The sequence below is a fragment of the Canis lupus genome, chromosome 11 (assembly GCF_048164855.1).
Source record: "Canis lupus baileyi chromosome 11, mCanLup2.hap1, whole genome shotgun sequence".
Taxonomy (NCBI): domain Eukaryota; kingdom Metazoa; phylum Chordata; class Mammalia; order Carnivora; family Canidae; genus Canis; species Canis lupus.
This window is the reverse complement of record NC_132848.1, coordinates 71,906,468-72,027,072: the sequence shown is the minus strand read 5'-3', so window position 1 is coordinate 72,027,072 and position 120,605 is coordinate 71,906,468. Positions and strand designations below refer to the sequence as shown.

Here is a 120,605-nt window from a genome sequence, read left to right as displayed (position 1 = left end):
GGGAGCCCGACGTGGGACTCGATCCCGGGTCTCCAGGCTCACGCCCTAGGTGGAAGGTGGTGCTAAACCACTGAACCACCCGGGCTGCTCTCATGTCGTATTTCTAATAGCTTTTAACTTATGTATTTCCGTGTTACTTTAACGTCTAAAGCTTCATAACCATGAAGCCTCCTTGAAGATTTTTACTTTTTACCAATATCCATGCAATCCAGGATCATTTCCTATGCCTCTCCCATGGCCCAGGCACTTTTCCAGGTTTTCAAGATTTGAAAGTGAAGGAAACAGGGGCGCCTGGGTGGCTCAGGAGGTGGGGCGTCCGTCTCTTGCTTTCAGCTCAGGTCGCGATCTCAGCATCGTGAGACTGAGCTCCACGCTGGGCTCTGTGCTCGGCAGCGAGTCTGCTTGAGATTCTCTCCTCTGCCCTCTGACCAACCCCACTCTCTCTCTCTCTAATAAAAATAATAAGATCTTAAAAAATAAACCCTCCCAAAGTGAACAACAGATAAAAGCCCCTCCCCGCTCCAAGCCAGCACTCCAGTAGGGAGGACAGGTGGTTGGGACACCCAGTCCCTGCTCACAGCCCCAGGAAGGGTCCCCTGGGGCCTGAAGCCTGGCAGTGGCTCCACCCCAGAGTAGCGGCCAGCTGCTTGCTATCCGTCTAACCAAACTGGTCTGTGGCCTGGAGCTAATGGAACAGGGACCGGTAAACATCCTCACACTCCGGGGTCAATTCTCACGTCCGGGCTGGCCCGTTCTCTCTGCAGAGAAGGTACTGAAAGCTGCAGGTTCCGCAAGAGAGAGCCAGAAAGGCAGGGCGATGGAGTTCTCTGCAGACTGAGCGGAGCCATCTGGGGAGACAGACTGAAGTGCTCCGCTGTCCTGGGGGAAGCGGTCAGCTCGTCATCCTGGAGTCCCTGCCCCACCCCGCCTCTGCTGTGGGGACGCTGTAGAGCCGCCACCGCGGGTGACCGGGGATCGCACTGGTGAGAGACCTAGGCCGTGACAGTTGGCGCCACGTGGGGCGTGCGCTTGGCGCCCGGATGCCCACAGCCTTTCCTCCCAGCGCCGTGCTTTCCAGCGCTTGGCGTGCGAGGACCCAGCCCGGTGGAGGCGGAGTCTGCGCGGGGTGGTTGGGGGAAAGCCCAACTCCGGCACACGGAGAAGGCACAGACCCTCTGGCTGTCATGCGACGACCTTCCAGACTCGGTTTTCTAGGCCCAGGGGACGATTTCTCAGTCAGGGGAAGGCACATTGTGGAAGCAGATGCCACAGCCTTTTGGGGATCACTACCTGTGCTGTAGTCAGCGACTCTGAGCGTCCTCCGCCAGCTGATGCCCCCGAAACTCTGCAGGTCTTACAGCCCAGATTTGCGCCTGGGCCTCCTGACCTGCCTACGCCTCACCTACCGGAAAGAGCCTCTCCCTTTGTGTTGCTCTCACATTTAAGGACCAGTTATAAGTGACTCTACCTCCATCTGCCGCTACCAATTCCTACAGCTCAAAGCCAACCAAGACCAGGGACCCCAGTACCAGCATAGCCCCAGGCCCCAGTGAGAGTTACGGGAGAGTGAGGGGGCCTGGGCTGCTCTCAGGAGGGGTGGCTTAGGAGAGCAGAGGGTCTGCTGGCTGGGCCCCAAGAAGGCTTTGCCCTGCGGGACAGGCCCCGTGCAGCAGGGGGGCCACCACACAGCTGTGCCTCAGTGCCCCTCCCCTCCCCAACGCAGCCTGGAGCCTACTTCCCCTCGAATCTCCTCAAAGCCCTGCTTCTGTTGCAATCTTATCCTTCTTAGACCTGACAAGCATTTCTTGCTGCAGCTGGTCCCAGGACTGGGATTCCAGGCCCTCTTCAAGGGGGCCCCAATGAACCTTTCATGACATCCCTGCTACAGCATCATCAGAACCCGGCCCTGGACCTCAGTGTCTCCCCAACCAGTTCTGATTGCGGCTTCTGCACTTTTGCTCACGACACCCTCTGCCTGGATCACCCATGACCTGTCTGCATAATCGCCAAGTTTGTGGACATTGCATCTGGTTCGTACGTCATGACTGCTCTTGCAGCCATCACTCACAGTGGGGTGGGCATCATGGGAGGCAGGAGAGATTGGTGCTTAGAGACCCAGGCTCCATGGCCAGACTGCCTGGGTCCAGTCCTAGCTCTGCCCCTGCCTTGGTGGGAAAGCTGGTTGCTTGATTTTTGTCTCTCGATTTCCTCTTCTGTGAAAAAAGTACAGGGCCCCTCTCTTGAGGCTCGTGTGCAGATTAAGAAAGTCAATCCATAAAATGAGCTTTCACCAGCTTCTTGGGGACAAAGCCTGTGAGTCTGTTCCCCTTCTCTGTTCTTGGTGGAGAAGCACATCTGACCCATGGTGAACTCTGCTGGTGATGTGGCCAAGACAGTAACCCCAGCTCGTGCCCAGTGGGAGTGGAGCAGGAGCCTCAAGGGAAGGGAAGTCCAGGGCGTGGCAAGCAGACAGGGCCCGTGTGTCCGCGGACAGGCCAGCTGGAGGTGACCCTGGGATAGAGGGCGTTCAGATCTCGAGGAGAACCCGACCGTCCGTGCAGCCTTGCCTAGTCTCTCAACGTCCCCGGCGCTCGTTTTCTCCTCTGTACCGGAGGGTAAGGTCCAGCTCCCAGGAATATGGTGAAATAAGATAATACATAGTTTATTCTGTATGTTGGCAAATTGAACACCAATAAAAATAAATTATTTAAAAAATTAAGATAATACATAGTATGTAATATATGAATTTATATGAATATGAGTTAATAAGAGGAAATTGCCAAATTGATTTAGATAGGACTTGTGGGCCATGTAGATGTGTCGCTTTACAGGTTTTTTTTTTTTTTTTTTTTTTATGATAGTCACAGAGAGAGAGAGAGAGAGAGAGAGGCAGAGACACAGGCAGAGGGAGAAGCAGGCTCCACGCACCGGGAGCCCAATGTGGGACTCGATCCCGGGTCTCCAGGATCACGCCCTGGGCCAAAGGCAGGCGCCAAACCGCTGCGCCACCCAGGGATCCGCTTTATAGGTTTTGACCCCTTTTTCAGATGTCCCTCTTTGCCTTCCCTTATTAAGCTGGTTTTTAGCAGCTCTCTCATGTTCTGAGCAAACAGAGATGACAGGGACTGTGAGCCACAAGCCAGGGAGTGTGACGAAGGGCTGTCCAGGCCCCGGGCAGACGTGGGGAATGTTCCTCTTAGCTGGGCCCCCGGGTAGGAAGCAGGAAAGGCTGATGAGGTGAATGTGCTGGAGCCAAAGATGGAGCAAGAGCCAGCTTGGATGGCATCCTCTGCTCCCACCCCCTCCACCTGCGCTTCCCGCCTGCTTCCCTTCCTTCGGGTGCCTCTCGGCATCGCACAGGTGGGGGCGGGGGGGGGGTGGCTGAAATTCCATTTTCCAGAACCCCATATCCCCAGGATTCCAGATGCCAAATGACCTCCTTAGAAACAGGTGTGTGGGGCAGCCTGGGGGGCTCGGCGGTTTAGCACTGCCTCCGGCCCGGGGTGTGATCCTGGAGACCCGGGATCGAGTCCCACGTCGGGCTCCCTACATGGAGCCTGCTTCTCCCTCTGCCTGTGTCTCTGTCTCTCATGAATAAATAAATAAAATCGTAAAAAAAAAAAAAAAAAAAAAAGAAAAGAAACAGGCATGTCAGATGGTGAGCATGGACATCGGGCAGAGCTCAGGTCCCTGTCCTTCCATTGTGGACAAGCCCGGGAGTGGGGCCTGGGCGTTTCTCTGCACCAGCGTCCGGGCCCCCCCTTAGCTGCGGGGGCTGAGCGGCAGCTTCGGGGCTGTGTTCTCACACTGAGCCCCTCCTGCTCTGCTGGACCTCCCGGCCATTGTGTGAAGCACCTGGATCCCCAAATCAAATCACCCGGCATTTGCTTGGAATACCTGGAAGCGCTTCTGATCCTGCTCGGAATCATGACTGGGGTGAATGGTCTGGGGCCTTTGCTGCTCGGGGCACCAGTGATGACACAGGCCTCTGACAGCACAGCTGCATTTTTGAAAATGATACTCAGGAGCGACGATGGGGTGGGGGGGCAATGATCTGGAAGGAGCTCAAGTCCCCGGGTGACCACGAGAGCAGAGGTGCCTCGCTGAGCTACCCCTCTCACCGTGGGAGGAGAGAAACACTCACTGTTTCTGCTCACGAGGCCATTGCACCTCCGGGTAATGGCGAGGCAGCGGCACCAAGTCACTGTCGGGTGTAACATCTTAGCTCAGGTGAGTCCACGTGATTGCTCTCCTTCAGAACACCTGGCTCAAGGTAGGAGTCTAACGGAGAAGATGCTAGAAAGCTATGGTTGGAGCTGACTGACAGGAGCAAGTAGGAAGGAGTAACTTCTGGGGCCTCACACTGGGTTCCTGCTACACACCAGCTTGTCCACTCAAGGGTTTAGAATAAAATAGAAAATGTCAATAGTGTCCTTTCTGATGCTCAGGGAAATTTAAATAAATGGGTAAGTGAGCCCCATTTTAAGCTCTATTTCCACACATTTGGCTCTTTTGCCTTCTGTTTGCCAGCAGACAACACCAAATAAACTTAGAGCAAGCAAAATTATTTTCCTTCTTAAATACATGTATACATATGTGACCCCTGCTTATTGTGAAAAACGTAAGACACAGAGAAGGTAAGAGGCGCAGATCTTACCTCATCCCCAGGCCCCCTGCCCAAGCAACCCCAGTAACGCATTTGGTGCGCCCTCTCCCCTTCCCTTGCCCCTCCCTTGCAGGCAGTGCCACTGCGGAGCGGAGCAGAGCACAGGCGAGGCCGAGGAGGTGGCCGGTGAGGCTAGGAAACTGGCTCTCCCTGGGAGTTAAGTGAATAACTAAGTAAATACATTGAGGAAAACAGAAGTCAGGTTTCTCGCTGTTGGAGACGGGAGTTGGAAATTAAGGAGCAACAAGAGACAAGAGAGAAATTTGAGCTATTGGATTGGAGTTGGAGGTTTTAGTGTGAACTCATGCTTTTTAAGTCTCCATTTATGCAGAAATATATATATATATGGTGGTGTGTGTGCGTGCTCGTGTGTGTCCATACGTATGTTTCCTACCTGCTAAAAGGGCTTAGAAGGATCATATCCCAAAAGGGATGAACCGTCAAGCATCCAAATCTTTGTTTCTAAATTCCATCTTCTACTAAAGGAATTGACTGATTCCACGGCTGGGCTGGGAAAATTCAAGATGAGCCTGGAACATGTTGTTCCTTTTTGGCACAACTGAGAAAGCGCACCAAGAGCGACGGGGTCACGTCAAGAACGGAGAAGCCAGCGTGAAAGGACTCCTATGGGCCAAATCTGGGAACATTTGATCATTGAATAGTGATATGAATAAATTACATCTTATTAAATAAAATAGAAAGTCACGAGCTCATAGTGACATAAACACAAAATGAATAAATTAATCAGGGAGAAGGAAAAGCTCTTCCCCATGACAGGATGTGACCATTTGGCCACAAAGTGCCAGTCGAGGCAGGAGTCGGCAAAGATGCTAAAGATACTGGTTTCCTCACAAGATATTCATCGATCAAAGGGAAAATGAGTCCATTTATGGTGAAGGAACCGGGCAGCCACCACCTCGATGGGGTCAAGGTTAACTCCTCAGTGGTGGGACGAGGACAGGGACGGGGATGGGCAGCCTCACACAGGTCCTGCGAGGAGGCGCTGAGACAGGCCCGGCCCCAAGGGATTGCCCAGGGGGGCAGGAGGGAACAGTGGGCAGCCCCCAGGGGCAGGGTGGCCTTAGAATGAAACACGTCAAGGCCTTGAAACCGTCAAGGCCATGAAGACAGGACAGGACTTAGGACATTCTTTCTTTTAGAGAAAGAATCATGAAAATGTGAATATTCATAGAGAAAAAGGTCAACGGGGTAAAGGGGAAGTTAACAGGCAGGGGGTGTAGGTGAAGGGGCTACGGGACCTCTTTGCTACTGTTCTTGCAACTTTGTTTCAAAATGAACTTTAAAAGTTCTCTGTGTAGCCATCGAATCTGGTCCGTGTACATGCGCACGTGCTGTATTTGCCTACAGGTGTCTCCCTGTAGCCAGGGGCGCAGCCCGCAACCTGCATTGACTGACGGAATTGGGGGGATTGGTTCTACCAGGTGGGCGGGTGAATCCAGGGTGCGGCCCAATGTGAGAGCAGGTGACGTCCGCAAGCCCCTTCACCAACGTCACCTGCGGGGCTGCTGCCCCCCCCACGGCCCCCAGGGCCTGGCTTCTGGAGGGCGGCCCAGCCTCCCGCCCTGGGGGGGCAAGGGGAGGCGCAGGTGGTCCAGGCCCCGCCCCCCGCGTGCCCAGGTGCCCACGCCAGGCCCCGCCCCACGTGGCCCAGGTGCCCACGCCAGGCCCCTCCCCCCTGCCCCGCCCTGTGCGGAGCAGGTGCCCTCGTCAGGCCCCACACCCGCCCCTCCCCCACCTCACGTGGCGCAGGTGCCTCCAGGCCCCTCCCTCCCCACGTGGAGCAGGTGCCGCCGCCAGGCCCCGCCCCCCCCGCCCCCGCCATGGAGCCGGAGCCCGTCCTGGGCGTCGCGCCGGCCGAGGTGCTGGAGGACGTGCTGCGGGAGCAGTTCGGGCCGCTGCCCCAGCTGGCTGCCATCTGCCGGCTCAAGCGGCTGCCGTCGGGCGGCTACTCGTCCACCGAGGACCTGCAGCTGGTGCTCGAGCGGCGGCGCGTGGCCAACGCCAAGGAGCGCGAGCGGGTGAGCGTCCTGCCCCCGCCGCCCCCGCCCCCGCCCCCGCCCCCGGCCGCGACCTCGGAGGCCCGCGGGGACACGCAGCGCCCGCCCCCCTGCCTCGCGCCCGGGCCCTGGGACGGGCTCCGCGGCGGCCACCCGCGCCACCTGTGCCACCTGAGCCACCTGCGCCCCCCGCGCCACCCACCCCACCTATGCCACCCGCGCCACCTGCGCCCCCCGCGCCACCTGCGCCCCCCGCATCCCCTGCACCCCCCGCGCCACCTGCGCCACCTGAGCCACCTGCGACCCCCGCGCCACCTGCCCCACCCGCGCCACCTGTGCCTCTCGCGCCACCTGCCCCCCCCCGCGCCACCTGCCCCCCCCCCGCGCCACCTGCGACCACGCCCACGACGTCTCCCCTCCAAGTTGTGCCTCGACCTCCCTCCCGGCCGCTCCGCAGGCTGAAGCGCTGGGGCGCACGGGGCTCTGGTGCCTTCCCTCCCCTCGGCACCTGTGCCTGGACGCAGGGGTGGGGCGAGGCGGCCTAGACGAAGCTCTTTTCTCTTGTCTGGAGGAAGGAAACACAGCGCCCCTGCGCGCGGCTCCCGCTCCGGCCCGTGTCCCGCGTCCCAGGGGCGGCGACAAGGCCCCAAGGTCCTGAGGCCGGAGCCCCCGGGGCATGTACTGGGGGTTTCAGTGCTTCCCAGGGCAGCCGGGCCCCCAGGTCCACCCCCACCGGCCTGGGCGCAGGGTCCCTGGGTGGGAGGCGGGAGGGGCCGAGCTAATGACCTTCATTCTTCTTGACAAGGATAGAATTAAAACACCTGAAAAACGGAGAAGCGACAGGGAACAGAGGGAACAGAGCACAGACCTAACGACCCTGAAGTCCTGCGTAGAACCTCGCAGCCTCTTTTCCTAGTTCTGTGTGTGCGTGTTATATTTATATAATGAAATTGTGAGGGGGTACATAGTCTTCTAGGTTTTTTACTTAACAGTATCGAAAGCATTTTCTCATTTTTTAAAAGGTGGACATATAGTATACCATTAGTTTCAGAGGTAGAGATGAGCGATTCATCAGTCTTACATAATCGCTCATTACAGGGCTCGTCACACCACCTGCCCTCCTTAATGCCCGTCCCCCGGTGACCCCATCCCCCTGCCCCCCACCCCCAGCGACCCTCAGTTTGTTTCCTGTGATTAAGAGTCTCTTATGGTTCATCTCCTTCTCTGATGCTGTCATTTTATTCCTCCCTCCTCTGTTTTGTTTCTTAAATTCCACATATTAGCAACATCATATGATAATTGCCTTTCCCTGACCTGTTTAAGTTAACATGATCCCCTCTAGTTCCATCTGTGCCGTTGCAAATGGCAAGATTTCATTCTTTTTGATGACCGAGTAATGTTCCATTACATGTATGTCACCTCTTCTTTATCCATTGGTCTGTTGATGGCCATGTGGGCCCTTTCCATAGTCTGGCTCTTGTGGACGTTGCTGCCATGAACATTGGGGTGCAGGTGCCCCTTTGGGTCACTGCATCTGTATCTTTTGGGCAAATCCCCAGCAGTACCATTGCTGGGTCGTAGGGCAGCTCTATTTTCAACTCTTCGAGGCCCCTCCACACTGTTGTCCAGAGTGGCTGCACCAGCTCGCGTTCCCGCCCACAGGGTAAGAGGTTCCCCTTTCTCCACATCCTCCCCAACATCTGTCGTTTCCTGACTTGTTCATTTTCACCGTTCTCACTGCTGTGAGGTGGGATCTCATTGTGGTTTTGATTTGGGATTTCCTCATTCTTTCTAAGAACGGCTTTTTACTGCATAGTCTTGTTGTATAAATGGACCAAAAATATCCAGTCTTTGTGCTTTTTGCAGCTTTTTACTGGTCTTTATGTGCATGTCTGATAATTGATCTCAAATAGAACGCTAGAGATGGAATTACGGGGACAGAGGATGTGCGCAACCTCACAACGTTCGATACCAGTTGCCCAACTGCTTTCTAGAGAAGTTTACTAATTTTCATCCCTTCTTACTGCAAATAGAACTCTTTCCTTTGTCCGGCTCCAGTGCTAGGTATAATTAAGCAATATTACCAGCTTGGCGCATGAAAACTGATATCTAATTTCTATTTTGTAGTTCTTTTGTCCAAGTTCCAAATTTTCATATATTTATTGGTCTTTTGTCCTGCTGTAATGGGAGAACTGTGTCCATTGTTCACTTTGATCTGGAGTGGAAGGGGGCTCTCACTCAATGGAATATATTGGCTTATGGTGAAAGGAAGAGGAGGGGGTTCAGCAAGCACACAGACCCCCCCTCCCCGCTTCCAGCCCATGCACCCACACAGCTGAGCTCATGCCACCCCTTCCCGGTCACCAGGAACTGTGCTGCTGGTGCAGCAGTGGCCCCGGCCCAGGCCGGCTTAGGTTCACCCCCCAGACAAGCCCTCACAACCCTCTTCTGGGGTTTGGGGGGAGATATTGTATCAGTTAGCTTCGCTGCCTGTCACTGTGCTTTTTTGTTTTCCAGATAAAAAATCTCAACCGTGGTTTTGCCAAACTGAAGGCACTTGTGCCCTTTCTCCCCCAAAGCAGGAAGCCTAGCAAAGTTGACATCCTTAAAGGTGCAACCGAATACATACAAGTTCTCAGTGATGTCTTGGAAGGAGCCAAAGTCTCTGAGGTAACCGCCAGGCAATTTCTGTGTTCTAGCTGTTTCTTACAATCCTGTGGGTTGTTTATGATCCGTGTCTTAGGGAAGAGGAAACCAAGATACAGGTAAAGGCCACACAGCTAAGAAATTTCAGGACTGGGCTTTGAACCCAGATCTGTGTGAGCTTTGGCACAGAGTTCCTGATTATCTATCTCTCTACTTCTTTTTTCTTTTTTAAGATTTTATTTATTTATTCATGAGAGACACAGAGAAAGAGAGAGAGGCAGAGACACAGGCAGAGGGAGAAGCAGGCTCCACACAGGGAGCCCAATGCGGGACTCGATCCCGGGTCTCCAGGATCATGCCCCGGGCCGAAGGCAGGCGCTAAACCACTGAGCCACCCGGGCTGCTCATCTCTCTACTTCTTGTCACCGTCCAGGGCACCTAGCTTCTTGATAGCTAGGGAGTGAGAGGAGGCTTCTGCAAGCCCACCCTGCAGTGTGGTTTTCCACTGGACAGGACTCAGGAAGGAAGAGGCATTTTCCTTGGAGAGCACCCCCTGCCCCGGATAGACCACGCTGGAATGCTCAGCAATGGTTGTGATGCCCGTCTCATGGGGTTTGCAATGATTCGATGCAAACCATTGGATGAAATCACTGAACTTAATAGAAAATATATTGTTTCCAAATGAATTGGCAAACTGTGAGCACATAGTTGTCACCACCGTTATCTGGGTGCACAGCTGAGAAGTGTCCCTTGGGCAGTAGAAGCTGTGGGCTGGTTATATGGGCTTGCTGCATGGTCAGGCAGGCCGTGAAGACTTGCAAGTGGGTTGGTCACCAGAGGAGGTAAGATAGGAAGAGAGAAAGGCCTTAGAAATACGCCCTAAGTGGCACCATTGGCCTGAGGGGAGAAAGAACCACGAGAGAAGGAAAGGTAGAGAAGCAAGATGGGACCTAAGGGCGGGTGGGGGAGACTTTTGGGAATCTGAGGGTGGGAAGCAGTGCAGGAAGCTATAGAAAGGCCCAACATGTGAGATGTGGGCTAGAAGCCACTTACAGGGGGTTGCGTGTGTGTGAGTGTCTGAAGTCCAGGCAGAGCATGATGGCAAAGTCCATCAAACTTGGAAATCTGAGGTCGGAAGGAAGGAGCAAAAGGATGAAAGAAGAAAAGTGGTTAGATCAGTGAAAGTCTTTCCTAAGTAGCAGAGTGACTGTGTTTAGGAACAGAAGAGGACAGGCCCTGGAGAGTAGAGGAACCCAATCGTTTTAGAGACTTAGGGCAGGAATCGCCAGGCATCTGATGGTACTTAATTTTTTTCCCCTTGTGCCCTCGTCCTACTTGGGTGACTGCTGAGGGGAAGCATTCTGCAGTCAGGAACGGATTGTCCTGTTAGCTAATTGGATGCTTGGCTCGTGGCGCGACCACGGGGTTTGCACACACACAGGCGGCTGCCTTGGCCTTTCCTTGCACGCATAGCAGACGTGCTCTGTTTGTGCTACATTCATTATAAGACACGGGATATGCTCCAGGGGATAATAGTTTTAATGCAGCTGCCAAGTGCACAACACGTTAAGGTCATAGACGAATGGATACAGCCCATTGAGCAATGATTTTCTCTCCACAATTAAGATTGCCTTTGTCGCTTAAGCCACATTGATTAAAATTTGGGGAATATATTAAGTCTTCGAAGTCTGATTGTCGTATTGCACTGTTTGACCGCTAAATATGGTTTCTAGAGACAGGGTCCAGGTCACCAGAACTATAGCAACCGCCCTCCTGAACCACCCGTAGCGCTGGCTGGAGATGTGCCGAGGAACCCCGGGCAGCACGCCGGCCGCCCTGTGGGCTTGAAGAGCGAGGAGGAGAGGCCCTGGGCGGACGGCGGCAGCGGTGAGTCGCGCACTTGTCCCCGAGCCTGGCGTCTGCGACCGCAGTTCTCTCCCCAACAGGGAGTCCGGTGAAGTGTTTCTTCCTAAGTAGCCGCATAGGTGTCAAGACCTCAAAGTACTTTCCCTGAGGTGTGTGCAATTTCCCGTGCTAAAAAGGGCCGGAAATAAGACTGTTTTGTGGAAGTGCCTCGGTGGGAAAGTAAAGGCTGGTCGTTTGGAAAAAATCTGTTAAGTCTCAGCAACTCAAGGAGAAGGCACCCCCCCGCCCCCCGGAATGACTCAGGACAGACCTGAGTTTGCTTTCTTATGACCCTAATTATTTCTCAAAAGTTTGACTCTGAGGTCTCCAGGAAAAGAAGCAGCTAGCCGTACGTGCAGGCGCCTGCAGATACCAAATACGCGTGCACGCACGGTTTCTTTTGTTTTTTGTTTTTTTTTTGAGTCGGCTTTGTTGGAAAGTAGCATTTTCTCTTTTTAAAATTTTATTTCATTTAAATTCAGTTGATTAACATATAGTGTATTATTAGTTTCGGAGACACAGGTCCGTGATTCCCCAGTTGCAGGTGATACCCGGTGCCCACGACGTCACGTGCCCTCCTTCATGCCCATCCCCCAGGCACCGCATCGCCCCTCGCCTCCCCTTCAGCGCCCCTCAGTTTGTTTCCTATAGGAAGGCAGCATTTTCTAGGTAAAAACAAGAATTTATCAGAGTAGCTCTTATTACTTTGCCAAACCGGTGAAGCTGCGAGACAGGGGAGCAGCTGCTTCCCCGAGTCCTCGAGGGGACTCCTCGCCCCGTGAGGTTCTGTGCTACTCTGACGAGCCCCCCGTCACCCCGCAGCACGACCGCGTGGAACCGGAGCCAGGCCCGCCGTAGCAAGGAAGGCGCCTGGTGCGACGTGAGGGGCCGCGTGAGTCGGGGACTCATGCGTGATGCCCGCCGGTGGGGGCCGTTCAGATAGCAGCTGAGCGTGGGGTTCAAATGCCGGCGTCCCCCCTTGCTAGCTATGTGACAGCCAGTGAGCTACCGAAGCTCTCTAGTCCCCAGTTTTCCTGTCTGTGGAATGGGAACGGTGATCATACCTACCTTGTACATCAGGCCGTTGCGCGACTCAGTGGCATCGTGTCACAGAGGTGTCTGGGGCAGTGGCTGGCCCGTCGGTGCTCACGTGCACGTACACCTGCGCAATCAACATCCTAGCTCTGCCTGTAGCAAGTGCTCTGGTTTGTTCCCTTGGCCCCATAGCGCTCTCCTCGGGTGTGGGGTCCTGCAGGCTCCCTGCGGACCGGCTGGCCTTGGCTGCCACTTCTGACTTGATTACTGTGTCCTGAGGATTGTACTTTTGCACACGCGCTGTTTCAGGTGTTCATGCTCCGGCCACCTGACCTCCCTACAACCAAGCCTTCCCTTCCAGTCAACGCTTGGGGAGCAGAATTCCTATTGCTACCACAGGAGCTCACAGAGAATGGCCGAGAGCAAAAGCCAGGGTGAAGCTATGACCTAAGCTCAACCTCGAACCTGGCTCTCTGTTAGTGACATCTTCATGGGTTCCAGGTGTTACGGCAAGACCCCTCCTTGCGGGTAGTCCTCACCGATCCTCGGCGGGGAGATCTCCGCACGTCATCCTTGTGCCGAGCCGCCTGGCTGCACGGGCGTGAACTGGGCTGGGCGTGAACTGATGGAAGTGGAGCCGGCGTAGGTTTGGCGACGCCAGCAGCAAAGATCTATAGGGCGGCCTCGTCTTCCAAGGGTTATTGATCCTGGAAATAGGCCATTGCTAGTAAGTAGATTGAAAGTGGAGACTAACACTTTCTAGTAAGATGCAGAAAAGTCCTAACTGGAACTTTCTTTGAAAAGGGGAGAAACACACTTAAATTTTTTGTCCTTTCTAGCAGAAGGTCCAGCTGGAAGCATGAGTTCATTTAGCTGTCACACCTCTAGCCTCCATCCGTCCGGAACACTCCGCTGGTCCTTCCATGGCTTTTATGACCTTGACGTGTTGGAGGATCATAGCCCAGTTTTGTCAGGTGTTTGATTTGGGTTCATTTCCTCCTGATTAGATTCAGACATGAGTCTTTGGTGGGGGGGAAGATCACCCCCTACTGGGTGGGGTGCATTCTGATTTGTTCTATTACTAAGGACATTCGCTTTAGTCGTTGGCTTCCCGTGGTGAAGCTATCTCTACGTCCCGTTCTGCATCCAACATTCTGTATTTGTGAAACTTTCGATTTTGAAATAATTATAGATTCACAGGAAGTTACAAAGGTAATCCAGAGAAGTCCCGTGTACCCTTTAGGGTCTGGACTTTTACGTAGGGCAGTGCCCTTAAATCATCCCAGGGGTTGTATTGAAAGTCCAGGCCCCCTTCTCTCTGCTGAGTGTTAGTCCATGGGACGGATGTGTCACAGTTTTTATCATCATGATATCACAGCGTTTCATGACTTATTTTGTTACTCAAGTTGTCCTCATTGTGGCCAGTGAAAGCCCCTCAGATGGGCCACCTTTCTGCTTGACCTGTCACTCTCCTTCTTCGACCACTTCCTTTCGGGCAGAAGATGCTCTGAGCTTGAGCGTCATGCACTTTCCCATCCCCAGCCCTGAAACGGCTCTTTCATCAGGGACACCCCACGTGTGACTCACCTCTCCTCTCTCTGCTGTCTCCCGCGCGGTGGCTCGTCTCTTCACCCCTTTTGGGTTTTAGCACCCCGATGAGTTTGTGAGGGCTCCCATAACAAAATACACGGATTTTGGTTTAAGCAACAGAAATTTATTTCTCACAGTTCTAGGGGTTGGAGGTCCAAGATCAAGATGGTGGTAAATTTGGTTTCTTCGGAGGCTTCTCTCCTTGGCTTGCAAATAGTCTCTCCTCTGCATATGTGTGCCTCAATTTTCTCTTATAAGGACACTAATCATCATGGATTGGTGCCCACCCTTCGTTACATTTTATTTTATTTTATTTAAGATTTTATTTATTCATGAGAATACACAGAGAGGAGATGGAGAGAGAGAAGCAGGCCCCATGCAGGGAGACCGATGTGGGACTCGATCCCAGGTCTCTAGGATCACGCCCTGGGCTGAAGATGGCACTAAACCACTGAGCCACCTGGGCTGCCCCATTTTATTTTTTTAATTTAAATTTTAGTTAACATTCAGTGCGATGTTGGTCTTAGGGGTAGATTCAGTGATTCATCATTTATGTTCAACACCCCGTGCTCATCACAAGTGGCCTCGTTAGTGACCATCACCCATCCCACCCACCCGCCCCACCTCCCTCACCCTTCATTTTAACTCAGTCACCCCTTTTAAGGCTCTGTCTCCAAATACAGTTGCATTCTGAGGTGTGGGGGGTCGGGCTTCAGCATGTGAATTGTGAGGGGACATAATTCAGCCCATGACAGCACCCGTGACAAGCTGCCCCTCCGTAAGGACCCTCTCCCTGGTGCTGACGTTCAACTCAGGCCACCCCTCCCCCACACAGGGACGCCTCCTCACCTGCTTGGACTCTGGCTCACCACGTGAGGTCACCTAACGCACGCAGGCCTGCTGGCTTTGGCATGGGTGTCTTCTCCCCGTGCCCCTTACCCTTCTTACCCGGCTTGGGTCTGACCCTCCATGCCAGCTGCCCTTCAAGGCCCCTCTCCTGCTGATTGGACTTCACCTCTTTGCACTGGGCCGCCCCCCATGCGGGCACGTCCCGTACCTGCTTGGTCTCTGACACCCTGGACTCGGCCATCTCCGTGTGTGGAGGCCATCCTCACTCTGCTTAGCCTCCAGCACTTAGGGCCACCATGGGTCCCCCTGCCTCACTGTGAGCTAAGCAGGTGGCTTGAGCAGGTATCCAAAATCATAGTTAAGAATTTTAAAAGGCCTGCATTTTACTATCAAGAACCAGGATGGAGTAAGGGGGTCCAGAGAAACAAAGCTCAGCCTGGCCTTTGTTTGCCAAACAATTCATAAGGGTATGCAGCTTACCTGAAGAGGCGACTCTACAGGGCTTCGGGGTCCTGGCCACACACCCTAACTGGGAACCTGGAGATAGCTGATGGGACTCATCGGACTGAAATGCTTAGGTACAGAGGGGCTTAGAGTCTGGGAGGCAGGCCACCTCCAGCTTCCGTTTGCAGGCACGGCAACCTTCCTCCTGCCCTTGGAGAGGATCCTGAGGAGTGGAATCCTGGTGCTGGCAGAGACGGGCATTTTTGGGGATTTGAGGATGGGGTCAGAGCAGGCTGTGCAAGATCAACAACATTCCTGAGAGGCAAAAATCCCAAATGAAGTACATAAGAATCTGCTGATGGCAGGCATGGAGATTAACTTCTTGGGCCAGAGCAGCTTCACTTGGGGACTGAATCAGCAGGCGTGTCTGCAAATGGAGAGGGCCACAAGCTGCGTGAAGCCGCTGCACCTGCCATGGCAGGAATAGGGGTCAGTGTCAAGGTCCTGGTGAGGCTCGTTAAGAATTGGACTTTCGGGACACCTGGGAGGCTCAGCGGTTGAGCATCTGCCTTCAGCTCAGGCCGTGACCCCGGGGTCCTGGGATCGAGTCCCGCATCGGGCTCCCTGCATGGAGCCTGCTTCTCCCTCTGCCTGTGTCTCTGCCTCTCTCTGTGTGTCTCTCATGAATAAATTAAAAAAAAAGATTTGGGCTTTCAAGGTATAGGATTTTGCTGTCTTGGAATCGATTGGGGTGACAGGACGTTCACTGACCCGCCATTGCTTATTTTGACACCTGTGTTGGTGGCTTGGGCATTTCATATCCTGCGAGGCTCTGACTTACATTCAGAGTCGCTTGAGTTCCTACAGAGGCCGTTTCCCTGGACAAAGCCCGTCCTCATGTTGGGGTGAGACGCCAACTCTGCTGGGGTCAGAGGGCTCTGGAAGGGAGTATGTGGATGAATGTGAGCACCTGTTAGGGCCCAGATGTGCTGGCCTGTCATGGGCGCGCACCTTGGAAGGGCTGGTGCGGGATGGAAGCCTCTGCTGAAGGTGATTTCCACTACCAGGTTGCGGTTATCTGTGTGTGATGCTACTCCCCGGGGGCATTGCCTCTACTAGCACTTTAAGCTCTGAAACGCGGTGGTCTAGCCAGCTGGGATGTTCATCAGCCCCCTGGGAAGGTGCTGAGCACCTGTGCCCTGCCTCCCATCTCCCATTTCCCCCGGGCGCTGGTGTGTGGTAGGAAACCTCCTTGTGAGCGGGGTGGTTCAGGCTTCTCCCTGGGAACCATAGGTCGCTGGTACCCTACCGGGCGTGTTCTGATGAGTTCACCCAGCAGAGTATTTTCAAAACTTGAACTTTCTTTCGATGGAGTGGGTGCTGTGTGGTTCATCAGCCCCCCCCCCCCCCCCCCCCCCCCCCCCCCCCCCCCGCGCTGCAGTACTGGTTTTGGCATTAAACTCTCCAAGCCAGGACCCGGTGCAGGCCACTCTAACGGTTGCATTGGCTCAGGGTGTTGCTGTGTCTTCTAAAGTCTGGGGGTTCAGGGATTGGTGCTGCGATGATACGGATGTCGGCTGTTCTCCCTGGAACTTCGGAAAGGTGAGATCTAGAGCAGACGGGACAGGATCCATCCAACCTGGGAGTGACAGCACCTCTATCGGAGGGTGCCTCGGGCTGCAGCTGCTCAGGAAGAGATGCGAGCGGCATTCAAGGAAGACTCTTGAGGCTCAGTCTGAGCGGGATGAGGAGAAAATGTTAGAGGAGAGATGAATTTCTTCATGAAAATAAGAGAGGGAGATTTCCTTTGTTGTGACTCTCGGTCTTCTGTCCCCACAGAAAAACTAATCACAAAAGTGGGTTTGGTGAACGTGTGTGAAGTTGGGTGCGTTTAATAAGATCTCTACCTACCATGTGCTCCTAACTCTGTCTGTGAGCCGAGCACAACTGGACAAAGCCAATAATCTCTCTTTCCCTGACATATGATGGGCCGGGTGGTTAAGTTAATGAAGTAAGCCCTAATCTATTCTAGTGGACTTCTGGAGGGAATATTTATAGGAGTTTTATAGAAGGCCTATCTTGTTGGTTCCACATGGATACAGAGGAAAATCCCCCCTCAAAGGTCGAGGCAGGACTTCTCTGACGTGCTACCGACGTCCCTTATAGATGTCTCATTGGGTTCGCAGAAAGCCATCGAGTACTAGAACCACAGAAGCTAGCCCCTGAGGGGGGTCAGTGTGTCCTCCCACCCTCTACCTTCTCGGCCTGTTCTAATCTCTGGGTTATCCGGAATGGATTAGCAATAAGATGGACTCTAGCGACGTAGTGTTAACGGTAGATCTTCTGGTGGGAGGGTAGGGGCTATAAGTACGACTTGATTATTTTGGGGAATTCTTCCGGTCCTCTTTGGGTCACTCCCTTTTTGGAAGACGTTTGTCCCCAAGAATGTATCCTTCTGCAACACCAGTAAGGAAGATGGGCCTGGGGCACCTGCCTCGTTGGGGTGCTCTGAGGTGAGGAGAACATAGGAATAGGGTTTTCCTGCATCATACAATTTGGAACAGGTCCCCAAGGGAAAAGACAGGCCGTATGGGACTTGGTGGCCAAAGCCCTGCTCGTTATAAAGGAGCTCATTTGCTGGAAGACCATCCGTGCAGCCTCCGCCCCCCCCTCCCCCGCCCGGAGATGTGCGATGACGAGGCTAAGGTCGCAGTGCTGGGTTCTGATCTCTGGGCTTTCACACACCAAAGCAGGATTGACGAATAATGAGCACAGTTTAGAGGGAAAGGAATGTAACTTTCTACACTGGCTTCTACTTGTTTTCAAGAACCCAGTAAGACCCATGGCTCAGGTGGTGGGAAGACTGGCTTACCCCATTAAGGGTAAATACTGTATCTCTGTTCAATACTCAGATTCCCTATGGGGCTCTTTGCCTCGTACGCCATCTCCCCTAGGAGATCTCTTGTCCTCCTCTAGGTGCAGCCAGGGTTGTCCGTACTACGGGGCTGGAGCGGGATTGCTCATGTGCGCTTCCCCAGCTATTCCTGGGCCCCATCCTGTTGAGCTGACATCTGCTTGGATGTCCATGGCCCCACTGTGGCTTCTCTTCTCCAGGCCAGGCTTTCTGGGCCTTCTCCCTGCAGAACGCAGGCATCTTCTGGTCCCCTTGACTTTCCCGCTTCCAGACAGGCCATGCCGCTGCCCTCAGGCACCTACTTGATGATGTCCCTCAGCCACGCGGTCATAAATTCCCAAGAAGTGGGTACAAATCCTTGCTTTCCTTAGATCCTTCTTTACCTTTCTTGGGTTCTGTTCCCTCATGTAACTCCTCCCCATCCTCGGGTCGAGGCCCAGGATGACGTGGTACAGGGCTCCTCCCAGGGATGCGGCACCTTCTACAAACTAGCTCTGTCCCCTCTGAATAACTACTTCCTGCTGTTTCAACCATTTTGGATGTAGGAAGTCTTCCCCATCACATGCTTGCCTCCTCCCCGCTTGGTGACCACCTGAGCTGCCAGGTGAGCGCCGGCCCACCAGAACGCACACGCTTATTCTCCCTTCCAACAAAGTCAGCCTCTTTCAAATGAGAGCCTTGTTTTTTCAGACTATTGTTGCCGAGAACTGAAATCTGAAGCTGAGCGAGGGCTTCTGGGTGGTATCTAGCTACGTCTTTCCTTGCCCCCACCCCAAGCCTTGGCTCAGCGGGGGAGGGAAAGGCACATTGAACGATATGTCAAACCATACGGTTATACAGCCAACAACAGTCACATACCCACCTAATTAGGGGGACTGAGCAGCAAGCTAGTCTGTTTCTGAGACCACCCTCTTCCTAGACCCTCAACTATTCAAATGAGGCCAACACGCATTTCAAAAAAAAAATGAACTATAGCAACATCAATAATCTTCAGCAAGTTTCCATATTCTGATACTTAAATACTTACATTTCTGGAATTTTGTAGCTAATGCTTAAAACCAAACTAAGGTGATGATCTTAGTTGGGTGATGGTACAACTCTAGGCTACAGGGTTAAATTATCCTTTAACTCTTTGGGTAAACCCAGTTATACTGGAGTTTGCCTTTTAGGTTTTAGCACACTCTGGATATGTGACAATTTTTTTAAAAATCTAAATGAGACTTTTAAACCTAAATTTGAACTATTAATGTTCACTTAATCACATGTGTAGTGGAAAGACTTGATCAAGATCAGAAGTTATTGATACTTACTTTGTGCTGGGCGCCATTCCTGGTGGTGTATATGTATTATTTAATTTTCATGACCACCCTGTGCTGTATAATTATATCCACTTTACGTATCAGGAAACTAGAAAACAGAAGTTAAGGAACTTGCCCAATATCCAGATGGGTCAGTGAAGGATGGAATCAGGGCATGTGACTATAATACCTCATTATCCACAGTGATTGACTGCAGTGACTTTATTTTTCATCATGAGTTTTTTTTCTTCAAGTTGAGATTTCAGAATATTAAGACCCAAAATGATCTTACCATCTTAGTGAAATTACTGATGAAAATATACTAAAGTGCTTCCGAAATTTTTCTTATACAACAGAATTAAGAAACTATCACAGCGTATACAACACCGTGTTTCTGTTTCTTCTTATTCTATCACTGACACATTTAGAGGCTACTACAAGTTTTAATGGTCCATTAAATGGAATGGTTTTCTAATTTTGGACATTTAAGTTGTTTTCAGGCTTTCGTTGTCATAAATATGGCAAACAGCCTGATGTGTTTATGTCTTTCTGTCTTTTAGGGTAGGTTCCTAGAAGTGGAAGTCCTGAGTCACAGGTAGGTACAATCTATGGCTTGACGCATGGGGTCACTTTATAACCCGTCCAGCTCTGGGTGCCGATTTCACCATATCCTTGCTAACAGTGGGATGTATTAAAATAATGAAATTTCAAAAGGTTAAAAAAATGCTATCTTTCAACTTATAAAGCTTTGATGACTAATGAAACATTTTTTATATAGTTGTTTTGGGAACGGTCTGTTCTTGGCATTTAGCCATTTATAAGGGACTTTCTTCTCTGTTACAGGCTCCCCCAAGTATGAAAAATGAACAGGCCCCACCCAGGGCGATCTTCTAGAGACAAATAAATGCACTCTTGAAAGTTTTGGAGTCTCGTTAAAAATTGTGATATTTCAAAGTTTAACAATTACTCTTTAAATGGCCTTACTTGTCACACATCTACTCAACTCCTTTTCCTTAAACTCATGCTTTGAAGAAGTAGGCTTCAGGGTCTTCAGCCTTTTTGCTTACCCCTCAACCCCTATGCAGCTCCCATCCTCATCCTTTCAGGACTTCTGTATAATATCCTTCACTCTGTTTCCATCACTTGACGAATAAGTGCCTATTCCCCTTCCTGGGGGAAATTAACCTTTAATAGGAATATAAACTTTTTTAAATGATTTTTTTTATTTATTCATGAGAGACAGAGGAGAGAGAGAGAGAGAGAGAGAGAGAGAGAGAGAGAGAGGCAGAGACACAGGCAAAGGGAGAAGCAGCAGTCTCCATGCAGGGAGCCTGACATGGGACTCGATCCCGGGACTCCAGGATCACACCCTGGGCCAAAGGCAGACACCAAACCCCCGCACCACTGGGGCTGCCTGGAATATAAACTTAAACTAGAAGAGTAAGGAGTGGTAATCATCGGCCACTGGTGGTGACAATTTTCAAGGCTGTCTAGGTACCCAGCTCAGGCCAAAGGCACCTTCAGCATGGGGACAGTCTTCATCTTTATAACAACTGCTCACAAAGACGCAGCACTTCTATATGCTGTATCTGCTCCTACGCTTCACAGGTTACCTTGTTCTCACAACAATCCTGTGAAATAGGCATCAGGGTCCCTCCCTGCTGTACAGGTGGAGAAACCAAGGTGCAGAGGTTGCGTATCTGCGTGGGCAGCCACAATCTAAATCCTGTACTGGGTGCCTTACACAACAGAAATTTATTTCTCGAAGTTCTGGAGAAGTCCAAGGTCAAGGCCAGAAGGGTTTTGGTTTCTGGCGAGGTTGCTCTTCCGGCTTGCAGGCTTCTTTCCACGGCCTCGCATGGCAGGGGGCTGTGGGCATAAGGAGAGAACAGGCAGTGTGTGCGTGAGTGAGCAAACCCTTATCCCCCTTCTTCTTAGAAGGACACCCATCCTGTCAGATTAAGGGCCCCCAAAAAACAAACAAACAAACAAAAAAAAACAAAAAAGATTAAGGGCCCCAACCTTATGACCTCATTTAACCCTAACAACCACCTAAAAGCCCTATCTCCAAGTACGGTCACGTTGCGGTTGGGGGTTAGGGCTTCAACCTACGAATTTCGGGGGCAGGGCACAATCCCTGGCCTTTGGCCCCCAACTCCAAAAGTTCATGACCTTAACACATGCAAAATATGCTTCATCTCAACAGCCCCCAAAGTCTTAACTTGTTCTAGCGTGAGTTCTAAAGTCTGAAGTTCAAGGTCTCCTCTAATATCCTCTAAATCACATACGGAGGAGACCTGAGTATGATTCATCTGGAGGTGAAATGCTCTTCCAGCCATGAGCCTGTGAGACCGGACAAGTTAGGTGCTTCCAAAATACAAGGGCAAGCAGGTGTAGGACAGACCTTCCCGTTCCACAGGAGGAAATCAGAAGAAAGGGGCGGTGGGTTCCAAGCAAGCCCCGGACCCAGCAAGGCCAATTCCGTTATATGGTCAGCCTTTGTAGTAATCCTCTTTGGCTCAGTACCCTACCTCCCAGGCCCGCCGCGTTGGGAGCGTCACCCCAGGCAGCTCTGCGGTGGCTCTGCCCTCTGAAGCCCAGGAGGAAGCCAACTTGACCCCTAGGCCTGTGGTTGGAATGGCAGCCCTGATGATCCCTGAATCATCCTTGGGGTCGTTCTTCCCCTTCCTGGAAGAGCAGGGCACATCTGGACCCGAATAGCTTTGTGGTTTCGTCATGCAGGATCCAAGAAATTCGACAGTCTTCCTTCATCCTGTCCTGCTTTTTCTGCCCCCTAAGGTCAAACCAGCGCTGTCTTTGCTGGAAAAACCCATTTCTATTCTAGCCTCTGCTAAGGTGGCTGACTAGGTCCGTGAGTTACACCCCCGTGACCTCTCTATAAAATCATTATTCAGCCACAACCTTCGTGCTCCCTTCAAAACAAGCTTTTTTTTTTTTTTTTTACCCTTTGCAGCGTAGATGGGCTGAGACTTTTCCTAGTCTTCAAACTCTGGTTCCTTTGTGTTTCATGATTCTTCCTTTAATTCCTCGTTCCTCTTGTATTTTACTATTAGTAGTAAGAAGGACCCTCATTGCCCTTTCACTATTTTGCTTAGATATCTCCTCTGTTCAATATCTAATTTTATCACTTGTAAGTTCTACCTTCTACAAAGCAGTAGGACACAATTTGGCCAAGTTCTCTGCCACTTTTATAACCAGGACTGCCTTTCCCTGGAGTCTGGGGCGCTCCACCAGCTGCGGGCGCTGCTTCGCCACCCCACCCTGTGTGGCCAGAGTTATGGCTGCTGGTTGTCTCATTCTAATCAGTAATACGACTGTGAGTACTTACACCTGGTGTCCTATTTTGTCTGCACAACAACCCTGGGTGGTAGGAGACTATTAGTTTTGTACGGTTGCCATATCAAAGTAGCATAGAGTGGGTGGCTTGGGCAACAGAAGTTTACCAGAGAAGTTTACCAGAAATCAGGGTGTCCAGAGGTTTGGTTTTCCTCTCTCCTTGGTTGTTGGCAGTTCACTTCTTCCCGTGTCTTCACATGATCTTCCCTCTGTGCCAGACTGTCTACGTTTCCTCTTATAAAGATACTTGTCCTATTGGATTAGGGCCTACCCTTACCACCTAATTTTTTTAATCTTTTAATTATGTCATTCATTATCTCCATTATCTCTTTGAAGATCCCATATCCAAATAGCCACATTCTGAGGTTCTGGAAGTTAGGACTTCAACATAGCAACTGGCGACAGCAGGTGGGTCGGGGGAGCACAGTTCAGCCCATAGCAGAGGGCCAGGGCTGTTACCCCTACTTTCCAGCTGGGAAGTGAGACCCCAGGGTCAGTTCTTCCTCAGTCCACACAGTCACCAGGACTGAGACTGGAGCCCTAGGACTCACACACTGGCGTGTCTCGGAGGTCAGCCCAAAGGACTTACTAGGGACACTTGTTAAATACAAAATTCCTGGGCCCACTCAGAGTCTGGCTCTGCAGCAGCACTGGGTGGGGCCTGGTGATTTTATGCGAGTATCTAAAGGCCTTGGTGCCCACAACCTAAGAGGAGCAGCGGGGCCCTGATCCGGGTGTGGGAAGGGACCACAGCTTTCCTGGAAGCCATCCTTGCCCTGCAATCCACGTTGAAAGAAAACAGAAGGCATGCTGATGTGGGGGGGCCGCTGGAGCCTGTGGGGGGGGCCTGGGGCCCGGTGATGCTGGGCCTTCCAGGTACACCGGAAGCACCAGGTACACCGCGCTTTCACGGACTAGGACGACAAGGCCCAGGAGGGTTAAGTGACTTGGTCGAGGCCACACAGCTAGTTAGCGGCAGGTCTAAGGCTGCAGTCAGGCGGTCCGGGTCTCCATCCGGCTCCCTGGTCCCTGAGCACCTGCCTCCTGGGATGGGAGGGGAGCGCGGAGGCGGCGAGCCCGGGCCGGACACTTGCTGTCCTTGAAGACGGAGCAGAGTTCACACGGTCAACAATCGCCATTGCAATCCCGAGAGTTAATTTTCTAAAGGCAAATCTCCTTCGCAGACCACAGAGACTTTTTTCTCCCCTTGTTAATCCCAGGGAGGATCTATCCGTGAAGGAAGCTCACGTGTCAGACTTTGTTCCAGTAGCAGGATCCTCCTAGTAGCTCCCGGCCCTTGCGGGACCCACGGAGGGGGGGGGGGGGCAGGCGGCGGGACTGCGGGGGCGCTGCGGGCCTGGGGGAGAGGGGGTGGGGGGAGGGGGCCTGTGGGCGGGGCCTGAGGGGGCGGGGCCTGAGGGGCGGGGCCTGCATGGGGCGCTGCGGGCCTGGGGCCGGGGCCTGTGGGCGGGGCCACTGCGGGCCTGGGGGCGGGGCGGGGCGGGGGCGGGGCGCTGCGGGCCTGGGGGCGGGCCTGTGGGCGGGGCCTGCGTGGGGCGCTGCGGGCCTGGGGGCGTGGCGGGGCGTGGCCCTGCGGGCCTGGGGCGGGGCGGGGGCGGGGCGCTGCGGGCCTGGGGGCGGGGCCTGCGTGGGGCGCTGCGGGCCTGGGGGCGGGGCGGGGAGGGGCCTGCGGCGCGGGGGCGGGGTCTGCGTGGGGCGCTGCGGGCCTGGGGCCGGGCCTGTGGGCGGGGCCGGGGCGGGGCCTGCGGCGCGGGGGCGGGGGCGGGGGCGGGGCGGGGCGCTGCGGGCCTGGGGCCGGGCCTGCGTGGGGCGCTGCGGGCCTGGGGGCGGGGGCGGGGCGGGGCCTGCAGCGCGGGTGCGGGCGCGGGGCGGGGCGCTGCGGGCCTGGGGCGGGGCCTGCGTGGGGCGCTGCGGGCCTGGGGCCGGGCCTGTGGGCGGGGCCGGGGCGGGGCCTGCGGCGAGGGGGCGGGGGCGGGGCGGGGCGCTGCGGGCCTGGGGCCGGGCCTGCGTGGGGCGCTGCGGGTCTGGGGGCGGGGGCGGGGCGGGGCCTGCAGCGCGGGTGCGGGCGCGGGGCGGGGCGCTGCGGGCCTGGGGCGGTGTCTGCGTGGGGCGCTGCGGGCCTGGGGCCGGGCCTGTGGGCGGGGCCGCTGCGGGGCGGGGCGGGGCGGGGCGGGGCGCTGCGGCAGCGGGTCGGGGCGGCGGGGCCGTGCCCGCTGGAGGGGGCGCTGTGGGCGCGGCGGAGCGTCCTTTGTCAGCGCGCCGCCAGGGGAGCTCTGGCTCGCTCCCGCCCGGTGCGGGAAGTGGATTTGGACGCGACGGCGGGGCGGCGAGGACGAGCGGGAGCGGCCGCCCTTTGTGGGGCTGGCGGAGCGGAGACGCGGCCCCGGCGGCGGGCAGCGCGCGGCTGCGGGATGGAGGGACGCGCCGTCCTGCGCTCCGGCGGGGGCGCCCGTTAGCAGAGCCCGAGGGGGGACGGCGGAGCCGGGCGGCGGCCCCGGGGGAGCAGGGTCCGGCGAGCGGCCGCGCACAGGTGAGCCCCGCGGGCGCCGCGGCTTCGGGTCGTTTCCCCGGAATCGGAGAGTCGCGCGGCAGGCAGGTCCACGCTGGGGCCCGCGCCCGCCGCCTCGGGGCTTCCGCGGATGATGCAACGCGCGGCCTCCGCGGGGCGAGGTGCGGGGCGAGGCGCGGGGCGCGGGGCGCGGGGCGAGGGGCGCGGGGCGCGGGGCGAGGGGCGGGCGCGCTGGCTCCGGGCGCCACGCCTGACAGGTGCCGCTTCCTTCTCAGGGCTGCGGGGGCAGCGGGGGGCGTCCCTGCCCTGCCCTGCCCCGCCCTGCCCGCCGCGACCACTCCTCTCTCCTCCCCTCCCCTCCGCTGCCTGGGGATGGGGGCCCCTGCCCCGCCGCATCCTCCCTCCCCTCCCTGCCTGGCGGGGGGCGCCCTGGCCCTGCCCGCCGTGTCCCTCCTTCCCCTCCCCTTCCCTCCCCTCCTCTGCCTGGGGGTGGGCGCCCCTGCCGTGCCCCATCCTCCCCTCCCCTGTCCTCTCCTGCCCCGCCCTCCCCTCCCCTCCCCTGCGTGGGGTGGGCACCCGTGCCCCGCCGTGTCCCCCCCTGCCCCGCCTTGTCCCCCTCCCCTCCCGTGCTCCGCCTTCTCCCCCCTGCCCGCCTTCTCCCCCCTGCCCGCCGTGCCCCTCCGCCTGCGGGATGCTCCGTGTCCCCCCTGCCCGCCGTGTCCCCCTCCCCTCCCGTGCCCGGCTTTCTCCCCCCTGCGGGATGCTCCGTGTCCCCCTCCTGTCCCCTGTCCCCGCGGCGGCCCGGCCCAGGCGGGCGCAGTGCAGCAGCTGCGGGGCAGGGGGGCGGCGTGGGCAGGGCCCGCCGCTGCAGCCGGGAGCCCGGAGCCCGCACGTGAGCAAGTCCCCAGTGGATTTGGATTTTCCGCCGCCACCACTTTGGAGGGAAAACCGGCCGGTGTCCCCCAGAGGTCCGGCCAGCGCCGCTGCCTCGGCTTTCACCCCCCCTTCCCTGCCTCTCCCCTCCCCTCCCCTCCCCTCCCCCTCCGCCGGGGCGGCCCCCCTGCACCCGCAGGTGGGGGCGGGCGGCTGCTTTGGGATGCGGCTCAGGCTCAGGCGCGGGCCTGCCCATTGTCTTGCTTTCTCTCCCCCTTCCTTTTCCTCCGTAATCTCCACCCTTTGGCAGAGAGAGCGAGAGAGAAAGACGGAGAGAAAGACAGAAGGGAAGGGGGGGGACCAGCCCACACCCTATCAGATTCTTTTAAAAATTGTCATTTATCTGTGACACATGATTATTACCCATCTGTTTCCTCACACCCACTCTTGCCTCTCGCAGTTTGTTGTCGAAGGTTCCACGGACTCAAATGAGCCTTGTAAATAATAGAAACCAGTTCTCGGTTTGGTAAATGGACATTTTGTGCTTTCTAAGCCCAAAGGTGAGGTTGGTCTGACATCCTGGCAGGAGCAGCGATAGGGGAGGGTGGACCCAGCTCCTTTCCCTCTAGCCGGGGGTCTAGCCGAGGGGCATGAGCTGCATCTTTAACTTGTACAGTGAGGGGTGGCCTCCTTAAAGGGATTTAAAATTGGGCTTCATTTTATTTATTTTTATTTTTTTAAAGATTTTATTTATTTATTCATGAGAGATAAAGAGAGGGAGAGAGAAGCAGAGACACAGGCAGAGGGAGAAGCAGGCTCCATGCAGGGAGCCTGACATGGGACTTAATCCCGGGACCCCAGGATCACGCCCTGGGCTGAAGGCAGGTGCTAAACTGCTGGGCCACCCAGGGATCCCTGGGTTTCATTTTAAAGGAGAATTGGTAAACGTTTGAAATGAAATTGCTTGAAATGAATGAGAGCAGTTAACTGAGGTTCAGACTTGCAAGTCACTCTGGCCGCTGGCATATGGATAGTATACAGTAGAGATTTTACAGAGGGATTTAGACCGTTTAACGTTTTTTGCTTCATGGTGCTCTCCCTTCATTCTGTAAGGTGATCAGACTTCCATCAATGCCCGGATCTTGCCCAGCCCTGCTTGTCCCCTGACCCACCACTTTTTCTCCCCATCCCCAATAGCTAACCTTTTATTATTATTATTGTAATTTCAATATATTTTGCAGAACCACAAAAGATAAATCATTCTTTGATCCCAAGTCCATACATTTTTGTGGCAAGCGGTATGTTCTTTCGTGTCCAGTTGCCCAACCTTATTAGAAATCTGCTTATTACACACAAACTATACACCACTGCCTGAAATGATGCAGCATGTGTGGTTTCTGGGCTTGGGTTGAATTTGCTTGAAATGTTAAGACGGTGCTGGAATTAGCAAATCACAGCTATTCTTAAGAGTTTACAGGTGATCAAATATGTTTGATGGGAGAAAGTTTAGCATTAAGGTTTTAAATATATCTTTAAAACCCTTTGATAGATATTTTTATCACCAACCTTGTTCTACAAGGAATCTGAGACAGTTTATCGGGCTTCATAGAACATACCAAGGGAGACTAACTTAGAAGTCAATGAGAAAGAAAGACTAAGGGTAGAGTTATAAAATGGCATTAAGACTGAAGCTAAAAAAAAAAAAAGACTGAAGCTAATACAAAAATACACGTGTGAGACCCTCTATAGTTGGTATGAGGGTAAACAAATCCAGCTCTAAACTTTCTAGCATCTCATGGAAAAAGAAGAACTGACCAACCCATGGCTCATATATTTTATTTGTTCATTGACTCACTCACCCATTTGTTCATTTAACACTCAGTGAGGACCTACTATGCTCCGGGTTCTGTGAAGGGTACAGCGACAGACATGGTCTCTGCCCCTACAGCCTTACAGACGAATGCAAAAAGCCGACATTCATCAGGAAACCCCATAAGTGAGGGTACAATTTCGGGTAGTGTTGAGAGCTGTGCAAAGTATGAGACACAAAACGTCACGTGTCCAGAACATAAAACACAAAATAAAAACATCTCAAGAGAAGCACAACAATTCCTGATTCTAAAAGCAGCAAGGAACTCTGCAAATACCACAGTGTTTTGACCGATGTCTTCAGGCACGTCCTTGTCAGACGCAAGGAGGGTTTCGTGCCTCTGTTTTTATAGTGTGAGCTTCCATCACTCCACGGGTCTCTCAGACCACCGAGGTGCTGAGGACGTACACATTTTGAGAGATCTGTATCTTCTCTAAAGTTAGCAGTTTTTACTTCAGTGATAATCTTAGGTTATTATTTAAAAAATTGTGTTCTGGATTATCTTTTTTTTTTTTTAAGATTTTTTCATGTATTCATGAGAGACAAAGAGAGAGAGGCAGAGACACAGGCAGAGGGAGAAGCAGGCTCCATGCAGGGAGCCTGACCTGGGACTCGATCCTGGGTCTCCAGGATCACGCCCTGGGCCGAAGGCAGACACTCCACCGCTGAGCCACCCAGGGATCCCCCTGGATTATCCTTTTTTTTTTTTTAAGATTTTATTTATTTATTTGACAGAGAGAGAGAGAGAGTGCACACAAGCTGGGAGGAAGGAGAAGCAGACTCCCCTGCTGAGCAGGGAGCCCAACGTGGGGCTCCATCCCACGACCTGAGCCAAAGGCAGATGCTTTAACCCACTGAGCCACCCAGGCGCCCCTATTCTGAATTGATGGCAACCCCAAAGCCAATGGGTGGGGCCTATATCTGCCTCTGTATCTTCCCCTGTGAGCCAGGGGCAGGTCTGGTTGCTTAGGTCATGAGGCAGAGAGGAGTCTAATTAGAGCATCCTGGCAAGAAGGCTGAGTCCACACAGGGCACAGGCTTGTCAGGCTCAAAAGAACAATTCCTGGGATCAGCACCATATTGGCAAGGAGGGATGCTCTCATGCTAGTTCCCACAGTCACATGCACTGAGTTGCAGCGACTTAGCAGCAGGCGTTGTAGTGAAAACACAATGACAGACTTGCTGTTGCTGGTTTCAGCAATAATTGGATTAGGTCTACATTTAACGTAGATTTAGTAACCCCCGATTACTACCTTGTGTCCAAGGCAATGAGACAATTCGGTGTAATGACTGAGTGGAGCCAGGCTGTCTGACCTCAAATTCATTTTTCTACTCGCTAGCTGTGAAACTTGGGCAAGTTACTCAACCTCTCTGATCTCAGTTTCTTCTTCTCTCTTTTTAAAATATCTTATTTTTTAAATATTCATGAGAGACATAGAGAGAGAGGCAGAGACACAGGGAGAGGGAGAAGCAGGCTCCATGCAGGGAGCCCGACGTGGGACTCGATCCCGGGACTCCAGGATCACGCCCTGGGCCGAAGGCGGCGCTAAACTGCTGCGCCACCCAGGGATTCCCCAATTTTTGGCATTTTAGTAACATAAAACTATAATGCCTGAGTGTTTAGAACTGGTCTTAATGAGTATATGTATTTAAGATACATTTTAATAAAAATGACTTAGGTCATCCCTGGGTCCGTGAGAAATTTTTTTTTCTCCAAAAGCGATCTCGGTATAGTTTAAGCCTTTTGCACTGTGTACAAGGACACACCCAAGATTCTTGGAACAGAATTTTTAATCTCTGGAAGAGACATTACGCTCTAACGTTTTATCTATATACTCGAGCACCATAGTTTTAACTTGAAGGAAATTTAAGGCCGTTAACACCAAAAACTGCCTCTGTTTTCAACAACTCCGGCAAAGTCCCCCAGGCCCAGGGAGCACCCGCGGAGCGGCCCGCTTCCAGCACAGGTGCGTCCCGGCCTGACGCCCGCGATAAGCCACAGGTGAGAGGCGCCCACGTCACTGAACGCGGCAAAAAGAAAGCCTTTTCTCCGTGGACTACGGTGTTCGGTTGTATAAAGTCAGTGTATTGGTTGTAGCATTCAAATCTGTTTTTAGGCTTTCTCTGCGCCGGAGTGATCTGTCAAGGATTAAGCAAAATAGGCCGGTCTCCCGGTTAGGTGTGCTTCGGACACTCTCCTTTCGCTGTGTGCCCACCCGAGGCCGGGCAGGGTGTGCAGCTGCATTCCGCACGGGTTTTATTTGGCGCTGGGTTCCTTCGGGCCCGGCTGCCAAGGACTGAGGGCTTTCCTGGGAGGGGGGACATCGAGTGCGGAAGCCCGGACACAGCGGGCTCAGGAAGAGATGTCTTTAGGTTGCCGAGAAGAGGGAGACGACAAACCCGGGCCCAGATTCGCCGAGGACGCCCTAGACTACGGCAGGGATGGTGTCAGCCCGAGCTGGCCAGCCATGAGCAGCAGGGGTCGTCCGGGCAGAAGCAGGATGGGCCTCCCCGCTGGCTCCTGGAACTCTAGGCTCGCTGCAGCAGGCCCGGGTGGGCTGTGGCCTGATGACGGGAGGGGCGGCGGCCCTGGGACCTTTATCAGCTCCTTCCACCTTGAGTAAGGCCCCCCGGGAACGCGGGCCGTTAACACGGCTCTGAACCAGGTCTGTTCTGATCAGCCCAACGGTCGCGGCTGAAACTAGAGATAAGGACGGAAAGAAGTGTCCCTGGGCCCAGGCGTCCGTGCCTCTGGCGTCTGGCAGCGGCAGCTCCAGGGCCCGTGGACACTCCCGCCCCAACTCCCCCCCACGCCCCCAAGCAGCTGACAGAGGGGACGGTGAGGACCTGGGGCCTCGGGCTGGTGGCCGCACTGGGCCACGCAGGGAACAGAGGCTGCGCAGACACCAAACAAGAGCCAAACAACAGACGCGGGCGGTGACAGGTGTCCCCTGCTGCGCCAGCCAACTCCGGAGGTGGCCGAGTGATGGCAGTTCCAGCAGCTTCCGTGAGGCTCAGCTGGACCCCGCGGGGACGAGCTGGCCTCCGTCTTGCCTGTGCTGTTCCACCTGGTCACCCCGAGCCTCCCCTTCCCCTGCCTGCCCTGAACTTGAGCCCCCCTTGGCCCGCTCCCCCCGCAACGATCTTTCCGCAACAGAACTTGAATCTCCACCTGCCCCTGCTCCCAGGATAAAAGCCAGGCTCCTCGCCTTGGCCTCTGCTGCTTTCCGTGCTCCCCCGCCCCGCCTCTCTCTGTCTCTCAGGAATCAATAAACAAAATCTTAAAAAAAAAAAAATCTTTCTTTCTGGAAGAGGAAATGATACTATTAGACTTTGAAACGCGTGAGGACTTTATGAAGACAGTTTCTTTTGCCGGTGGACACGGTTTTCAGCCTATATTATTTTATCGAGCCTGAGTTTCATTATGTTTGCTTCCTTTACTCGGCGTGGAGCCCATATAAGGTCTCTCGACTTCTGCTTTAAAAAAAAAATTGATGGTGAAGGGGCACCGAGTTGGCTCAGTCGGTTCAGCATCTGACTCTTGATTTCAGCTCAGGTTATGATCTCGGGGTAATGAGATGGAGCCCCAAGTCCATGCTCCACGTGGAGCCCCCTGGGGTTCTCTCTCCCTGTCCCTCTCCCCCACATCATATGCACTCCCCCCCCCAAATAAATAAATAAATAAAATCTCTCCGAAAATGGACGGTGAAAAGACACCCAAAAGTGAGGGTGCATTTGGTTCTTTCCTTCCTTGACTGTGTCAGATGCCAGAGCATCCCTCCTGATTGTCTCAACATCCCTTTATTTAGAATTTATCCTTCTTCCCTCCTAGCACCACATTTCTCTTAGATCCTTCCAACACCCTCATTTGTGTCCCAAATTAGCTACATCTGTTACCATAGTTATGCAGTTTCCAGCTTAACCCCTTGCCTGCTTGTTCCTGCCCTACTGTGCCTGACGCATCCTTTCTTGCATTTCCATCAGACCTACCGTTTTTCTTTCGTTTTTCTTTCTTTTTCTCCCTCCCTCCCCCCACCACCCCCGCCACCGCCTCAGGTTTTTTTGCTGGCTTTAAGGTAATGCCTGTGCATAGTTAATAGCCCGAGTAGGCCGAAGGGCTTCTAACCGAAAGCAGCAGTCTGCCCAGCCCAGGCCCTCGGCCAGGTCAGCCGGTCAGCCGCGTTTGGCCGTTCCCTCCTGCTGTAGTTACCTTCCTGTCTCGAAATCCTATGCTTACGTTAACGTCTCTGAATTCATCAGTGACCTGCTGTGAAAGCCAAGGACGTCGTTTGGTTACATCATCCCTGCATCTCCTCATTCTCTCTGGTCATCCCTGTGGCTCCACACAATGCATTTGTTCAAACCAGGTTTCTCCCTCCGCGGCCTGTTGACTGGGTCCCTCGACCCCCGGCTCCGCGTAGGACAAGGCCATCAGCACCCCTCCTTACCCTGCTTCCTCTTCCCTCCAGCTTCGCTTTACTTTTGCATTATCGAACTCGGTAAAATATTCATTCTGTTCCGTTGGCCGTAGTTGATTCCTATGATTTGTCTGTAATTTTAGTGATGTTAAAAGCTGAAGAGTTCTGACCTGTTCATTATCTGGGTTGATACGTTCACAAGTAACACATGCTAGGGTTTCATATCCTCGGCCGGCTCCCGGCTCTCAACCCTCGGCCCTAGGTGGGAAGTGCTCGCACGGTGGCCCAGGGCCCCAGCACCGTCACGCCTGCCCCAGCCCGCCCGGCGGGGTGTGCGGCTCCTCGAGGATCCCTCCACTGGCCACGCCGGTGGGCTGTGCAGCGGCCGAGGCCCCACTACCGGGCCCGCAGGTGGCCGCAGCCTGGTGCCGGGCCGGGGCCAAGCGGTGCCCTCTGCTCAGCACCCAGGGGGGACCTCTGCTCAGCCCCTCCCTCCTGCCGTCCATGGTGCCTGCTGCCCGCCAGGCGCTGCTCCTTGGCTCCCGCATCCTCCACCTCGAGTCCGGGCTGACGCCACTTGGGCCCCAGACATTCATCACTAGTTCCCACCTGCTTTTGGTCCTGCAGAAACACGCTGAACCCTGTTCCAATGACGGCCTGCACTATGCACGTTTACTCCCTGATGACCCGCGGCATGAGGTCTAAGGAGAGAGCGGGAGGTGGGCGGTGGGACCGGGACGCCCATGGCCACGCAGTCCCGGGATCTTCTCCCCGACGGTGCGGTCGCCGCGAAGGCCTTGCGGCTTACATGCAATCCAGCAAACTCCGCTGTTTCTCTTCAGGAAGGTGCAAGTTGTCAAATCAGAAGAGTTTGGTTAATAGTGTGCAGGAGCCCAGGATGAGATGAGGGGTTAAGGGAAAAGAGAAACTTCTCCGGGTAACCTGGGCTGCAGTGACTGGCCATGCGCCGGCCGCGGAGATCATTGGTCAGCGTTGCTGGCGCTTGACTTACATCCAGAACGGAGCAGCCGACAGAGACAGTTAGTGGGTTCACACCCTGTGTCCCCGGAGGGAGGGGGCTCCCGGATAAGGAGGCAGGATTCGTGGGCGCCCATGGAGCTCTGTTCAGCAATAAGTCTGGAGATACGGACGTAACATAAGAAATTCCAGTTGCCTCTACATTTCCATCTAATTTGCAGGTTATTGCTTCATTTTCGGCCTTAACAATAGTCACCGAGACAGAAGAGAGTTCTGGGGCTCCTGTTTTATGTATCTTAACTGTTAAAGGCTGGAAAAGCTGTGGCCAGCTTTGAAGACTGTACCTACAGTCTTCAACCGTATCAGGTTGTAGGACGTTGAAGAATTAAAATCTGCTTTTCAAAACCTATTCTATTTATGGATGAAATGATACAAAATCTTTTTCTGTTGGGGATGAATGGGGTTGAAGTGAACTGAGGTGGACTACAAGTTGGTAATTGTTGAGATTGGGTATAACATCTAAACTGGCACTTTTTTAGAGGGAAAGGAGGTACCATGAATAATTGCATTGGAACAAGAGGCATGACCCCGACCCTCTTGGGAAAATTGCAGTCTATTCTGAAGCTAGATGATGGGTACTTGGGGTTCATTATATGGTAGGCTCCTAATTTTGCATATTTGCAGATTTTTCCATCATTAAATTGTCTGCTGTTTTATCCTGTTTGCTATTTTGTTAAAATTGGAGACTTTCACCTTAACATGATGTTAGGCATTAGTCAACTTCAAATACAAAATGAAAATAGCAAGAGAATATTGTCAAAGAACAAATCTATTAAGTTAATTTATACTAATGGGACAAAAATCCATGGACTCTGCAACTGGGACACCCAGGAAGCAATATTTAATTAAGTCGACAATGTTATAAAGCAGATCTCTAGCTTTAGTTATGCAAAAGGGCCTTGTTTTATCTCTGTGGATTGGGTTCATCAGGCTTTTACGGGTGGGCGGGTGCATCCCCACAAAGGTCGAGTCTGCTGGGAAATAGAGCGCATTTCCCAAGAAAGCAGGATTTCTATTTGCAGAGCAAGTCAGCAATAATAACTACCGATCGGTAATTATCTTTGCGTCTCTCCTATGTGAGATTCTTCATTACCTCTTACCTGCTAAAATAGTCTTTCGAAGTTACCCAGAAGTTGAGAAAGAAGGTCTCCTTTCTTGCTCTCTAATTACCATGCTGTGTCGTCCCATGGCTTAGTGAAGTTTTTGCTTCTGGGCCCACAAGGAGGTATGGCCGGGGTGCGTGCATGAGGTGGCAAGGGTGGGCTCCGTCTTTTAGGATGTCAGGCATCTTGCTTCTGCCGATCAGAGGGCTCACGTGGTTGTGGATTTGGAGTGAGGGTCTTGGTGCCCTGTTCAGAGAGGGGCTGAGATGAATGCCCAGCTGCCAGGAGCCTGGGACTGTCATGCAAGGTACTGTACCAGATGTGGGCTCTCCAAGGCTGGAGTGCTGCTTCTGTAGGATCAGAAGCCCGTTTTTTGAAAATTATTTGTTCTGCTGCTGTTGTGTCACTGGTGTGATTTAGTATCATGTCCCCTGTATTATGCAAAAAAGGTCACTTTCTATTTGCTTATGGTTTTTGAAGTCAAGCTTACCGAGATATAGCACACACATAGTACAATTCGCCTTTCGTAAGTATGTTGTTCTATGATTTTTGACAGATACATACACTCACGTGACCACAACCGCAGTCAAGATAGGAGGTTCCCTGTGTCCCTTTGTAGTGAATCTCTCCCTTATCCACCCACAGCCCGTGACAACTGCCCATCTGCTTTTGCCTTTTCCAGAATGTCCTATAAATGAGACCATACAGTGTAGTCTTTTGTGTCCGACGTCTTTCATTTCGTATAATGTTTTTGAGATTAATCCACGTCGCTACAAATATTAGTAGTTGGTTTCTTTTGATTGCTGAGTAATATTTCTCTGGATGACTGTCCCAGTTTGTTCAGGCATCCACCATTAAAGAATATTTGGGCTGTTTCCAGTTTTTGATGATTATAACTAAAGCCACTGTACGTAATGACATACAAATTTTTGTGTATTTTGGTTCTCTTGGGTAAATAAATACCTAGGAGTGGGGTTGCCTTATTGTGTGTGTATTCTTAATTTTATAAGAAACTGCCGGAGTGTTCTCAGAATGGCTCCATTTTGCATCCCCGCCAGCAATGTATTAGACTTCTAGTTGCACTGAACTTGGTATTGCTAGTTTGTTTGCTTGTTTTAATTCTAGCCGTTATGATAGGTGTGGGGTAGTATCTCACTGTGGTTTTAACTTGCACTTCCTTAATGTCAATGACCCTGAGCATCTTTTCAGGAGCTTGAATGCCACCGTATCTCTTTTTTGGTGGTTTCTTGTCTTTGAAATGTCTGCGAGTTTCTGCCATCCTAAGGCAGACCGCAGAAGGGGTATTTTCTTAGTCTCAGATAGTCTCAGAGGGGGAGCAGAAGCATAATGGGGGTGCGGGGAGCTCTATAGGGGGATGTAGGGAGAGTTGCCTAAGAGGAAGGTAACATGGGAAGGGTGGAGGGGGTGAAGTCAGGAGCTGGGGTATCTCATCCTTCCCTCCTGCCCAGGCTGCTTCTGGAGCTTTTTTTCTGGAGGATTGTGTGGTTTATATTATGAGGAGCTACTCCCTTAGGAAGTAAGAGAGGGATGGAACAGGACAGCTATAATATTGATTCATTTTTTTTTTATGTGCTTATTCCAAATTCTGGTCTTTACATCCTTAGCTCAATAAGTATCTCTTTAAAATAGATATTTGGCTCAGATAACTCCTTCTGTTAATTTTTGGGTGGAAGAGAAAGGAGCGTTACATAAAAAAATATTCAGGAAAATGTATATTTAAATTTAATTGATGTAGGGACTCAAAGAGATATTTGAATGACCCATGTTCATAGCTGCATTATTCACAATGGCTAAAATGGAGAAGCAACTCAGGTGGCCCATCAATGGATGAATGGATATACAGTCAGGTGGTGTATGTCATATGGAATAATGGTCAGTCTTAAAAAGGAAGAAAATTCTGACATATATTACAACATGGATGAGCCTTGAGGACATACACTGCATGAAATAAACCAGTCACAGAAAGACAAGTACTGTATGATTTACTTACATGAGGTGCATAGTGACAGGAAGTAGCATGGTGGTGGCCAGGGGCTGGGGTGGGGAAAATTGTATAATGTTTAATGGGCATAGTGTTCCAGTTTTTTTTTTTTAGAGATTTTATTTATTTATTCATGAGAGATACACAGGAGAGAGAGAGAGAGGCAGAGACACAGGCAGAGGGAGAAGCAGGTTCCATACAGGGAGCCCGACGTGGGACTCAATCACGGGTCCCCAGGATCATGCCCTGGGCTGAAAGTGGCTTAAACCATTGAGCCACCCGGGCTGCCCCATACTGTTCCAGTTTTACAAGATGAAAAGAGTTCTGGAGATGGATGCTGGTGATGGTTACACAACATTATGAATGGTGCACTTAAAAATGGCTAAGATGATCAATTTTATGCTATGTGCATTTTATAGCAATAAAAGTTTAACGTGATTGAGGTGTGCTAGCAACAATGAATAATGTATCGTGATGGTGGGTAAGTTTGTGATGTTTGACTATGTCAATCGGTGTTAACCGAACACCTCTACACGCAGCTACTGTTCCAGGTCCTGGGCATGCCTTGGTGAACTAGGAGATCACACTCTAGTGAGGAGAAAAGGAGGGTGTGGGGATTTGAGGAGAGAGTGAGAAGGTGGGAAATGATTCTCTCGAAGAGCCTACGCCAAGGAAGGTTGCTTGGTAATGTTCAGAAATCATTTGGAGAGAGTTTTGAAATAGGTCCAGTTTGCACAGCTGTGTGCAAGGGTCAACTACTCAGTGGTACACCGGGAGCAAGGTCTTATAGTGTTTGACCAAAGGTGCAAGTGGTGACAACAGTAGAGGAGAGAGAAACAGAGAAGTTAGAGGTACTTCGCAAGGGGATTGTTACCCCGCTGGACTATAAGCCAGGTAAGGAGGGATGTGAAGAGTGGGCTTTGGTGGTAGATAGTGAAAAGTGAGTAAAAGGTCTCGGAGACATTGGGGAATTAGAGTAGGTAGGCTGGAAGGGGCTGGTCAAGGAAGAGGATGGGGAATGAAGATGTTGGAGGTGGTAATCGTATTGGTGATGGCGAGGTCTAGGGCATATGCCTATGGGTGCGGGCGACTGAGCCTGGGTGTTGGGTAAATCACCGCGGGGGTGTGAATGTTGACGTCATCAGGAATGAGAAAGGAGAGCAAGACAGTCAATTCATCAGTGAGTGAGGGGAATGACCAGCAGAGTGGTGGGGGATAGCCACAACGGGGCTGACGGGACGTCTGTCTAGTCGGGAGCCTTGGGCTCTCAAGGCAATGGGTTGTTTTGAAGCAGTGGAAGTAGATGGACATGTCTGTGGGGCACACAGAGGCTATCGACATGGTGCCAATGCCCCAACTCTAGGAGATGTGTGCTCTGAGAGAACAATGAGCTCAGGAGAGTGAGGCTTTAGATTTTTTTTTATTCTTGGATCACAGAAATGGGCTTTATGTAGCAGGATTAGGGAATCCTGCAAAGATTTATGGGATTGTTGATGAGATCGGCTTCTAAGCAGGAAGGAGGGTAACCAAGGAGGCGTTATTGACTTTGGGCTTATTCAAAACTCAATTAAAGGCAATTAACAGTATCTGGTGTTGTTTACAAAAGTACCGGTCTCATGAGAGACCTCCTTGCAGTCCTGGTGCATTGTGAGAAGAGAGGGAAAGCTTCCTCTCTTGTGGCATCTTGTGTCTTTATGTCATTAATGCCCACGTCACCCCCAGCCATAAATCTCATGGAGGGGACAGGAGGTTTCTGTGCCTCCATATCACCGTCTTGCTGTGGCTCTGAGATGACTCGCTTGCCTAGCCTGGCTCTGCTGGTGGTAACCTTTAACAAAATAAACTGTGACATGAAAAATAAAGATTTTTCGGAGAAGATGCGCTTTCTCAAAATCCATGTTCGTGCATTAGAACAGGACACTGTGGGGGAATGAAGCATGTTACGGGGAAGTGTGGGGTTTCTTAAATGCCTGGCCCAAAATCTCAAGGAAGCATTCTGCGCCACGTGGCAGTCCTGAAGCATTTACTCTCCCACTCTCCAAGATAAGTATTTGACTCCTTTTTTTTTTTTTTTTTAAACAATCTCCTTTCCTCTCACTCCCACCCACCTTACCGGGTGCCTCCAATTTCATTGAGAGATGGAAGCAATAAGCAGAGCGGCCCTGCTTTCATCGGGGGCCACCCTTTCTCTGGGATCTGGGCCGCGTTGCCTCTCACCTTCTCAAAATCACCACGCCAGCAGTTGGTCATTGTCTTCTCTGCTCGCCGGCCCCCATCTCTTTCCTCCGTCTCCGTCTCTGTCTCTCTACCGCAGCGTTCCCCTTGCCATTCCGGCATCCACTAGGGTCTCCTCTCTAGCGACTGCCCCCGTCTCTCCAGGTTCTCAGCAAAACTCCTTGCAAGGATTGCCTTGCTCGCTGTCTCACTTTCTCTTCTCCGTGGTCTGTACGTGGGCTTCTGTCCTCTCTATGCTACGGAGACTGCTCTTGTCAAGGTCACTAATGACCTCCTTGCCGCTAAATCTAATGGTGTCTTCTCTGTTTTTATCTCACCCATCAGCAGCTTTCAACACGTGGACCTCTTCTCGAAATAATCTATTGTCTGGCCTTCTGAGCCCCTTCACTCTCCTGGTTTTCCCTTGCCTCACTGGCTGTTCCTCTTCTTCCTCTCTGAGGTTCTACTCACCTACCAGACTTCTCAATGTGGGAGAGGCCCGTGGCTCTACCCTGGGCCACCTAGTCTCCTTTACACACTCCCCCAGGGGAGCTCATCCAGGCCTTAGCTTTGGACTCTCTTTATATGCCAATGTGTCTAGTCTCTCTTTTTCTCAGAACTCTAGCTTAGTGCTACTCAAACCGTATTGTGCATATGGATCACGGGGATCTTGCTAAAAATGCACATTCTGGTTACATTGATCTGAGGTGGGGCCTAAGATTCTACATTCCCAACAAGCTCCTAGGTGATGCTGAGGCTATGGGCCTGGAATCATATTTAGAGTAGTGTTGAGCACTGGGGCTACAGACTTGTATTCCCAAATGCCTCCTTGACATTTCTGCATGGATGTCTCCTAGATAATTCAGACCAAGCCCAACATGACCCTAGTAGAGTCTTGATTTCTTTCCTCAGACCAGCTCTCTGTATTACATCATCCTCCCAGTTGCTCAAACCAAAAGTCTTGGAACTGTCCTTGGTTTCTTCACTTTCCCATCCAACCTATCAGCAAATTCTGTTGGCTTAATCCTCTAAAATGTATCCCAAATATTTCACTTGGCTCCATCATAATAGTAGTAGCTGATGTTTATTGAGCACTTTCTACATGCCAGGCTCTGTTAATCATTTGCTCTAGACCAAATACTTATGTCTCCCCAGAATTCATATGTTGAAACCTAATCCCTAATACGATCGTATTTGGAGGTCGAGGACTTTGGAGATGATGAGGTCATGAGGGCTCTGCAATAATGAGATCAATGACCTTATAAAAGAGACCTCAGAGGGCTTCCTTGTCTCTTCTGCTATGTGAGGGCAGTGAGAAGACAGCCCTCTATGAACTAGAAAGCAGGCCCTCAGCATATACCGGATCCCCTGGTGTCTTGATCTTGGACATCTCAGCCTTCAGAACTGTGAGAAATAAGTTTCTGTTGTTTTTAAGCTACCCAGTTGATAATATTTTGTTATGGTAGCTTGAGCTAACACATATAGGTACATTTATATTTATATGTATTAAAAGTCTAGTGATCACAACAATCCTGTAAGGCAGATGGTAGTATTAATCTCCTTATTTAGATGAGGAAAACTTATTTCTAGGCAATGCTATATAAATGATCAGTTTATGACTTTAAAAACCCAATTCATTCTTTTGGTTTATTTTTCTCCTCTTTTGTAAATATGGTAGTCAACAGGGCTATTGATATACTAGGAGAACTAGGGAGGTACGATCTTAAGTTTCTGTGTCCTTGCTAAGTACAGACTACATTGCAGATATCCATAGGCAAATGTCCAAAGGGTGTGCATGTCACAGGATTTATAGTCTCTTTAGCTTTCTCAAGCCATTTTTGGCAAGGGCTATACGCACTTAAAACATTAAAAATATTTATGTCTGATAATTATAATACCGTGATGCACCTTACAAAGACATTGTATCATGTGCATCCTTGTACAACGCAGGGATTCTTCTGTTTTCACTCCTGCATTTCCCGTAACCTATGGGATGCACGGAGAACACGACCTTAAGCTCCAAGATGTGCTCCTTGGCTAAGCTTCATCGGCGTCGGTCAGTTTCAAGAGCGTGGCGCTCCGTGTTGGTTATCACACAACCTGCGAGAGGGAGCGGCCGGGGTTCAGGAGAAGGCAACCTATGTGGTCTAATAGATGGAAAGTAGTTCATATGAAGAAAAATCTCAAGGATTTGGGGTTGTTTAGATTAGAAAACAGGTTGAGCCACTACTTGGCTACACTGTTCATTTTAAAGGAAATCTTTAGTCATCTTGTTGGTAAAATAAAGGCATCTTTTTAAAAAAAAAAAAAGATTTATTTTTATTGGGAGGGGAGAGGTTAGAGGGAGAGAATCTTCAAGCAGACTCCCCAGTGAGCATGGAGCCCAACACCTGACTCTCTCGTGACTCTGAGCCAAAACCAAGAGTTGGATGCTTTACCGACTGAGCCACCCAGGTGCTGCCCCATAAAGACATCTTTTGTAATGTGAGTAATTTACTTGGCTCTGTCAGTGTGAGTTTGTCAGGTGGGAAAAGGAGGCACACATTCATCATTATGCTAGTAATTTCTATCACACCTGTCTCTAAAGAACCATTCCTCTCTCTCAGAACTTACGATACGCCAAGGCAAACATTACACCAAACATGACACTGCAGTTCTTTCTCTGGCTCAGTTCAAATATCCTAGGAAGCAAGATTCTTGCCTATAAATGAACTCAGGAAAGCTCAAAAGGAGCCCCGACCATTAGCAAGGGCCTGCCATTCTTTATGTCTCCGAGGAGCCTGTGTCAGATGTCCCACTTGTGGAACACTCACTGGAATTCCAGCATGTGGGAGTGCAAGGGGCCGTGCAGACCTTCCAGTCCACCCCCGGAGTTACAGACAGCAGACAGGTGAAGCCAAGAGAGGACAGACACCCCAGGCAAGGCCATGATTACTGGCAAATCTAGGGTTCCTGAAAAGCTATTCTTTAGGACATTTCTTTCTAAACGTCAACCTCTCCCTTTTTTAATGTCAGAGTTTTCAAGATGCAATTTAGTTTCAAGGAAAAGAGATGGGAAGAATAGAAGTTTGCTTACAAGAATCTTAAATATGGTAGAAGAGACAGATGGGGCTGAGCCAGGCCTCCACCCATGATGATCCTTAATCCTCATCCTGGATGTGGGAGAAAAACTTATAATGACTTACACTTCATTACAATGTCCCAAAGTACGTTGGGTCCCTAGGGCTGCCTTAATAAAATACGACCGACTGGATGGCTTGCAACAGGAGATTTATTTGTCCATAGTTCTGGAGGGTAGATGTCCGGAATCAAGGTGTTGGTAGGGCCACGCTCCTCTGGAGGCTCTAAGGGAAGAACCCCTCCTTGCCTGGTCCTGCCTTCGGGTTACCAGCATCCTCGGAGTCCTTGGCTTGTAGCCGCATCAGTCCAGTCGCTGCGTCTGCCGTCACATCGGCTTCTCCTCTGCGTCTCTTTATATCTAAAGCTCCTTCTCCTTATGAGGACCCCCCACCAGTGGAATTGGGGCCCATCCTATTCCACTATGACTTCTTAATTTTCTTCAAACACCCTATTTCTAAAGAAGGTCACATTCACAGGTTCCAGATAGACATGAATTTTGGGGAGACACCGTTCAATCCAGTATGCAAAGTCACGGTGCTTTTATGTTTCATCTTTTGCTAAGAACTTCTGTTTGTATGCTGCAGAGAGGCACGTGTGTTCTTAGTCCAGAGGGAGAGAGAGACAGAGAGAGAAAGTACCTGAAACATTACTTTCCAAAGTGTATCTGGTAGGACTCTATCCTCAAGAAATGTAACATGAAATATAAAAGTCTTGATGGTCAGGAGAATTTGGGAGACACTGTATTCCTCCCTCCTCTCGAAGCATCTTGGAGAATCTGGGATATAAAGGGCTGAGGAAGTCCTTAAGAGGACCTGTGTTTATCCTACCAATTCCAAAGTTTATTGGATAGAGAGCACTGTTGTCTCTGGCTCTATATTGACTAAGGGTCGCCTCCACTTCATGAGACAGAAACCCGACCACAGTACCTTAGTCCAATAGGGATTTATTTCCCTCACTTAGAAAGTTCAGAGGTGACAGGCACTGAGGGGGGCACTTGATGGGATGAGCACTGGGTGTTATTCTACATGTTGGCAAATTGAACACCAATAAAAAATAAATTTATTAAAAAAAATAAAAAATAAAATAAAATAAAAAAGAAAGTCCAGAGGTCAGAGTCTGGGCTGACACGGTGGCCCATTGTGGCCCCCACGTATCAGGCTCCTTCTAGCTCTCTGCTGTGTCATGCTCAGCAGGTGGTATATTCTTTCTCCTGAAAGTTTGCAAACCAGAAACTCCATTTCCAATCTTCCAACTACCTTCCAGCCAGAGAGGAGGAGGAGGAAGGAGTGATGGAGACAGGGTAGCATTTCTGTTAGGAAATCCAGCTTTCCCAGAAATTCCCAACAGATTTCTGTTTGCACATGATTGACGAGGACTGTATCCTAGAGCTGCTTCCAGCTTCAGGGAAGCCTAATGAGCGCAGGGTTTTTGTTGGGGACATTGGACAAAATTGAGGTTCAGTTAGGAAGGAAGAAAGGGATGGCCACACATAACTTCCCAGGGCATTAGTGACCAAGAGATCACCCTGTTAAAGATGTGTCCACGTCGTGCTTCGCAAGAGAGTGTTTCCTTTAGAGTGCCAGGTTTTTCTCACCAGCCTCCAAGTGTAATCCTACCAAACACTTTTTTTTAAAGATTTTATTTATTTGAGAGACAGTAAATGAAAGAGAACACACGAGCAGGGGCAGAGGGAGAGGGAGAAGCAGGCTCCCCTGCTGAGCAGAGAGCCCGAGAGAGCCCGATGCGGGCTCCACCCCAGGACCCTGAGCCCGTGACCTGAGCTGAAGGCAGGTGTTTAACCGACCACTGGGCCACCCAGGCGCCCCGCCCAAACATTTAGCTCAGTTCACTCAAGTTTGAAGTGCCCATGCTTGAATGGCTCCATGCTACCCTAAGTGCTTTTTAAATTATTTAATGGCTTGATGTGTGCTTGCATTCCTAAGCTAATTTCATCTTCTTTAATGTGCTCTAATGGAATTTGGAGCTTCCCTGGCTCCAAATCCCTTAAATATATAGCTGCCATGTTTAGAGTAATACATTTGGAATGCATTATGGAAGCATTGCCGTTTCTTCTGGCCAACGTTTAAAGCAGCGGAAAGACAAACTGCCACCTTCTCAGAGACCACCGAGGTCACCTTGTGACTTAGGAGACTTGATAAATGCCAGGGTCCTCAATGATCACTGTTGTGGTCACTTATCTAATCACCAGGAGCTCCCAACATGCAAGCCTCCATCCCCAGGAGGGACCTGCATCGTGAAGCACATTGCAGGAGGAGCCGAAAGGGTCTGCTGCTCTTTTTGGTTTCCCCCGCTGTCACGTCGTGTGGTCACGGAGAGCACACAGGCCAGGAGAAAGAAGGCTGGTCGGCGCAGGGCCGCGCGGTGGTAACGTCAAAGAGAAAGGTACAGAGACATTCGACAGATTCCGTAAAAGATCTCCTTTTGATCTCCGTCCGGATATGTGGTGTTTCTAATCTTGCCTTTGGAGAGCGGTGAGGAGGAGGAAAGGGCCACAGGGTGAGGCAACCAGGTCATCAAACCTGAGAGCAGGAATGTTCTCCGCAAGTGAGGGCCTAATGCCTTGGGGACAACAGCCACGGACACTGGGCCAGTCTCCACTTCCTCGTACGTACACAAGCTCTTTCCCTCATTCTGGGTGCAGGCAACCCAACCGCTCCGGGATGTCAAAACACCTGTTTTTCCTTTCAGCAAAAACATGTCACCATTTCTCAAAAACGATTAAACTTTATGCCATTATTATGCATTCCAGAAAAAACACAAGTTACACTGGCCTCCTATCCAAATAGCCCTTGTACTATTTTGGTGGTTGACATGCTCATCAGAAAAAATTTTTTTTTTCAATTTGTAACCCCCACCCTCACCCCCCAAGTGCAAAGGAAATCATTTATCACAGAATAATGTCTCAGAAAGGTCACTAAAAATTGTAAGTGGTTCCCAAGCCACTGACCCATGGATCCTGTCCCTGGAGTACGCAAGGAGTCTAGAAGGTTCTAGGAGGCGGCAATGTAGCAGAAGCCAGGATGAGTTTCTCCCACCCGGGTGACTGCTGGGGCGCGCTGGGTGCGCACCTGCCCTGCAGCTCTGGATTATACCCCAAGACGTGGCTTCCTTGTTTGACTCCATTGCTGGACTCTGCGTTCTGGGCGCAGGAACCTTTTGCTAAACCTTTTTTTTTTGTTTGGGAGTTTTATGGTCTTATTAACACAAATATGATATGCACATAAGCTGTCTCTTCATTTCTCTGCTGCGCAGCCTGGCGTTGGGGTTGGTGACCCTCAGGGCCGGCTGGGCTGCTCTTTCCACCACGACTTCGTGGTTCTTGGAGGAGACACTGTGAGCAGTCTCTGCACACATTCGTTGCGCATCAGGAGGGCTTCAAGCTCCTTGACATTGTGGACTAGGAACTTCTGGAAACCACTGGGCAGCATGTGATGTGTTTTCTTGTGGCTCCCATAGCCAGTGTTGGGCACCAAGATGTGGCTCTTGAATGCTCTGTGCTCTCTATTGTCCATGCCTCTGGGTCTCTGCCTGTTGAGCTTAATTTTGACGTATCAGTCCGACTGGTGCCAGGTGAAGTTCTCGCTCCTCTAACAGTCTAGGGCTTCACCAGAGGTTGGAGACTGGCCATGATGCCGCGTGGGAGACGGCTGCCACCTTGCAAGTAGGGCCTACTTGCTAAACCGTTGCTGTCTCCCCGCACTTAGGCCAAAAAGCTGTGGGATGGGGAAGGACTCCCGGAAAGGAAGGATGCCCCATAAATCCATCCAAAAACATTTGTCTCAGCAAAAGCTTTTGGGTCAGATGCTAATCCCGTAGCTACAGGTTGTGTTCGGTGGTGGGAAGCACAGCCACGAAGGGGACAGTCGCTGTCTTAGAGGGGAGAGTGGAGGAGACTGAACTCTGGGCTTGCAGGGAAATCTGCCAGCGGGGGAGCTCGGTGAACATCCTAGGATGACACAGCAAGTGGACACCGCACAAGGCCTTGACCCCAAGTATTGGACTCCCAGGCCAGTGGTTCCCCCCACCCCCCCCCCCCCAGTCTGTGGGGTGGAAGAATTGGAGACCTGCTTGTCCTCCCTTAGGTGCTGTGTGACTGAGGACACACCCTTTTACCTCTGCTGCTCCGTTTGCTCGTCCCCGGGGGACCGACTTCGTGAGGGTCCCGGTGGGCATGAGAGGAGCCACCGCGCGGTCAGCGCCCCCCCGGGACCCTGGCGTGGGCACCCGCGGCTCCTCTAAGGCCCGGGTGGGAAGCGGGCGGGGCCGTGCGCTGGGCCCTGGACCGGAAGAGAGCCCCAGGGACTCCCCCACGGAGAGTGGGACAGTCGCGCCGCCCGCGACAGGGCCGCGGGGGCCGGGACGTCACGCTGACCTTGGAGCTTGGCCTTACAAAGCAAGTTAGGGGGCTCCCGTTTGATTCGATTCCTTCCTGAAAGAATCCTTTCCAGCGCCAGGACCCGATCTACTGGGGGCTGTCTTGGGAGCGATCATTGCAGTTGCAGGCTCCCTCGCTTGTTCCCCTAGAGTTCTGACGAGGGGTATTTATTATTTACGACTTTCCCCCGCTATTTGCAGAACCTATAGATTTAAAAAGCAGATTTGCCTCACAGTGAATTTAGATCAGATTAGTCCTTGTTTTGGCAATAGTCTCCGCCCAGAGGGATTCGTGCAGTGTATACGGTTAATTGTTTCTCTCCTGGCTACAGATGCTGGCCTCGTTTCTCTCCTCTCTGCAGGGTCTTCTGTTGCCCTTGAATATCCATCTCACATATGTCCCTGAGTGTGTGCAACTGATTAATCATAAATATGATGACATTCCTTGGAGTAATTGGACATTATATAAAAAGCATCTGCTGTGCTTTCTCAAGAGGGAGGGGCAGGCGATCTCCCAGGCAGCAAGACAGCTGCTCCTCCGGGGGGATGTGTCCTGAGGCCATAGGCTGGCAGTGGTGGTGGGGAGGGGGCCCTCAGCACATGGCATTTCCCTGCTTTGTGCTGGGATGCTAGCAGTGCTGAGCTAACCTCGGGGTGTGGCCTGTGCCTCAGGAGGAGACCAGACCCCAGGACATCGAAGCGTCATTTCTATTCCCTGAGGACCTTCTCCCCGCGGCATGTAATTGCTCCGTCTCTGGTTCCGTACTTGGTGGCACTGGCTGGAAAATGGTGTGGGAATAAGAAGCAAAACAAAACCCAAATCTATGGCAGGGGTAGGGAGGGACCCCTAATAGTTCACCTTGGAATCTTAGGTTCAGTCCCATTAACTGATCCAAAGCTTGAAAGGAGGGAGGCAGAGGCACACCCAGGTCACTATCAAGTCCTGTTTGATTTCTATTTTTTTTTTCTCCTAAACATTCTCAAACCCATGCACTTCTCACCGCCTCCCCACGCCCGAGTCCAAGCCCCTTGCTCCTCCTCTGGACGTCTGGACGTCTGGACGTGGGCAGTGGCCTCTAGCCTCCCCACTCCTGCTGTGCCCTGGCCCCAGGCTCTGTGGTTCATTCTCTTCTCCTTTCTTCATTGTTTACTCTTTCTCTTCCTTGGAGGATCAGTCCAAGTGTCGTCCCCGGCAGGCTGGCTCAGGCCTGTTTACTTGGTGGGTGAATCCTCCCCCGTAGGAATTCCCGGCAGGATTGTGTCTCTCCTCAGAAGCAGTGATCGCAGGTACACGTGCAGTGGTTTCCGTGTGGCTGGCCAGTGCCCGTTTCTTGCACCAAACTGTGATTTCCATATTTGCTAGGATGGGGCCTGGCTTTGCTCACCAGCCTACCTTCTGCACAGCATTTGCTGGATGTGCTGTTTTCCCTCAATTGAATCACCGACAACATCTAACCACAGCACTCATTTCTTTCCTCCAAGCGTTCGGTTTGGATGGAGTTGATTGAACAAGCCACTCAGCCAATTTAAATCTTTAGTGTTTCGTAGAAAAGTCTTCTCAGTGTGTTTTTATTACTGCAAAATGTCCAACAATTCTATTACATTTTTCTTTAGCTATTACTTCTATCAGGTGTTTACTCAGTTTTCAAATAGACGCATGTTTTCATTTTCAACGCTGAATGATGTGTAAGCAGGTAATATTGTGACCCTATGTTGCCAAATTAAGTTCAGCTGATTTATTAAAAATATCACCAAGATGGGCAAGCCAGGGTATTCTTGTTATGTTTCAGAGGTATCTAGTGAGCTTTGCGTCAGAAAAACGCAGAACGATTTCTTGCTTCGTTTGAAATACTTATATCAGCACCTTGCCTTGAAACAGGTAATAAACTTTGCAGTGGAAAACTAATATTCTGGAATGCATGCCCCAAAATATTACAAGGAATTCTGAGAAAGGAATGTTTAAAAACAAGGTCTTAATTTGCTTGGCACATTAAAACCTTAATTTGAAAGGGATTCCTACTTCTTAATAGCTTGTGCGTATTTTTGCCATGTACAAGGATGGCTTTAAATAAGCTACAACCAAAAAAAAAAAAAAAAAAGCTACAACCATGCTCTTGGGAGGTCTCTACTCCTGGGTTCTTAAAACCAGGTTTATTTAAGGGGTGCCTGGGTGGTGCAGTCGGCTACACGTCTGACTCTCGGTTTTGGCTCAGGTCGTGATCTCAGGGTCATGAGATGGAGCACCCTGTTGGGCTCTGTGCTGAGCTCAGAGTCTGCTTGAGATTCTCTCTTTCTTTCCCTCTGTCCCTCCCGCTCCTTGTCTCTCTCAAACAGATAAATCTTAAAACAAAACAAAACAAAACAGGGGATCCCTGGGTGGCTCAGCAGTTTGGCATCTGCCTTTGGCCCAGGGTGCAATCCTGGAGTCCCGGGATCGAGTCCCACATTGGGCTCCCAGAATGGAGCCTGCTTCTCCCTCTGCCTGTGTCTCTGCCTCTCTCTCTCTGTGTCGATCATAAATAAATAGATAGATAGATAGATAGATAGATAGATAGATAGATAGATCTTTTAAAAAAATCTTTAAAAAACCCCAACAGATTTATTTAAAAATAAACCTGACAAGTCTTTCCAAATTTTACAAATGTACTTGAGGTTTTACATACTTACTGAGAAGAGAGGACATTTTCTCCTCTTCCCTTGTCAATGTTAAGTGTGCCAAAGCATGCATTCTCCTTATTAATTACCTGAGGGATTATAATGTCCAAGAAGCAGCATAACGAGAACCACAAGTTCCTGCCTTTCTATCAGTGAAACTCAACGTTTCCTGTAGAGCAGAAGTTCCTCGCGCTCACCTGTATTTCAGTAATCCAGCTCCCAGAGAAACCGTAAAAAGGACGACCAGGTTACATTTTGCATGTGTTCTTCTGTGAGTCAGACATCACAATGCACATATTACTTACTTGCACATGCACATTACTGTGTGGGGCGACGCTATTGCTCTATTTTTCCTGGCCATTGAGATGTCCAGGGATAATTTTGATTTTAACCAATTTCAGCCTTATTAATGGACTTTGGAACCTAATCCATCACAAGATGTAACTTTGTGGTGATGACTTTGACCTATTTACTTAAGTCATTAAATGCACAGTCTTGGATACTTGGGGTGCGGGGGGGACTGTGCTGACAGCAGTACCATATTTTTGAAGTAGGCTTTTCAGTTGATGCATATGTAACAAGGTCTATAGAGTAAGATTTAATAAGCTTTTACAGGAGAGCATGTGTTTTTCCCTCCTGGGCGATGTTAAACGTGCACTGTCAGACTTCAATATTGCATAACCTGAAAAAACACGTTGGGATGTTTGTCTTATACTGAGTGTAGCCAAGGACCTCAGGTACATGTTCTATGGCAGACACCCCCAAAGCTCATTTTGCCAGAGCTGGCTACAGAGCACATCAAGAGCTTGAATGGATCTTGTCCTGAAAGGTGAGTGCTGAAGACAGGTAATAGCTACTGCATTTTCTTGTCTTTCGTGGTCTTCCTCCTGTTTCACGCACTGCGGTTCTGTAGCCAAAAACAGTGGAAGGATCAGTAGGTGCCGGCGGAGTCTGGCTCGGTGTTTCGCCTTGAATTTGATCACTTTGGTCACAGGCATCATCATGTTTTCTTTTTAAATTCTCTGTCTTCAACCAGCAGTCCCGTTTCTCTTTTTAAATTTATCTATTCCACTTCCCCTAAAAGAAACTACGTATAAGTAAAGTTAGAGGGGGTTACCTGAAACTTAGTCTTGCCGCATCAAGAGCTGGCTCCCGGCACAGGTGGAGCTGAGCTGCCCATGGCGTCTCCTTGGGCCGGGTGCACATGGTCTTGGGTGATGCACTTGATGGCACATTTTCGTGTGAGCAGACGTGCCTAGGCGTTAACTCTCAAAAACATCACAAGCTCAGAAATAGAACTTTCTTGTCCCAGGACAAGTTTTAGGCAGCTCTCCAGTCTGCAGAAGGAAAAGCAGTTATGGAAAAGAAGAATTGGCACAAGGGATCGGTAGTCTGAGACATATTTATATTAGTGATATTAAAGGCATGGTTTATTATAGTCTTTCCAAAAGAACAGATGGAATCAGATGCTTACAGAATGCCTGATGCATTTCTCTAGAACCTTGAGCGTTCTCAGGATACTTTGAAAACGTCTTCCTTTTATTGCTGATCGGAGAGATGTCAAAACTGGTTGATTGATTTGCCTGCAAGTCCATAGCTGGGAGGAGTTGGGATTATGACCCTGGCCTCCTGGCTCCAGGGCGGTCAGGTGGTCTGGAGTGGGAGAAGGAGAAGAGAAAGAGAAGAGAGAGAGAGAAAAGCAAGGAAATGCCAAAGAAGGGTGATAAGTGGTGGTTGCCTAGTCAGAGCTGCAAACGGTACTTGGATTTTTGTAAAAGGATTTTTTTTTTAGAGCATTTTTAGGTTCACAGCAAAACTGAGCAGAAGCTACAGAGGTTTCCATATACTCCCTGCCCCCACACCTGCTTAGCCTCCTCCGCTGTGCGCACCCCTGCGAGCATGGTATGTGTGTTATAATGGAGGAACCTACGCTGGCACACGACCACCCAAGGTCCGTAGTTTACATTAGGGCCCACCCTCACCAAGCAGATGTAAGTAGGGGCCCAGGCTGGAGGAGGGGCTTGGCCCGGCCCTCGAAGGAGAGGGAAGGCCTTGACCGTCACCACCCTCAGAAGTCTAGACACACCTCTTGTACCGCATGTTGGCGTCAGGTTGTTCTCCTGGTGGACTTGGCTCCCTCCTACGTCTCCAGTAACTGGGGGTACTTTGTGAGCCGGTCCTAGGGGGAGGCACCCACCCGGATCCAGGGCAGTATGAAATGTGAAGAGGCATCATGGACTAGTCATGAGGATGTCCCCTCCCTCCCAACACCTGCAAAGCAGAATTGGATTGTTCTCTATGTTGCGAATTGTGCTCTTGTAACTCATGCATGGAGCTTGTTGCAAATAGGGCTCTCCCTGGAAGTTGCCAGATCAAATGGTAACACTCGACACAATTAGGCAGCCGTTTTCCAAAGCAGGGTCATTGCTGAGTAACATCACACAGTCCTTCCTCCCCTCGGTACCTCCCCAGCCCCCCTGGCTGGGCTGCCTGTGCTCCTGTCCTCATAGATGGTCATTCTCCCTCTATAAAGTGATATGTTCCCATTCCCAGTTTCATGTATTAGCCACTTCTTTATTGAGTTGCCAAGAATATATCTATTTATAGCCACCTCTTGGATTAGTTGTTTCGTTGATTTTTGTTATCTTCATTCCCTTCTTCTCTCCTTAAACTTACTCTGTTTTTCTTTTTCTTTTTTTTTTCTTTTTTTAAGATTTCATTTATTTGTGAGAGAGAAAGTGAGTGAGAGGGAGAGAGAGCGTACACGCACACAGCAGCGGGAGGGCCAGCGGGAGAAGCAGACTCCCCGCTGAGTGGGGAGCCCATTTGGGGCCTTGACCCCGAACCCTGGGATCATGACCTGAGCCAAAGACAGATGCTAAACCCACTGGGCCACCAGGAACCCCCGTCTTTCTAACCTTTAAAGTTGAGTGCTTATTTTGTTTTCAGTCTTGTTAATAAAAACCTCAAAGGCTGTAAGACTTATTTTGTTTCTAAATGTGGCTCTGGCTGCAGCCACCGATGGTTGGCCTATAACGTTTTTTCTGTAATTTTCTAAAAAATATGCAATTACAGTTTAGATTTCCTTTGTGAACAAATGTTATTTAGGGGAGAGTTTTAAGATTTCTAGGTGGTGGTTGTTTTTTGTTTTGTTTTTAAGTGGCGGTTTTCTGTTAAAAATGTGTTGCCTAGTTTTAATGCTTTGTGGTCAGAGAATATGTCTTTCTCAATCTTTAGGGTTTGTTGGAGATTGCTCTCTGTCCTGATTTGTAGTAAATTTTTATAAATGTTCCATCAATGTGTTATCCAAATGTCTCTAAGACCTCTAGTCCCTTTTTGATACGCAGTTTACCTTTCTTTTGACACGTAACCAAAATGGCTCAAACCTCTATTCCACAAACTGTAGGAAGATCCATGCCTTTCACAGATTCCCTAAGACATTTAAAAAGAATGAGTTTTATTTATTTATTCCTGAGAGACCCAGAGAGAGAGGCAGAGACACAGGCAGAGGGAGAAGCAGGCTCCCTGCGAGGAGCCTGATGCAGGACTTGATCCCAGGACCCCGGGGTCACGCCCTGAGCCTCCCAGGTGCCCTTACCCAAGACATTTTGGGTGGAGGAACTTGCATTTCTTGGTCTACTTCTTAGTCTACACTACAGACCATGACCTTATTCAGACCGTGTTGTGACCGACCTGCCATGCTGCAGCATCAAACCCCTCCGTGACTCAGGGGCTGAGCACAAGAGAGATCTCGCGCTGGCTCCTGCTGCAGGTCTCTTACTTTTCGGAGGGGGGCCCTATCCCACGCCTCCCTTACTTAGAGACTTAAGCTGATGGATTTGTCACCATCTGGAAAGTGTGGGTGGCTGCAGCAGGGGGATGGGCTCTAAAACGCTTCTTCCCAGAGGAGCTTCTGTTCATAGTTCATTGATCACAAGAAGACACAGGCAGTACCGAGCCGGACGCGAGTGGGAAAGGATCATCCACCTCTGTACCCGGAAGTGGAGAGGACGCAGATCCCGGGGAGCAGCGGGGAGCAGGCGTGGCCGTCCTGCCCAAGGAGCTCCCTGTGCGTCATGCATTTGCCCTCACCAAACGCTGTCCTCTCGCCTTCCTCCTCCCAGAGCACCAGTAGCGCCAGGCTCTGTGCTTGTCAGGCTCCGGACCAAAGGATCAGGCTCACAGAAGGTATTTACAGCAACGGGCTGGAAACGACTTTGAAATTTAGTTCAGCATTGATGACTTTTGAGATTTATCGGCCGTTCTCCATCACGGCTAATTCCCGCCTGTGTGTTTCTGTAGGCCCCTGTTCCGGCCGCGTTCCTGTCCAGGGCACCTGCCTACTCCTGCATCCCCCCACCTTTCCCCATTTGCTGCCGGTGTCCACTTCTGATTCCCTGGTTACTCTTTCTGCAAGGCTGTCGATCCCCTCGTTTCCCCATCTTCATCCACATCAAGGCTGGTAGGCGTTGGCAGGTAAAAGGAACTTGTTTCCTTTGCCCACAGTGTTTCTGACATGAAATGTGTGAGGTTTTTTGTTTTTGTTTTGTTTTGTTTTTTTTACACTGACCAATTCCATAATGCCAGAAGAATTCAATTCAATCCTGACACGACCTAGCAGGAGTTGGCATCAGATACAACAGGTTAAGGGCTCAGTCTCACAAGACTACACTCACTTCAGAAGCCACTTGCAAGCCCAGGTCTCTGCACACTTCTGATTGGCTGTGAATCAGGAGTTCCCCAACAGCCCACAGAATTTAGGGAATTGCTTACGTCTCCTGGTTTATTATATAATAAATGATAAAGGATACAGATGAACAGTCAGATGAAGAGGTAGAGACGGTGAGGTCTGGAAGGGTCTCAAGCACAGGGCTTCTGTCCCTGTGGAGTTGGGGTGGGCCACCCTCCTCCCATGTGGATTCACCAACCTGGAGGCTCCCCAAATCCTGCATCTTAGAGATTTTTATGCAGCTTCATCACAGAGACATGATCAATTATTATTAACTCAGTTCCCAGCCCCCCTCGCCGTGCTAGAAGATGGGAGATAGGGTTGAAAGTTCTAGGTCTTTCTGGTGACCCGCCTCCATCCTAAAGCCCACCAAGAGTCACTTCTTTAAAACAAAAGATGCTCCTATAATCCAGAAAGCTCCAATAGATTTAAGAACTCTGTATAAGACACGCCTATCCTCCCTGTCACCCAGAAAATTCCAATTGTTTTAGGAGCTCTGTGTCAGGAACCGGGGGCAGAGACTAGTATATATATATTTCTCATTTCACAGCAAGGGAGGCAGGAACTCACTTTCCTTTTCGTAAGAGGCCCATCAAAAAGGTTCTTAGACCCGAAAAATAGAACAAAACAAAAAACATAAAAACTGCACTATCTCCCTCAAGATAAATGATGCTTCTAGAATGAAGAAATGCCTTGCTGGACTGTTTAACAGGCATTGTGCCCTGCTCTCGATGCGTGCAGTGAAACCGCTTTCTATAAGTTTATGTTCAATATATACTTTGTCATCCAAACCTATTGGTCCCTAAGTTTGTATTGTGAGTTGTGGGTATCAAGGGATACATTTAAGCCTAACTGATCGACCTGTTCAGGCTTTTGTACCCTCTCCCCTTACTTTTTAACCTTTTTAATTTGTTATGAACTGAGAAGTGTATTAATGTCATCCATTATTATTTGGATCCCTTTCTTTTCTTTTCTTTTTTTTTTAAAGGTTTTATTTATTTATTCATAGAGACACAGAGAGAGAGAGAGAGACGCAGAGACACAGGCAGAGGCAGAAGCAGGCTCCATGCAGGGAGCCTGATGCAGGACTCGATCCTGGGTCACGCCCTGGGCTACAGGCGACGCTAAACCGCTGAGGCACTGGGGCTGCCTGATCCCGTTATTTTCTAACTAATTCTCATTTGCTTTTGATTATACACATATGTATATGTAGCCTATATGTATCTATAACGAATATGTGTATATACATATACATCAAAATATATATAATTTAACACTATGTTACTTGATGCATAACATCAGTCCTTCAATATGATATTTTCATTGTGGGAATTACTCTTTTCAAATATAAAAACAATCTTTGCCTTGTCTAGAGGTTTTTACCGTGAGTTTTGTTGTATGTGGTATGAATGTTGTTTGTTTACATTTATTTTTTCCTCGATAGCTAATAATTTCTTTTTTTTTGATAGCTAATAATTTCTTTTTTTTTTTATTTTTTTTTTAATTTTATTTATTTATGATAGTCACATAGAGAGAGAGAGAGAGAGAGGCAGAGACATAGGCAGAGGGAGAAGCAGGCTCCATGCACCGGGAGCCCGACGTGGGATTCGATCCGGGGTTTCCAGGATCGCGCCCTGGGCCAAAGGTAGGCGCCAAACCACTGCGCCACCCAGGGATCCCCTAATAATTTCTAATCATGTTGAATGACATACGCATATCTTTGTATAAGCAGCCTAGAGGTGGATTTTTTTATTTTTATTTTATTTTTTATTTATTCACGATAGACATAGAGAGAGAGAGAGAGAGGCAGAGACACAGGCAGAGGGAGAAGCAGGCTCCAGGCAGGGAGCCCAACGCAGGAGTCGATCCCGGGTCTCCAGGATCGCGCCCTGGGTCGGAGGCAAGCGCTAAACCGCTGAGCCACCAGGGATCCCCCCCCAGAGGTGGATTTTGTTTGGTTCCCACACACCTCCTGTGATCGTCGCTTCTTATTTGTGTCTTCCAGTCCCTCGCTGCAGCGTGGGATTGGAGTCCGTCCCGCCCCTGGCTGCGTTGCAGACGAGCACTGCCGTCCTGGTGCAGGTGCCGCACGTGGCAGGAGATGCTCACGAGAGGTGCGGAGCAGCTCTGGCCTCTCAAGGAACCGCTCCATGTGCTGGTGGGAAGGTTGCTGAAATTTCTGGGGAGGACAGAGCCGGGAGGCAGGCAGTGGGGGAGGAAGAAGGTGTCACCGCCATCTACTGAGCTTGGTCTCCTCCAAGTGACAAAGAAAGGTGCCTGTCAGTCACTACCTGGGCCTCTCCTTCTAATCTCTTAGGTCTCGTGATGAATAAACGCCCATCGCCCATCGTTGCTCTGGCTCTAGTCTTATAGTCTTTGTGAGTCATGATCTGATTTAACGTGTGACTCAACATGGGGTTTTAGTGAAAAGTCGAGGGAGAGTGAGTAAATGGATCATTAGGTAGACACCATCCTCAACTGGCGTTTCTTATAATATTTGTCATCATTTACAACATTTTTGGTCACCCATGACCAGATTTTTGTTTGCATTTATAAAAAAGTCTCTCGACTAGTGTTTAATTTTCTTTTTAAATAAACCAGCTATAGAAACAATTGCTACGCCTCTTGGTTTCCTGGGCTTTGGAATCGGATGAGCCCACGGCGAGTGTTCAGCTCGGCCACTTATTAGCTGTGTTTCTGAGAAACGTAAATGCCACGGGCCTCAGTTTCCCGTCTGTAAGATGGGAATAACAATTTCCGCTCTAAAGAGCGGTGGCGAAGATGGGAGGCGATCTATGGTATGTTTGCCAGAACTTGCTGTCTTTGGGCCTCACGCGGATGTGAGAAGCTGAACCGCAGAATTCTCAGGGAGGTGGAATCAGAACATCGCTTGAATGAATTAAACGTCTCAAAACAGTACGAAGCCCCAAGTGTCCGTTTGATAACAGGGGTGGCCTTCCTCCCCTAACGGAGCCCTTGGAGCGTACCGGCTGGGCTGTTTCCGCCGCCCTCCAGGCTGCTATGATTCGAGTATTTCATTCAACTTTTGTGTGTTTGTTTAAATCAAGTATGGAAAGAACTAGATTCTTTACAAATCTTAATAAGATTTTCTGAACTGGGCAGCTTCTTGAAAGGCACAGGAGCAAATCTAGATGTTCCCTAACAGGGTAAATAGCTTCTCCCAGTCCCTAGCTCTCTGTCTCGTCTTCTTTGTTTAGAAATTTCAGCTGAACCTGGGGACCGACCTCAGGGGACTGCTATGCTTGCATCATGAGGCCCAGAGGAGATTTTGCAAAACCACCTGAATGTTGTGGGTCAGCACAGTCAAGGAGCCGTCACCAGTTTTCTGTCTACCCGATGGGCACAGAAGCAGTTTGTTTATTTTATTTTTTAAGATTTTATTTATTTATTCACGATAGACACAGAGAGGGAGAAGCAGGCTCCCTGCAGGGAGCCCGATGCAGGACTCGATCCCGGGACCCCGGGGTCACGCCCTGGGCTGAAGGCGGCGCTAACCACGGAGCCACCCGGGCTGCCCAGTTTAAATTTCACCATAATGTGAGGAGTCTTCTATAGAAACCTCAGCCAGCCCGTGTCGTTTCTATGAAAATGTGGTTGCCTGACCCTGTATTTCTACAGAAACTAGCGTTAGGGCGGCGTGGTGGGCAGCGCTCCGACTCCGGCCGGCTGGCCCACCCCGCGCGCTGCTCCGTGAGCCTCGGTTGTGCTTCGTGCCGGCCTGGCTCTCCTTCCTCTGGACACAGTCCTTCTGCGGGGGATGCAGCAGAAGTCATCGGCGTCCAGCTGACTGTTCTCGGTGTTTCTGTTCTGCTCCCTGGACGCTTGAGGACGACTCCGGTTTGTGTACACGGCTTCTTCCCTTGCCCTGTGGGGGCAAGGCAGGGGGAAGGCAGGGCTGCCTAATTAAGCCTGTTCCGCGGCTTCTGGGGTGCACGGTGGGGGAAGAGGGACGGGGCCTGGAGGGAGAGGTGGGCAGGGCAGGAGAAAAGGAAGACAAATTGAGTGAGGTTTCTGCATAATGGAGGTGAAGCTATGGGGGGGGAGGAGGAGAAAGAAGGGGGCCAAGGGTAGACTAGGCTGAGCCGAAGGGGAAAGGCCTGTCCAGCTGCCTTAGGCGAGTGCCGTGCATCGGGGAGGAGAAGGGAGAATTTAAGAAGGACTGCCGGGTGAAGGACGGATGATGGAAAACTGCGTCTGAAACTAGTGATGATCTCTATGTTGCCTAATGGACTTTAAATAAAAAATAAAATTAAGAATTAAAAGTACTGCTGGAGACTCTATTCTTACCAGCGCTTGAGAAATCCAGGCGAAGGATTTGGGATATTTTAAACTTTGTGTTGCATGAACCGTGTCCCCAGGACTGGCCCCCTCCCCCCCATAAGGACTCAGTTCCTCTTTCGTTACTCATCCCCGGCACCCTGTGCCCTCTTAGCGTTTAATCCCGGGAGTGCCCTTCGTTCCCTATTTCCCTGCTCCCGCGTCTCACTGTGGGCTTCCTGTGACGAGGCTCGTCCTCATCAGTGGTGTTATCGGTCGTAATGAGGCAATCGCGATAATTGGGAGAGTCGGAGAAAGCACCGCAGGGGCTGAAAACCCAACCACCACTCTTTGAACTCGAGAGTCGAAAATCTTAAAATTCTTTCTCCTAATCGACTTCAAAATTGTGAGCGCTTTCTGTGGGTGATGTCCCAGTGTCTAGAAGAAGCCTTCATTCACGAACACTCCGCAGAGCCACGCCTAGGCCTCGTATGTGCAAGGGGTCCTTCCGGGGCTGCGGAGGACAGAGATGGGTCAGGACTGCATCTGCAGGACTCTTGGGCTTTCTTTTTCTTTTTTTTAAAGATTTTATTTATTTATTCATGAGAGACACAGAGAGAGGCAGAGACACAGGCAGAGGGAGAAGCAGGCTCCATGCAGGGAGCCCGACGCAGGACTCGATCCCAGGTCTCCAGGATCACACCCCGGGCTGCAGGCAGCGCTACACCGCTGGGCCACCGGGGCTGCCCGGACTCTTGGTTTATAAGGGACGGATAAAGCACGTGTCCACATAGGGTGATGCAAGGTGAAGGGCGCTCACTTCTGACAACGTGGCTCAGGGAGTTCAGAGCATCAAGCACAGTGGTGGTTTCCTGGGCAGGACCGACCCTAACGTGTATCCCTTCAGGCCCCCATTGCCCGAGCTCGGGTGTCGCAGAGCGTATCCCGGGAGGTACCAGCCATCGTCTCCCCTCCCTTGGTCTTTCCCTGTCTCTGACCCCCACTTCCCTGGTGGTAATAATACTGGGGTTCCCTACCTCCGACTCTCCAGTGCCCCCTTCCCAGCAGGGGGATATTTACCCAGACCCTTCACCCCCGAAAGGCTCCCCTGGGCCCCACTCCCCGCCTCGCACCAGGTTTGAGCCCTTGGTAGATGCCGCTGGGCTGACTCTCCCATTTGGAGAAATGCGAGGGTGGGTGTTTTGGAGAAAAAAGTGCTGGGTGGCATTGGAGGGTTAATCCTACTTCCCTAAGCCATTCCCAGTCACGTGGGTCAGTTGCTTGTCCCTCGTCAACTGTTCTCTCCCTTTACGGATGAACTCATTTCCCCCGGTGCACTTGTTCGTGTGGGCTGTGCACCCGTCGGCTGCGCTGGTTCGGGCCGTGCAAGGGGCCCCTGCTCCACCGGCCGGTGCTCCTGGTGCCGTGATGCTCTCGGGGTCCCCAGTGGGGAGGAGGTGGCGGGCCCTGTGGAGAAGTGGGCAGAAGGCGGTGCTGAGGCTGGGCCCCGGCTTTCTAATTCTGGAGCTGAGAACAGACTGGTTTCCTTGACAACAGAGATGAAGTCTGCTCGCAGGCCCCTGGGGGTGGGCTTTGTGTGTCTGTGGAGAGCGCGGGGACTCGGCGACAAGAAAGGAGATCCTTTCTTCATCGGTGCAGCAGCCCGGTCCTGAAAACTCGCCAGCTCTTACTGTATTTTAAAAATATCATAAACGTCCCAGGTGGCTCGGCGACATCAGTTACGCCGTCTACGCGCTGGCATCCAAGCGACGCGTCCTCCCTTGCTTCCCGCCCCATTGTTTCTGCTCCTTGACGTATTTTACCAGCAACACCTTGATAACACGTCTTAAGGCGTCAGTAGGTAGGTTCTCACCGGGCGCTCTTGACGGCCGCATGAAAAGCATTTTTTCCTCCTTTAGCTAGAAGTGATCCGCGTGGCCAGGCAGCTGGGCGGTCGTGGAGTCCGCGCCCGACAGGCTGACGCTGGCTCACGTGGCATCCTCCGGACAGGCTTTGGGACCCAGGCCCTTCCCTGATGCGAGCCCGCAGGTTCAGCTTGCTTGGCCCCCAGGCCGACGGCAAGGCAGCCTGTCTTGGGCGCGGTGGCTGTTTAATTCGTGCACCACCCCCTTCCTCAAAGGGCGGCCTGCAGGTCGCAGGGGAGAAGGCAGGCCGGGGCGATCTCACGCCTCCCGCAAGCGGCAACATCTGCTGCCGGAAAAATGCGGGGAAAGGATCTGCAGCATCGTAGCCCGAGGCAGATGTGACACACGTGGCCACGGGACCCTGAGCTCACACGAGCAGCGCGTCTGTTCCAATCCGCCTTACTCTGCGCGTGTCGTGTCGGTGCACAGCACTCGGGTGCCGGCTGGGTTAGATGGGAGACTGAGCAGCACCCGTGGGCCAAGAGTGACGGATGGGATGGGAGCTAATTAGCAGAGGAAGGCCCCTCGGACAGGTGCACGGACAGGCAGCGGGGGCCGCGACCCGGTACCTCCCGGGGATATTTTTGGGCAAGTCCTTCCTCTTGTGGCTCAAACTTCGCTCTCGCCTGCCCCCCTCTCCCGGTAGGCAAAGGGCGAGCTGTAGCCTCCTGGAGCCGCCCGCGAGGCCCTCTGATTCTTTCATCCTCCGAAGGGAGGACCCCGACCCCCCAGGCAGGCAGGGGGCCCCCCTCACAGGAGCATCCTCGGCTCGGCTTTTTACGTGGAGGCGACCTCCCCGCCCCGGGACCTTGCTACCCTGTGGGTCCCGGCAGACCCTGTCCCGCATCCCCGCTCCCGGCACGTCTGAGGGCCAGCGAGGATGGCCAGGGAGACGGCGAGCCCGCCTCTGACCCACGGGGCACCGCCGGGCGCCAGGTCGCAGGGCGTCTCAGAGGCTGCCCACGGGGGCCCAGAGGCCCAAGGACGTCCAGGGCTTGTTCTCATCGCCGAGCAGGTCGGTGCGAGATGCAGGACCAGGCCCCCGGCTCTTCCCGCGGGACCGCTTCTGACGGAGTCGCAGCAGCCTCCTTGCCGGCGGGGCCTCGACATGCGGGCCACAGAGTCCCCAGAGCCTCCGTCAGGGTCCTGGGCGGCACAACTGCTCTCTCGTAGGGCGAGTCTGGCTGAGAGAAACGCGAGGTCCCGCAGTGCCGCCTCTACCCTGTCGCACGCACTGGGTTGGGGGGGCGCCCTCGTCGAGAGTGAGGTGCCGGCCGAGCTCCCGCGCATCCCCCGCCCGGGCCGCAGCGCGGGGAGGAAACGGGGCGCCTCCCGGGACGCAGCCCTCCGCCGCACGACGGTCGCAGGTGGCACTCCTGAGAAACCGCGAGGCGTTAATTAGCAGAAGCGCCGCGTGTTTAAGATGCGTGGTTTTAAATAACTATTAAATCAAGCCTGCTTCGCAGAGCTGAGACTCCGTCTGCTCCAAAATCTAAGGCGCTGAGTTTTGCTTCATGCACTGAGAGAACCGCTTAAATGCACCTGGAAGTGATGGTTTGGGGTCACTTTGGTTCCCTTGGACGTAGAAACTGAGGCACAGAGGCCCACGGGGCTGGCTGTGCTCGGGGCCGGCTACACTAAGGCACGAGTGTGCACCTCGCGGAGCAAAGGCCTGAGTGGCTCCTGGCGTCCAGCGGGCACGTGAGGGGACGGGGCTTGGGCCCCAGAAGCCGCATGACAGGGCTCAAATGCAAAGACCGAGCCCCCCGGCTTTCCGCAGGGGTGAGGCGGGTGGAGCCAGGGAGCCCAGGCCGCCGGGCCAGGCTATCCCCGGGTCCCTCCTTGCACAAGTCACACGCCCTCAGCCTCTGTCTTCTCAGGGTTCGGTGAAGGGAGCGGGGAGCTGGGCTGTGTGTCCGTCGGGCGCTCGCGAGGACGGACGTTCCTCGGCGGAGGGCGTTCACCGTGGGCCGGGCCGTCTGCGCAGGCGACAGGAGGCGACACGGTCCCGGGGCCGCCCAGGACCCGCCCAGCGGGAGGCCATTCTGCCGGGGAGGGGGGAGGCTGGAGGGAGGCTGGGGATGCGGGTCCACCCGCCCTGGGGCCAGGGCCCCTCCCGCGGGAAGCTGCACGGAGGTGGGCGGCCCGGGAGGGAACTGGCGAGGAGGACAGGCCGCAGGAAGCCGAGGGTGGGGGGGAGGCGGGTGGCGGGAGCAGCCCTTCGCTGGGACGGTCGCTCTGGACTCTGTGTCCTTGAGGCCAGAGGAGCCTTGGCTGAGACGCGCGGCTCGGCCGCCAGGAGCCCGCGGGCATCGCGAGGGGCGCTGAGCACCTTCTGCGCCGGACTCGCCCCGGACGGACACGAGGCCTTCGGGGAAGGGAAGGAGGTCACGGGGTTGCACCCGTGACCCCGAGGACTCCCGCGTCCACACGGGGCTTCTGCCGTGAACAGTTCCCAGCAGGCCAGTGTCCGCGGCAGGCTTTTCGAGAACGCCGCCTGGACCGTCACACGAGCACCTGCTCGGAGAGGGTGTCCGGTCAGCACCAGGCAGACGGGATGGGTTTGCTGTCCCCTCACCTAAGGGAAGGAGGGGGCACGGCGGTCACATGGCGCCGTCAGGCCGCACGCGCACAGGCGCTCTTGCCACAGACCCCTCCCCGGGCGTCAGGCTCCTCATCGGGGGGACCCCAGCCCGCTCGGCCCTGCCACCGTGGGCTCCCCGGCCCGGCCGACGGGTGCAGAAATGACCCCGCAGGCCGTCGTGGAGGAGAGCTCGGAGGCGTAGACGGATCCTCCCGCAGCCACATCCCTGACGTCCACACCGCGTGCCGTGCTGTGACCTCAAGGATGCGCTTCAGTGACCGGAAGCCCTTTGCGATGACTCGAGGTTTTGCGTGTCCTGACTGTGAAACGGGGAGTGGGTGGCCACACAGCTCCTGAGCCCCCTTCTCCGCTGCTGCTGCCCTCGCACCTCATGCTGCTCTTCTCCCAACACGGTGCCTTAGACGCGCCCTCCCCGATGGTCCCCTGATTCTCTCTCAGCTCCCTTCCCCGTCCATCCTACCCCACAAAGCACGGAAGAGCCACTGAGGCCAGGGGGCTCCTCCTGGAGGTCAGGGAGGCGAGGCTGCGGGGCGGAGAGCTGGGAACACCCATGCAGTAGTCGTCTTTGTCCCGACTCACGTGCAGGGGTGAGTAATAGCAGGAAAAGACGCCAGCCTGGTGGCAAACGCCAGGTGCCAGAGCCACGAAGCGCCAGAGAACCAGGCGCTGGGGAATGGGAGGGCCTTGGCCTGGGGAGGGGAGAGCTGGGCCCAGGCGGGCTGGAGGGTGGCCGTGTGTCTGGGGCGGGCGTTCCCTGCAGACACACTGGCCGAGGCGTGAAGGCCGAGAGGACTTGGTCCTGTTCCCCGGGAAGACGTGGCCCGGGGGCCCTGCCCTGCCCTGAGCCCACGCTGACCCCGGAAGCCACCTCCCCCGCTGCTGACCGAGCGCAGAGGGCGTCTGTCTGCAGCCTCCAGAACACGGGAGCTGCCGCGTGATCCAAGGGAACAGCCATCGTGGCTCCGGATGCGGGCGATGCCACGGGTTTGTGACCCGCTTTAGGGACAAAACCGTCTATGTGGATTGGATCGCAGGCGGGGCGCTGGAGACGGATCCGTGGGAAACGAACATAGTGAGGTTGTTAAAGACAAAATTTGAGAAGGTTTGAAGGTCAGTTGGCTTTTATTCAGTAATTCGTGGATCGGGGAGCATCGGAGGGAGCTGGGAGGAGCTGACGGAAGGGAAGGGCTGCACAGGCAGGACCTGGCTGGACCCTTAGCAAAGGAATGGACAACAATGTTCCAGGAGAGGCCACCTCCTGGTGGTGGATGGCCTCCTCGTCCTTGGGGTGGGGGGTCTTGGTGGTGGATGGTCTCCTCGTCCTCGGGGTGGAGGGTCTTGGTGGTGGATGGTCTCCTCGTCCTTGGGGGTGGGGGGTCTTGGTGGTGGATGGTCTCCTCGTCCTTGGGGTGGGGGGTCTTGGTGGTGGATGGCCTCCTTGTCAGGGACCAGGACGGGTTCTGCGTGACCCCTGATTCCTACAGGCCACTCAAGATGACATTTCCGGGGGCGGGGGGGGGGCTTGGACTGCAGGCAGCTTAGACAGTGAGCCCCGGTTTGGTGACTTGGCCTAGCATCACGACTCCATTTGGGGCTGCTGGTTTTCTCTTTAACTAGGCCAACGGGGCGTCTGCCTCTTCTGCCCATGCCTACGTTGCCCTTGGCAGACCAGCTTTTTTTTGTTTTTTTTAGCCCCAGGCTGTTTTAGTGGGTGAGCTACCCCACTCCTGCCCCCACCCTGAGACGTACCGGTGGCCTCTGCTCTGTCGAGCAGCCTGAGCTTCTCAACACCCACTCCCACGTCGAAGAGCCCAGGCTACACGACAGGCGAGTTCTCGTTGCCTCTTGGACCAAGCATTTTCCACTCCGTAAAAACAATAGGGAAGGGCTGCCTGGTTGGCTCAGTTAAACGTCTGACTCTTGATTTCGGGTCATGATCTCAGGGTCATGTGGGGCTGCGCGCTCAGCATAGAATTGCTTGTCCCTCTCCTTCTGCTCCTCCTCCTCCTCTCTCTCTCTCTCTCTCAAAATAAATAAATGAATAAAATATTTAAAAAAACACAAGTGCTGATGCATAAGTCTCCGTCGGGTTCACCGAAGGTGGGAAATGGGGACTCGATCACCCGCGTTTCCATTCTCCTAGGAATTATTCGGGGCCCTCGTAAGCCGGGATAAGGAGATCTTATTTCGTTTTTGTTACTGTTGGTTTTTTTTTTTTTTTTTTCCATCCAAAAGGATGAGACCACTTCTTGGTTGACCCTGTTAGAGAGTGATGAACAGGAGCCGTCGGAACCCATTAGTACCGCCCCAGTGAGCTGCTGTTCAATTCAGAAGCATCGACCGGGCCTGGGGAGCCGTGCCGCCCCAGCCCGCGCCCCGCTTCTGCTCTCTGTCCTCCAGCCCTTCGCTGTCACGGTGGCCAAGTGTAGCAGTTGACTGGATCTGCGACCTCCGGCCCTTTGTTCCACGCGTCCCCTTTATCATCACGGGGCTGCCGGTGACAATATGCTCTTACGCGCTCACTACTCAGAGCGCGGTCTGTGGACCGTGAGCAATGGCATCACTTAGGATCCTTGGAGAAGTGCGGCGTCTCCGGCTCGCCCCAGGCGACTGAACCAGAGCCTGTAGGTTGGTAGATCCCCCGGCAGGTCGTATGCATGCGAAGGTTAAAGTAGCGCCCAGACGCTCTGGAGGCCAGAAGTGCACAACCGAGGCTGCGCGGCCTCCAAAGGCTCCAGGGGAAGAATCCCGCCTTGCTTCTTCCAGCCGCTGGGCTGCTGGCGTTCCTGGCCTTGCAGCTGCGTCACGCCCATAGCTGCCCGTCTTCCTGGGGCCGTCTTGTCCGTGCGTCCCGTCAGGGATGTGTGCTGGGATTCGGGGCACACTTGGATACTCTAGGACGATTTCAGCGTGAGATTCTTAAATTAATCTCATCATTCAGGATCCATTTTCCAAATAAGCCCCAATTGTCAGGTTCCGGGAGTTAGGTCATGGACGTGTTTTTTGCGGTGCCACTGTGCGACCTACTACAGACCCCCTCGGACACGTCCGTGCTTCCACGCCGCATGCCAGTGCTCCCCCTCTCAGTGGTCCAGCCTGGAGTTTGGGTTCACTCGCGCCGCTGACCGTCGCCAAATAATAGCAGCATTCTTGAATGTGTCTTCCGTGACAGATCGCGTCCTATGCGTTTTCCAGGGATGAATCCTTTTGGCTGCGACAACCCTTTGGGGTTGCTATCATAATCACCACCCCCCTTTACAGATGGGGAAACGGAGGCATGGGGTGGCTCAGTAACATCTAAAATCTCACAGCCAGCAGAGGTGAGCCTTGGGCACAAACCAGTCTGCGCCAGAATCTGTGAGCTTTGTCATATGATGATGCTTCTGAAATTATGTAATATGTTTCCGAAATCATACAGGGTTCAAAGGTGTAGGAGGGAGATGGCATCACGGCCCTTTGTCCCACTTCCCAGGGAGGCTGGGCACAAAGAAGGCAAAGATGCAGTGTGGGCAGCTATCCTACCCCCACCCTATAGTGTTTGGAGGTTGGGGGGACCCTCCAGGTATTATTTGTTCCACCCCAAGGCATTTTCATTTAGTACTGGATACGTGCACTTTACCACGACACAGCTTGTCCTGGCAAAATGCCTTATGGCTGTTTATTATCAAAGAGCTCTTTAGGGGGATGTTTAGGCCTTTGGGGAGATGTTTAGGCCTTTTGGGGGATGTTTAGGCCTTTAGGGGGATGTTTAAGCCTTTGAGGGATGTTTAGGTCTTTTGGGGATGTTTAGGTCTTTGGGGGGATGTTTAGGCCTTTGGGGGGATGTTTAGGCCTTTGGGGGGGATGTTTAGGCCTTTTGGGGATGTTTAGGCCTTTGAGTGATGCTTAGGGCTTTAGGGGGATGTTTAGGCCTTTGGGGGATGTTTCAGTATGTATCCTATCTTGCTTACTAACCATGTGCAAAACTTCATTTAATTTACTTTAAAAGCCTCTTTTTTTGAGGTGAGAAAGGGGGGGGTCTCCCCCTGTATTCACTCACTTTGTAACCCTCCGTGATTTTCTGCCTTGGTTTGCAGCCCTTTGCCACTTGTATTTTTCCCAGACTGAAAACCTCACCCCTTTCTTGTAATCCCAAGCTCGACTGCCAGGAAGGGCCAGCAGTCCTCCCAAGGCACAAGGCATGTCAGATGTCTGGGCACAGCTTTCTGTGTCTGTAATAAATAGCCAGGTCAGGGGGGTCAGGGAATTAGCTGGAAAAACCTGTAAGCAGTCCAGGCATTCTCATCAGTGATGCAAGGAGAACAGGGTAACAGCACTGGAATCTCTAGATTATCTGCTCGGATGGAAGAGAGAAACCCACCATTTAGAACCGCCTACGGACCAAACATCTACCTGAGTCTTTAGTACAGAAATTCAGCAGCAAACATAATCCGCCTAATTTTATTAAGCCGAGTTTCACGGATGCGTTGACGTTCCCTTGAGAACATCTGATGGGACGGTGAGCCCAGATGTATGCTTGCTGGCAAGGCGGAATCCAGGCTGCAGTTTTAAAAAATCCAATTGTTACGACGTCAATAGGCCACAGGAAGAGTGATTCAATAGTAGCACCTAACGTGTATTGAGCCCATATCGTTTACTAGGCCCTGTGCTTTCATGTATTATTTCGCATAATCGTCTAAGGAGGTTCTGTTCCTGTGTCCATTGTACAGGCCAAGAAACTGAGGTTTAGAGAAATTAATTGATTTGCCCAAATACACGAAGCTAGACAGATGCAGAGCTGGGTTTGATCCGGGCCCCTGATGCTTTCCAGAGTTCTTAGCCACAAGGCCGTAGGGTGGGGCCGCCTCCCTGAGTGCAGGGAGACAGCTTGGACTTCTACAGAGTTACTTGCCGCCCCCCAGTCCCCTCGGTAGTTATTCATCTTCCCTCTGTTTGCCTCAAATCTGTCTTCTCCCAAAATTGGGGGAAAGGCAGGCAGATCTGGGAAGGTTCTGAAAGAAAGGACATGGGAGGTGGGAACTAGCAGCTGTTGAGCACCCAGTATGTGCGAGGCCCTCTGGAGAGCACCCCCAGCCAGGGTGGTTTTCAACCTCAGGTCGTGGATCCATCTCCATTTTTTTGTCTCATCTTGTCTTTTTTTTTTTTTTTTTTTTTTAAGATTTTATTTATTTATTCACGAGAGACCCAGAGAGAGAGGCAGAGACACAGGCAGAGGGAGAAGCAGGCTCCATGTGGGTCTCCAGAATCACACCCCGGGCTGCAGGCGGCGCTAAACCGCTGTGCCACCAGGGCTGCCCTTCTTTTTTTTTTTTTTAATAAATTTATTTTTTATTGGTGTTCAATTTGCTGACACATAGAATGACACTTCTTCAAGCGGATGTCCTGGAGGCGAAGCTGCCTGAGTCTCCAGAGTCTCCCTCAAGTTGCTGCCGTGACGCTTATCTTCCACTTCCTTCTTTCCGAGTTTTATCAGTGACTTTATGGGATCTCAGGAGCCCCTGAAGTGGGAGGTCCTGTCTTACGATCTGCGGATTCAGCTAAGTATTCATGTCAAGTATGGACAAGGGGGGACCCTGATCAAGTCGACAGGAAAGCATCTCGAGGTCCGACTGCAGAGCATGGCTGTGTCGTTCGGGTGGGCCGTGAGCCGTGACAGCAGCCTCAGCGTCCCCAGTCGCTCGGGGCCGCCTGCAGTGACGCCGCAGCCCCCCGCAGTCGGTGGCCGCGATATCCCCAAGGCCCCAGAATTTCTCCCGGATCCTCTGCATCCAGCAGGGACGCAAGAGGACAAAGTGTGTGGAGCAGGCACCTCTGCTCCTAATCACCCAGGCGCCGGGCGATGCACATCACCTCCGCTTAGAGCCTCGCCAGGCCGGGAGGCCGGGGAATTGGGCGCCAGGAAGACGACGACGTGGGTTCGGTGAGCGCGCGGCATTGACCCCGATGCACCCGCACGCAGAGACGGAGAGAGGTTGAAATAGTTCCTCCCTTAGCACCGTCACAATAAAATCCAGGCCGTAAAGAGCCGCGGGGAGGATCACTGGGAGGAGAAGCAAGTCCGGCAGATGCCTCCTGTTGCCCCGTCTTGGTCCTGAGAGGACGAGGGACTCCGTGGCAGCCTGAGCCTCCCTTCCCAGGCTCTGGGGATGTCTCTGCCTTGAGATTGCAGAGCCCAGCACAATTTCCATGCAAGCCTTTAGATTCTCCCACCCTTTAGCCCGTTTCCTCACCATCCCCTCTCCCCGGGCCCGTGGGGTCTTCATCCCAGCCCCAGCTCAGCAAGGCCTGGGTGTCACTGCAGCCGTGAATTTTTACCGCATCCTTTGTCTGGAGGCTTTGGATGGAGTCCGAGCCCGCTCTCGTCCTAGATGCGAGGTCCTCTTAGAATTTCCTTTTGTGCCCAACAGGTAGGAAAGCCCTCCCAAAAAAACCAATGGGGGAAAAAAAAGAACAGCAAAACAATTCTGACCTGAATGTGCTCAATAAAAGAGCATCTGTTTCCATCCCCGTGGCCTAGGACGCCCTTTAGCCTAGTGGACATGGAAGGGCAGGTCCTCACTAGCTGTCTCCGGGTTTCCGGGCTGGAACCGGGACTGGCGAGCGACGAAGCCCCGCCGCGCGATTCAGCGGGTCACGTTTCACTCTCCTGCCGAAGAGCAAATGACCGCGGTTGAGGCCAAAAAGCAGAACCGACTGTTCCGCGTCTGACCTTGACCGAGGGGACGCTTTTCAAAATAGAGCTCCGTGGGTCTCGGGTCCGGTTCGGCCGGAAGTGAAAGGTGGACAAGACGACGGCTCGGGGGTGTCCGCGCCCGGATTCGAGGGCGGCCGGAGGCGCGGAGCAGGGAATCAGAGGACGTGTCAGATCAATTAGGCCGTCCCCTTGACGAGCTTTTATCCACACAGTGTGCACGTTCCGCTGACCTTTTCACTGAGGGGACTGAGCATTTGAAGGCTGGGCCCGGGCTTCCTGCTAGCTCAGCGTTGTCCCTCCGTCACCGGGGCGTCCGCAGCCCCCCTTCGTCCCCCTCACTGAAGGCGGGAAGCCCGCACGGTTTTGCAGTTGGTGGCAGAGATGCCTGACAAGTGGATTAAAGCCGAGGGCCGGAGACTCAAGGTTGGGGCCTCCCTGGGGCCCCCTGGCTCGCAGGGCGCTGCAGCAGCTCTGCCCCCAGGACTGCCGTGATCCCTCCACGAGCCACCCCTGCCCCCAACTCCATCGCAGGCGATTGTGAATCATCCCCTCTGGGGTCCCCGTGCCAGAAATAGGGACCGAATCATCCTTTACGGGGCTTCTCTGAAGCGTAGGAAGCCTGGGCCTCGGGCTTTAGCTGTTTGCTGACCCGCTGCCCTTCCCACCGGGCCCCTTGCATCACCTTCACGTGGAGGAGAAGGACACGTGGTGAAGTGCAAGGGGCCGACAGGCTCTGGAACCAGATGGGTTCAAGCAAGGCTCTGCCCTTGGATGGTCTGCGGCCCCGACCAGGTCACCCCCTGCCCTGGAGCCTCCAGGTCCACCCCTGAGAGTCGGGGGGCGGGGGCCGCCCTGCGCTTCGGCGCTGATGAGAAGGGCCCAGCAGGCCCCTCCCCGTCTGGGTTTAACAGCCCGAATCTTGTTGAGGGAATAATGTCTTCCTTCAAGATCTGAAAACTTGGGTCCTCGTAAACGTGGGCCTCGGGCTTCCAGTCTCCTCTTCCAAAAAAGCGTTGAAAACAAACATTTATCTGCAGTTTCCCGTGTGTGTGTGTGTGTGTGTGTGTGTGTGTGTAGAGAGACACGGTCATCTCAGAGGCGGCCTGCAAGGAGTGTGCTCGCTGTTTGTTGCACACACGCCGTTGTATCCATGTTCGTATTTTTCACCTTAATATGACGGCGGGTCTGTAGCAGGCGGGGACCAAGTCTCCTTTCGTTTGGAGACATCTCCTCTCCTGCCCAGTCCCAGTTCTCGCTCACTCTTGGCCACCGGTAGGTACAGAGCAAATAATCGCGCTTGTCCCGTGAGAGGGAGTGGGGCCGAGTTCGAGTGGTGACAAGGGAGGCCAGGTCAGCTCGTCGCCCAGCCGTGCGACTTCTGGGTGATGGAGGGGTGGGGGGACGTGCCCGCCCACCGGTAGGCCTGGGGCCCGTTACTAGAAGGGCTTTAAAATGCCGCGGACGTGGCTGGAAGGGGGCGTCGGGGATGCTCGGACGCCAGCGCTTCTGGACGTGCGGCGGTCCGTGGAGGGGCCTCCGGAGACGGACGCAGACACTTCACCGTCTCTCTCCTTCCTCCCTTTCTTCCCTTAAACTGTTTTCGTCCTACGTGGTCACAGCAGCTGATACCTAAAGTGGAACTCGGGGGGCTCAGGACCGGGTGGAGCCGGGGACAGGCCTCAGCCGCGCCCGCGGAGGTGCCCTCCCTCTATCTGCGGGGCCAGGCAGGGCGTGGCCGGGCCCAGGGGAGCAGCGGGGCGAGGCCCTGGCCTCCGCCGCCTCCCGGAGGCCCCGGGGCTCGGTCAGTGAGCTCGGGCTCCGACTTCAGGTCCGAGGCTTGGCCGGGAGGCTGTGCTGTGGGGCCGGGGCAGCTGGGCGCCGCCGTGCACCGCGCCTTTGCACCCGGGCTCGGGGCGCTCGGGCCTGTCCTGTTTGGGCAGCGCCCACTGAAGGGGGAGACGGGCCTGCCTGCCCCAGCTCCTCACACAACGTGGGCCCCGTGCTCCTCTTCCAGACCTTCCGCTCCTCGGGAGCCACCAGGAATAACCCGTAGGAGCGCGAGTTCCCACTCCCGTGATTCGTGGCCTGGTCTGCGGGGGACACGGAGGAGAACGGCGGGGTGTGCCCACGTGGGTGCCGTTCCCGGCTGCTCTCCCGGGAGGGCGACAGCGGGACACGCGAGGCGGAGCCTCAGGGCGCCGTTGGGCGAAGAGTCGAGGGTCCCAGGCAGCGGAGGGGCTGCTGGCAGGGGAGGTAAGAGCCCGGCCAGGGGCTGCAGCGACGGCCTGTGGCACCTGTTGTGACCCCCGCTTTGTCCGCCTTTGCCCCTTTCTCCCCGTAACCAGTGCGACCCCGTGACCTTGGATCTGCCCGTCGAGTGGCAGTGGGTCGTGGCACTTCTGCTTCTCAGCAGCCGAGAAGAGCGGCTTGTCACCGAGCAGGAGGCCCGTGCACCAGGGGGCCTGCCACAGGCCCTCCGTTAACGCCCTCGGCTCCCCGTGAGGCCACTGGTCCGCAGCACCTACCGCGAGCCCCCCAGGGACCCCTGGGACCCCAGGGCCCCGCAGTGCGGCCTCAGGAACCGTCAGTGGAGTTCCAGCTCGACTGACATCGGGGCAGCAGGGGCACCAGGTCTGGAGGCAGCTGGGGCACAGGTGCAGGCCCCCCCCCGCCCACCTGCCCGCCCACACCGGGTCATAGCCTGGTGCCGTCAGATAGCGGGTGCAGGGAAGCGGGGAGTAGAGGCGCCATGGGAGCTAAGGGACCGGTGGGGGCGGGGAGGACCTGCTGACCCGAAGGAGAAGGAAATGAGGACGTTCTCCAGGCAGAGGTGAGCTTGGACAAGGCGGGGAGGCAGCCACCGGGTGCCGTCGGGCCCTGGGAATAGCCCAGCGCACCCACGGGAGGCGGCCGGGGTTGGGCAGGCCCTGGGAGACCTACGGGGTGAGGGCCCGGGTCCCTCTCTGCTGGGTGGCAGCCGCAAGGGAAAGACAAAAGCAAGGTCCCCCAGTCGTCCGGTTGGCGATGTGGGGGGGCTTGGGTCTCCGGCACGCAGCATGTGTTGGTTCGAAAAGGCAAATTCAGAATTAAACCTTTATGTTTGGTGGCTGTAAAAAGGATCCGTGTTACAATCTAAATTTGGCTGAATTTCGGCCAGAAGAGCAAGCATCAGCGGGAAGGAAGCACAGGAACGCTGCCCCAGGCGGCGGGAGCCCCGGGTGGGCGCGTGGCAGGGCGGTGACAGCACGGTGGCCCTTCCGGACGGTGACGCGGTTGCGGCAGGGTGCTGAGGCCGCGAGACCGGGGGCCTTGGCGACGGGCGAGGTGTGCCGCGGGAGTGCGGGAGGAGGGGCCGGCTGCGGAGGGGGCCCGGCGCTGGGTCAGGGCTGGCCACCCGCACAGGCCCACCCGCAGTGGCCGGGCGGCACCTGAGTGAGCAAGGGCCCTGAGCGTCGCGGCGCAGTGGGCCACCACCTAGGGCAGCGACCCCGCGCCCGCGCCGCCCTGCAGCCCCGTCCGACGGGACCTGGGAGCAGGGGCCCTGCAGGTCCTGCCCCTGGGAGGTGCCGGGCACCCTGGGCAGGGTGCTGCTTTCTCGTGACCCGGGGCGCCTTGCCTCTCGGCTCTGCCGCAGGTGCACGAACGGCTGGGCGCTAAGCCTGCAGAGCGCGGGGACCTGGGGACGTGGAGCATGATGTGGCCGCTGTGGTCCTGGGGTCCTCGCCCCGCCTGGCCGAGCAAGCAGACCCCGATGGTCGGGGCTCCATGGGGGGTTACGTTTGCCTGATACCCCTCAGCCCTATTTTCATTTTAATAAGGGGGTAATGCTACAACCCAAGGAATGAACCTCTAATAGCAGAATTTTAACAGCAGCTGAGGTCGGGATAGGAGTTAGGGTCCAGTGCATACTGACCTGGGGGACGGGTGCCCGTCTCCGTATGCAGGTGGTGTGGGTCACTCCTGGGGGCAAAAAAATGAGTTCTTTCAGTGGACACAACAAATAGCTCAGACTCTGAGAATCCAGGTCTTGGCAGGTTATGGCCACAGACCTCGCACCCCTGTGGCAGGGGCCGCTGCGGAAGGGCAGGAGCTCGTGCCTCGGGAACGACAGCTCACAAGGCTGCAGGGGCAGTTGGGGGACACGCGTGGCCGCCCCACAACAGACTGGCATCCAGAGGGCCTGCGCCGGAGCGAGCCAGCCTGGAAACGGGGGTGGGCGTGGGACAGAAGCAGCCTCGGGTGGCCGTGACCCCGTTCTAGCTGAAACTAAGGCCCGTGGGAGGGCGACCCCGCCGGCAGCAGGCTCAGCCGAGCGTGGAGAAGAGTCACAGAAGCAACGGGCAGGGCCCTCGGAGAGCTGCGAGCCCAGGACCGGGTCCAGGGGGAGCCCAGCGTGCGTCGGCCGGCCGGGCGGACAGCGGGGCCCCCGCGGGCGCGCAGAGCCTATAGCCCCTCGCACACGCCACGCCTACCGAGACCGGCTCTCCCGGCGCCCGGCCGGTCGGCGAGTCTGCCCAGAGTGGGGGACGCAGCTGAAGTGGCCGGTGAGGAAGGACGGCCGGGGAGCGCCCCGGGGCCGTGTGGGCAGGAGCTGGGGGGCCGCCAGCCGGGGACACAGGCCTCCTCGCTGAGCCCGCGCCCGGCCGAAAGCGCAGAACCATCGCTCGTGTTCCATGTGTCTGAATGTTCTGATGACGAACGTCGTGAAGGGCCGGCCGCGCAGGGTGTGTCCAGCAGTGGCTCATCTCTGTGAACCCCCCGCCCGTGGCCCGTGCCCGTGAAGCCCCCGCGCTGTCCTGCGGCGTGCTGTGTGCCAGGCCGCTCCCGCTTCCTCGGCTGCAGCCGAAATTCTCTCCCACCAGCGGCTGTGCGCTGAGGCTCCTCGTGAAGGGCCGGGGCGCGGAATGGGGCGCCCTATGCCTCCCAGCCTGGCAGCCGAGGGCCTCCGCGCCAAGCGGGATTGTGCATTGTGCTCCCTCGGCCGCGTGGAGAGAGGCCAAGGCTCAGGGGAGGGCTCTCCCAGTTCCTCTCTGAAAAGAACGTCGGCCCTACCTGGGGAGATAATGAAGCCGCCCGTACGGCTCCGTAGACAGGACGGGCTTTGACATCAAATTCCACTTCACGCTCATCTTTAAGAATCTCTCAGCAGCTGATGGGTGAGGAGTGCTGGTGTGGCGGGCAAGACCCTGATACGTGCGCTTGTGTTTTTCAGCCTCCACCCGGATGTTTGAGGTCCTGTAGATGCGGTCGGCGCCCCGAGAGTGAAGCGGGTGCACGGGCCGAGCCCTGAGAAGCCGCAGCCTGGGACAGCGCCGGTCCAGCCTCCTGGTAATTGGTTGGCAGTTTTGGTGGTGATGGGGCGTGAGGCACACTTCTCGGTTGGGTCCGTCTCACCAGGACGAGCCTCCAGGTGCCGGCGGGATTGGGGGACTTGTTGCCGTGAGTCTGAAGGACCTTAGAAGGCACTAGTGCACCCCCCCCCCCGGCAGGGTCCGAGGTCCTCGCACAGCCCCCTTAGTCACCTTCCTCCAAGGAGACGGCGCACCGCCTGCAAGGTGCCCGCCTGCCCGCCTTCCGTCCCGAGCAGCTGCCGCGGGTGCGCCTGTGCGTGGCCCCCTCAGCTAAAATCCCCGCCTCCCGCGGCCCTGCAGGCCCTAGGGAACCAGTTAGGGAACCAGGCTTAGGGCACCGTGGGAACCCAACGGACATCCGGGGACAAGCAGCATCTGGGGCCGGTCAGTCCCAGTGGAGATCCTGACCCCACGTTACCTGCTCGTTACTCCGCTCGTGTCGGGCAAGTTAGCGTCTCTCCCTGAGACCCAGTGTGCCTGTGCCTGTGGACGGTGACGGGGCTGCCCGCCCGCGGAGTGCCCTGGGAGTGACAGTAATCACGGAGACGGTTGCTCGGCGCCCTTGTGTCTCCCGTCCTCTGACGCAAACCGGGCGTCCTGCAGCTCAGCTCGATTCTGACACCCCGCCGGGTGGAGGGCGCACAGTTAACTACGCTGGTTAGCTACAGGTGCACAGTTAACTACCGCTGGTTAGCTGTGGGCACAGTTAACTACTGCTGGTTAGACTTACGGGTGCATAGTTAACTATGCTGGTTAGCTACAGGCACACGGTTAACTACGCTAGTTGTAGGCAAAATCACCAGTAGGAACTGCCCCTGCCTCAGGAGCCACGAGCAGGATCCCCAGGCCACCGCACTTGTCACTCACTTGGCTATAAAGGTGAGGGTTTCCATGCCGCCCTTCCGTCTCTAATTCACTACAACAACGCCAGAACTCAGGGGAGGGACTGCAGTTGTGATTCCAGTTGTATGATGGAGGGGTCAAGTCGGGAACAGCCGATGGAGACAACGCATAGGGCAGGGCGTGGGGAGGGAGGGGATTGGTGCAGAGCTTGTGCGTCCCCTCCTTCTAGAATCTGGGTGTATCACTATCCCAGCTACCACAGGAAGCTCCTTCCAGCCTTGATGTCCAGAGATTTTTAATGGGGAGCTTTATTACTAGTAGGCACAGTTGTTTAAATCATCTGCCACTTGATTTAAAAAAAAATAATTAATCATGAGAAAGAGAGAGGCAGAGAGACAGGCAGAGGGAGGAGCAGGCTCCCTGTGGGGAGCCCAACGCGGGACTCGATCCCAGGACCCCGGGGTCACGCCCTGGGCTGAAGGCAGACGCTCCAGCCCTGAGCCCCCCAGGGGCCCCCATCTGCCATCTGACTGAACTCAACTTCCAACCCCTCCCCCTCTGTCCTCCGTGGCTGGGGATGCGGCTAAGGTTCCAACCTTCTAATCCTGTGCTTGGCCTTTCTTGGTAGCCAGTCTCTCCCTTGAACCATCGAAGGGCCACCGTAAGTCGCCTCATGGGCGTAAATTCAGGTTCAATGCAATGGGCTCATCATGAATAACCAAAGACCCTCCTGACGTCCTTAGGTATTTTAGAAATCCCAAGGCTTTTGGAAGCTCTGCAGGAACTGGGGACGAAGGCCAGATACATTCTTTATGATGTCACACCTGGCCCACCGAGCACTGGCCTCTGATGGTCACCACCCTGCTTGTCCTCTTTTTTGTGATCTCTGGGTTGACGTGTTCCCAGTATCTAATCAGAGAACCAGTCATTCTCGTCGGTCTTTTTCTAGATGCTCAAGATTGAATTAGGTTTTGGGGCTACAACATATAATTACAGTTACTCGGTATGCACCTGTTTACAGTTGAATCACGAGCCTCTTATTGCTCGAGTTCCTAATGCTATGATGATTTTAGCCCCTAAATGACACATAATAAGAGCAAATGCTTAATAGCACTGTTTTGAATACTTCACATACATTAACTCATCTAAATCCTCAGAAGAGCCTAATGAGGTAGCTAAACAGTTCAACCCCCATTTTATACACGGGGGAACCGAGCCACGGAGAGGTTAGGTGACTTGCGCAACGGGATCACATAGCTGCTGCGTGGCATGGTTAAGATTGGAGCTCGTCCTCTTCTTGGTCCGGAGTCCATGCTTTCAACCACAAAGCCGCACGGCACAGAACTTTGGTCTCCTGTGCAACATTTTGGAAGGAAAGGGAGAAGCCCAAAAGGATGCCTCTGGCCCGTAAAGCCGAAGGCTGCTTTTCCGTGGCCGCCGTTGTCATGCTGAGGGGGTCAGGGCTTCCATCTCCTGCCCCCTACCCATTGGAGCATCTCTGGAGTGACCTGCTTGGGTTGGACTCTAAGAAGCGAAGGCAGGCCTGGGGGCCGGGGGGCATGGGCTCCTGTCCAGCAGGACCTGAACTTCCTTGTAGGATCCTTGTGCTTCAGGGAGGGGAATGCGACTTCAGCCTCCACGGACCCATTCCTGAGAATGCAGCCATTCCAGGGGGGAGGAAAGAGGGCCAGCCTTCTCCACCTGAATAGAAAGGATTTAGGCCAGGAAGGCTCAGTACCAGGCTGTGCGGGCCAAAATGATCCGAGCCCCAGAGACTCAGAGGGTTCAGGTGGCTCTGGAGCTGGTGGGACCTGGAGTCGTAAGGAACACAGGGAGCTCATCCCCGTGTGTGTATCCATTGTACCTCCTGGGAGAGGCTGCCTGCCTGTTTTTTAAAAAAAAAACATTGAAGATTGGGGCTACAGAAGTGATATAATTAAAATGGGGGGGCAGTGCCCCTGGGAAAATGTCCGCGGGGCTCTCTGCCCAGGAGATCTGGATGGAGCCTGCATGTCTGCACAGCTCTGATGCAGTCCCGTCGTTTTTGTCCTTGCAACCCCTTGTTGCCTCTCGTTGTGGGAGCAGGCCGGGGGCATGGTGGAGGTGAAGGATTCGTGACTCACTCCACACACGTGGGCCTGACTTGAACCTGCAAAGCAAATGTTAGGGGGTCGTGTGTGTCCTTGGCAGCTGCCCAGTCGGCATCTGGCTGGAGGGAGAGGCCCCGGGGGTGGGGAGGCGAGGATGCAGGAGAAGGTCTCTCGCTCTGGGAAGCCTAGATCCTCCATCCTTCTGCATTTTCTACGTGAATCTGTCTCTCTCCGTAGAGTGTAGAGCTGGAAGGGGTCCCAGGGTTTATTCTGTTCTTTCCCTCATTTAGGGATGGAAAAATGAGACCCACAGAGGGAAATTACCACTTGCTCAAGGCCGTGCAGCTAGAGAATGAGCGACTGAGGGTGACAGTGTAGACTCAGACTTCTAGTCCGGAGCTAACTGCCCTGGGAACATCCCTGATGGACTCAGTGATTCTCTCCACTGGGATGAAGAATCTGCCTTGAATGTCACTAAGTACATCTTCAGCCATTCTAGCAACCTGCCGTATCTGTTTTACACTTTTCTTTAGAGAATTTTTTTGCTTTTGGGGTTTTTTGGCTGCCACTTCCAGAAGCTGCCTCCCCCACACTCCACCACTCACAGGCAAATATTTCGTCTGCAGGAGCAGTAGGCAGGGCGCCGGGTAGGGGAGAGCCGGTGAGGGCATCCATAAGGAAATGAGTAACTGGCGAAAGAACGGAGACGTCGTGGCTCGGCAAACTCGCAAAAGCAGGTTGTGGTGGCATTTGGGGAACGCGTGCTGTCCCAGGACAAGTGTGTGGTGGCAGGTGGTCCCTGGAGTCGGACGACAGGGCCGGGACAGCCATGAGAAGTGGCACCTGCCAGTGGAATTAGAAGGTGACGTTTGTGCCGTCTCTGGCTGGCTCGCTAAATGGCCAACACCCGGAATGGGTGCCTTCCATCACGTGGCACGGCTATTAACGTCTGGCCAGGGGTATTTCAACTCTGGCTGCCTCTTGGAATCACCCAGGGGGCTTTTAAAAATCCTGATGTCCAGGTCACACCCCCGGCTAATAACATTAAAATCCGTGATATCAGTATCTTGAACCGTTCCCCAGTGGATTCCAACATGCTCCTCGGTTTAAGAGCCACTGCTCCAGGCCAAGGGTTCGGGCCATTAGCTGAGGGATCTGTACGTGCTCCCTCCCTGGACTTTGCTATTTGCTCTTCCCCGAAAGGGGCAAATAGGAAGGAAGGAAAGAAGGAAGGAGGGAGGGAGGGAGGGAAAATGAAAGGAGAGGGAAAGGAAGGAAGGTCATCTGAGTGTTCTGGGCTGATGGGGGGCGGACCCCCAGCTCTCCTGTCACCTGGCGCTTCGCCCCAGCTGCCCCACTCAGAGGGGCTGTAAGGTGGAGGGAGGGCGGAGCCCCCTGCCCCGGGGTGTGCTTTCCTGGCTGCCGCAAGGCCTCTTGCGTGATGACCTGCTGCCAGCAATGAAGGTCAAGGTTTGGGCGAACAGGATGGGCCGAGGGGGAAGAGCAGGTTGGGACGGGAGGCGGGAGGGGGCAGGCAGCAGTGCTCCAGCAGGACAGGAGAGCACCCGCCTCCTGTGGAGTGAGGGGGAGGGCAGGGTGGGGACGGGAGCCAGGTGTGCCAGCCCCCGACGCCCTCGCTGGCATCTCCACTCGTCTTCAAAAGCTCATCCTCGTCCAGTCAAGAACTGCTCGTCGTCCCCTGAGAGGGGATCACGCAGCAGGGAGGAGGCCAGTGCCCTGGAAGGTCTAGCGGGGCCCACACGACACGGCAGGACACAGGAAGGGAGCGGGTGTGGCCCGAGCCGCAGCCGGGAGGTGGAGGCTGGACGTGCAGCTTCTCCAACGGGCTCCCGTGGAGTCCGAGAACATTCCTTCCCTCGCCAGCAGGCCCTGAAAGAAGCACACTTGCGAGGGAAAACCTAGGGGTCCCGGCCGCGTCCCCAAGGCCGCCCTGGCCCTCACATGGGTCCGGCGATTGTCCCTGTGTGTGTGCTGACCCCCGGGGCACAGCCTCGCACTCCGGGCACGCGTCACAGGCGTGCTCCACTCGTGCACTCGCTTGCACGGGGTGACAGGCAGCAGGGCAGGGGTGATGGGCAGTAGGGCAGGAGGTAGCGGGCAGCAGGGCAGGAGTGATGGGAGTAGGGCAGTGGTGTCCCCAGCAGCAGGGCAGGGGGTGGCGGGCAGCAGGGCAGGGTATGGCGGGCAGCAGGGCGGGGGTGGCCCCGGCAGGTGCTAGCGCCCGCTGGACGCTCCGGGCCCGCAGGGGTGCAGCGCTGCTGCAGGTGCCGGGCGGACCGGGAGCAGCCTCCGCCTCCTCCGCAGGCTTCCAGGCTTCGGCTCGCGCGCCAGGACCATGAGTGAGGACGCCGTCCCCGACGCCGCGTCCCCGCCGCCCCCGCAGGGCCCGCAGTACTTCGACCGCTTTCCCGACGATGACCCCGAGTACCTGCGCCTCCGCAGCCGCGCCGCAGACCTGCGGCAGGACTTCAGCCTGATGGAGCAGAAGAAGCGCGTCACCATGATCCTGCAGAGCCCGGTGAGTGGGGCGGCCCGGGGGCGGGGGCAGGGGAGCGGCCGGCCCTCTGGCTGACCTGCAGGGTCGCCCCCTTCCACTGGCTCCCCGTCTGGCCGATCTCAGCCCGGGAGCAGGCCGGGCCTGGCCCCGTGGGTGTTTGCTAGCTCCCTAGTCGGCTGGACGGCAAAAACCTGGTTTGTGCGCAGGCAGCTTGGCCAGGTGCCGGAGGGGTGGGTCTGACAGGGGCCCTGCCTCAGTTTCCCGCTTTCCCCGAGTTAGCGAGCCGACAGGGATGTTGGGTACCCGGGGCCCACGGGGCGCAGGGGGGAGGCTGGGAGCCTGCGTGTTCCATCACCACGAGGACCTCCCGGCGGGGCAGTAAGGTTGACGTGCGGGGGCAGAGGTCAAAGGCGTCAAAGGGGTCTGGAAGCACCTAGACGCTGAGAGTGGGGGGCGGGGGCCATGGGCCAGGGAAAGGGGGGCGAGCGGTTGCCCTGCCAGGGCTCACCCCTGCCTGCGATCCGTGGGCACCTGCGCGGCGCCAACACAGAGCTCGTCCTCGAGCAGGTGGTGCCCCGGGAGCAAAGCAGGGGCTCAATGGACCAGGAGGGGTGGGGTGGAGCTGGTCCCCAGGCACCATGTGGTCCTCGGCCCGGGGCGCTCAGGGTGGAGCAGGCGTCTCTGTCCCCACTGGGCCTCGGGAGACAGGACTGTGGGCGGGCTGGGTGTGACCGTGGTCAGGGCGCCCAGTGAGCGCGAGGCCCAGGCCTTGGTGGCAGGGGGCCTGCGAGGAGCGGGGCACGCGGTACTGAAGGCGGCGATGCCAGGGCGGGAGGAGAGGGCGCCCAGCTGGTACCGACCGGGTCTCGGCTCTTGGCCGGGCCCTTCCTCAGCCCCGTGTGGCTCCGCCGGGTGGGCAGGAGGCACAGCCTTAGGGCAGCAGGACGTGGGGGGGCGGGAGCCGTGGGGAGCACAGCGAATCCTTCCGTGTCCCGGGAACCTGGGGTCCCGAGAGCCCGGGCAGAGCTGGCGCCGGGGCCGCACGCCGTTCCGTTCAGCTCTGCCGTCTGACACGGCTCTCGGTGACTGAAGCGAGGCCCTGCGTGTCTGATGGCAGAGGCGTGGGGGGCGTGGGGGGTCGGTTGGGTGGGCGGGACCCGGGAAGGACCTGGAGCCTGAATTTCTGGACAGAGGGAGCAACAGGGGCCTTCCCCGACAGCAGCTGGGAGGGTGGGGCTCCTGAGGTCCCCGTGGGTTCCCGGTGCCGTCTGAGGCCCAGGGGCCCTGTGAGCCCTGGTCCAGTTGACCTGGGGCAGGGGCGGCTCCTGGAGGGGCCGGGAGCCTCCCCATAGAGCCACCAGGAGGACCAGCGCCTCCGCCCGCTTCAGTCTTTCAGGGAGGAGCTGGAAGGCCTCATCCAGGAGCAGATGAAGAAGGGCAACAACTCCTCCAACATCTGGGCCCTGCGGCAGATCGCGGACTTCATGGCCAGCACCTCGCACGCCGTCTTCCCGGCATCTTCCATGAGTACGTGGGAGCTGGGGAGCTGCCAGGAGCAGGGGTGGAGGAAGCGAGGTGGGGAAGGGCGGGTGGGTGGCCAGGGGCCAGGGCATGGGAAGACCCACAGGGGAGTCACCCCTGATGCCCAGAAGTCGGGGGCGGGGCTCACGGGGAAGTCTCTAGTTCTGTTGGGGGAGGGGGCAGGACGACTTGGTGCCACTGTTCTGAGAGGCAGAGCAGCCCAAGTGTGACTCCGTGTCCCCCTTCGTCCGTGGGTCACGTGAAAGGGGGGGCTTTGCAGCTGGAAGTCTCTTACGGGGCCTCTGCTTGAGGACCGGGGTGCAGAGAGGGTCCGGCCGCCGACCCCCACCCCATGCAGAACCGAAGGAGGGTCCTCGCGTGCTAGCGGCAGCCCCTGACTCACACCCCTTCCTCGGTGCCCGGGAGCCGCTGCCGGGCAGGTGGCAGGTGGGGGGGGTCGCAACCCCCTGGACAGGCCAACCGGACTCCGCAGCCAGGCCCGGGCATGACACCCTCTTCTTGGGTCCGAAGCTCTGCCCACAGCCTTGAAGGAACAAACACACTATCCCGCAATCGCACAGATACAGGATTGCGATCAGAAATCAGGAAAATAACGAGGAAAGGGGGGAAATTACAATCAGGGTCCTGTGTTCTTTCAACCAAGAAATGACTATTTTCAATATCTTGGTGCATATCCTTCCTGCCTTTTTCTCTTAACACGCATAGATGAGGGAAACAAGAATGGAATCACATTATTCACGTAAATTGGGTAGCTTTAACGCATCTCGACTGATTTTCCACACGGTAGAACATCATTCTGTAATAAAGGGTTGGTGAGGCTGTGCGGTCCTATAGCGTGATCGAATGTGCCGTAGCTTATTTAACCAGATTCCCGTTTTTAGGCTTTTAGGTTATTTACAACTTTTTGCTCTTACGAACAACGATACAGTAAATCCTTTCATTTATTCTATGACCATTTTCTAAAGATAAATTACTGGAATTAGAATCGTTGCATTCAAGTATTCGCATGTTTTAAAGATGTGAACGCGTAATGCCAAATTACCCCGGAGAAGCGCGGAACCAGCTCACGCTCCCACCAGCGCCGTGGAGCGCCCTTTCCTCCATCTTCATTGCAGTACGAATTATACTATTCGTTTCATCCTCCTGATTTGATAGGCGAAAAATAATACTTTTTAATGTGCATTTATTTGATCACTAATGAGATTAGATACATTTTCACACTGTGATGATTTTTTTTTGTAGTAAATTGCCTGATGGCATTCCTTGCCAGTTTTCCTACTTGCATATTCTTTTCTTACGGGTTTTTAAATCTTTATAAAGTGGAACTAGTTCCCTATTACCTGTCAAATATATTGCAATTTTTTTCCAGTTCCTCTTTTGCCTTTTTTGTTCATGTTTTTATATTGTAGAACTCTTTAATTTCCATATAGCTGAATCCTTGGTTACTTTTCATTGTGCACTCAGAAACACCTTCCCCAAGTTTTATCATCTCATGGGACAAATAGCCTTATTTATTTTTTTAAAGATTTATTTATTTATTCATGAGAGACACAGAGAGAGGCAGAGACACAGACAGAGGGCTCCCTGCAGGGAGCCCAGTGCGGGACTCGATCCCGGGACCCCGGGGTCACGACCTGAGCTGAAGGCAGTTGCTCAACCGCTGAGCCCCCCAGGTGTCCCTGCCTTAATTATTCTTAAAAATAACTTAAGAATGATTTTGTTAAGTCCCCTCCCCACCCCCAGTATACCTCAAAAATTCCCTATTGGGATTTTGATTGGGATTATTTTAAATAAATAGATTAATTTGGTGGAGAATTTATAAATTTATAATTTTATATTAGAATATAAGCTCCATGGGGAAAAGATACTTGTATGTTCTGTTCATTGCTATATCCTAGAATAGTGTCCTGGACTTAGAAAAGTAGCTGGCACAGAGTAGGGGTTTTAAAAATATTTGCACAAATGAATTTTAAGTCTGTTCAAAAATGATGTATGCCGTCTATTTATTTGCCTTTTTAAAAAATGTCCATTTAGAAAAGGTTAGTCGTTATTTTTTTTCTTATTTTATTTTATTATTTTCTATTTTATTTTATTTTCTTATTTATATTAGAAAAAGGTTAATCGTTTTTCTATTTTATTATTTTATTTTCTTATTTGTATTAGAAAAGGTTAGCCGTTATTTTCTTATGGTCTCTACTGATTTCTTATTAAGTTTATCCTGGAAATTTTATATAACTTTGTTATTTTAAATGATTTTTTCCTCCATTCAGCTTTCTGGTTATAGCCGTCTTCCAGGGAAAGTAGGTTCTTGTTGCACTCTTAAGTTCTAATAGCTTCTCTTGGGTATTGTATCTCGAAAAATCACATGACCTGCAAATAATGGTCATTTTCAATCCTTTATTCCAACATTCACCCTTTGGTTTCTTTTTCTGCTTTTCTCACTGCATCCATTACAACTCTCAGAACAACGTTTAATAATAGATTAGAGAGTAATCATCCTTGTCTGGTTTCTGACTTTAATAGAAATCCTTTATCACAAGAGTTTGAGTTCGTTATATTGAGGAAGTATCTTTTCATTCCGGTTCAATATGAGTTCTTCTCAGAAATGGATGTTGAATTTTATAAAATGCATTTTGGGCATTTATTGATTTTTCTTTCTTTGAACTATTGATATGATGAATTATATTAATAGATTTCTGCATATCGAACTCTTTTTTTCATTCCTGAAATCAGTCATTCCTGGTCTTGATGCATTCTTTTGAAAATACTCTTCTAGATTTGGTTTGCTAGGCGTTTATTCAGGATTTTGCATATTCATGAATGAGATTGGTCAGAAATTCACTTTTTGTGCAGTCTTCATTTAGTATTGGTATTTAGGCTGTAACTTCATAAGATAAGTCAGAGTGATCCCCACCCTTCTCTTTGTCCTGATGGATTTTAAATAAGATAGGAAGTCTCTCTTCCTTGGAGATTTATTATTTACTTGTAAAGCCATCCAGATCTGGAACATTTTTGATAACATTATTTTTCTCAGTTTCATCTAGGGTTTTTAAAAAACTTATTTTGCTGCTGCTTGAGTAAATTTTGACTATATGTTTTAAATAATCCATTTCATGGAGATTTTCAAAATTATTAGAGTGATTTACAATATTCTACCATTTAAACTTTCTGCTGTAAATGAGATGACATCCTCTTCTCATCCCTGGTGTTGTGTATTCCTTCGTTCTTTTATGGCCAATCCAGATGTTGGTTTATTCATAGATGTTCTCACTTAAGCCAATTCTTGGATTTCTATATTGGTTCTACTAATTTTTTAGTTTCCCAATTCACTGATTTTGTTTTTTTCTATTCACTAATTCTTTTCCATAACTTTTCTTTGGTTTATTTTTAGTTTTTATAGGGTAGAATAAAATGGATGCTTTATTTTCATTTTTAATTCAATAATAAAGACATTTTAGGCTATGGATTTTTTTCTCTGAGTGTAAGTTTGGTCTTATCCCGGGCATCTTGACACAATATTTCCTTTATTGTTAATTTCTAGATAGCTTGGAGTTGCCGTTTTGATTTTATTTTGTTCTAAGAACTCTCTGAGAATGAGTTTTCTCATTTCCCAGCGGTTGAATTTGTATTTTTTTCAGGGCCTGTTGATAACATCTGTCTTTATTGCATTGTGTTTGGAAAATGTGGTCTATTTAACGTCTGTGTTGAGGATTTATTGAGATTTTTCTCTGTAGCCTAATAATATCATTTTTAAATGATATGCAAATATAGACTCTATCTCCAGGGCATAATATTTCATCTGTATCTTCATTTTTTTTATTTTGTAAAAAATGAGAGTTGTGTTTCTTCCACTGCATATTTAATTACTGTTCGTTTCTCTTTGTATTTCTAGTAGCTTTTGCTTTGTATCTTGATGAAATTACTTATATATGTAAGTGGTCTTTATAGCTATAGCTTCTTTATGGATCATACGTTTAGTTCCTGTAGAACGACCGACGCGGCGGCCCTCCCGCCATGGGCTCTGCTGCCTGGCTTTGTCTGGGGGGCGTTTGCCTTGGCTCTTCCTCCCTTCTTGCTACCAAGGGTGAATATTCCAGAAGGATATGGCTTTCCCTCATTTCCACTTTGATAATAATATTGTAACCTCTGTTTATTTCTGGGGCCTACTTTTGATGCTTCTTTTCCGTTTACCTGCCTCGTGTCACTTTAGTCTCATCCGTTGGCAGACCTCCGATAGCGTTGCCTCCTGGCATTTATTTCCATATCAGAGAAATCTGAAACAGCCTATTTTTTTTTTTTTTTTTTTTTGTTCCTTTTGGTAGATGTTGGTGCCTTTTCCCCTTTATCCTCGTATTTCAGAAATGTGCCGGGAAGCATATAATTGCAAGCCTTTTCTCTTTATGGACGCTCCCCTCTGGAATGTAGTAAATCCTTATAATTCACGCAGGTCTGTTTCCAGCTCAGAAGTCGTTCCCGTGGGGCCGGTGCGGGATCTGAATGTGTCTCCCTCCGGCCTGTGTCTCCCGCCGCGCTCCCTTTCTTCCTCATCGTTTTCATGTCTCTGCCTTTATGCTCTTTCTTCTGAGAGAGAAGCGGAGCCGAGCAGCATCCCCACTGCCCCCACCAGCTCTGGCGGGAAGACAGTGGGGTGCCTGGACGTGGAATGAGCCGTGGGGGCGTCTGAACCCGGACGCGAAGCGGGGAAGGTCCAAGAGTCGGGAGTTCAAGCACAGATCGGTTGTTCTTTGTTCAGCTCCGTTTGCCTTAGGATTTTGCGGCCGTTTTGTGTTTTTATTTGGGTTTCTCTTTTGCAATAGTGTGTCCTTCAGTCTTAGCGCTCTTTGGGGTGGTTAGGGAGTTTTCAGCTTTTTCTGTGTTTTCCTGGATCCCTTGAGTAAATGGCTTGGTGGGCTCCGAGTCATCAGCCTGCGCTCAGTCGGCTTAGCTTTTGTGAGGCTGCTCAGAATAAGCTTCTCTCTCTCAAAACCCCGAGAGCAGGGGCTCGGGGAGGCCTGTGGAGCCTTCTAGTCTCTCCTCCCACCTGGGTGTGCGGGGGGCAGGGGGACACCGACAGGGGACGTGGGACACAATGATGGGGCTTTGGACCCATCCTGGCTTCCTGGCGCCCTGGGCCTCCACAGCTATTTGTAAGAGAAGGACTTGAAGCAGTCGGGGTCCGAAGACCCTCCCAAGGACAGCTCCCCGGCCTGGCTGTGTCAGGGGGTCACGCTCCCGTACACCTGCCTGTGGCTGCGAGGGGGGCCGAGGGCCCAAGCAAAGAGCCCACCGGAGCTGGAGGCAGAGCGGAGGGAGGGATCCCGCCCGGGCTGATTCCAGCTGGAAAGTGTTGACTTTGGAATTCCGTTGTTGTTATTTTTGCCGGTTCAGCTGAGCCTCTGGACCACTTGTCTCTGTTTCCCGTCAACCATGGTCAGTAGGCGCGTCCCTGGAGGTGTCTCTCCGCCGCGGACACGGGCTCGGTGGCGACATGCCCGCCCTGCAGGCCCAGCAGCCCCTGCCCTGCATCCCCGCAGACCAGCTCGTCATTTCCGCGGGTGGCAAAGGTGGCAGGGAGCTCACTGAGGCAGTAGAAGCGTCGAAAGGGCACTTAACCCCTGACGCTTTGGGGGGATGTCGGGAGAGGCAGCACCAGCGGCTCCCAGCCTGACATCATCTTAAGCCAGAACCGTTTCCTGTTGATGCTTCCATTGGTTTCTAGACACTGACTAGAGGGAAGTGCGGGGCTCAGACACCTCTCACGCCTTCCAGGGGCCTGCACGGAGCCGTCATCGTTTTGACAAGTTATGCTACGTGGTCTAGTTCTTTTTTTTTTTACGTGGTCTAGTTTAAAACAGGCCGATAAGCAGGCCTACTGCTTGGCGGCATCTTCACCAAAACCAGCTTCTGAAACGGACCCGCGCCTCCGCTCGGGACCTACTCTTCCTTTCTTCGGTGCCCATCTTTATCGGGAGCTTGGCCTTCCGAGAACCCTTCATTCTGTGGTTTGAATCTGGCCATGATTTTTGGCCAAAAGCAACGCCATTTTTCTCTGAATAAGCAGAAGACTTTCTCGGGCACAATACCCCCGGGATGAGGGTCAGAGAATATTTAATTCCCCGCCTGCAGACGCCTCTTGTGCAGTGGACGTGCCAGTGCGAATTCAGAGAGGGCGAGGGCGAGGGCGAGGGCGAGGAGGGACGGGGCACACAGCAGCCCTGGCCTGAGCGGCCCCGTCCCCACCCTGTTTCCCCGCAGCCTTCTCCATGATGACGCCCATCAATGACCTCCACACGGCCGACTCCTTGAACCTGGCCAAGGGGGAGCGGCTCATGCGGTGCAAGATCAGCAGCGTCTACCGTCTCCTCGACCTCTACGGCTGGGCCCAGCTGAGTGACACCTATGTCACAGTGAGCACAGCATCTGGGCGGGGTGGGCACCACCCGCGGGAGAGCTCCTGCCCACTGCGTGGCCACGCACTGGGCCTCCCAAGGTTTCTAACCAGTGCTCACCTTTCCTGGGGCCCCCGCCCTGGATAAGGAGCTGGGAACCCCTGGATCCTATTCCTGGGGCCACCCTTGACCATTGGGGAGTCCTCGTGTCATCCGTTGCCACGGTTCCAAATGAAGGCTAGGTCCTCTCCATCTCTCCGGTGCTGGGGGAAGATGAGGGTTCTTTTGAGTGAATTTTGGGTGCCATGGACTCAGGGGAGGAGGGCATTCAGGCAGCGTGTCCCAGGAATGACCCTCCCCCTCCTTGCCACTGAAAACGCGTGTTTTCCCTCCAGCTGAGAGTCAGCAAGGAGCAAGATCACTTCCTCATTAGCCCCAAGGGAGTTTCTTGCAGTGAGGTCACCGCGTCCAGCCTGGTACGTATAGTCCAGCGTCGCGCGGTCCGTTCCTTACACGAAAGCAGCCTTCGAGGACGGGTCATTTCCAGATCGGCCACTGCCCTCCTGCTCCTCGTGGAGCTCGCGCTCTGGTCTCGCACGTCATCCCAAAGCATAGCACACCCCAACCGTGAGGCCAAGTGTGAGGTGCAGGTAGCACGTCGGAGTAGGGGGTAGGGGGAGGAGATGGGCCTGGGGTCGGACCCCAAAGTCTGAGAGTTGAGGAATAAAGTCTGCAAAATACTGGAAAGTCTGCAAAGTCTGCATTGGGGAATATCTTAGAACAACAGCCAGTGCTTTGTCTCCAAGCAGAGCAAGAGTCGCCTAGTGCCGGTGCCATTAGCAATAGTTTCTAGGGTCCCTTTGGGTTCTCTTGCTCCTTTTAGGTACAGTAGGAAGAAGCTTCCAGATCAGGAAAGATTCCTGGGTGGAAGGAGGAAAGAGGTGGGAAGGACTGTCCTACCAGCAGAAGAGGCCCGGTGGCTCTTAGATGCTGAGGCTCTGCTGCTGTGCGTATGCCTGGGGACAGAGGGTGCCCCCGGGGCCCCTGCCAGGCTTGAGGCATACGGGTTGAGCCCAGGTGTGCAGCAGGAGAGCCAGCTGACCAAGTCACAGAGCATCTGGGCAGGGTGGGACCCTGACTGCCAAGGCCGCTTTACAGGCAGGAGGGGACACTGAGCCCAGGGAGGTGAGTGACCTGCACACGGCCACCTAAGGAGGTCAGGGCCGAGGCACACTGGGACCAGACACAAGGAGGCACACGCTCCGCCTTGAAAGCATTTGTGGCCTCGCTGGGGAGGCAGACAAGGCAGGCGATGACTGAGTCAGAGTGAAGAAGGCTCCCCTAGAGCAGGACACTTGGGGAGCCCCGCAAGGGCACAGGGACCCAACAGGAGGGGCAAGGCAGGAGCATGTGGGCTGGCCCGATGCTGAAGGAGCTGAGCCTCCAGGAGCCACAGGATAAGAAAATGTAGACCAGGGCAGGGGGCAGAGACGGGCAGAGAGGACTGTGTCCCCGGCAGGAGGGCAGCTACACCCAGCCAGGCGCCGGCCAGACCCTGGCAGACCTGGGAGGACAGTGGGCGGCTGCGTGTGCTCACGGACCCAGTGGGTGGGGGGAGGCTGGGAAGGGGATAGGGACCCGATGGTAAGTGTCCCCGAAGGCGTTGTTGGGGCTTGTCTACTGGGCAGGCGGTGAGCCGCTGAGCTGACAGCCAGGTTCCCAGGTAGCTCCCGGCCTCCGCCAGCTGTGTGCGGGAGGACCGGCAGCAGGACGGCTGGCTGGTCCCCCGAAGGGGTGCTGGATGGTCCCGGGAAGGGGTGCTGGCTGGTCCCTGGAAGGAGTTCAGGCTGGTCCCAGGAAGAGCTGCAGGCTGGTCCTGGGAAGGGGTGCTGGATGGTCCCAGGAAGGGGTGCAGGCTGGTCCCGAGAAGGGGTGCAGGCTGGTCCTGAGAAGGGGTGCAGGCTGGTCCCATGGAGGGGTGCTAGATGGTCCCAGGAAGGGGTGCAGTCTGGTCCCATGAAGGGGTGCAGGATGGTCCCCGGAAGGGGTGCTGTACCGGGTCGTGCACCGAGGCGGGAGCGGGGCTTGGAGCAAGGCTGAAGCTCATGATTGGTAGGAAGCCCCGGGGTTCCCGTTAGCTGGAGGGGATGCTGGACATTTCCGTGCTTACACGGTGTCAGTTGTCTCTGCCTACACGTGATTAAGGAATAGGCTGTTGTCCTGCTGTGTCACAGGCGAGGTGCCCTGGTCCCGGTGATATTCTGTGCGACTGTTTAGGTCGGGGGGGTGGGCGACCACAGCCTTCCTGCGCGGGGCCCCCCGGAGCCCAGCCGTCGTGTGCACCCGCACCCGCACCCGCACCCGCACCCGCACACAGGAGCGTGTGATTCTCAGCCATGACACCTCCTAGCTCCCGGGCATCAAAAGCAGCTTATAAGACCAGTGAGTAGTTCCAGATTATAAGACCAGTAGGTCCTTTAGGATCTAGCTCTCGGGTGATTGGTAAATGGTGTTTATTATACTGTTGTCTTTACCTTAGTGTGGATGCTTAAAAATTCAAAATAAAGAGTAAAAGAAGAAGAAAAAGCCTCAGCTTAGATGTTACTTCCTCTGGGAAGGCTTCCCTGAGCCCCTTCTTTTACCGGGACAAAGACTCCTCCCGTCTGCTTCTAGAGAATTCTGCGACTGACTCTCTCCCAGCACCTCTACCCAGGGGTGATCTGGGGACCAGCAGCGCGGGTTTCCCTCGGGAGCCGGTCAGACATGCAGACTCTCAGGCTCCATTCTTGGCCCTGCTGAGTCAGAATCTACATTTATTTCTTTTACTTTGAATTTTAGTTAACGTAGCCTCATGCAGCTTTAGGAGTAGGATTCAGTGTCCTCCCTCACATACGACACCCGCGCTCATCGCAGCACGTGCCCTCCCGCCCCCATCACCCTCCTGGCCCCTCCACCACCCACCTCCTTCCGTCTCCTCCAGTTTATTCTCCTCCGTTAAGAATCTCGTATGGCGTGTTTCCCTCAGCCCTCTTCTTCCCCCCTTCCTATATTTTCCTCTGTTTTCCTTCTTAAATTCCGCACGTGGGTGAGATAACGTGGTTCTTTGTCCTTCTCTGGCTCGTGTCATCTGGCTGTGTCCACGTCTTGGCAAACGCTGGATTTCAGTCTCCTGGATGGCCGAGTGATGTTCCACCATAGAGACGGGCGTTGGGTCTTGGCCATGGCGCCCTGCACCTCTGTGAGGCTGTATCTGCGGGTTAGTGCCCAGTAGGGCACCTGGCCATAGGGCAGCTCTACGCGCTGTGCTCCGGCGTGGCTGCCCCAGCTCGCGGGGCGTCTGCATTGTGACGGGCTCTCCGGGCAATTGTCAGCCCCGTGAGGTTCGAGAGACTCTGCTCTAGCCGAGGTCTGCATCTGAACTTTGGGGCGTCAGACTCTTAGGAGAAGTCCAGTTCCCTGAATTATAATCCCCACGTGTCCTGTTAGCCTTGTGCCCACTGAAGGCGGGAGCCAGGTTGTGCTCTCCCCACGCCCGGCACGGCCCTGGCTCCTGGGGCGACCCGCTCTGAGTGCAGGGTTACGGCCCAGCCGCGGGGAAGCCCGTGAGGCCTCTGCCTCCCCAGGGGCCCTCAGTTTCTCTTCCCTGGCCCAGATCAAGGTGAACATCCTGGGAGAGGTGGTGGAGAAAGGCAGCAGCTGCTTCCCGGTGGACACCACGGGCTTCTGTCTGCATTCGGCCGTCTACGCAGCCCGACCGGACGTGCGCTGCATCATCCACCTGCACACGCCAGCCACGGCAGCCGTGAGTGTCGCGCTGGGGCCGGCGTCTCAGTCCCTGGGCCCCCGGGCCAAGCCGAGGAGGGGGAGCACTCAGTTCAGTGTTCCGACCCTAATCCTTTCCGCTTGTCCAAGCCCGGGAGTCTTGGTTAGGGGACCCCAGGGGGCCGCGCGGAGGGTGCTTTACTGCCCCCTCCACCCCCTGTGGCACACACACAGACGCGCCCTCGCCCAAGTGCTGGCCCCTCTGGACCTTGCGCTCCGGTCAGAGCTGGTGGGCTGAGGGCTGGCACCCACCGCACCCCCGGCCCAGGTCTGGTGAGAGGTCTCGATAGACGGTGAGACGGTGGGAACCTGGCCTCGGCCGCGTCTCATTGCCCAGGGTGGGCGGAGCGCTGGGGACCCACCCGAGCAAGGAAACTCAGAGCAGAAGGAAGACCCTGGAGCATCAGGTTGTCCCCCGGGGCCCTAGCCACTCCCCGTGTGTCCCTGAGGCACAGCCACCAGCGCGGGGTGGCCCCTCCAGCTTCAGCCCCTCCTACTGACCTCCAGGCCGCAAGCCTAGAGGAGCCGAGCGGGCTTGTCACTGGCCTGGGGCTTCTTCCGCGAGGCACAGCAGTTACGAGCGCTCAGACTTTCCAGATTTGGGGCCAAGACTGATGTATTTGTGCTGAGCGTCCGCTGCTGCAGGGCCCGGCTTACGCGTGGGGCAGAGCGAGCGGACAAAGCCAGACGGCTCTCCGCCAGCTCTCCGTGCTCCTTCTAGTAAAAGGCAGGGCGTGGGGGTGGATCGTGACCGTCCCCTGCAGCTCCCACCGCCCTGCTGCCAGTAAAATGGGGCCTCCGTGTTCGTGCCCTGACCTCAAGGTGGAGGACGTCCGCCCATGCAGCCCGGAGGGCCGGGGTCCGGCTGCACCCCAGCCGGTGCCGCCTGCACTGCTGCTGCCTCCTGGGAGTCTAGGCGGAGGCACGGGGCGGGCGGCGGGGGCAGCAGCCCTCCTTCCCACGGGCCCTCCCAGGAGCAGTCAGGGAGGCGCACGGGGAGCCGTGTGTTGACGTGGCTGCCGCAGGGATCAGAGGAGGCGGCCGAGGGCCAGGTCCCACCAGGCGCCATGGTCACAGGACAGGGGCAGGCGTGGGGCCTGGCCGTGCCCCTTGGAGCCTGCCATGAGGACAGGGGCTGGTTGCTGCAGGTGCTCACCCTCCTCCCGTCCCCCGGCAGGTGTCAGCCATGAAGTGCGGCCTCCTGCCCGTGTCCCACAACGCCCTGCTGGTGGGGGACATGGCCTACTACGACTTCAACGGCGGGATGGAGCAGGAGGAGGACCGGGTCAGCCTGCAGAAGTGCCTTGGACCCACCTGCAAGGTTCGCTCACTGTTCCCTGGAGACACGCTGGGGCGGGAGCCTCAAGAGCCCACAGCGTGAGAGACGTGTGTGTGCTCGGGGGACGTGTGTCGAAGTCACACATGAACAAAATAGTGGGATGGAGTTCCCTCTGCCCCGTTGTCCTGAGGTTCCAGGACACGCTCCGCAGTGGTGTTCACCTGAGCTTCCTGAGCTAGGATCCTAAACACATTCTCCTTTTTCCCTTAGCAATATCCAGGAAGCACCTTTGTGTGGTTCTGAATATTCTCGAAGTCACTGCCTTTAAAAGTTTTTTTTTTTAATTTTTATTTATTTATGATAGTCACACACAGAGAGAGAGAGAGAGAGGCAGAGACACAGGCAGAGGGAGAAGCAGGCTCCATGCACCGGGAGCCTGATGTGGGATTCGATCCCGGGTCTCCAGGATTGCGCCCTGGGCCAAAGGCAGGCGCCAAACTGCTGCACCACCCAGGGATCCTGAAGTCACTGCCTTTAAATTAGTAGATTGTACCTCGCAGTATGAATGGCTGTGCCACCAGCCACCCTAGCGGTGCTGTGACTGGACGTTGGAGGACTGCTCCCCTCTGGCTTCCCTGAGTAGATAACATGCGATGAAAACCCTTTTGGTTCGACCCCTGTATATGCCTAAAGTCATCGCCTTAGGATAAGTTCCTGCGGATACACATCCCAGGGCTCTTACGTCACACCCCGGGGCTCTTACGTCACATCCCAGGGCTCTTACGTCACACCCCAAGGGCTCTTACGTCACAGGGGCATGTTGCCCCCTCCTTCCGCAGGATCTAGCGCGTGTGAAAAGGCTGCTTCCCTGCGGTTTCCCCAAACTTGAGTGTTTTATCACTTTCACTTCTTTTTTTTTTTTTTTTTTTTGCTAGGTTGATACAGAAAAACAATCTCACATCATTTGGTTTAAATCTAAAGAGCTATTTTTTAAAAATATTTTATTTGTTCATGAGACACACAGAGAGGCAGAGACACAGGCAGAGGGAGAAGCAGGCTCCATGCAGGGAGCCCGATGCGGGACTCGATTCCGGGACCCCGGGGTCACGCCCTGGGCCCAAGGCAGGCGCTCCACCACTGAGCCCCCCAGGCCCCCCCCAAACACCTATTTTTTAACTGCACGGGATTAGGCGTAGCCGGCTTAGCACGGGACGTTCTGGCGCTGAGCCTGGGTTGACGCGCGCCTGTGCCTGGCCTCGAAAGGCAGTCGCTGCCTGAGCCACTTCCAGCCTGAGTCCCCGTCTTCCCGTGTCACGCACGGAGGAGAAACCCCGTCCGTCTGATGATCTCTAAGTCAACTACGTCACAGGAGCAAGAGGTTGCTTCTGGGGTCAGACCCTCGTATTGGGTGTGACGTAATTTCATCCACCAGTTTTCCAGACGTCCGAGAGCCCCGAGACCTAAAACCCCAGGCGTTGCCCAAAGAAATGGACCAAGCTCTCCAGTCTCGGTTTTAAGAACTGTCTCCTGTCTCCCAGGGAGGGGGCTTCGGGTTAAGACCACACGTGGGGCGACGCGGGGTGTCGGTATGGGGGCAGTGAGTGAGGAGTTGGGGCCGTGCTTTGGGACTGGGTGTGGAAACTGGCCTGGAATAAATGCAAAATCTCTCCTTAACTCCCGTTTGAAAGGCTCGGAGCTTTAATCGGCCGTGTGCTCCTCTGCAGATCCTGGTGCTAAGGAACCACGGGGTGGTTGCCCTGGGGGACACCGTGGAGGAGGCGTTCTACAAGATTTTCCACCTGCAGGCTGCGTGTGAGATACAGGTGAGCAGGGCCCTCGGGGTGGGCCTGGCCTGGCCCTACGGAGGCCCCCGCTGTGGCCGCAGAGGTCCTGGGACCCACCACGTAAAAGCCTCCCCTGTTTCTCTGCCTTGGCGCCACCTTATCCTTCGAAAGTTCCACACTCACGTCGGTTTTGTGGCTCTAGAACATCTCTCAGTGTCAGACGTGTGCCCCTCTTGGGGGCCAGGGCCCAGGGCAGGGAGCCCATCAGTCGGGCCGCAGAGAAACCGTAACAGGGGCATCGAAGGCCTCACCCTGCACCTGTCCCAGGTGTAACGGTCACGCCTGGCGACGCCCAACAGGCGCCACGTAGGCGGGTCTCTCTCTGCCTGGAGGGTGCAGTTGGCAAAGCCCGTGAACGTGGTCCAGCCCGGGAGAGGTGGACAGCAGGCCCGGGTGGCGCTTGACACGGAAGCCCGGACACGGGAGCCGCCAAGATGACGGGGAGCCCACGGCCAGGTTCCCCCGACAGTCGGGGATAGGAGATGGGCGGCTGGGGGTCGCCCGTGATCTGGGGCCCCTGGAGGGGCTGCTGGGAGAGCAGTAGGAAAACGCAGATCCTGCCGTTTAGCCAGGTCGCACCTGCTCCCTTCGGGGTGCCCGGGGGGAGGGGGGGCGCACAAGCTGAAAGGGCCGGGCCCTCCCCGGCTGGGATCGGCGCCCCCACCGCTTCTTTCTGCAGCCTGGCTTCCTCCGGGGCGCACGGGGCTGTGGTCCCCATGGGTCCCTGTGAGGATGGCGCCTCCCAGATCAGGAGCCGCGTGGCCTCCGACGGGAGGGCCTCCGGGTGCCCTCTCCTGGCTGCTCAGGGCGGAGCACGCCGGCGCGGGACCCGCCGTCTGCCTGGGGTCGGCCGGGGTTGGGATGCTTCCGAGTGGCGGTGGGGATGCGGCAGGTGGCGCCCTTCTGAGCGATTTTTTTAAAGATTTTCCGTATTCAGTCGTGAGACCCAGAGACAAGCAGAGCCGAAGGCAGAGGGAGATGCAGGCTCCCCGCGGGGACCCGATGGGAACGCGGTCCCGGGACCCGGGGTCACAGCCTGGGCCGAAGGCGGTGCTCCACCGCGGAGCCCCCAGGGCCCTTCCTCAGGGTCGCCTGTGCCGGGGGACAGGTGTGAGGACGGTGAGGAAGACGCGTGAGGAAGGTGCGCAGCCGCCCCCCGGCCCGGGAGCTGCAGCCCCTGGCAGAGGCCCCACGGCCCTCGCCTCCCCATCCGGGCTCCTGCGAGCTCCCCCGCTTACTTAAGAAGAGGCTGCCGTCCCTTGGCAGGCAGCCGGGCCCTGAGCGGATGGGGGAGATGCCCGTGTGCCCCCCACGAGGCGCCGACGTGCCCCCGGCCCCGCACCGACGCCTGTGCCAGCGAGTGAGCCGGGCAGGTGGAAGCGCGGAGCCCCAGGCCCCGGCCCCTCTCGGCTGCACCCGCTGCCACGTTCTCTGCAGTCGGCACTGGCTCCAGGCCACCTCGTCCCAGTGCGTCGGGTGACGGAGGCAGCTGGCCCCCGGGAAGGCTCTGGTGCCTTCCTTGTGGCTCCTGGGGCAGGGAGGCGTCGGAGGAAGCTGGAAGGGGTGGAGGCGGCAAGGCAGGCTCAGGCTGGAGGCGGGCGGCAGGGGCGTGGGCCACCCAGGGTGGGGTCACGGCCGCCTGGGGACGGCCCCCAGCTCGGCGCCCAGGTTGTGCTGCGTCGTGGGCCCACCTTCCGCGCTGGGGGTGGGGCCTGGCCGGGCAAGCACGCGGCCGTGGCCATCTCCGTGGCTCAGGCCCGGGGCCCGGCCCATCCTCCCGGGACGGTGTTCCCACTGCTCCCCGTCGGTTTGGGGTCCTGGGCACTGGGTCACCCCAGCTGAGACAGGCGCCCAGCTCTGCCTGCAGCAGATGGGAGGAGGCCCGGACGGTCCCCTCCCCATACTCCATGGCCTGGAGATGGGGGACGCGGGGCCCTGGGCAGCCCTGTCCTCCTTTGGGACCAGTAGGTCCCGGGCCCGTCGCCTCTCTCATGGGCGAGATTATTGCTCATAAACGCGGACGCGCACCCTCCGTGCGCCCGGGCATTCTTGGCGCCTTATGGTATCAGCTTAGGTGACGCTCGCGAGGCTCGAGCGCCTCTGGCCTTCGTCTTACAGAGGGGGAGGCAGGCACGGGAGGCCAGGGAGCGGCCCGAGTGCCAGGGCGAGGACACGGCCCCAGGACTCGCACCGGGAGCCCACCTCCAGGTCCCTGGCCAGCCCCTAGCGCTGCACGGCCTCGCGGCCCAGGGTCTGCACCGGGCCCAGGGCCCCGGGGAGCACTGCTGGCACAGGGTCCCCCCGGCATGGTAACGGGCCTTTGGTTGTGATGCGCGGCCCCGGGGGGGCTCCCCAGCCGGCAGCAGAGAAGCTGGGCGCGGCGGCGGAAGCAGGACTCGTGAGGGCACGTAACAGGCAGTAGGCGTGGACTCGGGGCGACCGGCACCCCCTGCTGCCCCTGCTGAGGTCTGCCCCCCGGGATGCCGGGCCCCCAGCTCTGGGGCTGGAATGAGCCACGGGGAGTCCCCATTTTCGCCAGGTGTGGGGTCATCGGTCTAAGATGAGGATGCGGGCTTCCGCGGGCACACGTCCCGGATGCGGAGGGCGAGGAAAGTGAGGGCTGTGGCCCCTCGCCTTCACAGGGTCCCGGGTCACCTCGCGGGGACGGCCTGGCTGACCTCCAGGACGCCCCGGGCACTCGTCACACTGCCGGAGCCCACACGGGCCAGGGCGTGTTCCCACCCGTGGGCTCAGACACGCGGGCTCACCTGCAGGCCAAAGCGCAGCCTTTGGTCTTCAGCAGAGACTGGAGCGCTGGGGCTCCTGCGATCGGCGTCCCCTTCCGACGAGGAGCTGACAGGCTGGCACGAGGCGACCAGGGGCACAGCTCAGCCCCGGGTGCACGACCCGGAGCCCCCGGAGCCGCCGCGCTCCTGCTGCCGGAGTCAGCCGGACGCCCGGTCGTGACCTGTCATATCTGAGCGCTGGACCCGGGGAGGGACCGGGAGGCAAGGAGATGGTCAGGCTCGTGCACCCGGCCGCTGGGGTCGCACGGCTCTCGCCCTCAAACCTGAAGCCCGCGGCCCGCAGCCGTGTGTCGTAGCCCCTGGCCGCGGGGCCCGGACGGTGCGGCGGGCACCCCAGGCCCAGGGGTCCAGCCGTCGTGTGGCCCCGTCTGGGCTTCCCGGACGCGCTCACCGCTGCGAACGAGGAGTCTCCGTGAGGCCCGGTCAGGCCGCGCCGTGCTTCGAGGGCCAGGACGCCAGCCTGCCTTCTTCAAGGGCTTTTCCTAAACAAGAAAAAGGCAGGGAGGGGGATTTTAGACGAACAGAGAGATGAAGAAGGAGAACACAGTGCGCACCCACTGCCCACCACCCAGGCGAGGAAGGTAAAGCCTTCCTACGTCAGACGTCTTCCTCCCGCGGGAAGGAGCCGCTGCAGACAGGCGCTGACGGCCTCTCGGGAGCTGACCTCCCACCTTCCCCAGAAATGACCCCAGGTTGAGGTTGGTCTGTATCCCAGGTAACGCTTCAGCCTTCTGTATCGCTTTAGCGTTTAGTATTCTAGAGGGATGTTGCTTAGTTATTCGTGAGACACGGAGAAAGAGAGGCAGAGACCCAGGCAGCGGGAGAAGCAGGCTCCATGCAGGGAGCCCGGCGCGGGACTCGATCCCAGGACCCCGGGGTCACGCTCCGCCGCTGAGCCCCCCGGGCGTCCCTGTATTGCGTTATTCCTAAGGCTTCACACTTGTGGTTTCTTCCTCTTCTGGTCTCCAAGGGCCGGAGCGGCATTTCCTCCGGGAGGAAAACCCCAACCACCGCTCACATCTCCAGGCGTGTGCACACACGCAGGCTGAGCCTTTCTGCGCCTCCCCGCAGGTGTCCGCCCTGTCCAGCGCTGGGGGCGTGGAGAACCTCATCCTCCTGAAGCAGGAGAAGCACCGACCCCACGAGGTTGGCTCCGTGCAGTGGGCAGGGAGCACCTTCGGGCCCATGCAGAAGAGCCGGCTGGGGGAGCACGAGTTCGAGGCCCTCATGAGGATGCTGGACAACCTGGTGAGTCCCCTGCCGCTGCCCTTCCCGGCCGGTCCGCTGAGACAGTCGGGGGGACACCGTAGGCGGGCACGAGAGGGCGGCACCGGGGTTAAGCTGTCAAGGCCTCGTCGGTTGGCGACTGACTCACAGTTTGGAGTCATTCTAGTAGGAGTTGAGTTTTTTTAGACGATGGCCTAGCGCCCCCGGCTCTAGGGGCTGCGGATGCCGTCTTACGTTGTGGCTCAGCTCTCTCTCGGGCAGTTATTTCTGCTTCTCTTATCTCATGACTTGAATGTAGCAACCACGTGATACACGGACTGCCCTACAGTATCCTGCGTAACGGCTGCATGAGTCCATCGTGGAGGGGTCACCCGGGACGTGTCCAGGGGTCGGCTTTAAAGGATATGGGGTGTAGAGTTTATTTTTTAATTATTTTTTAAAATTTACTTATTCATGAGAGACACAGAGAGAGGCAGAGACGCAGGCAGAGGGAGAAGCAGGCTCCATGCAGGGAGCCCGACGTGAGACTGGATCCCAGGACCCCGGGATCATGCCCTGGGCCAAAGGCAGATGCTCAACCGCTGAGCCACCCGGGTGTCCCTGGGGTGTAGAGTTTAGTTGGTGACGTGACATAACTGGGGGGCAGCTGGGAGGCGAGGAGAGTGCGCACGACGAGGAGCTGGGTGCGGGGAGAGACTGCGGCTTCTCTGATTGGTTGGAGAAGTGAAGGACGAAACCCATCCCCGGACCGTGTCCGTACCTGACTCGTGTTCCCGTCCTCACTGCCACCGCCGTGGACCCTCTTTATCGTGACCGGGTCATTGCCGTGCTTGATCTTTTTCTCCTTGCCCTCGGGTCCGTCCAAACCACCCCTACCTTATCGTCAGGCTGACCATGAGGGTCACTTTGTAACGATGAAAAATACAATCTGCCTTGAAACTACAATTCCCAGTAACACTCATGTGCCGAGTAATCGACGCCTAGACAAAGCACCAGGGCAAGGGAGTTTGCTACAGAAGTTCCATCAAATCTTTAAGAAACAGATAATTCTTCTGCCAGTTAAACTGTTTCAGAAAAACAAACAAACAAATAAATAAACAAACTGTTTCAGAGAGTGAAAGTAGGACGTGGAACATAACATAATTCTAACAGGTTCAGGGCAGTCTCGCTCTGAGTGGATGGCGAATGCTGCGCGAAGACCAGCAGGTGGTGTCCAGCGTGACGTGGGAGTGAGAACACACGATAACCCAGGGATGGCTCATCCCTAGTATTCGAGGAGGGCCTGATGTTACAAATCTTTTAAGTATGTTTCATGATCTTAGTGAATCAAAGGATAAAAGCCTTTTGGTCTTTTAAATAAATATCAAAAGTTATCTGCGGGGCGCCCGGGTGGCTCAGTCGGTAGGGGTCTGCCTTCAGCTCCGGTCATGATCTCGGGGTCCCGGGATCGAGTCCTGCATCGGGCTTCCCGCTTATGGAGCCAGCTTCTCTCCCTCTCCCGCTGTCTCTGCTGCCCCCACCACACTCATGCTTGCTCTCTCTCACTCTCGTGAATAAATAAAATCTAAAAAAAAAAAAAGTTATTTGGGGGACCCCTGGGTGGCTCAGGGGTTTGGCACCTGCCTTTGGCCCAAGGCGTGATCCTGGAGTCCCGGGATCGAGTCCCACGTCGGGCTCCCTGCATAGAGCCTGCTTCTCCCTCTGCCTGTGTCTCTGCCTCTCTCTGTGTGTCTCATGAATAAATAAATAAAATCTTTAAAAAAAAAGGTTATTTGATGAAAATGTATCCATTTATAAAAAAAATAATAGCTGTTAAGAGAGGAGGACACTTATTTAACATGATTAAAATAATTTTTTTTCTCGGAATAAGAGCCAATATCTTGGTGAAGCACTAGAAGTATTTCCACTAATTTTGAAACAAAATAATGATTCTTGCTGTCAGCACTTTTAATATTGTTCTAGAATAATACGGGAACAGGATCTGAAATAGTGAAGCATCAAAATAAAATAAATATTGAAAAGGAAACAAATTTACTTGTCTGTATAGGTATTATGGTTACATGCCTATAAAGTCCCAAAGAGTCAACTGAGACAAAAACATTAGAAATAACGAGTGCATTTTAAAGTAGTCAGTTAAGAAAATGCATTTTTAAAAGGAGTAGGTTTTTTTTGCATCTTAACATATAATAATATATTTGAAAATACAGTAATGGGAGGAAATAGCCCTATTTGCAAATGCAGAAAAACCATAAAACATTGAGCAGAACTGATTTAAAGGAAACCATAAAATTTTACCAGTAGATGTCAGAGGAAGCCTGAATTCAGTGAAGAGACACAGTTTCCTCTTGGTTAGAAAATTCCATAAGGTGGGGACACCCGGGTGGCTCAGTGGTAGAGCATCTGCCTTGGGCTCAGGTCGTGACTCCAGGTCCCGGGATCGAATCCCATGTCGGGCTCCCTGCGTGGAGCCTGCTTCTCCCTCTGCCTGTGTCTCTGCCTCTCTCTGTCTCTCATGAATAAATAAATAAAATCTGAAAAAAATAATTCCATAGGGTTAAGAGGGCCCCTTTCCAAATCAATGACCTCAATGTAACCCTTCAATGATAGGGGAGCACAGAAGGACTTTGCAAAAATGTTTTTCCAAGTGGAACTGAGAGTGGCCAGGAAAACCCTATGAAAAGAAGAGTAATTGAGGATACTTGTCCCATCACATGGTAAAGCGTGAAAAAGTTTTAGCAACTAAAGAGCGGAGCCCCAGTGCAGGAAGGACAGGCGAATCAGTGGGACAGAGAATCGGAAACGGATCCTAAATATATGGGGGCTGAACACAGGGCAAGTAGGCATCTTATGAAGCAGGAGGAGGAGGATTGACTGCTAGCACTTTGGGAAATAAATAAGATAAATCATTTATTTCAACCAGAAGAATTCCTGATTTATCAAAAATTTATAACATAAAATAGACTCCTAGATATTTAAAAACGGATTTATACGTTTGATGCTCTTTTGTTGGGAAACAACTCACCGAGCATGGTGGGAAAGTCTGAAACCGTGATGACGAGCATTGACAGATATGATATTAAAATTGAAAATGTATATTTTTATGCACTCTCCCTCCCTCTCATCCTAACGCGGGGAGGCACGTTCAGTGGGGAGCGCTGACCCGGGGAGCCCCCCACGCAGAGCACCGCCCCCGGACTCTGGGATCCTGACCCGAACCAAAGGCAGAGGCTTGACTCACTGAGCCACCCGAGCAGCCCAACCGCAGAGATTTTTAGTGCTCGTCCCTGGGGATGAGATGTTTGTGTAAAACCCACTTTTGTCTTATGTTTTTCCATATTGCCTGATTTTTGTAGATAGGTCTGTATTTTCTATATAATCAGAAACATATTTTAATGCCTCCTTAATAAAAAAAAAAAAAGGCAAAGCGAAGGAGGACGGGTCAGGAGCTGTCCAGATGACCGTTCCTAGTGCGCAGCGGCCCCTCCTCGCTCAGGGGGCGGGTGTTCCTGAGCCGGACCTTCGGCTTCGGAGAAGGAAACGGCCTAGAGACCTGGGAGTCGGGAAAACGAGGGCTGACTGTTGGAATCAACTGGAAACTCTTAAAAATCCTACAGCGCAGAGCACGCGGGAGCTCTGAGGGCGCGGGCAGCAGCCTTGGGAAGCCCCCCAAGGCTCCCCGGGGGCAGCCGGGGTGAAGGAGGAAGGTCGGGGCCGGGCCCCGGGGCGCACAGCGCAGACTGGGATGGAGGAGACCGAGACCTGGAGAAGGGGGGGTGCGGCGTGTGGGAGCCGTGCACGGGGGGACGGTTCTCCCCACGGTAAGTGGCCGCGCCCCCGTCCCTTCTAGGGTTACAGAACAGGCTACACCTACCGCTACCCCTTTGTTCAAGAGAAAACCAAACACAAGAGCGAGGTGGAAATCCCAGCCACCGTCACGGCCTTCGTGTTTGAGGAGGACGGCGCCCCGGTGCCCACCCTGCGGCAGCACGCCCAGAAGCAGCAGAAGGAGAAGACCCGTTGGCTCAACACGCCCAACACCTACCTGCGGGTCAACGTGGCTGATGAGGTGCAGAGGAGCATGGGCAGCCCGCGGCCCAAGACCACAGTAAGGGGGACGGCGGGCGGACGGGGGGCCTGGCCCCGCCTCTGGTTAAGCCTGGGGCTGGGGTCAGATTCCCATGGGGCCTCCCACTGGGCTCACGCCCCCGGGGCTCTGTCCCTGTTCCCGCACCTCTGCGCTGGGCCGGGGTCCTGGGGAGCAGCTCCCTCCGGGGCCGACTGGCCCTCGCTCCCCACTGCACAACACCCGGGAGCACGTGGCTTTTGCTTCCTGCCCCCACCCCCCACGGGGCTTCTGGGGAGGTCCCGGGTGTCCAGCATTTGGACTGTGGATGCAAGCCCAGGAGGTGGGCGGGATGCTGCGGTCTCCTGCGTAGGCTCCCGCTCACGCCCCTTCTCTGTCTCGGGCTCTCGCACACTCACGGACACGTTGGCTCTTCATCTGATGTTTTGTTGACACTAAAGTAGCTAGGAGCCAAAGAGAACAGGCTTTTGTTAAAAATAAATAATAAAAAAAAAGCAGCCCTGCAAAGTGCAATCATAAGTCAGGGCCCCCGGGGGGCTCCGTCCGTCAGGCTCCCAGCTGGCGACCACAGCGCAGGTCGCGACCTCAGGGTTGAGGGACCCAGCCCCGTGTCGGGCTCTGTGTGCTCAGTGTGGAGTCCGCTTGGGACCCTCTCTCCCTCTGCCCCCACCGCTCTGAGCAAGTACATAGAATCTGAAGCCGGTAAGTCACCGGACACTGCGCTTGGGCAGCTGCCTGCCCGTCACGCCGGGGGTCAGGGTGCGGGCCGGCTCTCCAGCTGCCGCCGACCGCTGGACGGGCCCTTTGGCCCCCGGGCCCCGATGCCCATCTCCGCTCCGGGAGGCGGCCAGCCCTGCAGGAGGCCCGGGGGGGAGCGTCCGTGCGCGGGCCTGCTGACCATCCCCGTGGGCTGCCCGGCCAGACCTCGGGTGGGCCGTGGGGCAGCGTGCGGACCTCACGCCTCTGCCTCACCCCCCGGTCTCGTGTGTCTGCAGTGGATGAAGGCCGACGAGGTGGAGAAGTCCAGCAGCGGCATGCCCATACGAATCGAGAACCCCAACCAGTTTGTGCCTCTCTATACCGACCCCCAGGAGGTTCTGGACATGCGGAACAAGGTAAGGGCAGCTGCCCAGCCCGCCGCCCCTCGCCCGAGCCGCGCTGCCTGAGGCCCCGCAGGTACGAGCCGAGCGCCAGGATGTGCCCAGGCCCTCTGACGAGAAAGAACCGTCCGGGCGGTGGTAGCCCGCGACCCCGGCCCCAGAGACGCTGCCTGAGCCCAACTCGAGTCCACGCGGACCTTATGCCGGTTCCCTCTGGGCTCATCCTCAAAGTGCCGCGGTCCTTTGTATTTATTTCTCGGCCTCCGCGAGTCGCTCGCTCCGTTTCTCGTTAGACTCCGGGCGTAGCTGAGCCCGCGCGAGGTCGACACGCCCGTGGAGCGGGGATGCGACGGTGGTCGGTGGTCCGAGGACCGTCTGCGGGGCTTGGGTGACAGGCGCCTCCCCAGGGAGAGACCCAGGCTCCAGAGTCGTGGCTCCCGGCAGCCGGCGCAGTGAGGAGACCCCTCGGGGGCTTCGGTACCGAGCCCCCCAGGGTGCACCTCGCCTCGGCCTGCACCCCCGCGGCGGCTCCCGGCGCTCGTGGGCTCCGCTCGCCGACAGGGCCTCCCAGGGGACACGGGCCTCCAGCCCCGGGGGACGGCTGTAGCCCTGGGCCCCGGCGCCCTCGACGGCCCCCGACGTGCAGCCGCTAGCTCGCTCTCTCTTCCCTTGACCCCAGATTCGAGAACAAAACCGACAGGACGTGAAGTCAGCGGGGCCTCAGTCCCAGCTCCTGGCGAGCGTCATTGCCGAGAAGAGCCGAAGCCCGGTACAGCAGAAGCCGCCCCTGCCCGGAGGGGAAGCGTGCTCGCCTTCGGGGCCTTCAGTGCCCGAGGCCGGGCAGCGGGACCCCTGAGTCCTCAGGCCCACCCTTGTCCGTGATCTTGGGCGCTGCCGCTCTTGCTGCAGGACGGACGCTGTGAGGACCAGGGACGGCGTGGGGCCGGGGCGGGGAGCAGCACCCGCCCGCCCCGCAGTGACGCTGACTTCCAAGCTTGACCCAGGGAACCCCGCTCGGCCCCCACGGCTCCTGCCCAGTGGGCGTCGCGGGAGCGCGGCTGGCGGTTCCAGCTGCTCCCGGCCGGCCTGCCCTCGGTGCTCCTGGCCTCTGCGCGTGGACACGGCAGCAGCCGGCCGTGGCGCTGGGGGACGCCCACGTGCTCGCAGAGGAGGGGCACGTGTGTGAGGACGGTGCCCGCTCAGGCCGGCCAGGAGCTCCCACACCCACGTAGAGTAGGACGTAGGGAGTCGCTCCGGGGCCGAGATGGGGCCGCCCGGGTCTAGTGCGTAGGGAAGGGCGGGAGGGTCAGAGGCGCAGCTTGTGTCACAAGCCATTGCCCCGAGGGCGGCCAGGAGGGAGGGACACAGGACACGCTCCGCCCGCGGAGCAGATGGAGGCCGCTGAGCTCAGGCTGCAGCCACAGGGAGGGGCCGTGCAGGCTCCAGGGTGGGGAGTCGGAGCTCCCGCGACCCCGGGGCGGGGCGGTGAGTCCTCAACACGGGCTGGTGTGCGGGTCCCTTGGGGGCGCCGCGGCGTCGTCAGGGGAAGGTGGCCCGGAGGCCGGCGCAGGCCCTGCCCGGGCTCGCGTCCTTTGAGCGCCGCGCTCTTTGGCTGCTCCTCGGCTTCCGAGCACGGCGCCCTCGAAGGCCAGCACGAGGCCCCCATTAGAAGGGGCCCGAGGGGTCAGAGGACTGCGGAGGCTCCCGCGAGGCCCGGCTGTGAGCTCCCCCGAGCCGGGGGCTCCGCAGTGCCCCCAGGGACCCGCGACGCCGGCCCCGAAGATCCAGGACTCAGGACCTTGGCTCGCTTGTGACTTACGGCCGTGCGCGGAGCAGGACTAACCGCCGGACCGACGCTGAAGCCGCTGTGTCTTGCGCTGACCTCGTGCCTGTGCTGTGGCTCGTGCTGCCGTGGGCGGGGTGGGGGGGGTGCTGGGCCGGCGGCGGGACGCGGGGCTGCGGGGCTGCGGGGCTGTGGCTGTGCATGCGGACGGCGCGGGCGACCTGCGGGGCTGCAATAAACGCGTCTTCTTCTGCTTGGGCGCATCCTTCGCCTTTCTTTCCGGGGCACAGGGCGGGCTCCCTGCATCCGGGGCGCGGCAGAGACCCCAGGGCGGGGGGGAGGCAGCGGGGGGAGCGGACGCCCCGAGGCCCGGGGCCCTGCCGTTTCCAGGAGCGAGAGCGCCGGCAGCCGCGGGAGGGACAGAAGCTTGGGCCCGGGCCCGCGGCGGCGCTCAGGGGGCGACACGCGCTCTGTGGTTGACTTTCAGTCCACGGAGAGCCAGCTGGCGGCCCAGGGCGACGCGGACACCAAAGACGAGGCGGAGGAGACGGCGCCCAACCCCTTCAGCCAGCTCACGGACCAGGACCTGGAGGAGTACAAGAAGGAGGTGGAGCGGAAGACGCTGGAGCTGGACGGTGAGGGGCCCCCGGGGTGACGGGTGCGGCCCCTCCGGGCCTGCCGGGCGTGCGACGGGGCCACAGGGGCGCTTGGGGGGGTGACGGGGTGACAGGAGGGAAGCCCACGGCGGACCCGTTGCATTGGGCACCAGCCGGCCCGCCTGCAGGGGGACACCCGCCAGCAGCCTCCTGTCGCCCCCTCACCCCTCCTTCGCTGCGGGATCTGCAGCCCGGCCCGTGTCTCAGGTCGACCCCACACGTGCCATCACGGCGGCTGTGTGCTCACGGTCATGCCTGTGTCCCCGCCTGGCACAGCTTCCCCCCCGGGCTCCGGCCCCAGCACTGCCGTCTCAGCCCCGTCCCTCCTCACCCCCCCCCCCCCGCCCCGTGTTTCAAGAGCACGTGGGGCCGAGGCACGGAGACGTCAGCTCCCTGCCGGCTTGTGTCCTCCCAGGCGCAGCCCTGGTCACGCCCCCTCCCCACGCAGGCTCGGCGCCTTCCGGGCACCCAGCAGGCCCTGCCTGGTGGGCTCGGGGTGCTTGTGTGATGGTTGAAAAATTGGGGAGAAAACAGGGTGCTTTCTATCCCCGGGGGGATTATTGGGCCGAACGTGAAGTCAGATAAAGAAGCTCCGAGCACCCAGACCGTGGGCGGGAAGCCTGCGGCCCCGTGGTCCCGTCGGGGTGACGCCGCCCTGGGAGACCTGCGGGGACCCCGACTCCCTCCTCCGTCTGCCTCCCCCGGGATGTAGGACAGACTCCCAGAGGCTTGTGGGGTCAGCGAGGAGGAAGAAGCACCCGTGGGTGTCCCCTGTCTGCCCTCCTCCCCTCCGCTTGAGCCCACCCCGAGGCGGCTTTCTGTGCTTTCAGGGGAGAAGGAGACCCCGGCGGAGGGGCCGGGCTCTCCGGGGTCGGCTCCAGCTTCTGCGGCCCAGAGCCCAGCGCGGTCGGAGACGAAGAGCCCCGCGGTGTCTCCCTCCAGGTCTGCAGACGGTGAGCGGAGGGGACGAGGCACCTCCACGGCCGGGCAGGCTCCGCGGGGGGCCCCGGGGGCTTTCTGGGATCTGAGACCGGGGCCACCAGAGTTAAGCTTGTTTCCTTCACGAGCCGGGACATCGCGGCCTAAAACTTGTGTCTCCGCCTGCGGGATGATGAGGAAGCTGACGGCTGGCGCGCGGCCTCCCGACCCCTGACCCCGACGAGGCTGCTGGTGGTCCCTCTAGGGGCACCGGCCGGGGCTCAGGCTTCACTGCGGGTGGGGGTCCCCGGGATCTCGCGAAGGCGGAAGGTCTGCGGTGGGAGCTGAGCTGTTTCCAGAAGCTCCCAGGTTAGGCTGACGACGTCCTGCGCAGCCCTGGGACCTCGGCAGGTTGGAGCCACCTGGGGGCTTCCCACCCCCGACAGCGGCCTGGGCCCCAGCACGGCAGCACCTTGGTCCCCGCCAGCGGTCCGGGCCGGGGCAGAGGAGAACGTGCCGGGCCGGCTCCCTCCCGGGCTGAGAACCGCTGCGCACGTGCTGGCCCAGAGCATCTAGGTCCAGGCCCGACTGGAGATCGGAGCATCTTTGTGCCTCGGTTTCCTTGTCTGTCAGGTATTCTCCCTTCTTAGGGTTCTTAGAGGGAAGCCGTCGTTGAGAGCGTAACAAATGGAATCTAAAAATACAATGAAAGAAAATAAAAACACTTAAGGGTAAGATCCAGCCGGGTCACGAGCAACGCTGCGCACGGCGGGTAACGGCCCCGCTGCGGCCTGTGCCCCCGAGATTACCCAAGGGTCTCGACCGAGCTCCTGGAGCCCCCCGGAGCGGGAGCCGTCCTCCCCGGGGCCCCGGACTCGGCGCTGGGCTGCCCAGCAGGGCTGGTGGCCCGATGACATCTTCCGTGTCCGGGACGGGGTGACCGCCGTGCGCCCTGCAGCCCCCCGGCCCCCTCCACGGCTGGGTCGCCGCCTCGAGCGCGGTCCCGGTGCCGCCCGAGGACACCGTCTGCTCGTCTGCTCGGGGCCAGGGCTCCAAGCGTCGTGCCCCGGCCGCTGTGCTCCCCGGCCTCCCGTCGCCGATCGCTGCCCCTTTGTGCTTCATCAACGGAGAGTCCCCGATTCTGAACACCTGTCTCCGTAGTGAGGGAGGCGGGCGGCTTCCTCACCCCAACACTTGCCGCAGGGCGGGGGGGGGGGCAGGGAAGGGCTTCGTCAAAACGAGTGGATCTCCGCCAGCTTTTGCTTGGGCAGCCGGGGCTTCGGGCGGTTTCCTGCTGTAAAACCCACAACCCGCGCCGCTGCTGCCGAGTCCGGGCTCGGCTCCCCCGGGTGCACACGCGCGGGACGGGCCCGGGCCACGCTGCTCCGGCAGGCGATGCGCTGCAGGTGGGGGGCCTCCTCCCTCCCCCGGGCTGACCCCTCAGTGTCCCCCGTCTGTGTCCCCCCAGCTGACCCCTCAGTGCCCCCCGTCTGTGTCCCTCCAGCTGACCCCTCAGTGTCCCCCGTCTGTGTCCCCCCAGCTGACCCCTCAGTGCCCCCCGTCTGTGTCCCCCCAGCTGACCCCTCAGTGTCCCCCGTCTGTGTCCCTCCAGCTGACCCCTCAGTGTCCCCCGTCTGTGTCCCCCCAGCTGACCCCTCAGTGTCCCCCGTCTGTGTCCCCCCAGCTGACCCCTCAGTGTCCCCCGTCTGTGTCCCTCCAGCTGACCCCTCAGTGTCCCCCGTCTGTGTCCCCCCAGCTGACCCCTCAGTGCCCCCCGTCTGTGTCCCCCGCAGCTGACCCCTCAGTGTCCCCCGTCTGTGTCCCTCCAGCTGACCCCTCAGTGTCCCCCCATCTCCCCCCCCAACTGACCCCTCAGTGTCCCTCCTCATCCCCCCTAGCTGACCCCTCAGTGTCCCCCCATCTGTGTCCCGCCCCTCGGCCTCCGTGAAGGATCCTCCGTCCCAGCCTCTTCCTCCGTGTCGGGCGTGTCCGCCCCCCTCCCCCCACCTGCCGGGCTGCCCCTGTCCTGCTGACCCCCGTCCCCGTGGCCCGTCCGGAGCACGTCCTGTGCCTCCCGGGGGTTAGCCCAGCATCAGCGTCACACGGGCTCCGTCGCCTACTATTTTGCCGTCACAGATGAGTCACCTAGAGAGCCTGCGGCGTGGGGGCCGCCACCCCGGGTCCTCATGGGCCCGACCAGAGCGTTGTCCCTGGGCTCAGAGGAGCCATGAGCCCGGAACGGCCCTGGCCCCGTGGGTGTGTCGCCCTCCTGGGCTGCGCTCGGCATGAGAGGCTATGGGCCCGCGTCACGCAGCAGGCGTGGGTCGCTCCGCGGCGTGGATGATGCTGGGTCCCGGGGCGCGGGGGAGCTGCTCCCCAGACCTCGGTGCCCTGGGCCGCGGGGTCCGCTGGGTGGCCGTGCCCGGCCCGGAGCGTCCAGGGCGACGTGCTCAGCAGGTGCCCGGTAGGTGCCCGGCAGGGAGGCTGCGGGCCCCTGGGACGCGGGGTGGCGGAGTCGCTCCCTGTCTCCACGTCCACGTGGCCTGAGCGCCGCTCGTGTGTGCCGCCGTCCAGGGCGCAGGGGTGTGGCATCCTGGACCCTTGGAGCAGAAGCTCCTGGGCCTCCTCCAGCGCCCCCGCCTGCAGCCACTCCCTGGACTTCCTCGGAGCCGCGGGGGACCACAAACAGCTGTGTCCTCTTAAAAAAAAGTGACACATGAAAGTGAAAAATGGGTAAATTGGCAGTAGATTTAGGGCCGGTCAAGCTCAGGGTCAGGGGTCAGGGGCCGCTGTGGGGCCGACCGGAGGGCTGCAGAGGACAGCTGGGGGGTGGGGGCGTGGGAGCCCGCGGTGGGAAGGGTGGGGGCGCGGCCGCTGGCGTCCGGGGCCTGGAGGGCACGGCTGGGGTCGACCCCACAGGGGCCAGGACCGGTGTCGGGGCTGAGAGGGAGCCATCGGGGGTGCTGGCTTTCACCGGGTGGGGGAGGCCGTACCAGTCAAACTAGCCCATCCCACCTGTCCCCAGACGGACACTCGTTGCCCCGCGTCCCAGGTAACCACACGTTTCTCCAGCCTTTACCCCTGAGAATCCTGATTTTCCTGGAAGTCCTCCCGTCAGCCCTTCATTCCTCCTGCGTCATGTCTCATCCAGGGCCCCCACCCCAGGGCCGCGGCGGGTGCACCCCCACCCCATCCGTCAGGCAGCTCCTCCGCTCTCCGCTCGTGCACCCCCACGCTCCCTCCCCACCCAGACACTTCAAAGCGCGAGGGAAGCAGAGTGAGGGGACACTGGGAACAGGGAGGGCGGGCGGGAGCTCCATTTCGGGTCTGAGCAGCTCCGGCGCTGAGCACGGCCGCGATCCACGGAGCCCGCCAGGCGGCTGCTGGGGTGGGCCGACCGGCATCTCCCCTTCCGGACGTGGGTCCGCGTGGCGGGGACTCCCATCCTCCCTCTGCCTTCCCCTCTGGGCCACCTGGGGAGACGCTCTCCATTTGTCCAAAAGTCCCTCCCTGGCCTAGGACGTGAAACGGGTACGAAAACCCGGCGTTTTCATTTCAACTAACTGGAATTTAAGCGAAAGCTTTTTAAAAATGCCATTTCCGTATTTTCACTGGTGAACGTGAACCGGTCACAGCGATTCTTAGATGCTCTCTGCGGTCCTGGGGCCTCTCCTCACCTGGGTCTGTCCCCTCACTTTGTGCCTAGGAAAGCGGGGCCCCCGTCACCTCCGGCCCCCGTTACCTGTGTCCGTTTGTAGACGCGACCCCAGAGTGTCAGAGCTGCCCGGGGCCGGGGGGTGGGCGAGAACCCTGCCCAGCCCTCAGCCCTACGGCGTCGGCCCGTCCCTCCCGTGGCTCTAGACTTATTTTATAGAGTCGCCTAGAAATGCTTCTGTTAACCCTGCGTGGAAACTCCCACCCGATCGAACTCTCATGGGTCATATCTTTTGGTCTTTTTCTAGAAGGTGCTAAGACGGAAACAAGCAAGGGCACTGCAGAGCCTGAAGCGACGCAGCCAGAAGGAGTGGTGGTCAACGGCAGGGAGGACGAGCCAACCCCAGAGGACATCCTCAGCAAGGGCTTGAGCCAGATGACCACCACGGCCGACACGGATGTCGACACCTCTAAGGACAAAACCGAGTCGGTCACCAGCGGCCCCATGTCCCCGGAGGGCTCACCCTCCAAGTCTCCCTCCAAAAAGAAGAAGAAATTCCGAACCCCGTCCTTCCTGAAAAAGAGCAAAAAGAAGGAGAAGGTGGAGTCCTGATTGGTAGCAGCTTCGGCTCCCATCCGCACCCTCTCCCCTCACCCCTTCCCTTCTCCCATCTCTGTCCCCGGAGGCGCAGGGCCAAGGAGGGGTAGGCGAGGACCCTGGACCACCCTCTGAGGGCGAACTTGGAGATCGCGCGACCAACCCCTCCGTCTACGGCTGCCCCGGAGAATCAGGAGACTCCCCCACGGCCGCGTGGCTCGCTGGTGGCGAAGCCTGCGCCGGAGCGTGGGTCTGCTGGGCGCCCGCCCGGCCCAGTGCTCTCGCCACCGCCACCCCCGTGGGGACACCATGCACCGCGCCGAGCCCTGGGCGGAAGGCCGGAGGGGGCTGCAGGCGCCCACAGCCTCGGACCAACCCAGGCAGGGCCCGACTCTCCCGAGGAGCCAGGTCCTCCCCGCAGGCATGCGGCCTCCCGCCCACGGAGCTGCCCCAGCCAGAAGTCTCTCCCCGTGGGGTCCCCGCCCTGCCGCGCACACTCAGCAGACACATTGCCGCCCCCCACCCCCAGCAGAAGTTAATCTTTGTTCCCAAGGGCTGATGGCTTCGCTTGCGCTTCCCCAGCCGCTAACCCCGGGCTGGCCTCACGGGCCCCTGGACGCGGACGGCGAAGGACCCGGGAGCGGGCCGCCGGGAGGGCTGGCCGAGGCGCCGCGGGTTCGCGAAGGGTTTGACGGGTGTCGGCAGCCGGGAGCCGGCCCATTTGAGTCGCGCATCTCAGGCGCTTCAAAACTGAAACCAAATTTAGCTTAGGGTAAACGTGGTCTCACGCTCAGGGCAGAAATCCGGGGGGAGTTAGATCCTCCTGTCGGCCTTGGGTTGTGCGAGAGGATCAACGCGAGAGGGAAGCGCCGCGCCTCCCGGGCTTTGCATGACTCGGGAGCGATGCGGCTGCACCTGTTCCACTCCGGTGGGGTCAGGTGTCCCCGGCTCGACCTCCAGACCGACGGGAACCGGCAGCGAACCCGTGGCTGCTTTGGGGTCCGGCCCTCACTCGGGGTCCTGCAGAGGAGAATGAGCTGAGCCCTGGGGATCAGTGCTCTCGGGCCAGTGTCAGATGGAGCCCGAGCGCCCTTGCCCGTCACTGTCTGTCCGTCTGGGGCCTCGTGATGGCCGCAGCTGTCGTCGCAGGTGCCGGCACCTCGTCACGTCCTCCCGCGGGGCATCGATCAATGAGCGTTGCTGGCTCCTGAGAAGCAGACAATCCACGCTCTTCACAGCACAGCGTCTTCAAAGAGTATTTTTCCTCCGTGTCCTGATGATCGTGAAAGCACTTGCGAAAGTTCTCGATCCCCGTGTCCCCCGCGTGAGCCCTCACTTTCCACGTGGAGACCCTGCAGCTTTCCGTGCGTCGCACCCTCGGGCGTCATGCCAACCCTGCCGTGGGGGTGAGATGCTCCCGCCCGATGAGCACGGGAGCTGAGCCCCAGAAGGACAATCGACTTGTTCCAGGAAGGTCCGGAGCCTTTGTTCTTCAGTCACGATGACTAGACGACGAGCAAATCCCCGAGGGGGGTGGTTTCAGCCCAGGACCTCGCCGGCGCCCGGTCTGCACCGTGGAGTGAAGGCGGGAGCCCCCGTGTGCTCCCCCGTCCGTGCACGCGAAGGTCTTGAGGACCGGGGACCGGGGTGGGGCCAGGCTGCCCTGTGACGAGGGCGCCGCGGGCCGGGCCGGAGCGCGGCTGCCCCCGGGGACGGACCGCGACCGTCCTGCCCACCCTCCCTGCCGCCGCCGCCCCCGCCCCGCTCTTCCTTGTGATGGCCACCCGGTGGCCGGGGGCTTCGCTGCCTCAAAAAAAAAAAAAAAAAAAAAAATCTGTGATGTGGGAAATGCCTTTAAAAGCCGACCCTTTGATGCCTTCTCTGGAAAAATAGATCTCACGTTCATTCTTTGGTCCCCGCCGTGTTTGTCAAGCGCCCCTGGGCGGCGGGCATTGCCTCGCTGTGGCTGGAGCGACCGGGACACAGGGGGACGCGGCTGCCCGTGCCGGTGGCTGCAGCTCCGAGGGGACGTCGACGGGCTCTGCGCTCAGCAAATTCTCTTTATTCCCTTCCCAACCGTGAGGCCTCGTGGGGTGCAAGTGCCAGAGCCTTGCTAGGGCATCGTCCCTGGACCTCACGCCACGGGTCCGCCGTATGTGTCCCTGTGCTCCTGCCACGCGGTCCAGCAAGCGGCCGCCACGGCAAACCCCGAGAGCTGGGTCGCGGGGCAGCAGGCGGTCCCTGCCCACACGGGTGTCCAAGGACAGGAGGCGCCTAGACGCGTTGCCAGGAGGGCAAGGGCCGGGGTCAACAGGGACGTAAGGACTTCCTGTCCTCTGGGCTGGAGGGACTCTCCTGGAGGACGTGACGATGGAGTTAGGTTTGCAGGCAAACAGGGACCCGCCAGGAGGACGGGGGGTCGGTGGGGTGTCCGCGCTGAGGGCAGGGTGTGCAGAGGCCCCGAGGCACCGGGACGGGCCAGGAGTCAGGCACGGGGCACGGGGCTCCAGTTCCCTAAGACGCTTGGGGCGGGCAGGGCGTGGGGGGAACCCCTTTGCCGTTTCCAGGTCTGTGCGTCCGTCCACAGAGGGGCCGCTGGGCTGCTGAGGCCCTGGCCGGGCCCTTCCCCGCCCGCATGCAGGGTGGCACCTCGGAGGCCGGCGCCGGGTGCTGGGGGGTCGGTCCACGCGAGAGCACGGGCTCGGGGGCTGGGGCTTCTCCTCGGGGTCCGGGTGGAGGGGGCTGCGCAGAGCTGGGGCGCGTGGGCTCCCGGGGACGGAGCTCGGGGCCAGCCTGCGGTCACGGGGGGACGGGGAGGCACAGAGCCGTCCCTCCCTGTCACCTGCTCTGCAGCTCGGCCGAGCTCTGCGGGAGGCGGGCCCCGTGCTGCGCTGGCCCAAGTCCCCGCCCTCCCGCCGGGTCCCACGCAGGCAGCGGCGACCGCCCTCCAGGGCCCCAGCATGGTTTCCGCTCAGCTCGTGGCCTGGGGTCCGGGTCGAGCCTCGGGCTCCCTGCTCAGAGAGTCTGCTTGAGAGCCTCCCCCTCCCTCTGCGCCCTCCCGCCCTCCCTCTCTCTAAAATAAATAAATCCTTGAAGAATCAGCCTCCCCCAACAGTCCGGAGTGAAGATGGGGATCTTCCCCTGCAGACAGAGGTTCTTGTTTTAAGATCTTATTTACCCGATGGAGCGCGAGGGGGCCGCGTGCAGGGAGAGGGAGGGACAGGCAGGACCCCACTGCCCGGGGAGCCCGACGTGGGGCCCGACCCCGGGACCTGGATCGGAGCTGAGCCGAGGGCAGGCGCCCACCGAGCCCCGGGCGCCCCCGGGTCCTTCCTCAGAGGCCTGCAGGGTTAGGGAAGGACCCGGTGTAGTCAGGGCCGCGCCAGGAACAGCTGAGCCAGCCTGCGCCTGGCGTCCGGAGGTGGCGGGGCCGTCAGGCAGCCCGCGCCGTCCCCACCATGCGCCCCCCCCACCCTGAGGCCGCCCCGCTGCTGACCCTGGGGCTGAGCGAACCACCCCGGCAGCGTGACTCACTCCCGGACGCCGAAGAGATCAACCCCGGGCGTGGGCTGCTGCGTGAGGCTTGTGGGGGTCGCCCGGTCGGCCCGCCGTGGTCCGGGTCGGGGGCGCACCGTCCTCCACTGCCGAGCACCTGGGAGAGCACGCGGCCCCGCTCGCGTCCCGCACATGCACCAGCCCGTGAGCCGCCCGCGAGCACCGGGGACGCAGCTGTCGTGCCCCTGAGTCTCAGCAGCCCCGCAGAGGCCGAGCAGCGTCCGGTGGCGGAGACGCTCGCTTTCCACCCCACGGGGGGAGGGGGCCCCACGGTCGTTCACCGTCTGCTCCAAAAGCCACGCGTGAGCCCGATACCCGGGGCCCTGAGCGGCCCCTGAAGGAGCGCACGGTTGGCTACTTACCAGTTCCAGCTGTCGCGGGAGGCGAGCGGGACACCGGCCGGCCAACCTCCCCAGGGCGTGCGGGCGCCGTGTTGGCCGTGAGCACCGTCCCGCGGGCCGTGTGGACACGGGGGGCGTCCCCTGCTGGAGAGCCCTGGTCGCTCTGGCCGGGAGGCTTCTGTCCTGGGGGCCGGCCGCGTCCCCGCCGAGGGTTGCCTTGGGGTGCGGGAGTCATGGCTTGCACCGGCCTGCACGGGGGTTTCTCCAAATCGGCGTTCGGCGCCGTGAGGACGTCCCCGAGGCCAGGCCGGCGCTGAGGGAACGGGCCTGCGTGTGGGGCAGACGGGGCCGTCGTGAGCGGGCCGGGCTGGCTCCGCGCTGTCCTCGCCCGGCGGCCCCCAGGGGGCAGGAGGAGTGTGGGGGCTGGGGCGGTGGGAGAAGAGCTCAGAGGGTCCCCACGGTGCTCCCGCCCGCCATCGTCCCCCGCGGCCTCCAGACCTCGTTCTGAGGGAGTCGGCCGGGCGGCAGCACTTGCACCCGGGACGCAGGGGCCCGTCCGCGACCGTCAGAGCTCCCGCAGCCGGGACCGCGTTGGGGGATCCCTTGCAGCCATGCCCCGGGGCCGACGTCGGGGTGGCGGCTTGACCTCCGAGGCCCGGGGCTCCCCAACTCCCCGGCGTCCGTGCCGCAGCCGCTGGGGCCCCCGTCGCGCTCCTGTCCCCCGAGGGTGCGTGTGCAGGGGGCGCGAGGCCGGGACCGGCCGGCGGGGGGCGGTGACATGTGTCCCCTGGGCGCCCTGTCCGTGCGGTCCCTGGGGTGCCAGTCCCAGGCCTCGCCGTCCCCTCAGAGGGGAGCTTCCCGAGCCGCTGACGTGCAGACTGGTCAGCTTCCTGGGCTTTTATCTTGGGACTTTACACGCACACACACACACGCGCACACACACATCTATTATATATATTTACGGGGTAGTTTTGTACAGTTTTATGTTTGAATCTCTGAGCACCGAAGCTGCCCTTGGGTTTTCAGGAGAACTTTCCGGGCGTATCTGTGGGGCGGGTGGACCTCTGTCCCTGCTGTTGTCTCACCTGCAGACTCACCCTGGTAAATGCTCCCGGTGTGTGACCATGGCCCGGCCCCTGACCTCCCTGGCCCCGGGGCGGCTCATGTAGACTTCCAGCCACACGGGGACGTCCTGCCTTTGAGACCAGCCCTCGCACGGGGGGAGCCGAGTGTGTGTCTGAGCTCTGGCGGGGCCGGGAGGTGGCGAGCATGGGGACCCCGGGAGGTGACAGGCGCGGGGACCCCGGGAGGCGACGGCCACATGCACCTGCACGCAGCTCGTCAAGGAAGATCAGCCTGGACGCACGGGGCGGGGAGGGGCCGCGAGAACACATGCGGGTGGTGCCCACGGGGCAGCAGGGGTGGAGGCCACGGGGTGAAGGGGGCGGGGGCGCTGGGGGGGCGAGAGGACGAAGGAGCCCCCCATCCTGCGCTTCACAAGGGGACGGCCCAGGAGCTGCTGAGCGTCCGCCCGCGCGTGTCGGGCCTCGTGTCCCCTCCACGGCACCTCGGGTAAACCCCACGGGCCCCCACGGTGCTCCCGTCACCACCCACACAGAGGAGGAAGCCGGCTCTAGGTCAGCGGGGGAGCCCTGCCTCACAGGGGACCCCACCCCCATCGCCCCGTCCAGCCGGGCCCACAGCCCCCTCGCTCCACTCCGCGTGGGGCACACAAAGGCAGCAGCCGAGGGCCGTGCACCCTCTAGAAATGCCGGGGTCGCTTGGTGCAGACACCAGGCCAGGGCCCCGCAGCGCCCTGGGGGGAGGGGGTGCAGCTGGCCTGGAAGCAGGGGCCTGGCAGCGGGTGCAGCTTCCCCCGGAGAGCACTGAGCGCAGCGAGGGGCCGGGCCCCCCGGGGAGTGGGCGCGGGGCCTGGGCTCACGGGCAGGCCACGGTGCCAGGGTGCTGTTGGCAGCCCTGTTTGCAAGGTGCACGGGGGTGGGGGGGATGCCTCGGCACCAGGAGCCGGCCAGGCGTCGGCAGGGGGTACCCCGGGGTCGGCCAGGCGCCGGGGGGGGGCACCCTGGAGCCCGCCCGTCCTGCCGCCCTGACGCGAGCTGCAGCAGGGGACTCGGCCCAGCGCGGCGGCTGCCCCCACGGCCTCGTGCCCACCCTCTAACCCGACGCCGCGTGACCAGCAGACACAGGACTCTTCCCTTCCCTGTCCCCTCGGGCCTCTGCACGTGGACCCACACCCGTCCGGCAGGTGCCACGCTTAGGCTGACGCGAGCGCCACTGCCAGCAAACAACATGGTAGAGACTCCGCGGTTCCAAAGCAGGAGACGAGTCTGACAAGTTGGGGGACCGGCTCCCCCGTGGAGCAGAGTCACTGCCGGGAGTTAACATCCGTTTATCGGCACCAGCCGCTCGTGAAAAGGGGCTACTTCAAATAGAGAAATAAAATGGCTTTTTGGTGATGGAAAACATCATATTTTATTTTATTTTTTTAAATTTCTTTTAATTGGAGTTCAATTTGCCAACATACAGCATAACACCCAGTGTTCATCCCATCAAGTGGAAAACATCCTTTTTTTTTTTTTTTTGAAAACGTCCTATTTTAAAACGAGGCACCGACTGTCAACCGCAGGCTCGATGCCGTTGAGAGGAGGGGAGGACACGAGGCACGTTTACTCACGTGTGGACCCCGAGCCCGCCACGGCGAAAAAATTAGCCGGTCACGCCTCCGGTTGGTTGGAAAGTCAATACAAGTAAGAAACTCGAGAAAGGAGGAAACATGGAATTAAAACATGGTAGTAAAAAAAAAAAATTAAATTAATTAAAAAATAAAAAAATACAACATGGTAGTGAGCGGTTAAAGAAGTTTGCAGCCACATCTAGTTTTTCACGATCAATTTAAGAAACCTGAAGCAATTGCTTAAAAAAGCAGTTCCATAAATAAATAAATAAAAATATAATAAAAAAATAAATAAAAGCAGGTCCTGGCACACGCACGTGTGGGGGCGGGAGAGACGGAGACTGCGCCGGACACCGGTGAGAGGACGTGGTGCGTCGGCCGCTCCCAGGTCGTCCCTGCGGGGGCAGCGGTTCACCTGCACGCGAGGCCGTGACCGCAGAGGAGCCGTAGCACACGTGGCCGTGATTTTCGTTAAAAGGCGCTGGAGCTTCCAATCACTGAGCGGGAAAGTAGCAATAAGAGGTGCTCGGGAATCCAGCTAAGACGGTGCAACAACACCGTGTTCCCCTAAAGTACCACCAAATGGGGCAGCTCCCGGGGGACGGCCCTATAGACCCTGGAGGACGGGCCAGGAGGCGGCGTTGCCCCCTCTGCTGCCCCGACGCCGGCAGCCCCTCCCCCCTCCCCCCCCCCCCCCCCCCGTCCTGGCCTCGCCTCCCCCAGGCCCCACCCGGCCCCCAGCAGCTGAGCCCGTGTCCTGCGCCCTTGGGTGGCCCCTTGACGGCTCGGAGCCACCGTGCCCGAATCTGCAAACGCACGCACTGGCTCTCGCTCTCGCTCCCTCGGCTTCTTTCTCAATAAATGTGAAATCGATGGCGTCCGCTTCCGTGGTGGTGTCCGCGCGTGACGTCCTGCCTCCGGAGCCTGCGGCGGGATCGCTCCCCTCCGGAGGCGGCTCTGCACCTCCCCGGGCTCCGCACGCAGCGAGGGTCCCCCCCCCCCCCGCCCCGACGTGCCCGCCCTGGACCCTGCAAGGGCAGGCCCGGGGCGCTCCCGCACGCACCCAGGCTCCGGGCACTCAGCAGAGGCAGGTCAAGCTGCACGTCTTAGGCCGAGTAGGTTCCATCTCCCACCTGCACAAATGCACACTCATACGGGGCCAAAGGCCAGGCTCAGAGTTGGGGCTCACCCAACAGCCGCCCCTGGCCGCAGTGTCAGCCCCAGGGTACGGACCCTGTCAGGGGCCTGTGCAGGCCCTGGAGCCGGGCATCCGGGTCCTGAGTGGCCAGAGCCTGGAGCTCGGGGGGTGGGGGGGGCACAGCCCGGGGCCCTGCTGGCGCCACAGCGGGATCAGGGCAGGGCCCCTGGGGTGCAGCCCGAGGGCCTGGGGGGCAGTGGCGTCCCCCGTAGGGCTCCCCAGAGGGCAGGCCCTGCCCCCTTCCCATCCCAGAGAGTGAGCCCTGAGCAGGGCCGTGCAGCGAGCCGGGCTGACACCAGGGAAGGGACACACGTGCGAGGTCCACCCAAGGGCCCGTCGCCGGGCAGGCTGACACCCGGCCGCCTTCCCCCCGCAACCGCAGGCTGCGTGAGCCCCTTGCGGGGACGCCCACGGGCAGTGAGCCGAGGAGCCCACAGCCGTGGAACTGCTCCCTCCGCGTCCTGCGCGGCTGCTGAGACCGTGACTACAGGCGGGACGTGCAGAGCGGCGTCCACCCGGCCCCGCCAGCTCCCCGGGCTCGGCCGAGCCCCAGACGCAGCCACCCTCAGCTCCCCGGGGCCAGTGAACCCACAGGATCAGGAAGCCGGGGAGGCCTTGGCCTCTTCCCTCCGTAACTGCCCCTGAGTCTTCACGAAAACTGGCATCAACAAGAAGTCTGGGTGACCGGGTGGACACGGAGGCCACGGAGGAGGAAGCTGGGCGGGCACGGGGCAGGAGCAAGGGTCTGGGCCCGGCATTCAAGGCCCCGAGGCTGAACCATGCGTGGCCCCAGCCTCGTCTCGCTGCAGACGGTGCTGCCAGGACCCTGCATCTCACGTCCCCTCCGTGTCCCACTCCAAGAGGCAGGGACGGGCTCCTTGAGCTGCGCACAGCGGTCCCGGGGTGGGGACTGAGTCCCGGGGTGGCCCCCCAGCCCTGCCGAGCCACCTGCCCCTGCTGAGACGGGGAGCGCTGGACAGGGTCGGGCTGGAGGCGCCCAGCTCCCCGGGGTGCTCTGTCACGGCGGGTGACGGCCCCCAGGACAGCAGCCGGGGAGCTGGACACGTTGCCAGTGACCCGTGAGCCAGGTGGGGGACAGACGGCAAGGAAAGGGATGACGGAGGGGGTGACAGGAGCCCT

The 120,605-nt window shown here is 56.3% G+C and overlaps 2 protein-coding genes across 2 annotated transcripts; both read left to right on the top strand.

Annotated features, from left to right (window-relative positions):
- Positions 1–6,507: 6,507 nt before the first annotated feature.
- FIGLA (folliculogenesis specific bHLH transcription factor) lies at positions 6,508–20,275 on the top strand. The gene is made up of 5 exons (XM_072842713.1): positions 6,508–6,705; positions 9,202–9,354; positions 11,064–11,217; positions 19,926–19,960; positions 20,209–20,275. The coding sequence occupies exons 1-4, from the start codon at positions 6,508–6,510 to the stop codon at positions 19,928–19,930; spliced, it is 510 nt and encodes a 169-aa protein (XP_072698814.1). The 3' UTR covers positions 19,931–19,960; positions 20,209–20,275.
- A 4,707-nt stretch (positions 20,276–24,982) lies between these two features.
- On the top strand, positions 24,983–118,056 carry ADD2 (adducin 2). The gene is made up of 16 exons (XM_072768742.1): positions 24,983–25,273; positions 74,384–74,499; positions 79,781–79,994; positions 81,362–81,500; positions 87,771–87,922; positions 88,300–88,380; positions 91,557–91,706; positions 92,904–93,047; positions 94,730–94,828; positions 98,728–98,904; positions 102,731–102,988; positions 103,963–104,082; positions 104,747–104,836; positions 106,338–106,485; positions 107,337–107,459; positions 111,387–118,056. Exons 3-16 carry the CDS (start codon positions 79,812–79,814, stop codon positions 111,689–111,691), a joined length of 2,169 nt encoding a protein of 722 aa, XP_072624843.1. The 5' UTR covers positions 24,983–25,273; positions 74,384–74,499; positions 79,781–79,811; the 3' UTR covers positions 111,692–118,056.
- Positions 118,057–120,605: the final 2,549 nt, after the last annotated feature.

Excerpts from the sequence above, each read along its gene's own strand:
- FIGLA (XM_072842713.1), top strand. The coding sequence starts at position 6,508 with ATGGAGCCGGAGCCCGTCCTGGGCGTCGCGCCGGCCGAGGTGCTGGAG. Across the intron at positions 6,706-9,201 it reads ACGCCAAGGAGCGCGAGCGG|ATAAAAAATCTCAACCGTGG; the intron begins GTGAGCGTCCTG and ends TTTGTTTTCCAG. Across the intron at positions 9,355-11,063 it reads AAGGAGCCAAAGTCTCTGAG|AGACAGGGTCCAGGTCACCA; the intron begins GTAACCGCCAGG and ends TATGGTTTCTAG.
- ADD2 (XM_072768742.1), top strand. The coding sequence starts at position 79,812 with ATGAGTGAGGACGCCGTCCCCGACGCCGCGTCCCCGCCGCCCCCGCAG. Across the intron at positions 81,501-87,770 it reads CTTCCCGGCATCTTCCATGA|CCTTCTCCATGATGACGCCC; the intron begins GTACGTGGGAGC and ends GTTTCCCCGCAG. Across the intron at positions 98,905-102,730 it reads TGAGGATGCTGGACAACCTG|GGTTACAGAACAGGCTACAC; the intron begins GTGAGTCCCCTG and ends CGTCCCTTCTAG.